General features: G+C 32.3%; 7 protein-coding genes and 1 long non-coding RNA gene across 8 annotated transcripts; 3 read left to right on the top strand and 5 right to left on the bottom strand.

Annotated features, from left to right (window-relative positions):
* Positions 1-18,056: 18,056 nt before the first annotated feature.
* LOC132725344 (prothoracicotropic hormone-like) lies at positions 18,057-18,497 on the bottom strand (the record flags this gene model as incomplete). Its single annotated transcript, XM_060710451.1, has 1 exon — positions 18,057-18,497. A coding segment is annotated over exon 1 (441 nt), but the record flags the coding sequence as incomplete, so codon positions are not given.
* Positions 18,498-40,217: 21,720 nt separating this feature from the next.
* Positions 40,218-73,159, top strand: LOC132725337 (histone deacetylase 11-like). Its single transcript, XM_060710444.1, has 11 exons — positions 40,218-40,273; positions 46,211-46,359; positions 48,934-49,034; positions 50,683-50,718; positions 58,177-58,404; positions 61,438-61,534; positions 61,760-61,829; positions 62,742-62,850; positions 66,173-66,366; positions 68,238-68,245; positions 70,855-73,159. The coding sequence occupies exons 1-11, from the start codon at positions 40,245-40,247 to the stop codon at positions 71,184-71,186; spliced, it is 1,353 nt and encodes a 450-aa protein (XP_060566427.1). The 5' UTR covers positions 40,218-40,244; the 3' UTR covers positions 71,187-73,159.
* On the bottom strand, positions 62,895-65,858 carry LOC132725338 (uncharacterized). Its single transcript, XR_009625034.1, has 3 exons — positions 65,312-65,858; positions 64,158-64,268; positions 62,895-63,172 (listed from the first exon to the last, which is right to left on the bottom strand). It is a non-coding gene; the product is annotated as an uncharacterized LOC132725338 (long non-coding RNA).
* An 8,527-nt stretch (positions 73,160-81,686) lies between the features above and the next one.
* Positions 81,687-95,449, bottom strand: LOC132725343 (uncharacterized). Its single transcript, XM_060710450.1, has 5 exons — positions 94,839-95,449; positions 90,564-93,264; positions 88,828-88,995; positions 88,256-88,364; positions 81,687-83,862 (listed from the first exon to the last, which is right to left on the bottom strand). The coding sequence occupies exons 1-5, from the start codon at positions 95,437-95,439 to the stop codon at positions 82,711-82,713; spliced, it is 4,731 nt and encodes a 1,576-aa protein (XP_060566433.1). The 5' UTR covers positions 95,440-95,449; the 3' UTR covers positions 81,687-82,710.
* A 3,110-nt stretch (positions 95,450-98,559) lies between these two features.
* Positions 98,560-101,279, top strand: LOC132725342 (E3 ubiquitin-protein ligase TRIM45-like). The gene has a single exon (XM_060710449.1). The coding sequence runs from the start codon at positions 98,882-98,884 to the stop codon at positions 100,898-100,900; it is 2,019 nt and encodes a 672-aa protein (XP_060566432.1). The 5' UTR covers positions 98,560-98,881; the 3' UTR covers positions 100,901-101,279.
* A 6,205-nt stretch (positions 101,280-107,484) lies between these two features.
* LOC132725341 (uncharacterized) lies at positions 107,485-112,349 on the bottom strand. Its single transcript, XM_060710448.1, has 3 exons — positions 112,185-112,349; positions 109,473-109,572; positions 107,485-108,582 (listed from the first exon to the last, which is right to left on the bottom strand). Exons 2-3 carry the CDS (start codon positions 109,486-109,488, stop codon positions 108,065-108,067), a joined length of 534 nt encoding a protein of 177 aa, XP_060566431.1. The 5' UTR covers positions 109,489-109,572; positions 112,185-112,349; the 3' UTR covers positions 107,485-108,064.
* A 1,209-nt stretch (positions 112,350-113,558) lies between these two features.
* Positions 113,559-128,627, top strand: LOC132725340 (polypeptide N-acetylgalactosaminyltransferase 13-like). Its single transcript, XM_060710446.1, has 3 exons — positions 113,559-114,153; positions 114,976-115,865; positions 127,819-128,627. Exons 1-3 carry the CDS (start codon positions 113,952-113,954, stop codon positions 128,434-128,436), a joined length of 1,710 nt encoding a protein of 569 aa, XP_060566429.1. The 5' UTR covers positions 113,559-113,951; the 3' UTR covers positions 128,437-128,627.
* A 3,005-nt stretch (positions 128,628-131,632) lies between these two features.
* On the bottom strand, positions 131,633-136,852 carry LOC132725339 (WD repeat-containing protein WRAP73-like). The gene is made up of 5 exons (XM_060710445.1): positions 136,700-136,852; positions 135,435-135,559; positions 134,620-134,792; positions 134,138-134,281; positions 131,633-133,650 (listed from the first exon to the last, which is right to left on the bottom strand). Exons 2-5 carry the CDS (start codon positions 135,552-135,554, stop codon positions 132,729-132,731), a joined length of 1,359 nt encoding a protein of 452 aa, XP_060566428.1. The 5' UTR covers positions 135,555-135,559; positions 136,700-136,852; the 3' UTR covers positions 131,633-132,728.
* Between the last annotated feature and the right edge of the window lie 7,327 nt (positions 136,853-144,179).

Genomic DNA, 144,179 nt, shown 5'->3' with positions numbered 1-144,179 from the left:
GGTTCAATGATTTTTGTCAGAGTTATGGCCCTTTAATAATTTTTAATTTTAAAGTTTGTCCGGACTACTTCTCTTATACCACTAATGCAATTTCAATGAAACTTTACAGGATTGATCTGTAGCTCAAGTCCTTGCGCATATTGCACGGGTTTTCCGGTTGAATGATTTTTGGCCGAGTTATGGCCCTTTGATAAAAAGGTTTTTTTTTTCTGTGTGTTGCCAGATACACAAAAGCTTGTCCGGACTACTCCTCATAAACTACTGGTGCAATTTCATCCAAACTTTACACGAATGATCAGTACCAAGTCTAGTTGTGCATATTGTCAGCATTTTCCGGTTCAATGATTTTTGTTTGAGTTATGGCCCTTTAAAAATTTTTATTTTTAAAGTTTGTCCAGACTACTTCTCTTATACCACTTATGCAATTTCAATGAAACTTTACAGGATTGATCTGTAGCTCAAGTCCTTGCGCATATTGCACGGGTTTTCCGGTTGAATGATTTTTGGCCGAGTTATGGCCCTTTGATAAAAAGGTGTTTTTTTCTGTGTGTTGCCAGATACGCAAAAGCTTGTCCGGACTACTCCTCATAAACTACTGGTGCAATTTTATCCAAACTTTACAGGAATGATCAGTACAAAGTTGTTAGTCTAGTTGTGCACTGTCCGTCTGTCTGTCCGTCTGTCACAAAATTTGTCCCAACATGAAATTGGTCATCATGAGGCGACACATGTGATTACTGATCGCTCTTGTTAGGCTTTAAATATGAATTATTACTGTCATAATCACAAATAAAATAACCTGTCTTTGGTGCGACACATAGTTTTTTCATAGTTTAACAATTTCTGATAATAAAACGTATTTTACCTGCGAAGATAAAAATGGGAGCATATGACATTATTTACACTACGCACGTTCAAAGTTAATTAAATGTTCTTTTTTAATAATCGTACTAATGTTTTTTGAGGTCTTTACCCGACGATTGAAAGAAAGGGTCGGAAAGTTACTATTGGAGACAAATATTATGGAAATACAAACTTTAATTTCGGTTTTCATTTACTTTCTGTTATACGAATAAAAAGTCAAAGGGATATTAGCGAGCATATAGCAAAGAAAAAGTACACCTTTCATATAAAAACTTTGCATACATTTTCGCATTGTCACGAATTTCATGAAAATGATAAGAGTATTATATAAATAACACATGGGTTTGTGGGTAACAGTAAAAATATCATCCTGAAGAAAATACTGTTACCCGAGGTGAAGCCGTGAGATCTGATCCTTCTGTTTCCAGAATATTCTTCGCATGGTTTTTGACAAGATACTGAAGTAATGATGATATCCTATGTCTGTCCAACATATCTGTTACTTTTCACTGATAAAAATTGTTAAATAATCCTTTGTTGCATGCTTAAATCGTCTGCATGTTTAATTTTTGACACATAATTATTTACATTGCTGCGTTGAAAACGGATGTTTACTTTTTTGACTATTCAACAAAAAATATCTTATACGCGAAAAGCAGTCCAGGGTGCAAAGAACTAAATTTTATGGGTGTCATAGTTACTCCAGAGAAGATGGTCATGTCATATCGTGGTGAACGTCGAAAATAAGAATGAATCGAGAAAAAAATGGCGGCCATTTTATTTCATTTAATTTAGAAAATAGACCATGTGACCATATTTTATACTGTTAAAAAATGCTGTTATCTATGTAACAGTACAAAATTCTTAGTCACGTGGTACACTTGCATTAACAGTTAGAACATCTCCCAGAGGCCTATGGGAAATTAGCATTACGAAAAAAGTGAGGGGTAATAAAATATACTGTTTCTTTTAAACTAGATTGTTAGTAGGTTTTTTTTAGAAACATTCGATTCCGTTTTGCTAAGACAACAGATCCGTTTGTGAAATTTAGACTTGTAACGTTGAAATGATTTTATTTCAACTGATGACATTTTTGTAAAACGAGTTTTTTTTTCACCGCTGCAATATAAACTTTTCTCCAAATCCACAATTTTTGTATTCTTATAACAAAAGCTCACGTAAATTCAATACCTTCTTGATCTTTTTTTCTGCTGAACGAAAATAATGATATCTTTAAAGATATGCCCAAAAAGCTGGAAAAGGGAAAATCCCTCAGTAGCGGTGAAAAGAAGGAGTTGAAAAAGACAGATTTTATAGAGTCTGTTCATGAGAAATTAAGGAAAGATAAAGTTATCATATATACAGTTGCTTTGTATACGGAGATAAGAGAACATTGTCTTTCCATTCGAAGAAAATGTAAATAGAAATGTTTTGCAGCAAAGCCAGAAATTTAAAATTGGTCATGAAGCTGATGTATGTGAATGTTTTATGTACTTGTGTTTTTTTATTGAGGACTCGCAAAATAATTCGCGTCCTTCCGCAGTAAATCATGTGTCTTATACAAAATCATGTAAATAAAAACGATCGGAAAGTATAATTTGGATATTCTTAAAAAAAACATTGTCAGAGAAAAAGAAACGTTCTCAAAGTTCAAAGTGTATAGTAAGCCAAATATGGACATTTATATGATTGACAATACTATTTGGTTCTTGAACATTTTATTAGCCATTATATAGATAGAGGTATATGTAATATTGGATTATGTATCTCACACTTGTCAATGACAAGCATGTATTATTCTTTTGTGTTTGCTGATAATAAATACTCTTAACTTCATTATTTATTTATTACATATCTTTTATTATAGACCAATTCATTTTAACAATTGTTACTATACTATTTGTTACTGGCTTATCCCCACTATCATTCTTAAATACATGTATATAGCTAATTGAGCCAAAATTGACTCCAGAAATGAGCATTATATTTTTCATTTTGATGTCAATTTAATTTGCAAAAGATAAATTTATCATGAGGACAATAGTAGATAAAACACTCCTGAACTATTTTTTATTTTGTTCATTTAAAATACAGAAGAATACAATGTTTGTATTGATCATTTTTTTGCACTGAGGTAGACAGTAACTTAATCTAGTTTCAGTGATTGTTTTCCAAGTGTCATAGTGACAAATAAGTTGTTCGGCTTTTTTATAATTCATCCAGTCTTCTTTAAATGTCACATCAATCTGTGCTTGTCATGAATCTATCAATTTTGTCCAAGAAAATATACAATGTCAGTCACTCTAACCTAATGATTTGGACAGACGAAGTGAAAAATCTAAAATGTAAGGAGTTATTGTCACAAGATAAAATTGTTAAAATAAGTTTTGCTACAAACATATGTGTACCCTCTTCCATTAACGAACATTATTTGTCAGAAAAACGGCTGTCATTTCTTCTACTTTTTGTAACAAAAATGGAGAAAACCTAAAGAACAATGATTTAAATTTATTAAATTGTTTAAAGTTTCCTCGTTCTGATTTTTAAAAAATGCCTTGGTTCGGCAACATTTATTTCTTTTAAACTCTCTTTCATACTTTTTTACATTCTAAAAATGAAATACTAGTAAAGAATCGTAAAAGCATGAGTGCAAAGGCTTATTCAAATATATTTATTTCAGTCTTCAAAGATTCCCTTTCAATTAACTGAAATATCTATTCACATGTTGTTCTAAATTTCCAGATTGCTTCTCAAATAATTTCAATCAGTTGATATTATATCTATAAATAACAATCGTTATTCTTATAGGGCCATCACAGTTCTGCTCTTTATAAAGATAACTTTCATTTTAACACTTATTTCATGTCGTTTTATGAAGGAGAAGGATTCTCATGATTTTCAAGTAGAACAGTATCCGGACAATTATATTTCGAACAGTATTAACGTTTTACCAGTCAATTATGGACAACTAGTGTATTTTATCACCTTTATTAATTGTTCAGTGTCAACTAGAAAATATGTTTCTCGTAGTATAGAGAGCAGAAACGATTTACTTCCTATATGCTTGTTATTGTGTGGAGATATCCATCCGTGCCCCAGACCCTCAGCTTACACTTCTAGTTCCACCACAAGTGATTTTAAAGTTTTCAATAAAAGTGGTCTTCATTTTATTCATGTGAACACTCGAAGTCTTTTACCAAAACTACATGAAATTAATTCTGTAGCTCGTAGATCTAGAGCCGCATGTATTTGTGTTTCCGAAACATGGTTAGATGACTCAGTTCCAGATTCTGAAGTTAACATCGACAACTATTGTATTCAGCGCAGGGATCGAAACAGACAAGGGGTGGCGTTTGTATTCATATCAGGAAGGATTTATCCTACAACACACGTGATGATCTCAAGCATGAAGAATTAGAAGCTACATAGATTGATATACGTTTACCAAAATCAAAACCTATCTTATGTGGTGTTATTTATAGACCTCCTGTGCAACTAAACTTTTATACAATTTTAGACTCTTTATGCTCGTCAAGTAGTGACTTTTTACAATGTGAACTTATAATTTTAGGTGATTTTAATACAGATGTATCTAAAGTTAAGTCTTATCCTCTTTTGCAATGTTTTAAGTCATTTATTAATATGTTTCGTTACAAACAATTGATCTCAGAACCTACTAGAGTTAGTATCACAAGTGCAACTATTATTGACTTGATATTGGTGTCTGATAATGATAAAATTACTCAGTCAGGTGTAATTCATACTTCATTTAGTGATCATAGCTTAATATTTTGTACAAGAAAAGTCAGTAAAATTCCTATTTGTTTTCATAACAATGTCACTTTAAGATCTTTGAAAAATTATAACAAAGATGACTTTCAAGCTAGTCTTCTAGATACTGACTGGTCTCCTGTTTTGCTAAGTGATAATGTAAATGATGCCTGGAATATATTTAAACAGTCATTTTTATCTGTGATAGACAAAATAGCACCTGTGAAACAGACCAGAATTAAACAGAGAACAGAACCATGGATTGACTCAGACATTCTTAGTGTAATTATTGAAAGGGATAAAGCTTTTAATAAATATAAATGTGATAGAAACTGTGATAATTATGACTCATTTAAGACTCTCATGAACAAAGTTCAGTATCCTGTTGCCAAAGCAAAAAAGGAATATTTTACTAATACACTGGATGAGAACAAAAATGACTCAACCTCTTTATGGAAAACTGTTAAAAATCTTGGTTTGCCTTCCAAGAAGGGTTCATCTTCAACCAGTTCAAATATTTGTTTAAATATTGATGATAATGTGTGTTTTGAAAAGAAACTTATTGCTGAATCATTTAACAAATTTTATAAAACAGTTGCATGTAAACTTGTTGAAAAGTTGCCAGAAAGTATGCATAAATTTGGTACGAATTTTGTTAATACTTTTTATGCAAACAAGGGTGTTTTTGCAAACAGTTTTTTTCTTTTACCATTGTTTCTGAAAGTAAAGTTCTTAAATACTTAACTTCATTAGGTGTCAAAAAAGCTACTGGCTTAGATGGTATACCCTCACGTTTTATCAGAGATGGATCCCCAGTTATTGCTAGTCCATTAGCTCATATCATAAACTTATCCCTTATCCAAGGTCAAGTCCCTGATGATCTTAAATATGCAAGAGTTGTTCCCCTCTATAAAAAGAACGAAAAATTGTCTGTTGGTAATTACTGGCCTGTGTCCATTTTAAATGTTGTATCTAAAATCCTTGAAAAGGTGGTTTATGACCAGGTTGAAGCTTATTTTAAGGATAAAGATCTGCTGTATAAATTTCAATCAGGTTTCAGGAGTGGCTTCTCTACTGATACTTGTCTGATTCACCTTACAGATTTTATCAGGTATGAAAATGATAAAGGTAATGTTGTTGGTATGGTGCTGCTGGATTTGCAGAAAGCGTTTGACACAGTCGACCATTCCATTCTTTTAATGAAACTGCAAGCATCAGGTCTTAGTATTGACGTCCTAAATTGGTTCAAATCATATTTATCAGATAGACAGTAGCTTGTAGATGTCTCTGGTACTTATTCTTCCAATTCCAAAATAACATGTGGTGTTCCTCAGGGCTCAATCCTTGGACCCCTTCTCTTTTTAATTTATGTAAATGATATGTCAGCTGTGGTCAAAAATAAATATGCTGATGATTCTGGTATCCTTGTATCTGGTAAAAGTTTATCTGTTGTTTAAAAGGCATTGACAGATGATATGGAATTGGTCAGTCAATGGTTAGTGAACAATAAGTTGTCATTGCACTTGGGTAAAACCGAGTCAATTTTATTTGGGTCCAGGCAAAAGCTTAGGTCACAATCTAACCTGCATATAACCTGTTCTGGTACATCCATTGAATCAACTTCATCTATCAAGTATCTTGGGATTACTATAGACCAAAATCTGTCAGTAGTATAATAAGGTACCGGTTGCTATGCAAAACTGCTCTATAAAGTATATGGAGAAAGGAGGGTAAATTTGAGTATTTTGTTTACATTTGTTTACAAGCGAGTTAAGATTGTAATTAGGGTAGAGTTATGTCATTGATAATAAAAGTATTGAACTAACGATAGATAAAGTTGTGAATGTCTTATCGATTAAAGGGGCAAAACTTACACTTTAATAACTCATTATCGATTAATTAGTTACTTCCCTTGGAATAAAACGGTTTCTAAATGTCATTTTGCGCCATGGTCGAGTCTGTTCTTAAGAAGGCCAACTCTCGGTTAAAATTTCTTTACCGCAAGAAAGAGTTTCTTACTCAGCATACCAAGAAACTTCTGGTTATGTCTCTTATTCAGTGTCACTAAGATTACGCATGCTCTGTTTGGTATAATAGCTTGACACAGTCTTTAAAAAATAAGTTACAAACTTGTCAAAACAAAATAATGAGATTTGTACTTGACTTGGACTCCAGAGCCTACATTGACCCATCCCACTTTAAGTCCCTTAACTGGTTACCGGTCCACAAAAGAGTTGAACAGATAATGTTGTGTCATGTTTTTAAGATAAAAAATGGCCTATCTCCGGATTACATGTCTGAAAACTTTTTTCACAAGATTCCATTGATAATTATAGTACAAGACTTAGTCGAAAGGGTGTATATTGTCTACCTACGGTCAAAGGCCAGGGTTCTAAATCCTTTGCTTTCTCTGGTATTAAATTATGGAATGATTTACCTGTAAAGTTAACGGAGATCAACAGATTACAAAGTTTTAAGGTTGCCATCAAAAGCCATCTTATGAACAGTATTTAAAACATTTTTTAAACATGTTTTTATATTTTTCGGCTCAGGATTTTAAATTGTCTGCTATTTATCTTATTACAATTTTAGTAATGTGTTTTAAATCCTAGCTGTAAACAAGAGTATCATTAACTCAAGATTTGACTGTGATATACATTTTTATGATTTATTAGTATTTTTAAACATGATTATATTTAGGTTTGCCTCTCTATGTCATGCCGCCAATACAAAGGACCACAATGGAAATAAGAGCTTTTTTGCCCTTTTTTGTGTTATCCTTGGTTTTGGTGAGCATGTCATAGTTTTACTCGTATGTGATATAGTATGTAATAATGCTCATTATTTTATCCTATGTTATATTGTCAACTATGTATATGCTTCCTTTGCCGAAATAAATCTATGTACTCATTCCTGCGTTGGCTGACAAATAAATGTAAGTCTCATTTGTAAAAAGTTGTTATTTGGATGACGTTTTATAGTGACATTTTTAACATAACCACCCTCTTTGTCTCAACAGTTTTACCTTAATATCCAATTTTAAATATTATCTTAATATTTATCATACTGTGTTAATTATTTAATGATCAACATTATTTTTTGTCCAATCACATTGCAGTAATTTTCAAATTTAAAAGTCTAACTTTGGTTTATGTGTACTAACTAAATAAAATTTACTTAATCAGTGGTCTATCAAGTCTAACTATAAGCAGTTTAGAGAAATGCTTTGTTTTTGGTTGAAAAATAATGTTGATCATTAAATAGGTTAATGTTTAATAATAAGCATAAACAAAATAATAGGTCGCGTGCTTGTGGCCCGCTTGACCAATTTATTTTTGTTAATTCTTATTATTAAACACTAACCTATACCTTATTCTGATAAGTTACAACACGTTTGACTGTGACCATTGCATTGTTGATTTAACGTACATGTTGATGACATAAATCAAGTGAGTAAAAAATGTAATCTTGTCCGATAAATAACTCAGTTTCCACGCTGGCATTCTTGCAGTATTTTGCAAAATTACAACATGGAAAAAGACACTTGATTGGGCCAGATGTATTTATATTACAAGAAATAATTATTATAACAAAGGTCAATTTCTTGTATTTTTCACTGTGAATTTTTATTTATGCTATAAACTGTTAATTATAGTCCCGTGTAAAAACATTGGTCATAAACATGAACTGGAAATTAAAATAAACCAGACCCCTTTCTAGAAATTCAGAATTATGAGACACATTGTTGCATCATAGAAATAATTCACTCTGACAAAGTATTTTGAATGACTCGCATGTTAATCAAGGATGTAAAGTTTCTTTTGATTCTCCTTCGATATTACTAGTACTAACATAAAAGGACGGCGATTGGAAAACAAAATTATATATTTCTAATTTTACGTACTGTTTATCTTTTAAAAATTTGTTCTTTTTTGACATTGAATTTAAAGTGGTTTTTTTAATAACTCCCTGTTAACTTTATTCTTAGGGACGTTTAAACTAAAACTAAAAAGTATTTCCTTAAATTTTAATTCATATAGGTAAACTTACACGTTCTACACTTCAGTGTTGTTATACTTTCCTTGTCCTTAAGGATCATTGGTTCTGGCACTTTTAAGTGTTGAAAGTTGAGAATCACCCAAGCCGGTGCTAGGGGGCATGAGGGAGTTGCACTTTTTCATTATCCCTCATGTACAGATTAGATAAAACCGAGTCTGCAATTTTCATGTCAAATAGTAACCATTCCAATGCGACACACTGCCAATAAAGTTAATTTATTATTGCAATAAAAATTGTTATGCATTGGGTATCTATAATAGAAAGTAAAAATTCCCCCGAGCAATTGTTTTCAATTCCTTTTTTTAATTTGTAACCACGTTTATAAAAATTTATAATCCAATTAACAACTGTTTTGTTGCATTTATTTCAAAATCTTTTTTTTAAAGCTGTTGAATATATCTTTTTTGGTCATTTAGATATAATTCCAGGTATATTTTACACAACTTCAGCACTGAACAGTTTTTTCTCATTATTATTTCTTGTTAACACCAATGTACCCATTATATAAATGCAGACCAAACCTGAAATATATGAGACAGACTATATTTTTTGTTAATAAACTTCCTCTGCTTAGCACATTAATGACCAAATTAACAATAATTTTATTCGAATATTTTTATGCAAGCAGACTGAAATACATATTTATTGAAAAGGACAAGTGTGTTTTTTGCGGAGAAAATAATGGTTGTATGTAAAATGCAAAAATATTAGAAGAAAATTCAATAATTAAACAAACAAAAACCTGTGCGTATTATTTTCTGTCTCTTTATATAAAATCAAAAACTTGATGATATTACATTGAAATCCGCTTTAAACCTACTTCACAATATGTCTAATATAGGTAAATGTACGAGACATGATGTGTCAGTAATTGATAAGTCACCTGCTTGTACCACTATAGTACAACATCCCTATTCATTCATTCATTCATTCATTCATTCATTCATTCATTCATTCATTCATTCATTCATTCGTTTACTTATTTATCTATTTATTTATTCATTTGGTTGATACAGTTTTTGTTTTGGAAGCTATAAGATTATTTAAACACTCTCGAAGCCCATCCTGGGACCAACGAGTACTTAGCAATGAATGTAAAGTTTCTAGCTCAAGAAAACAACATTCATTCATTCATTCATTTATTTATTTATTTGTATATTTATTTATTTATTTATTTAATATATATTTATTTATTTGTCCTTTCGTTGCCAAACTGGATGCCTTGTGAGTTGGTATCGTTGGGGGCTGCGTTCCAGAATTGTCTCTCTCCAATGTTGAAATTTTCTTTCATATTTTATTGCTCAAATGAAAACAATGCAATCTTAACAAAGATAATTAAGTCTATATGTTTTTGTCATTCATGTAATGCATAGTTAGCCTAAAGTTTGGGACCATTGTATTTGCATATTGCAGTCATGATTTGTGGCCGTAAAACAAATTGTATATTTGACTGATGATGTTGTGGCTAAATGTGCCAGACTTTCACGTCCTTGGACCGATGTATTATCCCAAAAGCAAACAATGTTTGCAAGAGGTCTATTCGGCTTGGAGATTTGATAAGATGAATTGCTGTTACTGCTTTAGTACATTTTCTATTCATATAAGTACTAATAAATCGCTTTACAACGCAATAGTTCATATAGAAATATATATATTTTTTTGTCCTACTTGTCAAATATTATATTGTAGTTGACATTTATCCTCAAATATCTTTGAATATTAAAAAGTATCTATAGCTTTTCTCCTGGAATTGACACTATTTAATTGTATTTGATTTCTGTTGCAAACTATAAAATAAAGCTGCGCAAATGTTTCCCTGCAAAGGCATTAAATACAACATAAGGATGCTTTCGTCAAGCTCGTCACATTCTCAGGTAATTCATTGTATAATTTTAGTTTTGTGTTTTAATGCAGTGAAAATGGGTTTTAAGTTCAAATATTCTGATTACTTTTTTTAAATTACTTCTTTGAAGCTTTTCATTCTTTAGGGAACATAGAAATTACGATTCGTAATATTTTCAAAATATTTTTGAAGTTTTGTGTTTTATTGCAGTTACAGTTGTTTCTTTGGAGTTTTTCGTACTTACAGGCACATTATAAGAACGATTCTTAATAATAATTTATAAATATTTACTGTTGTTTTTCTTTCCTTTGCAGTGACTTTGCTTCTCAAATATTTTATTGTTTATTAGTTTAAATCTCAAATATTTTTGAATCTTTTCAATTGCTAATACTCTATACAATTATGGTTATAAAAGTTAAAAATAACGAAGGTTAGGGCCTCTTCATATCGTAATTATTACGATTAGATATATTATGAGGTTATTATACATTGTTTAGTACAATACTTAATTCTATTGGATGAGTACACAGCTGTCCCTGCCCGAATGTGATAAAGTCCTGACAGCTGTGTACGAGATGTGTAATATAATCTGTATTGTTCATATCAATGTAAATAACCTCTTTATTTCACACTACACAAAAATACGACAAAATGATCACTTCGTCTTGCTTTCGCTCTCCGGCCCGCATGGCGAAAACACGAAATACGACGAAGTGCCCCGCGAAGCGAAAATACGCCATGGCATAAATCAGCCACCATATATTCAGAACTATTTTATTAATATGTTTAGCAGGCAGGTAAAAGAGCAGACAAAACAAGAGAGTATGTGATTAATATTTTTTTAAAAATCTTTGATAAAATGATTCTATCATGTAGTTTGCATAAACAAAATCAAAAACTTGAGGAAAAATTGGTGATTTTAGCCATCGTCAATCTACGGCTTTGTCTTCTCTTTTATGTATGTATTATAGCATTCATCATTCTTTTCCTCGATCTATGAGAAATTATTCCCTGGTGAATAAAAAGTCCACTGAATTGAGAGATGATTATATATATTGACAATAAACATATCTGCATTTTAGAAATATTACCGTATATAAGATATTAAAATAGCATTTTTGCATTTTTGCCTTTTAGGCATGTAATACGCAATTCCGAGAAATTAGCTCCACCCCTACCTTAATTACCTGCGGTCATTGTCCCCAAACGATAACATTATGTTTCATTGTAGTCCAGTTTGTGCTAACTCCGCTTCGTTTGTTTCCCCCCAGTCTGTCTGGAACCCTTTCTGATACGGTTCCTTCGGGGCATGTGGGGTTCTGCCTTCTATAAATGTTGCTCTCACGAGTTGATCTTTGTAACCAACATCAAATAACAACCAAAAATATAGCATATGCTTATGATAATACCATCTCAGTAAGCTTTTGCATCATCATTTGGGGCGTGGCCAATGTCATTAACTTTAAACTACTTTCCCTTACCGCTGTAGATTCGAACCCAGCAAGAAAATTTGGATTTGTTATGTGAGGCAGCTATCCAGCTAGCTTACGGAACGTCGGTGGTTCTACTCAGGTACCCATTCGTCCTTTCTTTTTATTCAGAAATATTTATAAATACTCTTGTTAATAATCTATTACAATATTAATTAAAAATTGAAAATATGATTGTAAATAAAATGAATATTGGAAAAGGAGTGTTTTACTCCTTGAAACATCGGTAAAAATTGTAATAGGCAATTAATTAGTTCTTGTTTCTAAAGTGTTTCATCTTAATTTTTGTCACTGAATAATGTTTAACCCATTACTGCATGAGCATTTTGTGAAAGAAGCTGTTTTCATTGAAAGCCTCCTGTTTAAAGTTCAAATTGCTATGAAACTAATACTCATCAAACAAAAATCTTGACTGGATCAAAGCCATTGTATAGCTTGCTCAATCTTAAATTTTCTGTTACCATGGCAACGATGGGACAACTCGAAATTTTCGTTGATTTTTTCCATCAAAACTGATTTCAAAGTGCTGTAAATTCTCAATGGATTGAGATAGAGTCAAAGGCTTTTCAGCATTGGTTTCACGTTACGTTCTGATCGACCTGAGGCCAAATTTAGCCTCCCACAAGTCCAAAATCTTAATAAGCAGATAGGGGCACATCCCCACTCTGGCATCCCCTGATGTATCTTTTTTGATAGGGGACGGCCGCGAAAAAGTGATCACTTTTAACAACATTTTATAAACGAAAACACGTGTTTCGGGTCTAAATAGGGCATTTTTTTCCATCTGAAGCCTACAAGGGGGGGGGGGGACTTGAAAGACGTCTATATGAAGTAATGAGTTAAAGAAATTAAAATACCTATAGAAAGATCATACCGGTAGAAGAAAAAGTGGATTTCTTTATGGAATAATAAAGAAGAAACAGTCGTTTCTGAAACACATATTAACGTATTATTAAATTCAGTATAACATTTACTTTAATTAAACATGTTATTATGTTATGTTATTATGTTACTAAGGTAAACAGAATGAATAAAAATGATCGCCTTTCTACAGTAAATGAATATCAAAAATTGACAAAGAAAAATGTACAACCAGAAATTCAATATATTAATATTTAATAAGGTTTGTTTAATGATCACGATTCTATGTCTACGTGTAAGAACATTTAATTTAGTGAATACAAATTCAATTTAAATATAGAGATTATTAAATTCACAAATAATGCAGTGATCACCAAACCGCAGTACTAATACAGCTACATGAAATGCGAATTGAAACCATAATAACAACAACAATGGCTCTTGGCGCGTGGGCAAAAACACTTTAAACCTTATCAAGAAATTTCCTAATAAATAAAGACACCCAAAATTGCCAATTATAAAGAAAATATAACAACTCAAATGTTATTATACAATTTCAAATTTGACCAATCAGAAAAAGGCGAAGAATAAACGGTTGAACAACCAACCACACCAATTGTTTATACCAGAGGTTATCGTGATAAAAAATTATCTGTAACAATTAAAGCAATTAATTTTCCTGAGGACCGTTTTATATAATCTTTCTTTTATAGTTCATTTGTTGCTTAAAGTCCTGAAAAGAACGTGACAACAGATTTTGATTTTTATAGAACATTTTCCCAGTTGTAGGTTCACATCGTTTAATATATATTTAAAATCATACCAGAATACAAATAAAGACTGTAAATTTAAAGTAAGAAAGTTGTATACTTCTGTAAAATTGCAATTAATGTAAGAAAGTTGTAAACTTTCAATCTAAAGAAAACCATTCCCCATTTTAGGGAAAAAATAAATAATATGTACTAATATCGCAGATCATGATCAGACGGAACATGTGTGTTTGCTGATAATTGCCTGAATTGATGGCATAATTGGAATCAGTTCCGTCATCTGGATTAGGCTTCAATGTCTTGAACATTTTTATATGTTCCATACGCAACATTAATACACTTGTTACTATATATAGTAACAAAATCGCCAAAGATTTCAACTGATTATGAGTGTCATGTGACCTATTATGAGTTTGCGGCCCGGGACCGAGAACTAGTTATCTGAACATGTGCACGTGCACAAACTGAAAAAAATGACGTCATATTTTACGTCATCAAACAGTAAACTGTAAAAGTGAAAGCAGGTTTTAAGCACGAATCGCTTGATTTTATTATGAGTGCTTAAGCATATTTCGTACAAACACAGTTTTATTACTATTGAAATTCAAAGAAAGAATACGACAATTTCATTCCAAAATAAATGAAAATAAAACTTGCTTCTAGGTCCTTCATTAGTTTACTTTTAACACACAAAAGTAAACAACTCTGTAGAAGTTGCTGAACTGTACAGTACAGTAGAAATGCAGACAGGAATTTCAACGAAAGAAATCTTAAAAGTATCTTTTTAGAATAAATTGCTACTATTAGATCTACCAAGTGTATTAAAGACATTAATACACGCCATAGTTGTGCCAGAAGGTGGTAATCGGCCCTAAAATGAATAATGCCTCGGGCTGAAGCCCTCGGGCCATTATTAATTTTAAGGGCCGATTATCACCTTCCGGCCCTACTCTGCCGTGTATTAATCTCTTAATAACAACACCGTGATTTTTCAATGAGCTTATTAAGAATAGTAATATTTTCACCATTTTTACAATTACTATTGTTCTTGTTGCCATTTCTCTCATTTATTTTCAGAGATTGAGACTGATCTTCTCTTTGTTAATTTTGACTTTCGTCGTTTTTCTTGGAGCTAAAGAAAACCAACACTCTAGAAATTTAGAAGAGATACCTTTTCACCAAAGACAACCACCAGCTGTACCTTGGCTGTGTAACTCCACATCCGGCTGGAAGGACCTTGGATTTCTACATTATCCAAGATTTGTAAAACACATTATCTGTGAAGAAATTTTTTGCATGCACGGAGCATACATTTGCAGACCACAAAATTACTCGATCCTAGTGCTCTCACAACGAGAATACCAACAACACGTTGAAATGGGCTTACCACCTGACTTAAGATCTGGCTGGAAATTTACTGCTGTAAATATATCTGCCGGCTGTGTGTGTGGAATATAGAATAATGATCAATTATGGTGAAAGTGAATACTGTATTTGATATAATATCGTTTCAATTTAATTATTTATTAGATATTGAGATAGAATAAAGAAACTACCTTGTAAATGTGTCAATGTTTCTTTTAATTATTTTTCGCCATTAAGACTGATAAAGGTACAGATATTGGTCAATATGTAACTCCTACGTGTCTTAAAATTTATGAAAATATGTTTTTGAGATATATCATATTTTAAATTGAAAAGAAAGAAACAAACAAACAAACAAACAAACAAAAAACAAACGTTACTTTAATATTGTGATAGCTAATATAGCTAAACTCTATTATGAATATTTATCACAAATGAAATCAAAATGGTAAAATAAAAAGAGGTCAGGTAAAAATTAAGCAAAATTTTATTTAACACATTAACTGTTTTATGATATATAAAAATGAAATAAAACACTGACAGCACAGTTAAAATCTGCAGATGTCTTGATGCATTCAGACTTTTTGCAAACTCTAACTAGGATAGGTCAAGGGGAACCACTCCCGACTATGTTACAGATATTGTTGTTATAATATAGAGATCTTGGTAAATCATTTAATAATTATGAATTCACGTGTTGTTATTTACTAAGATATCACGTTCATTTTATTAAATGTTTTTAATTTTAGATGTTAAGATGATTAATAGGAAGTCAGGAAGAATATTGCATTTGATGCCTTATAGATATGAAAATATATGAACGGATAAGACAGAATCTAAGTTTTAATACAAAATATTAATGGTATGTTGGTAGTATAATTGAATGATAATCATGACTGAACAATAATTGATAATGAAAAATGTTGATTATATAATATTAAAACTACCTAAATTATTAAAAAACCTACCCAACTCTTTTTAAGAATTGAGCATTACCGGCACATACTGAAGGATATTTATAAAAATTTCTGTTGGTCATGTGGATAACTGATTATTTTTCAAGGTAAAATATCAAATTGAACACAATTACGTCAACATGTCAAGTTATTTTTATTTTTACCTGTTCACTAACCATTAAACAATATCTAAAAATGAAAGCTAAATGTATTGGAATCAGTATTCCCGGAAGTTCAAAAAAATATTAAGATTGTGAGATAAAGTTCCGGGTAAGCTAAACTATCGTCACTATATTAGTCACCCATACCATTGCAATTGTTTGTCAAATCCCTTCTCATCCGGTATCGTTTCAATTGTTTGTCAAATCCTTTACCGTTCAAAAATGTATTTCTTCATAACTTCAAAAAAGGTAAATGTGTTAATTTGAAACTTAAAATATATGAGAGTTTTGCTGATAAAAGTATATCAAACATGCGTATATATTGTCATAAAATAAGGAAAAAAACAAAGCTACAATTATAACTTTACCTCTAGGAAAAATATTAATTTGACACAGCTGCGTATCTATCTTCATCAGACAAACATTTCTTCATTATTTACGAAGAATGACATCTTTGTGTCCATTTTGATTATGTGCCGCCTGGAAAAAATATATGTTTACACCTACAATATTTCTGATTATCCTGATATATAAATAAATCCTCCCACATGATTTACTGGTATAGCTGTTACACACGTTCTGACTTCTTTATATACACGTGTGAAAACTGGCTTTGGTATGGAAAGTCTTACTTTGCTATATTGTAAATCTTCAAGAATATGTCTGTAAATCTTCAAGAATATGTTTGTAAATCTTCAAGAATATGTCTGTAAATCTTCAAGAATATGTCTCACGAAAGGCTAAGAATTAAATATGCCCGCTATGGCCTGAATAGGTTGGAAAGACAGGAATGTCCATGTATCAACAAAATTGAAGACGAATTTCATTTTGTTTTTAAATGTACGAGGATTTATCAAAAAATTCTCGGCCCGATGTACTTCCGGTAGTCAGAGAACCCAACTAATTGTCTTTTTAATATAATCACCCTCTACATCAATGCACTATGCCCACCTGTGTTCCAACTTGTTTAACCCTTCAAAAAAACTCTCGATTTTGGTCCTCAAAGAACTCATTGACCTCCATGACACATTCATTGCTTCCAAACGTCTCCCACTAGAGAGTTCTATTTTGAAGGTTTTAACAAGTTGGAGTACAGGTGGGCAAAGTGCATTGATGTTGAGGGCGATTAAATTGAAAAGTAAGACTCTGACTACCGGAAGTACATCGGGCCAAGAACATTTTGATCAATCCTCGTACATTACTTTATGAATTATATAAGATATAGTTATAATTGTTGAGGGTTTTTGCCTGCAATTGTGATTGGAAGAAAATAAAAAATAACAAAATTAAGTGGGTTTTTTCTCATTTTTTTGCGTATTCATTACACTTTTTATCAGGTGTACACTGTAATAGAAGTCATACGAGAGATAATTGTCACAAAAAAATGAAAGCTTTAGTGACGCTGTCAGAGATTTGTTGCGTGACGGAAATACAAAACACTTTTGAACATTAAGCATTATTTAAATACATTACTATGAGTAATTATTATGTTTTATTGCATTGCTAATTTATTTTTTTCCAAAATACCAGCTAATAAGCTATTAAAATATCCTATGAATAAGATAAGAATAAAATTTCTTAACAAAACGTAATCTTCGACTTTTAATCCATATATCGATTCTGCAAGTGAAATGATACTGCTGTTTCTTATTTTTTTAGTGTTACATGTGGAACTTTTTAACGTCTTACTGTTTTAGTTTTGCAAAGAGAGTAAAATCATTTGAGCAACATTTTCATAATTCCATGAAAAGTATACTGAAAATCACAAATATTCTTAGTCGATCAATGTGTTTGGAAAGAATTTGAGTTTGAGCAAGAGGCTTGATATTTTCCGTGACATGCTGTGGTGGGTTTTTAATCGGTTCGGGCATGTATGATTTTTCAGTTTTGTTTTAGCTCCTGCAAACACAACCAACCGAAATCTGAACATCAGCTAGTTTCCAGTTTTCTCTCAGACTTCCTGGTAATGCCATTTCCAAATCTTCATCATCATGCCTCATTGATAACACACGGATGGTATAGTTCTGGGCGGCACATCTGTAGTATCCGTGCATGCATGAATTACCAACACACATCACTTCTTTTGCGAACCTTGGATAATGTAAACTGCCAAGATCTTTCCAATTTATTTGGGATTCGCATTCCCATGCAAATCCATCGTCGTCAGATCTCCGTTCTATGCCGATATCAGCCAAGTATATGTCGTTTTTACTATTGTAAGAGTTGGCTGTGTTATCATTTTCAGTGTCCGAATGTCCATCATCATTAATAAAATCATGATAAGTATTGAAGCTTTTAAGAATACGAGAAAATATTGCGTGTTGTTTATTGGATTGAATTTCTATTGCATTAAACATTTGGAAAGACCTTACTAAGATCACTACGACCAAAACCAATCTTGAATTCTGAAAATATAAAATCAAAAGTCAGGTTTATAGCAAATGAAGTGCGTATGTACCACATAATATGGTGGCGGTGAAAACAACGAGACTGCAACGGTATCAGAGAGAACAATGTTTTACTTAAGATTGACATTATAATCAGTGTAGTCAAGAATATATAGCATAATATCATGTCGTATTTATATACCAATCATATAATTGATAATTTAATTAATAATTCAAAACATACGAAATTGATAAAATTTATAATGCTATCTTATATAAACTTTAGAAAACCTTATTGAAGGGTTTTCAAAAATTGAAATGCACACACACTTAATTAAAAGAATTACAACTTAATTTGAAAAAAATACTATATAAATGTAAAAATACTCTCAAATTAAAAGAACCAATTTAAGCGATAAAACTAGAAAAATAAGAACATTTAAATGATTTAAAGGACAGCAAAACGGCGCTAAAATATGTTACATGGCTTTAAATCAGAAATGGTGTGTTTTTTTGCCTACATTTATCCATTACCTTTTAAACAATGTTCCACCTAAGACACATTGATCTTACAAACTGCATTAAGAGATAGAATTTTTTTTCCTGTTTTCCATTTTTATATTTTTGTGTTTCCCCCTTTGTTGATATAGGACCGTATTTGGTCAGTGAAAGGAAGCCTTTTGCTTAAGTATATACGAGTAGATAGAGTTAATCGAGCTTAATTGATTTACACATGTATTGTATCAATTGAGAGCTTATACAACCATCTATGCCATCTATGCCATACTTGTACATAGTTCGTGCAAAACGTGTTTAAAGCGAGATATTGGCCTAGTTGCATTCATGTTTGAACACCCCTCGTATCTTATTTTCCTGAATTTTAACATCTTATGTAATTCTGAATCTTTTATAGTGGCGACATGTCTGGGCGGCTAATGTGTCGGACTACATCTTAAGGATTGCTTGTCGCGTTAGTCAAACGGTTTTGTCAATGAGCAGGAAAATTTACACGCATTGCCTAATACTGAATGGTTCCAGGAACGGATTCGAGTGTTTCTATATGTTTTTAGCATACAGCACAATCGAGCTCTTATAAGTGCTGTAACAACTAAATCAATCTATTATGAATTGTACATTAATAATCAAACATAAGTGTTTTTTTGATAAAGACATCTTGAAATGTATATTTTGACCTGGACACATGGTCAGAATTGATTTTGACCGGTATTTAACAATGAACCAAACGTAATGTGAACTAAACGCATAAACGCCATGTTTTTGCACATAAATTACGCCTTTTGTATAACGCAGCTCATTTAAGATTTATTTTTGTTAATTTTATTTAACAGATAAATTTTCCTGAACATTTATTATATCCACGTGTTATTAAGGTGTTTACGAAAACTGGACTGTCTTATGAACAAGCAATTTATTTTCCCAAATTAATTGTTATTTCAGATGTTTAAGCTAAATATATTAACATAGCATGTATATCTTTAATTGAAACACGTAATTTGATGCGTTCAGCAGCTGTAGAGATGTCTTGTGGTTTTTGTTTTATATACAGAAATTAATTAATGAGAATTACAGGCTTTTTATGTAATATTTATCTCAAAATAATTATATAGTTTGAAAATTGCTATGAAATTAATGTACATGATTAAAAAGGAAATTTAAGGGGGAAGACAAAACGTCGTTTTATTATGAATTAAAATCTTTTTTTTTTCTTTTAAGAAAATGTTATGTCAACAAAAATGTTATATGGTAAAGAACGGTCCAAACATTGTTTTAACTGGGGAATTTTAAAGATTTTAACCCTTATAATGCTAAATTTCTTTGTAAATGGACTTGTCTATCTTCAATCTGGACGGATTCAAACATCATCTTTAGATAAATTTATATATGTACTGACTGAATAGCAACATAGCAGCTGGTGATATGCCGGCTGTTTTTGGTCTATACAGGAAGCGTGGGTAGAATCATTGTATCTAGCAAGGAAATAGTTTAAAAGACATTTTACCATTTTTGTCCAAAATAAAAAGGAACTCCAAAGAAAATTCTAAACTGATTTTTTTCTATAGGTATATCATTGTTTCAAGGCGCCTACATGGCGTTTCTTTTTTACAGAAATGACAGAAACATTCGCTTGTTATTTTATCATTTAGAGGCTGTATCATTTGCAGGTTTGATTTCAAGTTTGTTTTTTCATAAAGAGAAAGTTACAACGTAAACAATCCCAGTCTTAGTTTGTACAAAATGTTTTGAGTTCGATTGTGTAGGAAGCTATAAGCTTATAGATAGCTTTTCAAATCCGTTCCTGGAACCAACCACTACTGAGCAATGAGTGTAAAATTCTTCGCTCAAGGAAACAACGACTTGCCTCTGACGGGGTTTGAACCCATGTTTGAAACTTAGTCTAGTTTGGTGAATTACCGAAAGAATGCAATACCCGAAAGAAAAACAAGAAATTATAGTTCAAATGATATCTACAAAGTGTCCACCAATGGGTCCATATTCATAGATACGTCTTAAATAAAGTGTGGATGATACGCGTACAAAAGAATGGAGGCTTATAATGAATATTTTTCAAAATGATTTATTTTTTTTTGCAAAATAGAACGGTGAAATGAGTTTTATAAAGTTAAGAAAAAACAAATGTTAAGCGCAACTGAAAACCAAGCAGTGAAAAACAAAAACCCTATTTTTACCGCATTTAACTATGTTTTGCTCAACGATATATGTATGAGATGACTTGCTCATGAGAATAAAATATATTTTTATCCAGTAAATAATAGTGACTGATTGAACAGGGAGTATTTGCACGGCTATGATATATTTAATGCATGAAAATAATAACTGTATAATTTGTCTAAAGAAAAAAATGAAATAGTGACTGTATAAAATTAATGAATAAAATTATTCGAAAAATATATATGTACTAAATTAAGTATATTTGCTGAATAAATACATTTGTAGATCTTTCTAATTAGAAACCGTATATGGTTTCGTTTGACGTTGAGAAAGATTTCTTCTATGCGATCATTGATTGAAAACATTTATGTAAAAATATTCAAGGACAATATTTAGGCGTAATTTATAATATAAAAAGGTCAGCAGTTAACAGGTCATAAACTAGCTTGATCAAAGCACTGAAGGCACTGATATTACAATGTTATTTATCAGGGCTTAAGTCTTAGAACTTTATGCATGATCGAATCTTAATAGATTGACATAATAACTATAACAATTTGCTATTTTGTTTCTTTAACAATTCTAACATACAAATTATACAGAGCTTTAACGTACTAAATTTTTAATAAAGTTCACGATTTTATCTGATTATCTGATTAAATGCTAAAATAAATTATGATAATAGGCGTGTCATATACATTTTTATTTTGAGCAGCCTCAAGAATTTATGCACAATCCCTGTTCATATTTTAATTTTTTAGTGGGGCGGGAATTTGTGAAAATAGTGCAAAGCATGAAACTTTAAGGAATTCATCTTTAGACCATGTAGATTTTAAAAGTGAAGTGTTCCCAAAAATATCTCTGCTCATTCAAGATGGCCGCCATTTTTAAAATGGCCGCCATATACATTTGACGTACAAACTAGCTCATTCATTCTTTTTTTTTTGTACAGACCTGAAACTAACACCAAAAGCATGCATATAGTTTACTTCTTTTCAAAAATTTAAATCTTACAAAATTACTCTTTCATACCTCTTCCAAATACAAAATGGCGTCCAATATGGCTGTTTATATCATTTTTATAGTATAATTTGTTGCACAAATTATGTTTATTATGATAGAAAGAGTGTTTAAACATATCAGAGATAATCAAATTATATGTTAACCTCAATAAAAATAGACATTTTTAAAAGTTTTTGTAAAAAATATCTTTAAAAAGATCAAGAAAAAATTCCATTTTTTTTTTCATTTTTTTTTTCAAATTTGACTTCCTAAATAAATGTACAAAGTTAAAAAAAGTTACTTAATAACCTATATCTTAATCTATTTGACATTCCATTAATATCATGGGTTTTTTGTAAAAATGTAAGAAAAACATTAAATAATTATGTAGGTTTTATAATTTGTGAAAGTGGGTGGGGTAATTTTATACGATAATTGTCATAGAAAAACAACAGAAAATATACATAGCTAAGTTCATTCTATTTCTTTGCCTTTTTACTTTTCTATGAATTCTTATGCAAATGTTCCAACTTAAAAAGTACTTTTTATTGGATGGAAGTATTTTTGTCTTCCTTCGGGCCAAGTGGGTGAGCAAGAAATGCACATACAAACATGTGTATAAATTGGTTGCATTTCAATATATTTGATATCATATGTTAATTGTTAATTGTAAAGACATATAAGAAGACAATAAATCAACTAAACATGCTTAAAATAGCAAACATGTACATGAATATAAGGTATAAAGGTAAGTCCATAAACGCATATTTTTGACTCCTTTACAATTTTATATTTATAATATAAACATGGCTTAAAAGCCAACAATATGAGATAATGTTTTTTTTTTCATGAAATGTCTGAACATACATAGTAAAAATAAGACGACTGTCACATAACACCATCTATGTGATGTGAAACAGATATATCAATGACATGGCCTGGCTGCAGATTTTTGAAAAGTTAAGATACAAACTAAGTGTATTTCCTAAAGTAATCATATCTCATTTTTTTCTTTCAATAAGAGGGTAATGACGACCCTGGATCACTCACCTAAGATCATTGTTGGAAATAAGTAAACAAGATCATTTTGGGAGTGTCAATTATGTCATAACACACATGATTTGTGTAATATTTGAATCCGGTTGCTTTTAAAGAAACATACTCAATATCTAGTTTCATTTTTATTCTACACGAGAGTACTTCAATATCCATATTCATATATGAGTCAATATAAACTTAGTGACCCCTGGTGTTTGGTAAATTTGGACCATGTTGTCCATGATATATCAAATATTTGTAGAGTATATCAAAAATTATGATGATACATGATTAATGTCTATGCGTCGGGTACTGTAGGTTAAGAGAAAACAGATTTATTACTGTAGTCTGTAAATTAAGTGAAAACCATTGCAAAACCATTTTATACTGCAGTAGCATCATACAAATGTATGCATGTTATATCAGGCTACATCCCAAATATCTTAGTTCAAGTCATTGTAGTTTAACACTAGATGTTTTTAATATGTTTTCCTATACAAGTCTGTGAACCCAGGTGGCTCTACGAGCATGATTCTTTAAATATGTTAATAAAGACACAAAGTGGTGCTACATGATTAGTACCTGTGCTCTGTGCATTTTGGTTTTTGAGAAGCTTTTTTATTTTGCTTGTACAATAAATGATCCCAAAGTTTTTAATGTAACTTTAAAAGAGCTCTTCTTTACTTGGCAAGGTTATATGTTGACTATCTAAGCTCTAGGCATTGTAGTTTGTTTGTTAAAATAACAACAACAACAACAAAAACAACTTCAATGTGATTCCCTACAAAAGTCTTTAAAAACTGTGTTCCTCGTGAGGGCCTTTTAATCATGTTCCTGCAGTCCAAAATGGCTTTTGTTATTAGTTCACATTGACTTATGTATTAAAAATTCTTCTCCGAAACTACAGTGCACAGAGAAGAAAAATGTCGTATATCATCACATTGTGATGCTATATAAGATTATAAACTATTGGCATAGAGTCAAAATCACTTAGTTTATATGGACTCTTACTTGTAATACAAAATAACGTTCTTTATGGATTCTTATGCAAATATTCACTGTAAAAGTATTTTATTGTATAAAGGTATTTGTGTCTTCCTTCAGGTCTAGAGGGTGTTCTAAAATCAATAAATGCAGATAAAATCATGTGTATACATTCAGTTATTAAATGTGTTTGCATGATATAAGTTGTTTCAATATTCTCAATATAATTTGATAATTGTACAGAAAGAAGACTGAATATTCAACAACGAACCATATGTTAGATAAAATCATGCCTGGGCCTGAGTGAAATGTTGTCTATTTATGAATACAATTATTTCCTGCACAATTTAGTCTTGCTTAAAGCTTGTAACAGAATGATTCAATGTTATATTTACTTGCACATCATAAAAAACGTTATTTTGTATTACAATTGTCGGATACATTTAACCCACCCACTTTGAATAAGTATAAAACTTTCATAGTTTATGTTTTTGTTACAATTATACAATAAAACATAGTGTTGATTGAATGTCATATACACTATAAAAAACTATGTAACTTTTGGAATTTTGAACACAGACCTGGAAAACCATGTTAGAAAAAAATGCAAAAAATGGCGGCCATCTTGAAAATGACGGCCATCTTGAATGAGCAGAGATATGTTTGGACCCACTTCACTTTTGAAATCTACATGGTCTAAAGATGATTTCCTGAAAGTTTTATGCTTGTATCACAATTTGCACTATTTTGACAGCAGAAAACTTATTTCTCGCCCCACTATTTTGCTTTGTTTTCATCATAACAATGAATTAAAAACGGAACTGTTACATAATAAACTATGCTATGGAATCAACCGCTTTCAAACTGCTCAGATAATTTTTTCTGCGGCACATCAATTCAAAGGAATATGTTGACTTAATAGGTTAATAAAAAGATCGTGACATACTGATTGGAAAAGTACCTCAATAAACTAAATGAAAAAAAGCGAGATTTTATTAATAAAAGTGCAACATGATAGACATGTGTTCGATAAAAAAAACTGTTACTTACTAAATTAAAAATTAATGTGAAATTATGAATGAAAAATACGTGACTTAAAGAATGATCATTTACTATGGCTTACTAAATAAAACTGTATTGTGACGAACGAAATAAAAAATACCGTGATTTAATACGTAAAAAATATATAATAAAATACAACATTTCACCTGTTATAACATATTCGATTTTTAGTTACTTTTCTGTAACATAATCCAGTTTTCATGATTTTATTACACATGAAATTAAGAAGAAAAAATGACATCATTCAAAAAAGCCAACTGGTAGGATAATAAAACTATATCTAGGTATAATCAAGAATTACCTGTAGATATAAAGATGCCATTCCTGTTTGATGTCACCATAAAACGGAGTATTGGATTATACGAGTATTTTGTATATATAGGAATGATTGCAGTCTACGACCTTGTATGTCATTATAATGCCATGACGCACCTCATACAAAAGATTGGCGAGCGTTTAATAAACTCAATCTTTAAAAGTACGTTTTTATAAGGAAAGTAATTTGTTTTGGAATTAATAATTTATAGACACTATATTAACCATATGGTGTCTTTTAAGACTTAAGTTTTATTTATATTTATAATTATTCAGTGTCCATAATTAATTGTTCCCTTTTCTTTTTTTTTAAAGGTATATCAACTACATTTATTTTAAAGGTAGTAACTGCTATATATTTAATTGTTTTGTATGTGTAAAGATAATCATACTTTACTTACATTCAATTTGTCTTTAAAAAAAATAATTATAAATAATACATGTACTAATTTAATAATTCAACTAAGTTTTTTGTAAAGGTTTTAGTTTTTAACATTTCTATGGGAGATTTTTATATAATATTTTCTAAATTTCAAATATAAGCTTTCGATGATTGAACTCTTTATGTCAAACTAGAAATGTTAAAACGTAATTTATTTATTTTTATCTTTATTTTTTTTTTCGTTAACTGTAGGAAGAAAATATATATATCAACTTTGAATGTTTAACATAATAAATATTTACTTTAGACATAGACTCATTATTTAAGCATGCTATTTTCATCCTTATTGTTTTATTTTTCCGAAAACACTTCTTATTTTACATACTGTACTTATTGATAAACAATCATTTCTTCAAATCTCTTCAGAGAAACAACAAAGAAAGTAATACTGTACATACATTTACATTACAGTACCCAAGTACGTCTTTACAACAACAATGTAAACATGATCTTACATTCGCCCAATTTTCCAATATCTAAAGAAATAGCATCAAAACAATTCACTTGTAAATACTAGTACATTACCAATATAAGGAAAAAGGAAAGAAAAAATACACATTCATTTGGAAGAAAAAAATGTTTAATTAAGGTATCTACTTCACACACACACAAACACAATAGGAAAAGGAATGAAAAATTTATACAACTAACAGAAACATTTAATTCATTTTGATAGTTTTTTATTGTAAAAGACAGGTTGTTTGAAATATTGAGCCATAAAATTGTAGAAAAGAGAGATAAAAGTTTATTATATATAAAAGGCATATGTATAAAAGGGTTTTTGTGCCAACTACTAGAATTTTTGTTAAACGGCAACCATACATTATAAATAAACTGACAAACAAATCTTTATTTGGAATATTTCTCAGGTTTTTGTGGAGGAAGAGTTTAAGAAATAATTATAATTAAATAATATATGCGCCGCGTCACGACAAAACCAAAATAATGGGGTTTGCGACCAGCATGGATCCAGACCAACCTGCGCATCCGGTAAAGGTATCTAGTTAGCAGGTGAGCGATAAGGTTCTGCTTCAAATGGTGTAAAAACATAAAAGGGGCGATAGTACCCTTATAGCACTAGACCGTCGAATTAAGAGTATGTTGACGGTAAAAAGTTAAAAATAATTATATAAATAGCTTTAAACAAAAAAGCAAAAGATGCCGTAATAGCTTTGTTGCCAAGATTGCAGCAAATTATACGAAATTGATGGTCCCTTTGCGACCATATCAAACTTGAAACTCATTGGAAGATTGTTGTAAAAATGTGGAAATATATTTATCAAGAAAAAAATATTTTATACATCCTGAAGTAGTTCATATATAAAAAAAACTGAAGATATTTACATTTTATATAACATATGAAATCGAAATTAAATACCATTTTAAAAAAAGGTTAGACCCTGGTTTGTTCATGATTTTTTAGTTTTCAGTTTGCCTAATTTAATCCTTTTTTTTCGATTTGACTGTGATGTCAAACAGTCACATACTTGTATATAATTATGTTTACTTGTTCTATAAAATCTTACGAAGTTAAGAACATTTTTCAGATGGGTGGCGAAATAACTCACATTTTTATCCAGATTATTGTAACACATTTTCAAAATCTATGTACATGCTTTTCACACTATTTGTCACTTCATGAAATTAATTTCAAATAATGATGACATTGGTATACGAAAAAGTTTCTGAAATTACAATTATCATAATTTTACGTGATCACTAAAACGTCACGGTCAAATGAAATGGTAAGGTAGCTTAAAAACAAACTTTCACGTGTTAATCTGTTTGACACTTACTGTGCCGCTATGATAATGTGAGAGTGACGTTGCATTTTGTGTGTACTCAAAAGTTTACAATCTTTGTCTGAATAGGTAAAACAGTTTTTTAAGAATTGAATATAAAACAAGATAAGAAGTAAAATTTAAACGTCTTGATGGCAAAGTTGGTAAAGTCGTTTGGATGCGATACGACAAAAACTTTATCAAGAGTTCGAGCCTCACAAGTTGTCTAATCTCTTTTTCTTTTTCTTTTTCTGAACCTATGTTTTCAATTTTATGATAGATGCAAATGAATCGGAATATCAAGATAGTTTTGTTATAATATCTAATAATTTTAATATACCGCGATTAATATATTTATCTTGTGTTTTGTGTAGAATGTAGTAGTCACAGTACTTGTGCAGTGCACGAGTATTTCGTGCCAACTAAACTATAATTGAAAAATGCAGTATAAAGTTACCTACATTGAAAACAGTGAAATAAGAAGTAAATAAAAAACACAACACCCGTAATCCATACACAAAAAAACAACATATTCTTTGCGAACCGAACCTGTCTTGCATTGATAGTCGACTAGACAATTAACTGACAGTCAACCTATCGCATTACCTGTACAGTTGGTAAATTTGTTGATATTTTAATTCATATCGTAAAAAGGGTTATAAATACAATATGATAACTAGTTTACACCGTAAAAGTGGACTTGACCGCCGCGTCACTAAATAATTATCCTAAACGTACAGTACCATCTTGTCAATGATGAATCCACATAAACAAAGGCAGTGTACAGTACCAATTGTGTAATAATATGTAATACAGGGGGGATAAATTTCTGTCTTTAACATCCTGCTGTGTTAATTTAAATTACTGATGAAAAAGGTGTCTAATAATACATCTAAACAGAAGACTTTTGTATGCGCTTTTTATCATTGAATTATTAGTCTTTATTTGTTACGGATGTCAATTCACGTTTAACGTACTCGAAACTTAATGTCATCCCAAAATTACTGTTTTCTGGATGACATAACTTGAAATCACGTTAATTAAAACCTGTAAGTATGATAAGAGAAAGATCAAGATTTGTAATTTATGAGTTCAGTGCTTTCATAATGCCTCTAGCAAACCTTCGTACACCTTTACTGGTTATTTATCTAAATAAACTATTCTAATTTCGTGGTTAATCTTTTAGATAAAATCAAATTGTTGATGAAGTTGTTGAGTACTAATAAAATGTATTCGTTTTTGCCCTACGTAGAATGCGCATGCGAGATATACAACATCCGTTTCTATGGAACTATCGTATTGAAAAAACATCTTTTAATACTTTATAATGCGAAAAGATTTGTCCAGTGCCTGTCATTTAAAAGACATTTACAGAATAATGAATAAAAAAATCAAAAAGAATTAATGAAAATTTTGCCTGTGTCCCCCTTTAATATGTGTTGTCAACAGTAAGTCTGCTAGACGCATTATATTCTACCCTTTTCACTAGTTTTTTTTCTTGACAATGTACATAAAATGTCTGACATAAGCGGTAAAGACATTCAAAAATAGTTCCCAATCCCTATAACAAAAAGGTGTTTTTAGGACAATATAAACTAAAAAAAAAATAGCTAATAAAAGGCATTGCAATATTAGCAGATGTGTCTTTATTTCTGGTATCAAAATTATTATTATAATTAGTGAATGAAAAACGTTATGACTTTTTACTTGGTTGTTAAATTTCCGGTATGATTAGTTTTTTTTCTAAATGAAAAGTAAATTAATATGAAGAAGTCGGGAAAGGTTTATTTAAGAAGTTTATCTAAAATAATATATATCGAAATTATTATCATATTTAACAATTTTGTTATTGAAAATTATGTTTTGTATGTAACATGACAAATATAATAAATCAAAGCGCTGAAAGCACTGATGTATTCGCTGCGCAATATAAATGCATATGTGTCTTACTAAAAACGTTGCAATTGTAAAGAATAAAGGAATATGGGCCACTGAATTACAGATTATTAATCTGATAGAGACATTAACACTGGTTGTTGAATAATATATTGAAAGAGGAATAGAAGTAAGAATAAACTAAATGAGAACAATTTTATTACATTATCTAAGTGGTACAATAAAATATACATCCAAAAATATGAATGCATGCAGTTCATTCATGACTAGATCCTTAACATGATGAGAGAATTATGTTATAATGAATATATATACAGTAACAATACCTAGAATACTATATTGCTACATAAGCTTCAAATGTAATGACAGACAGATTACCTAGCTAAAGCATTTCAGTTTTTCACATGATGAAAAGTGAAACTTGGAACATGTTAATTTCATGAAATTTAAGAAGAAAATATAGGTATTTTTGTAAAATACTTTAATTTTAAAAATTTCTGAGATTAAAAAAATACAAAAAAGTACTTTTAATAGTTTGCGTATTATATTTTTAAATAGCCTGTAACAGTCAAAAATAAATTTTAAAAGTCTGTTATTTACTTTTTTGCAAAGAAACATTACAAATGGAATGGGAGCATGAGGAAATGGCTTTAATAATGCAAAACAAGCAAAATGGGATAATAAGAGAAAAGGATGGTTGTAATATCTAATCTTTTTTTACCTACTGTGACCTTATCATGCAAAAGACCAAATTAATTTAAAGCGTTCTTGCACACAGTAAATGAGAATTTTTGACGTTTTCAAACTAATATGACATTATTGAAATATGGATGACTGACAGACCAGGAATCTTTGACTGTCTGTAATAGCTGAGCTTTTGCTAATGTGAGCTAAAAAATGAGAATACTGATGTCAAGGATGATTCAATAATATCCATATTTAAGAAAACACAGCTTTAAAACCAATTGCAATATTGATAAAAAAGTAAACAATGTATATTATCTATGCCCCTGGTTAAAACATGATAGAAATATCCCCAGAACCTTTTTACTCACAATAATAATACATGTAATTATAACAGCATTAATAAGTACATCGCCTTATCTAATAGTCTGAATCTTACACAATTTAATGTTGCATGACAAACATTCTATTATAAAGCTTTCAATATTTCAGTTACTTCATACATAATCAGTGTTCTTTTCTAATTAAAGCATATATACAGAACTTGCTAATATGAAAAACAAATTTGGTCACGATAAGTTTATCTCATGTATAAAATTGCAACTTGCTTGCAATTTAAGTAATTTTATTTTAAGATTCTTATGCTAGAAAGTATGGTGATTGCTCAATTTTAAGTCATTTGTTAAAAACATTTTCATAAATCGGAAACACACTGTATAAATGGCTTGGTACTTCATATCAATTGTGAAATTTCTTTTATTAAGAATATTACTTACTGATAAATGTTCACAAAATTGCAAATACACTGTAAATCTAAAAACAATGCTACATAATTAAGGTATAATCAAGTTATATAATGATTAAGACAATGGATTGAAATGATAGAAAAACAAGCAAATGTAAAATGAACATAAAAAAATATATACATGTAACACTATTGACCATAAGAAACAGTTAAGTCAAACAAATGTAATAGTTATTATGCATTTAAATTTGGGGTGTAGTTTCATGTTTCTTCGGAAATTGAAGTCAAAATAGTTCTCAGAAGTCAAATATTTCTCTGACAAAGATAGAAATGTTATGAGCATGTAAAGCTCCCACAAACTTTCTGATATAACTCTAGTGCAATCACTGTTTGTCAAATTTCAATAGATAAATAATGAACACATGCAAAATATTTTTTACTTTGACTAGAATCAAAAATGATACCTTTGTTTACAGTTTGTGTCCACAATGATAATAGCATATAAATAAATATTATCATGTCACTTGTGCCTGGTTATATAAAAAAAAACAATTTCTAATAAAGGAATGTACAAGTTTGTTTTGCGTATGTTAAGAACAACTTAAGCATGTAAATAAAAAGTACTGGGATCATGGTATTTTAAAGGTATTATAAGTATATTTCAACAATAATAAATGAATGATTTCAAAATTTAAAAAAAAATGGGTCAAAGACAGAAAAGGCCAGGTTGCATTTCTATACCAAATATCATGATGCTGTAATGTTTTGAAAAAAATTACCACTGACCATTAATGTGGAAAATTTAACTAAGTCAGTTAACAGGAAGTGGATGAGTGAAAGACTTGAAATCGAATCCCACAGTATGAGACCATGTGTCAATGCTGTTTGTCAAATATCAAGAGCCTGTGATAAGTAGTTGCTAAAAAAACTGTTACGAAAATTTCCTACCATTGACCATTAATGTTGAAAATTTAACGGTAAACAGGGCGTGGTGAGCGACCGACCTGAAATCAAATCCGACGGTATGGGACCACGTCAATACTGTATACCAAATATCAAGAGGCTGAGATAAGTTGGTATGGAAGACAAAACTATGAACATTTGTTTACATATATTCCATAAATAAGTTCAAGGTGGGGGGGGGGTAATTCTGGAAATAGTCATGCTTGTCGCACAACATATGTGTAATGATAAGAAATATAAAAAAGTAAATTAAATTAATTATAATATTTCTTTTAAAAAAATCCTAAGTTCAAAGGGATATTAACCTGAAAATATTGCTTTAAGAGTTATGAACCTAGTCACATAAGATGTAATTGATGATAAGGAATATGTATTTGAAGTAAGAGATAGATGCCTTTGAAACTAAAGAAGTCATAGTAAAAAATAATATTTTTCAAGTAAAAAAAATCTAAGTTCATGGGGAGGTAATTCTTGCAATATTGGTGCTAGCGTTAACAACCTTGTCACATAACATTTGGTTAATGATAAGGAACATATATTTGAAATATGAAGTTGATCCCTTAAGAAATAAATAAGTAACAGTAAATAATAGCTGTCGGTAGGACAGCAACGCTCTACCATTCTAAGTGCTTGATAGAAAAAGAGCCTTGATTATGTAAAATGTTAACAAAAGGGCCAAATTTTCCTTTAAATCCATGTTACTGTTATAGGCCTTGAAGAGAGTCCTATTATGCTCTCAAAGAAGAGTATAAAATTTCAACTTGTTCCTAGCCAGATGTCAATAGTACATGAAAATATCTGAGGTGGTATGCAAACTTTAAATAACATAAAATCTAAGTCAGAAAAGGGGCATAATTCTGTCAAAATGCTTGATCCAGTTATCTCCTCCTGTCTACAGGTTGGGGTCATGATGGTGAACATGTGTGCAAAGTTTCAAAGCCATATATCAATGAACTTTGATATTTGAGATATTACAAAAACTTTAACATAAGTTATTACACCTACGCTGACACAGACGCCGACACCGACACTGACGCACTGGTGACTACAATAGCTCTACTTATTGTTATCGAATAGTCGAGCTAAAAATAACTTTTTTTAGGAAAATTCTATCTTCAAGAGGAGATGAATTGGAAAATATTGGTGTTAGACTAAGTAATGGACCTTGTCACATAAGATGTGGTTGATGATAAGGAACATATATTTGAAGTATGAAGTTGATCCCTTAAGAAATAAGGAAGTAACGATAGAAAATAATATTTTTTAAGGAAAATTCTAAGTTCAAGGGGAGATAAATCTGAAAAAAGTGGTGCTAGAGTTATGAACCTTGTCACATAAGATGCGGTTGACGATATGGAAAACCAAATCTTTAATCTAAATAAGGACGCGGACGCCGGGGCCAGAAGGACGGCTCTCCATATACTTTGTATAGTCTAGCTTAAAATGAAAAGTAAGAAAGTGTTTTATGCAGTAAACATTAATATAAATATAAAAGTGATATGGCACTTTTTGTACTAAGAAGCGAGGAATGATATTTTATCTTTTCTTGCATTCTAAATCTATAGTAAATGATATTATTACCGTACCTTTCTTGCCTTTTAAATGTATGGTATTGTACCTAACAATATTAAATGTATGGTATTGTACCTAACAATATTGCTTTAGCAATGATGTTCCAGGGTTTCACATGTTGGTTTACACAAAATATCCATACATATATCTAATTTCTATTATATAATACATATATACATTAAACTTTATGCTTTAAACAAAAAATAGAACTTTTTACAACATTACCATTAGACAGGATTAATTTTGACCCCAGTGACACTACTGAAGTTTTCCAGATTGTATGTAAATGATAAGCAGACTGGAAATCTATACACCTGACAATCTATTTTCCTTTCTTCGAATTTTTCCTTGAATATGTGACCATAAGGCTTGGAAATTTTTTAACAACATAGCAATATTCTGAGGTATCCAATGCATTTCTCTGCTTAACTTCAGCTAGAAACTTTTTAAAAGGAAGTTTTTCACATATTTCCAATACAATTTAGGTAAAACATGTAGGTCCATTGGCATTCAGGGCTTCCATTAAGATTCAAAATTTGGAAGTCAAAGACTGCAAAATGTCTTGACATTGGAAGTCACAAAATATTGGTAAAGAAGAAAAAAGCATTACATTTTGGAAGTCACAAGCCAAATTCAAGGAGTGAAATGACTCCCAAACTTCCATTAATGGAAGCCCTGCCATTACTATGAAAATGGTAGCCTGATGTTCATTTACAAAAAGTGTTTATACCTTGATCATTCAAACAAAAAGTTTCTCCAAAAATTGTGTTTTTCTCTTCTAAACAAACAACTTTGCACATTTCAACATCTACATTCCAAATTCGTTACCCCAAACCAAAAATATAATACAATATAGGGAAGCTCAGAAAAAGTTAATCAACAATCCACATCCCGGAAAAATCGGGTTTTTTCCCCGTTTCCCCATTTCGCAAATTTTTCCCAAAATTCCATATCCAAACTACTTTTACCCCACATTTTTTTTTTTTGAAAAATCTGGTGGGGAAATTTTGTAATTTTAAAAAAAACATTGTTTTTATTTAAGGAAAAGCTTTGTCTTTTTTTTCAAATTTTCCCTTGGGGAAATTTAATATGGCGTATTTTGGCTACTTTTTCCCAAGAATCAAATCTTGGAAAATCCCAAAAAACTATTTAATTTAAACAACCCAAAAACTGAATTTTAAATGATAGTCTAATTACTTCTCCATTATATTAACCCCAAAATTCCAACAATCATTTTAAATCAATAAGTTGATTGATCATTAGAACATTCAATCAACATTCAACAATCATCAATCAGAGAATGAAATCAACACTCTGAAATTAAACAAATTACATCAACATAAAAATAGAGTTAAATCAATTTCCTATGTCTGAAATGCATAACTATCATTTAAATAAAAACGTCCAAATTTATGGTCAATTACAATAAACCCATTAACACTTTCTATATGATCTACGTAAATAACCGAGGTATATCGAAAGAAAAAAAAGGAGTTGCTTTATGACTTTAAGCGAGGATTTTAGTCAAGAATATTTACTTTTTAGAGATTAATCGCCGTATTGGCTACAGTAAAGAATGTACTTTGTCATCTCAAGACGTCGAGAAAAAATAGCGTTTGGTTGCAGTTAAATAACATCAATTGAAATAGTTTACAAGATTTTGATATTAATAATCCTTTTTTGTTTCATTAAGTTTAATTTTTAAATTGGAAAAAAAAACACCGAAAATAATTGTTGGGCTCTGATAATTGCGTCAATTACCGACGGTATAGAAGTTTGTCCATCGTCCATCATTAAGGTAAGTTTGCATTATTAAATTATTTTTCCTTTTCACCGTTTTTTTTTTTTTTTAATATTAATTCTTTTTATTTATTTCTTTCCCTCCGATCATTATTTATTTGATCCATGTGCTTAATCAACAGATTAAACAATTTATCTTTCATACTCTTAAAACAACAAATCATAAGCATGAAAATCAAGGACGTTATAACATGCAACTTTGACACTTGTATTAAGATAGATTATACAACGCTTGTTCGTATAAATTCATTTTTTTGTTGTTATAAAATTGCGGAGCATCTTTATTAAAGTGAACACACTAGGACAAATGCGGAGCTTTGATTAAAGTCGTCGTTTAAAGACACAAAATAACTTATGCATTTTCATTTTCCATATAATTTTGAAAAGTGCCGTACGGCTAGCCAATACAGCGTGTCCTGGCTAGAACTTTTGGCTAGCCATACGGGCCCGTACGGCCAGCCACTTCCATTAAATATTTACAACACATTGAACAGCTTACTTAACCTGTAGGTATATTAACATATAATATACTATAGCTATATGCTTTCTACTGGCCGCCACAATCATAAGTTCATTTAATGAAGTTATTATAAAATACATCATAATCATAAATAAATTCTAAACTCACCAGTTCGTGGAAATGAATGTACCCCAATAATAGCATTATCTTCTTCAAACACGCATACTGTCAAACTCTCTCTCTGCTGTAACTTCTGCAAAATATAATAAACACAATGTGCAAAGTGATAGGAATGAAATGTGAGATTAAGTAAACAGAGAGCTAGATTAACGGATTTTTCTGAAAACAATTCTCAAAGGTTCCAAATCACGAAAACTGATGACATTTCAAATCAGACCACACTCATTACATAATTAAAAAATCATCTATGACATACACTCTATAAAACACTAATTTAAACCAAATGCAACTCAAAATAATACTGACCAACTATAAATAATCCATATTTCCAATAAATTAAGAACACTTTGAACATTTTACAAACAAAGTCGCTTAAGGTCAGACACTCACATTGATATTTCCATACACTTACATTATAAGAAATGGTCCCTAATCCTACCTTAAAATTGAGTTTTCATGCTAAAGAGGTAATTTTTCTAGCAGAATGAAATGCCTGACACATAAAAATGTTCCTGTTATATAGGGGTAGCCAACCAAATGTTTTGCAAAATGACTTCAAAGAGGATTACCCCCTATTTCATTGAAATTTTCTGCTGATCACAGGACTGACATACACTTTTTATAAATGCAAATGTCCAAGTCAAAATTATCACAGAGACTCATGAAATATTTCATTTTCTTCAGAAAACAATGTAGTGTTACTTTTTAAATTAGTTTTTATACTTAAAAATACCCCACTTTCATCCAATCACCTCATGTATAAATTGACTCATACGGTTTTCCCTGCACTTTTTTTCAGCCAATCGCTGGCCGTGTTACAATGCGTTACCCTGACCTTAAACATAGACAAAACTAGTGATATTGCGGAAAACCAAGGGAAACAACTCAAACAAACAAAAAATATATCAAGACACCTGAATACACTGTTAGTTTACACATCATGAAATCCAAATAAGAATTCCAAAACTGATTACAGTACATTAGGTTTAAATAATATTGGTAAGTTTTCTGTACCTACTTTTAGAAAATGATGAGATCAGCTTTCACATACAAAATGTCAAAAATAGCGTCGAAAACTTTGTTTTGGTACGAACTACTTCCTTACTCAAAGTTAACGCGAATGAATACTAATGATATTTTTTACTGATTATATCCTGAAAACATGCAAATAATATACGATAGAAATAACACAATCAAAAATGAACTACTGACAATTCAAAATCTTATCACTTGTGTGTGACAAGAAAATCTGTGTGGAACTACTTTGCGTTGTTAGGTACCCATTCTTATATTGTAATCCCGCAAATTGTGATAGAACTGTATTCACTGCTTACGCAGCGAATACAAAAATCAGTTTAATTAATGGTTCAGGTATAAAGAAAAGAGGAACAATTTATGTTGAGTAACTGTTTATTCACAATAAAACATCATATATGAAGCAAACTTGCTTAGCAATATTGTTAAGGAACTGCTATGATTAAGCAAGTATTTCGTACGTTAACTTAGTTTACGTAACTTATTATGATTTATGCTAAAGATTTTATTGATAGTATAGATCTCGATATTAAATTAATTAATATGTGGTAAGTATAGGACGAAGTTGTGACCTAGTAGGCCAAATTCGAATCTTTGAAAATCCCTTTTGCAGTTTTCATAAAACTATTTTTATGCGCTATCGAAAAAAATAAGCTATTTAGTTGAAATCAATATTCCTGTCGTTACATACGATATAGTTAACGTTTAATTGCCTTTCAGTTCGATAAAATATTAACAAAAAGATATTTTATTAGTTTTCATTATTATGTGTCGTACCGTTTTGGTAACCTGCGCGACGGAAATCGACGGAATATAACGAAGACGACGATTACCACTATTTATTTCAATAAATGTGCCTCTTTAGCATAAATCTATTTTGTGATGTTCAACCTAAACTAAACTATTGAACATTGACAGAAAGGGAAAAATTTAACCCTTTACCAAGATAAAATGAAAAGGTTTTGAAAATTTATTTAATTCTTTAATGTACTAATCCTTTCTAATGATATAAAATATGAAACTGATTAATGAAAGATAACTTTGTAATTATTTATACATTTGCATCTAATTAGCCCCCATACCGTTTTCCAACTAGTATGTCTTATCAGCAATCTGTTACTATTAATAGATTCTATAACACTAACATACAACGTGTAGTCACGTGATTCTTACAACAGAACAGGGAGAATCTGTTTATAATTAGATAAAATAATGAAATATAATAGGTGTCATAAGATATAAAACAACCAGATAATTTAAATGTGTCATTTTAAATATCATTCATGATTTATCAATCATAAAATAGCAACGCTTGACACTTAGAAAAAAAGTAAAAGTATCCCTAAATTCAATGACTGGTCCATAGGGATACGTTATTAATTCATTTTATGAAAATTGTAATGTTGCTTTTTAAGATGTCAATATTTGTATATTTCATTTCATTTAGCAACGTTAATTTATTTTTGAATTTTTAAGATTCTGAAAAATAATTGTGGTCCTTAATTGTTCAGTAATTGATTTGCTTTTATTTTCAGATTTTAAGGCCTTCTCCTACCATAGATATAATATTAAGCTGTTACAAATATAGTCGCCGGTTTCTACCGGCGACTAATAACAAAAAGAGTACAAGAATGAAACTAATTAAGAAGCAGTTACATCTTCAAGAAACTGTTGCCTCAACTTAAATGCATTATGAACATAGTGAGCACATGTAAGAATAAGCTTTTTGTTATTAGTGTTATTAGAGGGCAATATAGTCGAAAATTTTTGTATAGTAGGCCATGAAATGTTTCCTAAATATTTGGTTCTTATAACAGTATAAATTGGACAACATAAAAGGAAGTGGTATTCTGATTCAATAGAATTATATATACATAGTTTACATTTGCGATCGTTTCTATCAATGTTAAAAAAATCTTCCAGTTTCTATTTCTAAGTTATGCGAGCCTAGTCTGAAACAAGCAAAATCTTTTCTTAACACATTATTTGTTAAAACATCAAGATATTTTTCATAACAAAAAGAAGTTTTAATTTTTCTGTAATAATCAAGCTTGGGCATATTTTGTATAGAAGTATTCCAGTTCTGTAAATATTGGTCTCGCAGACGCTGCTTTAACATTGGCATATAATTAAAATTTAAGTTAAAGTTAAGCCAAATATCACTACAACCTAAACTGTCTAACAAGCGTTTTATACTGCTTGCCCAATTACAATCAACATTTCGAGTACACTGGTCTACAAACATGTTGTACATTGGTGAGTCCTGGTTTTTCATAATTTTTAACCAGAATTTAAGAGTTCTTTCTTTAGAAATAACAGAAATGTTAATTTTAACATTTGACCAAGAAGGACTGTGTAGATAATAACTAAAATGATAATTTACTGGCTTATAACCAGTCCTGTTCCCAACTATATCTAAAGAGATAAAAATATGAGACCGGTTTGTTTCCAATTTGCCCGGCTACATCACATATCGCTTCCATGTGTGGCTATTACAGGCTTGCTGGATGATCGCAAAAGAAATTCAATGTTTCCAGATTTCATCATTTTCGTTTGCGTATGAATTAATTTTAACTGTGTTTGTTTCACATTCATGAGCGGGATTTTCTTAAAGATATTTATACTTTAAGGTTTTTAAATATCAATTTTGCATTTGAAACTAATCAATATTTCGATCGTCTGTCCGTGCTGGTTCAGAAATTTAGAGAACTATTTAATGAACACACGATGCGTACTCTGCGCGCACTGAAAGCATAACCTCGGCGGCACCTTCCCTTTTAAGGTATGAGCCCCCTAATGGGCACTAGAAGGAACTATAAAATTGGCAACATAGGTCAGTTATATACCTTAAAAGACACAAGAATGCAAAATTTAAACAAAGTTTACCGTATGGTTTATGAGTTATGGAGATTTTTCTAAAGTAAAACTTGGCTATTAGAAGGGCTCTTTTTCAGAAATGAGAAACTCTAATTATTCTATTATATAATCAGAACATTTAGTAGTACGTGGCCGCATAATTGCCACTGAACACAGTGAGTAGAAATAACGCACCGCTTAAAAATTGAAAATGGCCGAAACAGAAAGTAAACAAGACAAGTATGTATTTTAAAACGATATTAAATAGCAATTAGGTTATACATTTATATACTAGACATTTAAAATTGATGACATTTTATAGATTCATATTTTTACGTGTTTGCCCTTTAACCAGAATCAGCATTTTGAGAAGAATCTTTTTAACAATGAATAAAAAAATGCAAAAAATTATGAGTGAGACTAGCCTAATTAATTTGGCGTGAACGGTTTGACCCATTTTACAGACTTTTTTTTATACTGTCAAAACGTTGGAAAAAGACAGCGCCCGTCCAAAATTATCTCGGTGTCTCTTTGACAAGTCTAATTAGTTGGACTAGAGTGAGACTAATATAAAGTTTCCTTTTAAAAGGAAAGGCTTGCACAGTTGTGCCTTCATCCCAACCCTTTAAAATTGTTTTGTTTTTTTTGGTTTCAATTTATTATCACAATTTTTTTGAATTACGGTATTTGTACAGTACAGATAACGAGGAATATGCAAAATCCTCCGAGGATCGAGGAAAACACTCGCAACTCTGCGAGAGTGTTTGTCCATAAAAACGAGTGACTCCGCGTGAGAAACGTGTGATGAGAGACGAAAATAAAAGCGCATGACTCCGAGAGAGAATTACCGCGTAACTCCGTGTCGGTGTCTAGCTGGTGTAAATAAATGCAAGTGCAATCTCATTTTATATTTAATTTAATTCTTTAGATTACCATTCGAAAATAAAGATGTTTTTTACGGTTGTTGTTTTCTATTTACCCTGAAACAGTTGAAAGGTACATTTGATTAGAAAAAATCACTACCGTAAGCGTCATCAGTTCTCAAGTTTATTTTTATCCCGATTAATTAGGTCAGTAGCAATAACCACAGGAACCCGAAATTCTATCAAAAACAAAAAACGATTTAAAAAATCCATATAATAACGGCCCAACTTTTTTTATACTTCTTTAAGAAATGAATTAATTATATAAACTTCTTAATCTTAAATGTTTCTAAATGCATCAAATACCGATAACGTGCTGTTCTAATTTATTTCAGGTGCCAAATATTGTGTTGTGTTTTCTTTTTTCAATGTGGAAAATGAGTTTCGATCTTCATAATATTTTAATCATTGATAACATGTGCACATAAAAAAAATTGACTTTCCCAACTTTTATATTGGTTTGTATAGTTTTTAAAATTGTGATGATGTGCATGTACGTTTCTTCATAATCCATTGTTTACATGTATTTTAGTTACGTGTCAACCTGTCACATCCGCCGTTTTAATTAGAAGACACTTGATTTATATATAATTTTTGAGAATTAACATTAACTTAATGGTTTCTAAATAAAGCTGCATAAAAATTAGTAATATATTGTTGTAATTTTATTCCAAGAATATCTCCGAAAATCTGTCGGTCTCATTCTGTTATCAGTCATATGTAGATGTATGTTGATATTGGAATCAAAAGTAAATTGTCTTGTGATGATCATTAATAAATTAAGATTTTTGTTTTTTATTTCAGGCATTATGGAGGAATTCAAGAGTTATAGAGGTGTTAACAAGTTGACAGAGGCCGTTCAACTTACCTAGCGCACTGCTCCCATAATTCATTCACCTGTAATCAGCATTACAAAGATTGACAAAAAATAAAAACAGCAAAGAATAAAATGATCATTTTATTTGTCTTTTTGTTTTATTTGTTTATGGTTTGTACATCCAGTGATTTTTCTCGCTTAATTGGGAAGAAGCCTTAGCCTCTTGATTTTGGGAAAAATTATCTAATTTGGGAAGAAAAAAGCATGTTTCATTTCAGATTTTTGGGAAAACTGCATGATTTTAAAGAAAATTTCAATTGGGAAGAGGCCCTTTTTCGGAGTCTGTTATATAAGTAGGAAAATCACTGACATCATCTATATCATGTCATTTTATAAAAATAAAAAACAAGTTTTGACAAAGATTAAACTACTTCCGCTTTTAACGTACATGTACTGTTCATAGACGATAAAACAATATTTTTATAATAGCATATGAACATATTTGATCGTCACAGCAAGCAGGCATGCATTGTACATGTACTTATGTTTATTGAAAAAGACCGCCATGCCTTTAAAAAATCACTGCCAATCTCAATGTTCTTGTTTTATAATTCATGGTTTTATTTTTGAGACGACGCAGCGCCTGTTGTTTTCCCCCTGCAAACATCGGTAGAATTTCATAAATGAATTCCTTAATGTTGTCCTTTCTTGTGCTGCCAACATCGGTAGAATTGCCTAGCAGATCGAACTTCTTAACTCTGTTCTATATTGTTCTGAAAGCAATAGTAAAATAAATTTAAACATTAATGTTAAAAGCAGGACTGTACATGCCGACATAGGGTGTCGCTGTTTTGGCTAGTGCATTGTATGGAATGATGTATTATATCTCGTATTTTACAGATTTTTTATCAACCAACAAATAAAAGGAGACGTACATGTACTTCACATGGAAATCCGTTTGGTATCATTTATGTAACTGGTACAAATTTATCTAAAAGCCTGACTTAAAAGTATAAAATTACCTTTTTCAGAAGTTTACTTTCCAAGGCAGATGCATTTCACTGAAGAATACTTTGTAAACTGTCTTAAAGAAAATGTTGTTTTTTTTATTCAGTTCTGGTACAAAGTATAATTTCCCTTACGATAGTATGTCAATGGAATGAATCGACCTAAGCACGTGGTTGTTTTGCCATGTATTTCCTTTTTTTTTTCTTCTTCTTTTTTTGCTTACATAATAATTATAAATTTGTATAAACAATGCAAAAAAGAAGCTCATCTATATTTTCTTATTTTAGAATACTAAATTAAATAGGTTTTTGACACTGCGCGTTACGGGAATTGCGGGAAATCATCGGTTATTCTTTCCTTTAATTATTTAATGAACTTTCGTTTTCACTTGTGATACTTTACATGTACATGTATATCATAAAGGGTTTATTTAGTTTTTTTTTTTTTTTTTTTTTTGGAAAAACAAATATTTTTTGTCAAAACGATTTGAACTCTATTCTCTATTGTATAAAACTAATAAAGAAAATGATCAATCGTAAAACGTGGAGATTTATCTATCATACTGAAGGGAAACAAGTGTGCACATTTCATTTCCCCCATTTATCGCAGAGAATTCATTCGTTTGCTTTATAGACAAGTAAATGCACTAAAATACTTCGTTACGTGGTACCAATTAATAAGCATGTATCAACTATGTTACACGATCAAAATACGATGCGCTATCTGTAGATCAGCACGTGACAAGGTTAATGATAATATGCATGGGCTATTTTTAGATTACCTCACCAAGAAGTTGAATTGCGTTCAGTAGATCTAAATATAACTCGATCATGCGTGATTTCACTGATTTGGTAAGCAGGACCACCCTTTGAAGACGGAATACTACTACAGTCACCATTCTCTATTGCATAAAACTAATACAGACAAAAAAAAAACAATTATAAAAGAAACTTACTTTTGCATCTTGAAAAACAATTGAAATGGAACAATTTCGTTTATAATTTATTACGGTTTAAACCGATAAATCGAGTAAAAATAGAAATCCTATTTATATAAACAAACTGGGATTACCGAAGTAACTAAAATAGCTTAGATTTCCGTAATATTACTTCGTCTGATTCCGCAGTATGACGGAATCGCCCGAATTGTCAGGATTGCAATCGGAACTACATCGGCTATTATCATTAATCCGAAGAGTGACGGAAAAGGCCGAAAAGTTGCGATTGGCACGATTGCAGCTGGTTTCCCGTTCAATCATGCGCCAACAGATGTAAGCAGGAAACCACCTAACGGGAACAAGTTTTCCAAATGAAATGGCTTGCTGCAAGCCAAAAAGGATTGGAGCACCTCACTAAATACTGTATTCCGGTATAAACCGGGCAAGGCGCTTGAATCATAAAATGCTAAAATCTTGAATTTTTACCCAACGGAATGAACTTGAATAGGTCTAATTCATCTTTTCATACCGATTTATGTATGATAATGAATGAAAAAATGTAAAAATCGTTGAAAAAAATGATATTTGTCTATTTTGTGATCATGGTTTCTGCAAGCGTCTAGAGGTACTGCTTCAATCCTGTATTGAGTTAAATCCAAAAATTATTATCAAAATTTCTGGGCTTCCTTGTATAATGTAAGCCGTGTACATGTATAATGTAAGCCGTGTCATAAAAAAACAGTAAAGAGTGACTTTTGAAGTGCATATATGATACTTAACATTTTTACATTTTAAACAAGAGTTTAAACAAAACAAAACTAGCTGCATGGTCAACTCGGCCCAATACCATATCGATGCGGGTCAACTCGGCCCATAATTATATATTATTACAAGTAATAATTGCTTTTATGTCTTTTCATAATTAGTGCATACTCTAACACATTATGTAGGCTAATTGTGTTAAGCCATTCAGTGTTTTGTTTGAAAAAGTTTTACGACAGGAGGCTCAGCAGGGGCCCAATGTCCAATAACAAGAATTTTATGACCTATGGTACATTTATCTTCAAACAAGTTGTTTTTTCCTTCATCTTTTGAAGAGTTTGGAGAGCTATTGTAATTTGTTCTCACCCGTGTGAAAGTTTTGCATGCAGTATCGGTCTTCAATATTGCTATTTAAGGTATTCACTTGAAACTTAATACATGTCTCCAGGATGATAACTGGAGGTCACTTTCCAAGGCTCATCACTTAAATATGCATTTTGATGGAATTATTTTATGCCAGTTTGAAAAATGGGTCGTTTTATAGTTTCCCTCCTGGCGGGCTGGTGGGTGGGTTGTAGGCATCCACAATTTTGTCCTGAGCGTATCTCCTATAAGCATTGAGGAATTTTATTGACACTTCATAGAAATGTTCACCACAATGAGAAGCTGTGTTGTGCACATGAACCAGGTCTCTAGGTCAAAGATCAAGGTCACACTTGGAGGTCATTGAAAAACGCTTGTCCGGAGCAAACTTCTACATACATAGAGAGATTTCAATATAACTGTGCACAAATGTTCACCATTGCAAGGCGGAGTGTCACATGCAAAATTTAGGTCCCTGTGGCCAAGGTCAAGGTCACACATAGGGGTCAAAGTTCAGATAAAAATATGAAAATTTGTATGCGGACCCAGAGTGTCCATTTGACCCTTGAATGACTCTGACCCTTCAAATTTCCAAAAAGCCTGATTTGACCCTCAGGATTTTAACTGGAGGGTCAAATTTTGTTAAAATCATGGGGATTGGGCCTTGAAGTCAGTAAAACTTAGTCAAAATGACCCTCAGGATTTCATGGCTAGTGAACACCCTGGCCGACCATTTAGTCAACATTTATTGAGGGATTGAAACACAAATGGTCATTATCAATTTATCATGACTATCATTGTGAAGGTAAGTTTTGTGCACATAATCCAGGTCCCTGCTACCAAAGTCAAGGTCACTTATAGAGGTCAAAGTTTGTGTCCAAGGACCATTTAGTCATCATTTATTGATGGATTGTAACAAAAATGATAAATATCATGACTATTATTGTGACACATAATTTAGTTAATATTTTAGAGGTCATGGTCACTACTGACTAGAGATGATAAAATATCCAGATATTGTCCGGATGTCGCCCGAGCATATCTCCTAGTCCTTAAGTGCAAATGTGTAATTTGTTGCTAATCAATATAAAATTATCAGGAAATGGACATAAACCAACAGGAGAGCTGAGACTGTGAAACAGACAGGAGAGCTGAGACTGTGAAACAGACAGGAGAGCTGAGACTGTGAAACAGACAGGAGAGCTGAGACTGTGAAACAGACAGGAGAGCTGAGACTGTGAAACAGACAGGAGAGCTGAGACTGTCCTGAATTTTGACACAAAATTTTCACTTTTTTTTTTTTTTTGGACTAAGGTTTGTTGATAAAATGCATATTTTATAATTTGGAGGTTTTCTTATCATTTCAGTGACATGAATACCAGTTTGTTTGTTAAAGTGCTACCAAAACAATGGCCAATTGTTTATTGTCCAGAATATAACATTGGCTTTCTAGGGCTGGAAAGACTTCATCCTTTTGATGCCGGAAAGTGGGGAAAGGTGTATGGATTCCTAAAAGGTAAAGTGCTTTTTACTTACTTTATATTCTGCTCTATAATGTACCCATTAATTTGATTATACATGTAATATGACATTTTATTTTGATGTGTTCAAGTAGTTCTGGACTTAAACTGAACTCATTCATGATTGGAACAAAGCAACCTGCTAGCCAAAAAGAGGTCAGTGATTTGAGTAAGGTGCTTTAGATAGTATTGGAACTCTGATTTTCCTCCTATTATAGAATATTGGCTTCACTTAAGTCTTTGTAAACTGGAAACCTGCAAAATGACTTATACTTTTCTGGATTGACTTAATCAGACAAAATAATAACAAAGAAGCAAGGGGCACTTTTTCCAGCACTTTTTCTCTTGGTCTTATGTGAGCTCATGCTAAATGCTAACCTCATTTAAATTTAAGTTTATGATATTTTTTACTTACCAAAGATAATGTATGTTTGCTATATAATATTTATACGTTTACATTTATTCAGTCATCTTAACAAGTCGCTTTAGATAGGTACATTTGTACCAAATGCTTAAGCCTTTTAAAAAATTGTTTCATCATGCGGATGATAGTAGCCTGACTTTACTGTTGTCCTCTCTATTTTAACATTCTGATCCTGGAATTCTTTAATTTAAATTCAAGAGCAAAGTTTATCCAAATTAGATTGATAAATGTTAAAAAAAGAACTGTTCCATATGGTTTGTTTTGGAATAGAGAAATATTTAGCTTGTTTGTTTTTAGCTCGACTATTTGAAGAATATGAGAGCTATTGTAGTCGCCCCGGCGTCGGCGTCCGCGTCTGCGTTGGTTAAAGTTTTTTGTAAAGTCAAATATCTCAATTATTACTTGAGATATTCAATTGAAACTTACAATACTTATTTATAGTAACAAGGTACATCAGATTGACAAGTTGGATAACTCTGCCTACAATATTGACAGAATTATGCCCCTTTTGAACTTAGAAATTTTGGTTAAAGTTTTTTGTAAAGTCAAATATCTCAATTATTGCTTGAGATATTCAATTGAAACTTACATTACTTATTTATAGTAACAAGGTACATCAGATTGACAAGTTGAATAACTCTGCCTACAATATTGACAGTATTATGCCCCTTTGGAACTTAGAAATTTTGGTTAAAGTTTTTTTGTAAAGTCAAATATCTCAATTATTGCACGAGATATTCAATTGAAATTTAAAATACTTTTTTATAGTAACAATGTACATCAGTTTGCAAAATTGCATAACTCTGCCTGCAATATTTGCAGAATTATTTGCCCCTTTGAAACTTAGAAATTTTGGTTAAAGGTTAAAGGTCTTCAAAGATATTTACTTGAAACTTTACACATGCACTTAGGGTCATTATTGGAGGGTCATAATTGTATGTCACTGACCAAGTTCCATAACTCCATCTTGCATTAAGGCTGATTCATATCCTCTTTTCTACTTAGTCTCTTGTTTAATGTTTACTTGCAAGTTTTACATATCTCAATAACTATTAAAGATATTTATTTAAAACTTCTCATATGCATTTAGGGTCATAATTGTAGGTCACTGACAAAGATCCATAATTCTATCTTGCATTTAGGCTGATTTTTCTCCCATTTTTTCAACTTAGAAATTCATGGTAAAGTTTTGCTTGTAAGCTGTTATCTCAATAACTACTTAAGGGTTTGTATTTTTTTTTTTGGGACAATTTTATGCATTCATGATAATAAAGCAGTGATTTACTTGATAAAACATCTTAATAACAAGCCTTTGTACCTTTTCTGTCAAATTTATGTATTCATAGGTAATTAGTATTATTATACTCAATAAAACACCCTTGTGACATTTCCTTCCGAATAGTCAAGGCAATACTGTATAATTAGACTCTCTCTAAGGCCTATAACATGAATTTACAAAAAAAAATTAGCCCTTTTGTGAACTTAAAAAATTAAACATTATCAAGGCTCTTTTACTATCAAGCACTTAGAATAGTCGAGCGTGCTGTCATACTGACAGCTCTTGTTATAAAAAAAGTCGATTCAAACAATTTCAAAGGTACATGTATTAATGTGAAACTTGCAAAACACTTGCTTATGATATCATGACAAGAGGCAGTTATTACTCAAGGGGCATAGTTCTGAAAGCTATATTTTTGGAGTTATGTCCCTTTTGAACTAAGAAATTTTGTCAAAAATGGTTTTAAAAACGGACAAGTGTTAACACCACATGCAGTGCTCTTGTTTTACTGTCTCAAGGTCACTCTCGTATTTCTCTAGTTAAGTAACATACTGCAGTCATTGAAGTTAAAATTTTGAATTAACTGGCCCGAATTCCAGTTTAGAATTTATTTTACTATATATTTAACTAAATTTTCTTTAAATCTACACTGGCCCACAACTAATTTTCACTGGCCCAAAACTAATTTTCTTTGCCATGGGCCACCTGGCCATTGCTAAATTCGATGACTGGTACGATTCTAAGTCTATTGAAAATTCACTGATATGATCATTTGTGGTGACATTATACTGCCTGAGCTAATACATTATTAACACAAGTTAATTGTCAATAAAAGTGTTATGCTTTGAATTTACTGTATTATTACAGCCGATGGCATGGTCAGGGATGATACTATTGTAAGACCAGAGGAAGCCACGGAAAATGATCTCCGCAAAGTTCACACAGAAGCCTATATCAAGAGTTTAAAGGTAGGTTGACAAATTTTCTGTGAAAATACTAAATAGTTCATTACTTATACTCATTCAAGGGATTTTAGAATTATTTTTTGGCTTTTAAGCTTTTCGTGATTTTTATACTTTTTTTTCAGTGACTTTTTTATTACTTACAGATCTTCCAATTCTTTTAGTTTTACTTGTTGTAAATTTTTTCATATAAAATGTAAGATAATGATACATGATATCAATTTCAAAACCTCTTTGTTTTGATTTTGTTCTGAATATATATTATTATTTATCATTATTTATGCTCATGCTTAAATTTTAATTATGAAGACATTTGTTGCAAATATTCATTGCAGGTATTACTTACATGTACATTGTATATGCTATTGCTGACTTGTATTCTATATACATTGTACTCATGCAACTATTCATTACATGTTCATTCAACATTTATTACATATTATATGTTATTTTGGTTTTGGAGTGATATATGTGGATATATTACCTGTTAAGATTTTATATCACTCGAGCCGTTAGGCGAGGGTGATATTTTATCTTGGCAGGTAGTATATCCACATATATCACTCCAAAACCAAAATAATAATTTTATTACCCTTCCCCTGCCGAGTTTAGACGATTTTTTAAAAAATCATTGCTGTTTCAAATGAAACGTCGAAATAAGATTCCTTTTAGGATACCTCTTCGTCACATAATGTTGTCACATAAATACATGACGTATTTCTCCCGTACAGTACCTTACGAAAGTAAACAAGAGAAAAGGAGTAGTCTATTGAACGCACTTTTTTGTAATTAATATCAAGCTTTCACAAGGTCATATTTGTTTTCGATACTGATGGTAATATGTATCATTACTCTACTTTGGTAAATATTGATCATTTGACAGTTAAAAAGTGCTTTTAAATCGGAATTTACACCGCGTAAAATCGAACAGTACGCGCATCACCTCAGCGCATGTTGTTTACAACGTTGGGTACCAAACGGGGAAATTTAGTGTGTCTATTACCCGTCTGACTCCGTTATATCAATTTCTTTCGGGTGATCAATATCCAATCAAAAAGGCAGAAAAAATCTGGAAGGGTAATAAACATGTATATCGTCACCTTAGTGCAATAATGGGTTAAGTCCTTCTTAATAAAATAGAAGTTTACCTGTTATTGCTATAAGGTAACAAATTATGCTCAAAATCACAGAATATCATTATGATTATGTATTTATATGGTGGAAATTTAATTCATGATAATTGACATAATGCAAACATTTATGCTATGAATATCATACATGTTCATTCTAACATTCATTAGAGATGATCTTGCATAAATTCATGCTAACATATTTGAGCCGCCTCTCAACAAAACCAACGTAATGCATCTGCGACCAGCATGGATCCAGACCAGCCTGCGCATCCGCACAGTCTGATCAGGATCCATGCTGTTCGCTTACAAACCCTATAACAAGTAGAGAAACTGATAGTGAACAGCATGGTTCCTGATCAGACTGCGCGGATGCGCAGGCTGGTCTGGAGCCATGCTGGTCGCAAACGCAATACGTTGGTTTTATCGTGACGCGGCTCATTTTATATCTGCTTATACAAACATTCATTATATAAAATTCATGCTAACATCTATGTTTATATATTGACTCGTTGCATGTGCAGCTTTCAAGTATAGTGGAGGGGACAGTTTTAAAGGAGGTAGTACACACTGTAGAGACTTAACAAAAAAAAAACGCCAACAAATTTGATGTTGTATGCATGCAAAGCTCAGGCACATGATCCTTTATAATTATAATAACTAACAGTACATACCCCCAATAATTACCCGACTTCCATTAAAACATGTACTTACACATCTCAGTCCTTTGTCAAGGGAGATAATCTAGTTGATGATTTTTTAGCTCGACTATTCGATAAGAATAAGTAGAGCTATTGCAGTCACCCGAGCGTCGGCGTCGGCGTAACCACTTATGTTAAAGTTTTTGTAATAGTTCAAATATTTTCAAAGTCCATTGACATATGGCTTTGAAACTTTGCACACTTGTTCACCATCATGACCCCAACCTGTAGACAGGAGGAGGTAACTCTATCAAGCATTTTGACAGAATTATGCCCCTTTTTCGACTTAGAATTTACGTTAAAGTTTTTGTAATAGTTCAAATATTTTCAAAGTCCATTGACATATGGCTTTGAAACTTTGCACACTTGTTCATCATCATGACCCCAACCTGTAGACAGGAGGTGGTAACTCTATAAAGCATTTTGACAGAATTATGCCCCTTTTTCGACTTAGAATTTACGTTAAAGTTTTTGTAATAGTTCAAATATTTTCAAAGTCCATTGACATATGGCTTTGAAACTTTGCACACTTGTTCACCATCATGACCCCAACCTATAAACAGGAGGAGGTAACTCTATCAAGCATTTTTTTACTATCAAGCACTAAGAATAGTCGAGCGTTGCTGTCCTACCGACAGCTCTTGTTTCTTAACAGAGTTATCTAACTTTGATTTCACAAGGGGTTTGGCATTTTTATTTTTAATTAATCTGATTGCACATTTATTTGATGCTACATTTGTATTATCAATTAATAGCACATGATTAAAATTTCTGTTTCAGCCAACTTTTGCATGTTGAAATCTTTCTATGATTTCTTAAAAAAAAGATATAGAGGTTTCTCAATTCTCTTTCTTTAATGACAGGATCATGTGTGTGGAGAAATTTAGGATGTTGTAAATTTTCAAGTTTGTCTTATTTGTTACCTTTCCCCACTTAATTCAGCTTTTATTACTGAAGTGTTTGTATTTTTTTTTTGCTGATTTTTTCCTACTTTTTTTCATTAGCCATTAGCCTCTGTTATATATAATGTAAGAAACTCCCAAAGAATTAGGGTGACACATGTATAAAAGGTGAGATAGTTATAGTTATAATTACAGTAGAGGTAATTGGTTTAAACCCCTCCACTTTTACTTGACTATTTAGTATTTCAAGTAGTTATTGGAACAGTGTTGTAACTTTTAACTTGAATTTTCATGAAGTTACAACAATGTTTCTTTTAACTGTTGAACTTAAAACTAATGTAAAGCAAAGTTAGTATGTTGTTTATATATTGTGCATTATAACTATTATTTTATCAAATTTTTGTAACATTATATCATTACTTCATTTTGTAAGAGAAACTGTGTACTGCAAAATCATTATTATGCTTGGAGACACTTACCGTATTTTCATTGTTTTCATGGAGAGGTCAATCCATGAATTTAAGATCAAACAAAACTTCATATTGTCTCATTGTCTGCTGTAAGATTATTTTGCATTAAATCTTTTGGTAAAAAAAGACATTCTACCCACAAAAATGTTCTTTGTGACAAACCAGAAAACTTCCTGTCCACGAAATTAAGTGAATTCACAGTAGTATGGTAGATGTAGTGTCTAGGTTTCCAGGCGACTTGACTCAATGTATATTCACCCCATTTTGATCAGAACTTCAACAGCATTGATTAAAGTAAAAAAAAAAATCTAACCAGATGGTAAGTGATTGCCTGAAATCAAGAAAACCAACAGGGAACATACAGAAATGAAAACATGGTTTATGATTTAAGAGCTCCAGCAAGTGGACATAAAACAACAGGGAAATAAAAATGAATATAAATGTATTTCGATATTTACTAGCCCTCTATAGTTTCCTCTGTGCTGGATATAAGTCAATATGCTATGTGGAAAAAACAATTTATTACCAGTACAAATGTTCATAAATATATATGATTAGATAATGGCAGATTTCATTGAAATTAACTTATAAAATATCGAGATAAGATACGGTAAAAAATTGTTATTTAGCATTTATATGTCGAAGTCTCAGTACTAGACTTTACTGAAGGATAACATTTGCCCTGAACTGTTACATTGGCAGATAAATCATAACCTGCTTGCTACTCTGATGTCGAATATAAAATGTTGTGTTTCAATAGAAAGTCATATGTCGATCCTAAGTTCTAGGACATCAAACCAACTTAAGAACCAACTTAAGACCGTTTTGACAAATGTTTTTACCTTCAATGAAAGACTGTTGATTATAGTTGAATTAATATTCCTGAGAAAAGTTGAAAAATACAATGACAGACCCTTTGATTCACAATGTGTAATTGCCCATCTGTATTGCTATGAAGAACTTAATAAAAGTCATGAAATAGAGGTCATAAGTTAGGACATTTTCTTAGAAATGCAAAATTATCTGAGTTTTGGTCTTAAGTCAATTAAGACTGATTTCAGACTTAGGACTTTCTATGAAACCCAGTACTGGAATGTAACTGTGTGACCTCTGTATAGAGACCCTCTATACAGCAATGACCTTTTTAGCTCGACTATACTGTTCTACTAGTATATTGAGAGCTGTCCTACTCACCCCGGCGTCTTGATCCACTTCAAACTTCAAATAAATATTTCTTATCATTACACACATGTTGTGTGACAAGGTCCATAACTCTTACTCTTGTGTGACTATTTCTAGAATTTTTACCCCTTGAAAGTGGAACTTATGTTAACAACAATAACTTCTTGTCATAAGAAGAAATGTATTTATATCATAATTGATTTTTCTTTCATAGTTTTTGTCTTCCTTACTGCGCCCAGTAACATTTAAATTAGTCGAGCTTTTGCTGTTTCTCTGTGACAGCTCTTATTAAACAATAGTAACTTTACTTCCAAAAGTAAGACTTCACAATAAAATTAACCTGTCAAGAAAGCATCCAATCTCCCCACCACAATAAATTTCTTGTGGTCAGTCTGCGAATGTTTGCTAGAGGTTTTTTACTGTAATTTTTCTTTGTTGTATCATAAATTTAGAAAGATCAGTGGTACTTTTGTTATATATTATTGAATTTATTGATTATTGTTGATTGATTAGTTGGGATAGTTATCTGCTTCTCTATATTATATTCTTTTTTATGCATGATGTAAATGTGGTATTTAGTTAATTTTACGCGTGTAAATTGTAATCAAATCCCAAGTATTTAAATATTTTAAAATATTTTTTTAAAAATTTCCCAAGGATTTTTCAGCAATTAATGTTTTAAAAGTAAATATCAAAATGGAACAATTTTCAAGTTAATTTTTGATTGGTAAAAATTTTCAAAACAACTCAGGGCCCCAGAGGGCCCTTACTATTTTTATTTATATAAAATGAGAAAAATTTTTTTGAAAATTTTTTGATTTTGGAAATTTTTAAATGCCCTTTTCTAAAAATTTTTTCCAAAATTTAATTTTGTAGTTTTTTTTTGGGTTATTTTTTATACTGTATTTAAAAGGTCATCCTTGAAAATTGCTTATTATGTTGAAGTGACCAAATTTTTTAAGAGAAGGTGCTACTGGGAAGTTGGGTTTAGTTTAATTATCAAATTTATTTTTTTTTCATTGATCCCATTCAAAATATTTAAAATTTTTTTAAAAAAATGAACTGAAATTTTAAAATGCATTTATTTTTATCTCAAAAAAAAGGATTTTTTTACAAGTTTGTTTGGCAAATGTCAATAAACAGCCCAAAGTATTACTAATTGGTAAAATTTGGTCGCTTGTTGTGTATATAATGAATGTGGGGATTTTTTTTTTTCTAGTGGAAGTATGAGGGTAGCCGGGGATCAATGAAAAGTTCCACCCGTAAGCCTTATTTTACCCCCAAATTTTTTATATACAATGCGAAAAGTTTTTTACGTTCCATTTTTAGGTACCCAAAGACCGGTTTGGAATATATTGGTAAATAACATCTTTTAGTTTGGTGGATTTTTAAAAAATGTTTTTAAAAATTTTTGGTAAATTTTCTAAACAAACTAAACCCTTAATCCCTATTGGGGGAAGTTTTGGCCTTATTGGGTTATATATAGGCAGGCAGAGAGAGTTTTCGGTAATGCAGCCCTCTGTAGAAGAAAAACCTTTTAACATCAACAGTTACCCAGTAACAACTCTTTCCAGACTAATTAAGATTTAAGAAAGGTGACTGTTAATACTTTTGTTCATTTCAATAAAATTCCTGTTCTTTCTTAACTTTCATACAAAGTAAAATGAATCTTGAGGAATATTGCTTTAAGTAAAGGTGTTTAAGTTTACAACCAAACTTAGCTACATGGTGATTGAAAATATCATTCTCTTTCCGGTCTTACCAAATTTATCACGTGTCTTCTGTGGAGGAAATGAGTGAAACTATCATTCTATTTCATCTTTTATACCAATTTAGCAAAGTGTGCTTCTGTGAGCAAATGATTAAAACTATAGTTCTATTTCGGTCTTACAACTTAAGCCCACAGCGTGCTTTTCTGTGAGCAAATGATTGAAACTATTAGTTCTATTTCTTCTAACCAACTTAGCAACAGTTGTGCTTTCTGTGGGGCAAATAAGTTGAAAACTATCATTTATAATTTCGTCTTAAAACCCAATTTGTAGCACAGTGTGCTTCTGGTGGAAGTGCAAATGGGTTAAAAAAAACTATAGTTCTATTTTTTGTTCTTCACCAACTTAGCAGTGTGCTTCCGTGTGAGGCAAATGATTAAAAACTATAGTTTTTTTTCGTCTTACAAACTTAGCACAATGTGCTTCTGTGAGAGCCAATGATTTGAAAACTATCATTCTATTTCGTCTTACCAACTTTAGCACAGTGTGCTTCTGTGAGCAAATGTTGAAAACTAACAATTTATTTCGACTTACCAACTTAGCACAGTGGTGCTTGCTGTGAGCAAATTTGATTGAAAACTATCATTCTTATTTCATCTTACCCAATTTAGCACAAGTGTGCTTCTGTGAGCAAATGATTGAAAACTATTTATTCTATTTTTTCATCTTACCAAGTTTAGCACAGTGTGCTTCTGTGAGCAAATGATTAAAAACTATAGTTCTTATTTCGTCTTACCAATTTAGCACAGTGTGGCTTCTGTGAGCAAATGATTAAAAACTATAGTTCTTTTTCGTCTTACCAACTAGCACAATGTGCTTCTGTGAGCAAATGATTGAAAACTATCATTCTATTTCCCCCTCTTACCAACTTAGCACAGTTATGCTTCTGTGAGCAATATGATTAAAAACTATAGTTTTTTTTCGTACTTACCAACTTAGCACAATGTGCTTCTGTGAGCAAATGATTGAAAACTATCATTCTATTTCGTCTTACCAAACTTAGCAGCAGTGTGCTTCTGTGAGCAAATGAATTGAAAACTATCATTCTATTTCGTCTTACCAACTTAGCACAGTGTGCTTCTGTGAGCAAATTTGATTTAAAACTATAGTTCTATTTCATCTTACCAACTTAAGCACAGTGTGCCTTCTGTGAGCAAATGATTAAAAACTATAGTTTTTATCGTCTTACCAACTTAGCACAGTGTGCTTTGCTGTGAGCAAATGATTGAAAACTATCATTCTATTTTTTTGTCTTAAACCAACTTAGGCACAATGTGGCTTCTGTGAGCAAATGATTGAAAACTATCATTCTATTTTCGTCTTACCAATTTAGCACAGTGTGCTTCTTTTGAGCAAATGATTGAAAACTATCATTCTATTTCGTCTTAAACAATTTAGCACAGTGTGCTTCTGTGAGTAAATGATTGAAAAGCTATCACCGTCTAACACTAACTTAGCACAGTGTGTTCTGTGAGCAAATGATGAAAACTACATGTATCATTCTATTTCGTCTTACAAATTAGCACAGTGTGCTTCTGTGAGCAAACATGATTTAAAAACTATAGTTCTATTTTCGTCTTACCAACTTAACACAGAGTGCTTCTGTGAGCAAATGATTAAAAACTATAGTTCTTTTTCGTACCAACTTAAGCAACAGTGTGCTTGCTGTGACAAATGATTGACAAACTATCATTCTATTTCGTCTTACCAACTTAAGCAACAGTGTTGCTTCTGTGAGCCAAATGATTGAAAACTATCATTCTATTTCGTCTTACCAACTTAGCACAGTGTGCTTCTGTGAGCAAATGAGTGAAAACTACCATTCTATTTCGTCTTACCAACTTAGCACTTAGCACAGTGTGCTTCTGTGAGCAAATGATTGAAAACTATCATTCTATTTCGTCTTACCAACTTAGCACAGTGTGCTTCTGTGAGCAAATGATTGAAAACTATCATTCTATTTTGTCTTACCAACTTAGCACAGTGTGCTTCTGTGAGCAAATGATTTAAAACTATAGTTCTATTTCGTCTTACCAACTTAACACAGTGTGCTTCTGTGAGCAAATGATTAAAAACTATAGTTCTTTTTCGTCTTACCAACTTAGCACAGTGTGCTTGCTGTGAGCAAATGATTGAAAACTATCATTCTATTTCGTCTTACCAACTTAGCACAGTGTGCTTCTGTGAGCAAATGATTGAAAACTATCATTCTATTTCATCTTACCAACTTAGCACAGTGTGCTTCTGTGAGCAAATGATTGAAAACTATCATTCTATTTCATCCTACCAATTTAGCACAGTGTGCTTCTGTGAGCAAATGATTGAAAACTATCATTCTATTTCATCTTACCAATTAGCACAGTGTGCTTCTGTGAGCAAATTATTAAAAACTATAGTTCTATTTCCTCTTACCAACTTAGCACAGTGTGCTTCTGTGAGCAAATGATTGAAAACTATCATTCTATTTCATCTTACCAACTTAGCACAGTGTGCTTCTGTGAGCAAATGATTGAAAACTATCATTCTATTTCGTCTTACCAATTTAGCACAGTGTGCTTCTGTGAGCAAATGATTAAAGACTATAGTTCTATTTCGTCTTACCAATTTAGCACAGTGTGCTTCTGTGAGCAAATGATTTGAAAACTATAGTTTTATTTGTCTATCATTCTATTTCGTCTTACCAATTTAGCACAGTGTGCTTCTATGAGCAAATGATTTGAAAACTATAGTTTTATTTTGTCTTTAAAGAAGCTGTCCAACTTGCTGGTAGAGGTCTTTGCTCCTTGGTCCATATATTTTTCTCCTCAAATAAACCATGAAAATCATGTAATACCCTAGGTAGCACTAGTATAACTTAAAATTAACACTAGACAAGAAAACTTAATGTAGGAAATTACATATATATTGTGACTTTTTCAATAAACCTCAAAATACATTTGGATTGAGATAATTATTTTTCAGCTTTTAATTTGAACAGTTGTTTGATGGCTTTGATTTTACTCAAAATATCATTATATTGACCTGATTCCTTTACAGGCTGCCAGACTAGCCATGGAGCGTGGTTGGGGTATAAATATTGGTGGAGGTTTTCACCACTGCTCTTCAGAAAAGGGAGGAGGATTTTGTGCATATGCAGATATAACGCTGGCAGTCAAATTCCTTTTTGCAAATAATAAAGAAAAAATAATGAAGGCCATGATTGTTGACTTGGATGCACACCAGGTTTGTGATTTCTTGGTTATTTGACAAAATTTGTTACAATTTATATTCCAGCCATGAGTCTCTGATATGTTGACTGGCAAATACTTCTTATATACCCCCATTTAAAAAGTGGGGTGCATACTTTAATAGTGTGGTTCATTGTAATACATGTATATCCTTTTAGCCTTGTCCAATCCATGACAGATAACCCCTATGGACTTTGAGGAAATTAGGTAGAGACCAAGGGCTCAGTGCCACCTTGTAAAAATATGTTGTCTGATCAATAATTATACCCCCACAAACGAAGTTTAGGGGGGGTATATAGGAGTCAGCTTGTCGGTCGGTCGGTTGGTCGGTCGGTCCACATCATGGTTTCCGGACGATAACTAGAGTTTGGAATGAGGTATTGTAATCAAACTTGGTATATAGCAACCTTATGTGGAAAATCCGGTTGGTATTGCATTTGGACCCCCTGGGGTCAAGATCAAGGTCACCGTTACTAAAAATAGAAAAATGGTTTCCGGACAATAACTAGAGTTAGGAATGAGATATTGTTATCAAACTTTGCGTATAGCAAGCTTATGTGAAGACCTTGGTTGGTATTGCATTTAGGCACCCTGGGGTCAAGGTCAAGGTCATGGTTACTAAAAATAGAAAAATGGTTTCCGGACAATAACTTGAGTTAGGTATGAGATATTGTAATCAAACTTGGTGTATAGCAAGCTTATGTGAAGACCTGGGTTGGTATTGTATTTGGACCCCCTGGGGTCAAGGTCAAGGTCACTGTTACTAAAAATAGAAAAAATAGTTTTTCCAGACAATAACTAGAGTTAGGAATGAGATCTTGATATCAAACTTGGTGTATAGCAAGCTTATATGAAGACCTGGGTTGGTATTGCATTTGGACCCCCTGGGGTCAAGGTCAAGGTCACCGTTACTAAAAATAGAAAAATGGTTTCCGGACAATAACTAGAGTTAGGAATGAGATATTGTTATCAAACTTTGCGTATAGCAAGCTTATGTGAAGACCTGGGTTGGTATTGCATTTAGGCCCCCTGGGGTCAAGGTCAAGGTCATGGTTACTAAAAATAGAAAAATGGTTTCCGGACAATAACTTGAGTTAGGAATGAGATATTGTATCAAACTTGGTGTATAGCAAGCTTATATGAAGACCTGGGTTGGTGTTGTATTTGGACCCCCTGGGGTCAAGGTCACTGTTACTAAAAATAGAAAAAATAGTTTCCGGACAATAACTAGAGTTAGGAATGAGATCTTGATATCAAACTTGGTGTATAGCAAGCTTATATGAAGACCTGGGTTGGTATTGCATTTGGACCCCCTGGGGTCAAGGTCACCGTTACTAAAAATAGAAAAATGGTTTCCGGACAATAACTTGAGTTAGAAATGAGATATTGTAATCAAACTTGGTGTATAGCAAGCTTATATGAAGACCTGGGTTGGTATTGTTTTTGGACCCCCTGGGGTCAAGGTCAAGGTTACTAAAAAATAGAAAAATGGTTTCCGGACAATAACTAGAGTTAGGAATGAGATATTGTTATCAAACTTGGTGTATAGCAAGCTTATATGAAGACCTGGGTTGGTATTGCATTTGGACCCCCTTGGGTCAAGGTCAAGGTCACCATTCCTAAAAATAGAAAAATGGTTTCCGGACAATAACTAGAGTTAGGAATGAGATATTGTAATCAAACTTTGTGAAAAGCAAGCATATTTGGAGACCCCAGTTGGGATTACAATTAATTGAAATATTTCTTTGTACACAGTTGATAGTTTGTGTTGAAATTTTTCTTCAGACTACTTATTTTTCAAAAAGTTGCTGGTGGGGGTATTAATCACCTTCAGTGATAGGTCTAGTTTGAGAGGGAATAAGCCTTTTGTGAAAGGCAAATAAAGTAAAAAAATAAATTGATAAGTAAATGAACTCTGCAAGGCTGAGTAGGCAAATAAAGTAGGAACATAAGTATGGAAACATTTCTAGTTCTCATTTTGATAAGTTAATATTGATGATGGTCAAAAATTGGCAAAACATTATTTATCACTTATGTACAGTTGACTCTCAATAAGTCAAAATCGCTTTACTAAAAATTCTGCATAAGTCTAAGAATTTCTAAAGTCCCGTCAAATTTCCTTCTTTATCTTTGTATTTTAACTCCGCTTAGGTCAAATTTTGACTTACCAAGACTCCTGTTTAGTAGAAAAAAGAAAATTTGGTTCCATCAATTAAAGTCCAACATATTTTCATCTAAATTAGTCGAAGTGTGAAAACAGCCAACTGATCAAAGGTCGGCGACATCAAGGTGAGATGTTGTCACTTGTGATTCACACGTTTCATAGTAATTTTAATTGCCGGTCATCATGTATTATTAACACGTCGTGTAAGTGGCTTTAATCGGTTTCAGGACTTAATTGGTTTTAACAGTTAGATAACTAAACCACGTCCAACTATCAAGTCTGCTATGAATGTTTGTGATATTTTGTGTCAGTTTTTAGAAACTTGTAAAAATACAGAGAATTTAATTGCTGCTGTTGATAAGGTGAATAATTTTGTCACAAACGCCCATTTACATAAACAGTTTACCAAGCAGACTAGTCTTACACATTTCTTTAAACATGTGCTTTACTGATGAAAACTGACAAACTTGCATTTATGTCATTGCTACGAATGTTTGTATTCATGTTTCACTATTAATATACATGTAATCAATTTTGAATAATATAATTTTGTTCATTTATAATTTGATGTTGTACATGTAAGTGATTTACCATCATTTCAACGGTTAAATATTGCAGCATTGCCGCTATCAACAGTAACAAACATACTTCTTTGCACATTCAATCAAGCACATGTATATACATGTACGAATGTCAACGTAATGGCTGGAGATCCACGTTACTCGAATTCCGTTTCTCTCTAAGTAAAAGGCCCAGTCCCTTGGATTTTGAGTTACTGAGAGTCAACTGTACTTAAATGAAATTTATTTTGATGACTTCAATATTATACAGAAATTTGAAGGAATGATTTTTTGTATTTTACAGGGCAATGGTCATGAGAGAGATTTTATGAATGATGACAGTGTATATATAATGGATGTATATAACAGAGGAATTTATCCGCATGACGGATATGCCAAACGTATGTATATTAAGAATAAAAAGCTTTATTTAACAGGGTAATAAATTAAAGTCTTAAAAACTTTACTTGGAAATAAAAAAAAGGACAGGCTCACTGTCACTGGTCTATTGAATAAGTCAGGTGAAGTGAAACATAAGCAATGTTAAAAAAAGGTGTCATAAATAAGATTCTTAGTGATACCTTAAAGAGTATGGGAAAGGTTCAAAGGTTTGTTTGTTATTCCAGGTGCCATAAAGAAGAAAGTTGAGTTAACTCATGGTACAGCTGATAAGGAATATCTGGAAAAAGTAGAAAAGTAAGTTGTTCAGATCCATTGCATTATACTTGGAAGACCTATTATTATTGTCAAATTGTTAAAGAAATAATGAACGCTGCAAGGCTGAGTAGGTACATGTAAGGTTATTTACTTATTGTTGTACATGTAAGGTTATTTACTTATTGTTTACTCACTCATGTGTCTCTGACTGATGTACTATATTTTGACCTCCAACAAACATAGTTTGGGGTAGGGGGCACTATATAGGAATCACTTTGTCCCGTCCCATCTCATTTTGGGAACCAGTAGAGATATCAACTTGATAACTTGGCACAACAAAGCAATATCACAATGCAACCTTCTATGATAAGTTTCATAACTCTTTTAGCAAGGCAATTAATTGTAATTATTATTGGTACACACAAATGAAACATCATGAAATATATAAGTCTTGTTTGGTTCGGACAACTTAATTTTCAAATAGTGGATAGGAGAAGGTATCAACTTCAGTGATAGTTTTGGGTTTACCTGTCCTTATTGAGTACAAGAACAACCTGAATGCTAAAGTTTTTTTATCTGAGGAAGCTGTCCAGAGTGATTAGTTGATCCTTCTATTTTTGTTATTGAAAAGAAATCTCTTTCTTCAACAGTGAATCTTCCAAGTTATCAAACAAATTTGACATTATTTGTTTTTTTTTTAAATTTTATATTTCAATTTTAAAACATCTCAATCTTTTTTCCTTCTATTCTTTTATTATCCAATTTATAATAAGTATAATTGACATAATTCTGTAGTATATTGGTCTTTGCTAAATTTAATCAGTGCTAATTCTGAGAATGAATAAAAGTCAGTTAATTGGAAAAGATAACTTTAGCATTTTAGAGATTTAGAATTTTTCACCCACACTTGTCATTATAAACTAAATATGATTTTTTTCCACCTTTGAACAGAAATTTAGATTCAGCATTAGATGATTTTAAACCAGATGTAATAGTATATAATGCAGGAACAGACATACTGGATGGAGATCCTCTTGGAAATCTGTCAATATCACCACAGGTTAGTGTCCTATATTTTGGTTTGTTTTCACACCAGGATTGGACACGGCCTTGTCCATTTTCGCCCTTCTTTAATCTATAGTAAATCTGTCACATTTAAAGCTTCATTATGGACTTCTATTAAACTCAGCAGAATTCTGTATTTCATAACTTTAAACATCAACACTAGACAAGTTAGTCGAAGCCCGAAATGTCCTATGTTAGCCATCTAGATTTCACAATATTTCTTAATTTGTTAAGTCACTGTCAAATTATCAAAGTTTCAAATGTCATGTATGCTGGGGTGTAGTACTTCTCGAATCCTTCCACCAAGAAATGAGATCCTGCAGAATACACAAAAAACAACTTGTAAAGTCATCAGAAATGACACTAAATGTACACTGTTACAATAAATACACTTAAAATGTAACCAGTCACATTAAAAATGACTTGAAATAGGGCACTTCAAAAATTTCAAAGAACTATTTTCTAGCCTACAACGGGCTGGGTCTAATTCCGTACCGGTTGAGACCTAAATGAATCCAAAATTTAAGTTAAGTCAAAATTTATACTCATTTTCCTAGTAATTTATTGTTATACAAGTACAATCATATAGGTTTGACATGTCTGTAACAAATAACATTAATGCAGTACAATTTCTTACATATGAAACTTCATGCGAAAAATCAGCCTCGGCCAATAGAATTTACGCAAAAATTTATATCACAAATTCTGTCATATCTTTTGATTTTGTAAATGGATTTTCTTCAAATAAAGTTAACTGTTACCGGCTAATGTCATTTAGTTATTTTTATGAAAGAATAAGCCCTTATTGCTTACAAATTTTAATAATAACTCCATTTATTTTAATGAGGGCATGAAATTTTGGGTTAAAGTACAAGTAATCACAATTAAATGTGCTTTTTTCATAACTTTTTCTTTCAATTTTGCAATAAAACTTACTGATTATGATTTTACCTATATAGCATGGTAAATAAAGTAAAGTACAAGATATATACCCTACAAATTGTTTGCTTAAGATATCAATAAAGACAAACAGAGGTAATCTTAAGTTTAGCAAAGAGGTTACCATATCCCCATGGGCTATGTCTTCTGACAAAGTAAGATTAACCAACTCTCACCCAAATAAGGCTAAAAAATGATTGCACATACTGTCTCCCACTTTAAATCATTGAAAAGTCTTAAAATAGTCAAAAATTAGAGAAATTTTCTCTGGATATACATCAAAAATATCTACCAAATATTGCCCGAGCATTGGGAATTGTTGCCGTCAATAGCTGAAGTTTCAAACTGGACATAAGTTATTACCTTCTCATCTTGTCCTGACAAATCTGCTGCCAAACTGAGCTGAAGGAGTTCTTCCATAGATCTTAACCAGTATATAAGGTAAGGTCACCCCGGCTTTGGTAACTGCATGGTCTGAAAAAAAATATGCAACACTAAAACATGTCGGAGGAAATTATAAGAGGCATTTGTGCTGTAATTTTGATATCAAAAAAAAGGAAGAAAAACATTTCTTAATTAATCAATGGCTCGATTTGCTAATTCACACAGGAGGGCTTAAATATTGTGTGCTTAAAATGCATGCCTGCATGGAAATAGCAGTTACGACATTATAAAGCTAACCTATTTTAACTGCTGTAGCAGCTGCTACAACAACAAGAACAATCACATCAACTGTTTTATAATTCTAAATGAGCCAATTATCCATAAACTACACTGTTTAATGACTAGACCATTTTTTGTGTGTATAAATTAGCAATTATATACATTCTGCAACACAGCAAAACATCAAGATTCACTACACTGAAAATGCCTATATTTCCAACATGTAAATCACATGTGTCATGTTCAATTGTCAGTTCTGCTTCATTGAAATACAAGACACTAGTGAATATTTACAATCTGATTACTACAGCATCAACTCTTTGCTGAAACATCAGTGCATATAATGTGTGGTCCATATGAGCAATAGGCTACTATGGTGCTTGTTCGAATCCCATGGCCGGTGCCTAAGACCTCTGGAATGAGCTTGCCAATCACCTTTTTGCCAATGTAACCAGCCTGAAAACATGCACTCCCCAATTCCTTGCTATGCATGGTTTATCCATAATTTAAAATGCATTTCTCTAAAAAAAATATCATTTTCTATATAAATCTTATAAAAATAAGCTATAGAGCTAGTAAATTGCTAAACACAGGGTGCAAAAATAAAATTTACCAATTTATTAACTGCTTAAAAAAAAATTAAATTTCATTTTTTAATTTTAAATTCATTTTTACAGTTTTAATTCAATAAAATGTGGTTAATCCTTCATGCAAAAGCTCTGCACCCTTCTTCTGCACTTATTCAGACACAGTAGCAGACATCTACATTTGAAGGGGAGACAACAATAACAACATCTGTCCCAATTTAAAATGTCAAAATTTAAAATTTGAAATAAAATTTAAATTTTTCAAACCTGTCAGTTATCCTTTATTTTCCTGATTTCTATTCATAAATACAACACTGATGCAAAGTTTCATCCATATCCATCAACCAGTTCCCATTTTTCATATTTCTTATTTAGGACACGGCCTTGTCCATTTTCGCCCTTCTTTAATCTATAGTAAATCTGTCACATTTAAAGCTTCATTATGGACTTCTATTAAACTCAGCAGAATTCTGTATTTCATAACTTTAAACATCAACACTAGACAAGTTAGTCGAAGCCCGAAATGTCCTATGTTAGCCATCTAGATTTCACAATATTTCTTAATTTGTTAAGTCACTGTCAAATTATCAAAGTTTCAAATGTCATGTATGCTGGCGTGTAGTACTTCTCGAATCCTTCCACCAAGAAATGAGATCCTGCAGAATACACAAAAAACAACTTGTAAAGTCATCAGAAATGACACTAAATGTACACTGTTACAATAAATACACTTAAAATGTAACCAGTCACATTAAAAATGACTTGAAATAGGGCACTTCAAAATTTCAAAGAACTATTTTCTAGCCTACAACGGGCTGGGTCTAATTCCGTACCGGGTTGAGACCGATTATCATTATTTCAGTTGTAACTTCATGTGTAATGTATCAATTTAGCAACAGTTACATAGCACTACTACCTTCAAAAAAGTAGATTTAATCTATTATGACTTCCAAAATTAGCTAGGTGAAATTTTGAAAATGTAATGTGATTGAAATTCAGAGTTTTTAGTTTTTCAGGAAGTAAAAGTTATAAATTGACATTTGACCTTTAAAGTTTTGCTTATCTTACTAATCAATGAAAAAAAGAATTTACTGTGGTTCTAGAATGAACAATTGTATATAACTTTAGGGGATCATTGACAGAGATGAAATTGTTTTTCGGAAAGCAAATGAAAAAGGAATTCCTATAGTCATGGTAACCAGTGGAGGATACCAGCGAAGTACAGCTCAAATAATAGCGAATTCGATCCTCAATCTTCGCGCTAAAGGCCTTATCAAGTGTGCGGCAGCTGAAAAAAGTCCGGAACCGGTGACAGGTTGTTCGTAGGTGTTGTTTGGTATCTTATTTTGTTTTGTGATTTTGTTTTGTCAGTAATTCTTGTATTTTTTTCAGTCTCAGCGCATTTTTATCTTTTCTTTTTAAATTTCACTCTTTTTTATCTAGTTTCGCATAGGTCAGTGATTTTACTCAAGTTCCCACTTGCTCCCGAAGTAATGCTAGGACGGGATTTCATGATCACCAGTATGGCAGTATAACTAGAAAATAACTATATGACCTTAAAAAGTATATTGGTTTGACCAAATACCAAGCAAAAGTAAGACATTCTAAAAAAAACAATCTGTGAATAAAGAATTCTTTTTTCAAGTTCTCTGGACTTGTCATAAATTTGTCTTTACTGTATTATAAACTCTTAACTTTACAATACTTGTGTCATTTGATGTTTTCTGCCCAGTTATTTTGTGCTTTATTGTAAATCTGTCATCAAACAGGAGAATTTTAAATGACCCCTTTTTAGATGTAGTTTTGTATGTCTATCTTATATACAATGATAAGTAGAACAAAAACTAACACAATTTTAAATATCAAAACATGTTTCACTTAATTAGCTTCGTCGGTTGATAAATAACAAAGGAAATGACAAAAACATACCAAACAAATGTCTATGTTAAAAGATGCCACATTTGGCGCAGTAAAAGAAACATTATAATATTGTTATAAAATAAATAGTCTATTATATTATCTTTTGTACTAAAATGCTTTTTACGGTGACATTTTGGTCTAACCCTTGGAGAATGGCTTCATTGAGCACTTAGTAGGCTGTTGAAAGACTAGTTAAAGGGAGATCTTTGGTTCTTCTGCTGCCTGACCAAACATAGTTCTATAGTGAAATAAGTTTTTAGATTTTTTTTAAAATTTCATTTAATATTTTTATCAACCAAGTTCTGCCCTGTTATGGTATAACAAAAACTTCCTGAATATTTAGTCAAGTACATGTAATTTCTTTGAATAAATAAGTACATTAAAATAAATTCAGTCATTATTATTTGTACACTTGACAATATCTCTCATTACAACTATTCCTAAGTTTTCAGAAAAAATATATAAAAATTAGCACTAGTCTGATGGCAAGTTGATTTAAAGAAATGATGTTTTCTTAATGTCTAAGCTCCTGTCACGCACTATGCTCTGAAAGTTGTTAGTTAGAAAGCTCCTCAACACTTTATTTCTTTACTGCACATTTAATTTATATTTCTATATAATCTTTGATTTTATTTATTCAGTATTCTATACTAATCAAGATTTATAGATTGTTAGCAAAAATTGATAAAAACTTTACAATTCTAAAGGTTTGCAATTGACTTGATTCTCCTGCAATTAGCTGTTAATATTGAGGATTTTTTTTGTAATTAAAATACTAAAAATTCAGCAGACAACAGTGTAGAGACTGGTCATGTTGCAAGCGGTGCAAGTATGTGCAGGCTAGACTTGTTCAGTACTACTGAAATAGGCATGTCATTATGAGTGAGACTAATTAAAGCCAAGTTGGAGCACCACACTAAATATCGAATTCTGGTATATCCTGAATGTTTATATATGTTATACTTGAATGTTTAAATGTTAAAATCTCACCTTTTCACTCACTGAAATGCACATTAAGAAGGTTAATTCATCTCCTCACATTAGTTTGTGAATGAAAAATATAAGAATCACCAGAAAAAAAGTGATAATTTTCTACTTGTGATCATAATTTCTGTCGAGCGTTTATAGGTACTGCTCCAAGACTGTAGTGAGTTAAATCAGTATCCCCTATCATAATTATCCTATACATTTAATATGTTTAAACATATGTTGAGATTACAAGTAAAGTTAAAGGAAAATTTGCTTGAAAAGTAATTGTTTTATTTGCATACAGGTACATAAGTTACACAATAAGGCACACTCATCATTGAATTTATATTTTACAGCTTGAAGTCTAAATGTTAGGACACATGATAATGTAAATAAAGAATCAAGATAAAGGGTGTGTAACATTTGTTTACATGCTAATTGGTTGGATATGCTTTTAGTTTAGATGCATTAATTTTTTTGTACGTTTGTATCTTATTAAGGATTACTTTTAATTAAATACAACGTAAAGTAATTATTTTTAATTGGTATCTGTTATAATAATCAAGTAGCTGGTACTTAATATTTCCCATTATGTTTGTACAATAAAATCATTTGCATCAAAAACTGGTAAGCACTGATCTGAAAGCAATAACTATTTTAATCAAGTCCTCTCTTTATGTTGTTTTGGCCTTGTCAATTATCAATACTTACGACATTAGTTTAAGTGATGTCAGTATTATTTCATTGTACTCTAAAGTTAAGCATCTAACAGTATAGTCTCAAAAGTTGCACAGACATGCAGAGTTGTCTGACTCTATACTAGAAGTATAGGCAGGTCATTAACACACTTGCTGTAATATCACAACTTATATAATGGAGAATGACAGTCACATGAAAGTGACTAAGAACAGGAAGCATTTTGATTGATTCATTTTAAACTGAGTCCCAGAATCAGCCAATCAAAAGTTGCAGTTTCAGATTTGTTTACGAGTTGTAAATTTTACATTGGTTGACTTTAGAAACAGGATGACCAAAATGAAAGATGAAAAATTGCATCATTTATATTTTAGTGAATTCAAATTATTAAAAAAAAAACAAGAGGGCCATGATGGCCCTGAAGTCGCTCACCTGTACATAGGCCCCCGGAGCGGGGCCAGTTTAAAGCCCGGGGCTTTTATTTGAACTAACTTGGTAGACAACCATTAGAAGATGTTTCATGCTAAACATCTAAGGTCTAGCTCGTTGGGATTTTTAAAAGAAGATTTTTTTAAGTTTTTTCTTTACACATATAGTTAAAAACAATGACACACCTGGGGCAGGGCCAGTTTTGACCCCAGGGCTTTTATTTGTTCAATCTTTGTATACACTTACTAGAAAATGTTTCATGCTTAATATCTAAACTCTAGCTATTCGGGTTTTTTCAAAGAAGATTTTTAAGTTTTTACTATACTCGTATAAGGAAAATCAATGTCCCCCGGGGCGGGGCCAATTTTGACTCCAGGGCTTTTATTTGAACAAACTTTGAAAACACTCACTAGAAGATGCTTCGTGCTTAATATCTAAACTCTAGCTATTTGAGTTTTTTCAAAGAAGATTTTTCAATTTTTGCTATAGTTTTACACATATAGGAAAAATGAATGACCTCCGGGGTGGGGCCAATTTTGACCCCAGAGCTTTTATTTAAACAAACTTTGTAAACACCCATTAGAAGATGTTTCATGCTAAATATCTTAGCTCTAGCTATTTGGTTGTTTCCAAAGAAGATTTTTTAAGTTTTTACTATACACATATAAGGAAATTTGGAAAATCAATGACCCCCAGGGCCGGGCCAATTTTGACCCCAGGGCTCTTATTTGAACAAACTGTGTAGACATCCATTAGAAGATGTTTCATGCTAAATATCTTAGCTCTAGCTCTTTTGGTTCTTTATAAGAAGATTTTTTAAGTTTTTACTATATGTATATAGGGAAAATCAATGACCCCCTGGGGCGGGGCCAATTTTGACCCCAGGGCTTTTATTTGAACAAACTTGGTAGACACCCATTAGAACATGTTTCATGCTAAATATCTCAGCTCTAGCTCTTTGGGTTCTTTAAAAGAAGATTTTTTAAGTTTTTACTATATGTATATAGGGAAAATCAATGACCCCCTGGGGCGGGGCCAATTTTGACCCAAGTGCTTTTATTTGAACAAACTTGGTAGACATCCATTAGAAGATGTTTCATGCTAAATATCTTAGCTCAAGATCTTTTGGCTCTTTAAAAGAACCTTTTTTAAGTTTTTAGTATATACATATAGGGAAAATCAATGACCCCCTGGGGCGGGGCCAATTTTGACCCCAGGCTTTTATTTGAACAAACCTGGTAGACACCCATTAGAAGATGTTTCATGCTAAATATCTTAGCTCTAGCTCTTTGGGTTCTTTAAAAGAAGATTTTTTAAAGTTTTTACTATATGCATATAGGGAAAATCAATGACCCCCTGGGACGGGGCCAATTTTGACCCAAGGGCTTTTATTTGAACAAACTTGGTAGACACTCACCAGAAGATGTTTCATGCCAAAAATCTAAACTCTAGCTCTTTGGGTTTTTTAGAAGAAGATATTTTAAGTTTTTTCTTTTGGTTGCTATGGCAACTATAAAGTTGAAAATTATGAAATGTCATTTTACAGTTATGTCTATAAAGATTGAAAGCTCAACCTAAATTTCTTCATGTTAACATAGGAAAGAATTGTGACTATTAATTTCATAAAGTGATTGTTTGTATTTGCCAAGCTAAGAATTTGGAACATTCTAAATCACTTTCAATTTCATCAAGGTAAGGGTTAAATTGATACATAACAATCATAACATTTTTATATTGCATGATCTGTGACTGTTACTAATAGCTTCAAATAAATGTTTGCCTTTCTTTTGTTACAGAAAGAAGCTCAAAATGTCAGAGAAGTCAGAGTGATTTTGGATTATTTGCTAAACTAAAGAGTGTGTGTCTATCCAGCTCGGGCTCCAGTAGATCTGAGGTTCAAGCTGTACCAGGCGCTGGCGCCGGTCCAACATTGTCTCTGTCCAGTACTGATCTTTCGAAAGAAGAAAAACTGGATGAATTTTTTAGTAGCGATGTACCAGCTTCAAAATCCTGCTCAGACCTTTCATATTCATTCAAAGATGAGTCAGACATTGATATAGCTAGCTTACTTGATATGAAGTTTGGAAAAATAGGTGAAGCTGGGAAAGGAAAGAAGGAACAAAGTTGAATAAATATTTGAGAAAGAAAATGAGCAAATGATCCAATTTATAGGGGTTTTCTTTGGTGTTATTTTTTTTTATTTTTTTTTTTGGGCGGGGGGGGGGGGTGGGAAGAGGGTTGTTAAAATATTTTAAGAGTTTAAAGAAATAGAGCCTCTATTATGTTATATTTGGACATTAACATTCCTATTGATAGCATTCATTTAACCTTGAGCATGCAGTGTTTTGGTTTAAAATTATATTTAGTGGTTGTTTTTTCATTGTGTTGAATTGTTATCATTTTTGAAATACAGGATGGTTTAAGGTGAAGTTTAATTTTACCGTAAGACAGAGTAGATTGTCTATTATCAATAGTAATAACCTGTCTAGTATTAAAAGTATTAACCTTTCAGAAATTTGCATTTCTACTTCTTTTGCTTCTATAGTGAGTGGGAAAAATTGTATAAGTTTATGTCATGAATGAATGAAATAATCTTTACAACAGTTTGTGATTGGATTTTTCTTTCCAAAATAGCTGTTATTTGTCTGCTCATTTCCTTTTAATCTTGAAAATATTAATACAACATTTCATGAAAAAGTTTACAGACATATAGTTATACTGATTTACTAACATTTTACTGTAGAAACAGTGGATTAACCTTTAGTAAAATGTGTCCATGTTAACACCAAAGGCACCCTGTATGACAGCCAGTGTGATGGACATGCAGAAAGACATCTTATCTTAGCTGTTAAAATTTGCTATTTCTTTTGCTGAGCAACCTCAGACCAACATGGCCATTTTACTAAAAATGATCTATTTCTAATCTAATAATTTATGTAATATAGTCACATTTTAACTATAATAAGCCAACGTCTGCATATTTCCCTGCATAATCTTACTTCTATGTACATTGATTAAATACAAGTTATATTGATTGTATACATAATTTATTTTTGTTTGATTTTGTTGAAAGCTATTAGCTTATAGACACACCTGAATCCATTTCTGGAACCAGCCAGTAATAATAATTATTGTAAATTTTGTTGTTAAGAAAACAACTGCTTGCCCTGATGGGTTTTGTATCTGTGCGGCTAGGGATTGTTAGATTAGTCTAATAGTAGTGGCAAGGTGGTTAAGGTGTCTGCCTCTGAACACAGGAATTGTGCTCAAGCTTTACTTGGGTCATGACTGTGTTACTTCTTATGACACCATTACTGCTTTGTTCCAGGAAGCTGACTAGAGAGTTATTATTATAAATTGCAAAAACTTGTTTCGCAATCAAGCTTTAATAAATATGATTTAACTAATCAAACTTTTGCCACTTTTGATTGTTTTGAGATACGCAACTTCATTCTTTTTACAATTAAATGAAACTTGCCATACTTAATTAGATTATAGTCAACAAATTTTATTTTTTAAGTTTTCTAAATGATTGATGGTATGTCTGATGAACCTTGTATAAATATACATAGTATACATGTAGTATATAATTAACATGTGTATTCAAAGTATTGTTGATAGTGTGATTGTACCTAGTTAAATTTGAGTTTGTCATAATGTTTCTCATCAGGTTTCCATATAAAGGTGGGCCTTTTCACAATCTCTGAAGTTGTTCATTTAATCAGAGTTATTATTTTAGGTCAAAGACAAAGCCCTGTAACTCTAGCAAAGATTACCATTGAATTATTCCCCTTTATAAACTTGGAAAATAGTCTTGGTAAAAGTGATGTGTGAGAATTATATCTCTTGAACCACTTCAGGTTATCACTTGAAACTGAAATATGGTTAATATTGTACATCACTGAAGAAGACCCATAACTAAAGTATGAATTTACTCATCAAAAACAGTAGAGCATGCTGTCTTGGGATAGACTATTTTTACATTAGGCAATTGAAATGTAATGGAAAAGACAAACTCTAATTTACTGATAATTTTGTTTGTGTTTTAGTGCAATATTAACATTTTTTGTATTGTTTTGAAATAAAGTAGTAGTTTTGCTTTTGTTGTGTGTCAATTACTTTCTTCATACTCTTAAATTGTAGCACTGTTTTTATTCTGTATATTACATTTGTTAAATTAATACTGGGCAGCAGCATCTATGTAGGATTATTTTAATACACAGTCAATGTGAAAATAGGAAAAGCTCAATGCAGCTGTCAAGAATTACTTTTAAAAATTTATTTTTTCCTTTTTAGTAAAACAATTTCAGTACTTTTAGCTGTGTTTTGATATTTTATGTTATTGATTCCCTTTTTCAATTATTCAGTACTATGTGATAATCATTAAAGTACATGCATTGATTACTTTGCTTCTTTCATTTTGAATCTTTATACATGTGTATTTTGATGCAACTAAAAGAGTAGGTGTTGGAGTTGACCTCTATTTATTTTAAGGTCATTATGCCAAGGTCAAATGTAACAATAAAATACTGGTCTATTCTACAAGTCATAGGTTTTTAAAACTTATTAGTTATAATACTAACCTGTATCATTATTTCTCTTTGTTATTAATATAACACTTAGCTTTCATATAATTAGCATAAGTATGTTAATAAACCACCGTGACAGAAAAAGTTTGGGCACAAGTGTCCTGGTTTTGAAACACTCATTGCCTTTAATCAAAATTTAGTGTCTGACAAGATATATGAATTATTTTGAAGTTTTTTGTGCCCCCACGTTAGTGGCGGGCATTTAGATTTACCCTTCTCCGTCTGTCTGTCTGTCCATCCTTCCGTCCGTTCACTTTTGTGTCGCACATAACTCAAAAAGTATTTGACCTAGAGTCATGAAACTTTACAGGAATGTTGATCAGCATGTGTAGTTGTGCACCTGGGTATTTTCGTCTGGATATTTTTAGTATTTTCAGAATTATTGCCCTTGACTTAGTAAAATTTTGCAATTTTCAACATGTGTCGCACGTAACTCAAAAAGTATTTGACCTAGAGTCATGTTACTTTACAGGAATATTGATCAGCATGTGCAGTTGTGCACCAGGTATTTTCTTTTGGATTTATTTAGTATTTTTAGAGTTATTGCCCTTCACTTAGAAAATTTTTGCAATTTTCAACTTGTGTCGCATGTAACTCAAAAAGGATTTGACATAGTCATTAAACCTTATGGGCAGGTTGCTCAGCATATTTAGATTTGCACCTGGGGTTTCGCTTGTGGATTTATCCAGTATTTGTAGAGTTATTTCCCTTCACTTAGTAAAAAGATTGACAGAACAGTGGCGCGGTGGGGGCAGTCGTGTCCTATGGACACATTTCTAGTGTTTTTAGCTCACCTGTCACAAAGTGACAGGGTGAGCTTTTGTGATCGCTTTTCGTCCGGCGTCCGTCGTCCGTAAACTTTTACTTTAAATGACATCTCCTCATAAACCACAAGGCCAATTTCATCCAAACTTCACAGGAATGTTCCTTTGGTGGTCACCTTTAAAAATTGTTCAAAGAATTTAATTCCATGCAGAACTCTGGTTGCCATGGCAACCTAAAGAAAAAAAAAACTTTAAATATCTTCTTTTAAAAAACCATAAGAGCTAGAGCTTAGATATTTGGCATAAAACATCTTCTAGTGAGTGTCTACCAAGTTTGTTCAAATAAAAGCCCTGGGGTCAAAATTGGCCCCGCCCCGGGGGGTCATTGATTTTCCCTATATGCATAAAGTAAAAACTTAAAAAATCTTCTTTTAAAGAACTCAAAGAGCTATGGCTAAGATATTGAGCATCAAACATGTTCTAATAGGTGTCTACCAAGTTTGTTAAAAAAAAAGCCCTGGGGTCAAAATTGGCCCCGCCCCAGGGGGTCATTGATTTTCCCTATATGCATATAGTAAAAACTTAAAAAATCTTCTTTTAAAGAACCAAAAGAGTTAGAGCTAAGATATTTAGCATGAAACATGTTCTAATAAGTGTCTACCAAGTTTGTTCAAATAAAAGCCCTGGGGTCAAAATTGACCCCGCCCCGGGGGGTCATTGATTTTCCCTATATATGCATATAGTAAAAACTTAAAAAATCTTCTTTTAAAGAACTCAAAGAGCTATGGTTAAGATATTTAGCATCAAACATGTTCTAATAGGTGTCTACCAAGTTTGTTCAAATAAAAGCCCTTGGGTCAAAATTGGTCCCGCCCCGGGGGTCATTGATTTTCCTTATATGTATATAGCAAAAACTTAAAAAATCTTTTTTGAAAAAACCCAAATAGCTAGAGTTAAGATATTAAGCATGAAACATCTTTTAGTGAGTGTCTACAAAGTTTGTTCAAATGAAAGACCTGGGGTCAAAATTGGCCCCGCCGCGGGGTCATTGATTTTCCTTATATGTGTATAGCAAAAACTTAAAAAATCTTTTTTGAAAAAACCCAAATAGCTAGAGTTTAGATATTTAGCATGAAACATATTCTAGTAAGTGTCTACAAAGTTTGTTCAAATAAAAACCCTGGGGTCATAACTGGCCCGGCCCCAGGGATGTCATTGTTTTTAACTATATGTGTATAGTAAAAACTTTTAAAAAATCTTCTTTTAAATAGCCCATTGAGCTAGAGCTTAGATGTTTAGCATGAAACATCTTCTTATGGGTGTCTACCAAGTTTGTGCAAATAAAAGCCCTTTGGTTAAATTGGCCCTGCAACGTTTGAGGGGGGGGGGGGTTGGGTAGGGGGGCCTATATACAGGTGAGCGACCTCAGGGCCATCATGGCCCTCTTGTTGTTTTTTTTTTGTCATTTACAATGAATATTATTTCCACTCTATATCTATGTGTTAATCTCGAGTTTATTCAGTGGTAATGTTGTTTAAAATTTCTAAAGTATTTCTAGTGTTCTTGAACATAATATCATCATGGTGTTATCTTAGTTGTACTTTCTCTTGCTATATTTGATAAATATACATGTATATCCAACTGGATTCTTTGTATGAAATATTTATTTTATCTCACAGATATTGCTTACTTTTTCTGTTTTTGACTTATTTGACAAAGTACATGTATTTCAGTATGAATTTGTTTATGGAAGATTGAAAAAATAAATCATTTGATATTGATAAAAGTTGAATTACAGTTTTTTTTTCCCCACCATACTTAATGCATAGCAGTTTAGGTATACTTGTAAAATATTCAAGTTTTAATCAATATCATACAGTAGTTTAAGTCTTAAAGTATATCCAGTGGTGAGAGGGTCTGATACCCCAATACTCCTATGAAGTATTTCAGGGTATCATGTAATGGTGCTTTATTGCCCTGTGTTTAATAGAAACAGGTGTTTCGTCTTGAATGGAGTAATTTCTGTGTAAGTTGGCTCCATAAATTACATATACTAGCATTCCTGTGGAGTGGGTTGCTCATATGTTTCCATTGGTGATTATCAATACTGTTAGCTCAACACTAATTTAGGCTGGACTTTCTATTCAATTTCAAAATACATTGTATTAGAATTTAGCAGCTAACAATATGTTCTGACTGTACTATAAAAACTGGTCTGATTTTTAGCTAGACTATACGAAGTATATGGAGAGCTGTCCTACTCGCCCCGGCGTCGGCGTCCAGATTTTAGTTTTGGTGCAGTAAAATATTTTTCACTATAACTTTGTCATTTCTTAAGGTATCAACTTCAAACTTCAAATATATGTTCCTTATCATCAACCACATCATATGTGACAAGGTTCATAACTCTAGCACCAATATTTTCAGATTTATCTCCCCTTGAACTTAGAATTTTCCTTAAAAAATACTATTTTTTACTGTTACTTCCTTATTTCTTAAGGGATCAACCTCATACTTCAAATATATGTACCTTATCATCATCCCCATCTTATGTGACAAGGTTCATAACTCTAGCACCAATATTTTCAGATTTATCTCCCCTTGAACTTAGAATTTTCCTCAAAAAGTACTATTTCTTACTGTTTCTTCTTTATTTCTTAAGGGATCAACCTCATACTTCAAATGTATTTACCTTATCATCATCCCCATCTTATGTGACAAGGTTCATAACTCTAGCACCAATATTTTCAGATTTATCTCCCTTTGAACTTAGAATATTCCATAAAAAATATATTTTTTTACTGTTACTTATTTATTTCTAAAGGGATCAACTTCATACTTCAAATATGTTTACGTTATCATCATCCACATCTTATGTGACAAGGTTCATAACTCTAGCACCAATATTGCAAGAATTATCTCCCCATAAACTTAGATTTTTTTACTAGAAAAATGTTATTTTTTATTATAACTTTTTTATATTTAAAGGTATCTACCTCAAATTTCAAATACTTATTCCTTATCAACAATTACATTTTATGTGACATTGTTCATAACTCTTGATGCAATATTTACAGATTTATCTCTCTTTGAACTTAGGATTTTCTTTAAGAAATATAATAACTTCTTTTCTTTTTAAGGTATCTACTTCAAACTTCAAATATATATTTCTTATCATTACACAAATGTTGTGTGACAAGGTCCATAACTCTAGCATGACTATTTCTAGAATTATTCCCCTTGATCTTGGAATTTATGTTAACAAATATTATTTTTTTACTTAATACATAATTATACACAATTGATTTTTCTTTCATAGTTTTGTCCTTACTGCGTCCAGTATTTTATTAGTCGAGCTTTGCTGTCTCCTGTGACAGCTCTTGTTATTCTGGTAGAAAAGGCAAAGTTATTCTTACCTTTACATGACATTCAAAGAGTTGAATTATCAGAAAATGTCATCAAGCCTGATTTTGTTTTTTCATGATCATATTAAGCTTATGTTTGAAATGTTTAAAACTTCCTATCTGCAATAACACCAACTTTGGGATATGATTTAGTTATTTTAAGGTAAATAACAATAATAACTGGATCAGGATCAATATTATAATTATCTAGATTAACTTTGGAAAACATATTTTTTATAAATGTATGCAAGATATCCTTCTAAAATTCCATTATCTTATGTAATTTTAAATCCATTTTCAAGATACTACACATTGTTTACTTTGGAAGAATTTTGACACCAATGTGATTGTGAACCAATTTTGTACATGGGGACTCAAATATTTTATTTCAAAATTAAAACGAACAATACTTTTCATTTTCTCATCATTCAGCTTTATTTAACATGAACAATTACTCTCACAGTTACCATGGCAACAGACAAAAATAAGAACAAAATTAATACAGAAAAAAGTCACAGTAATAAGAAAAAAACAGCAATGCATAAAGAGCAAGTTGTAAAATAGTAGCACTTCTACTTCATAAAGTACAGCATGTTAAGTATATACATGATTTTTTCTTTTTTCTGAAAACTTTCATAAAATATTTACATAGAATCTAGAACAATGTCTATTACTTTCTACCTCATATTTAGGCTTCCGACAAAAATTGGGTTATAAAAAGATTCTGAGAAACTGATGTGCAAAGATGAAATTATAAATATAGACATTAATGTTGAACTTAATTTAATATCTAAGAATAGAAAAATTTTGGTACATGAAGACAGTTTGGTGATAACATAAAGCACTTTATTCCTTCATTTTCTACTTATTTCTTACAATTCATAAAACATTCTACGAAATGTACGAGGTTAATTAGTTCAATGTAATGCCACACAATTTCCAGCTGGTTTTTGTAAAAATAGTTAGATATTCAAATTTAATCAATGTTTCATAAAATAGGTAAAAAGAGAGCAGTACATGTAACTAGTTTTACAAATGTAAATACTAAATCGTCTTTTCTTTGAAATACATGTACTATATTATTTTAACAAAATTCAAAAAACTTACCAAAATGCATTAATATTAATTTTTATTCATGAAAAATTTGAAGAAAAAAATGTATGTCCCCATGTCTGAGCACTATATGTTCATTTCTTTCTCATTTCTGTAACTTGAAAAATAAATTGTTAAGTGAAACAGGTATCAGGAGACTACTAAATACAGACGTGAATAACAATAATCATTTAGCAGAAACATGTCTTCGTAACAATTTAATATTGGCGAAACATTAGTCTCATGCAAAAAATAATTATGAGGATATTTTTCACCTTTTACACCTTGCATATATACATAGCATTTTTACATGTAACTGTTCAGACAAAACTAAACCCTTCTACACTTTTGTTAGAAATTGATAGTAATTGATAATTCTGATCAGAAATAAATGTTATCTTAGCTTATTAAGCAAAGACTGAAACTTATGCTCATTTGTTAATTAAAAGTCCCTCCTTGTAGAAAAGCTACAACTTCTATGTGCAAATAAGTCTAAAGGGTAAGTATTAATTTTCATTAACATTATGCATATATTCAACTTGCTAATTACAAATGGAATTTCCCTCATGTGATGTCAATACAAAACTGAAATGACCTATTAGAAATGAAAAACAGGAACATTTTTAATGTTGCCACTAAATATATTTTTGAGAGGAGTGTGGAGCAAGAAACATCCCCCCCCCCACTATTGAAATGAAATATACTTTTGTATTAATTATAAAAAGATACACTTTTTAATATGCACCTTCAAAAATTGGGATAATGTCCTGGCAACTATATAAATCAGACATATTGCACACAAGTTGAAAATGGGGACTACCTGAGCCATTGAAAACCTTTACATGTAAAGTATTATTAAACTATCTAAAGACTTGGTAACGCGACGGTTGGCCTAGCAGTGTATCAGACTTGTTTGGGGGTCAAAGACTTGCTTTTAGGGCAAAGACTTAATAGGAGGTCTAAGACCTTTTTAGAAGTCAAAAACCTTGTTTGGAGCTCAAATACTTGCTTTTAAAAAGGGCAAATGCTTGTTTTTAGACAAACACTTTACTAAATGACTTGATTAGAAGTCAAAAACTTGTTAGGAGGTCAAAGAATTGCTTTTAAGGCAAAGGCTTTTTTCTAGGTCAAAGACTTGTTTAAAAGTCAAGACTTTTTCTAGGTCAATGATATGACATGCAGCAAGATCACACTAAAGACGGTTATAAACATTAAGATATGACTTTACTTTCTCTCTCAAAGGTCAGTATGACCATAACATTTCTACAAATTGGTCAGTAAGTTATCGTTATGTAATTGGCCACTATGTATACGGCATGACATTTCAGTGAGGTCAAATCAATTAATGGAAGAATACAAACACAATTATATAAAATTTTGGGCAACTCAACCAAGCTAATACTACTGAACAAAATAATACAATCTGTTTTAATTTCAAGATTTTTAACTTTCTAGATCGTAAATGGTGTAAAAGCTGTTATAAATGTTACACATCTGTAACAATCCTGTAAAAATATTATTTTCTAATCATCTTAAAAATGAAACATCTTAAAAATACCAAATATATTCTGGAGATTAGCACTCTAAAAGTCTTACATGATTTATTGACAGATGGTGAATGTAAAGAAATGGAGAAAAGTTTGAGATAACATGGCAAATTTCTTAACAACCTTGTAAACTCATAGTCAACATTTACTTCTCAAAAAAAAATATCTACATCAAAGACAATATGCTAAAAGGAATACATTTCAATTACATCTTCACACTTTCTGGATTCTTTTCTTTATTCATAAAATCATTCTAATATGAATGTATCATTCATTTGTACATCTGCACAGTTTTATTCACAAACATTTTAACTTTAACATTAGAATCAATAATCATATGCATTTTAAAAATTCATAACACGAGAATTTCATAGTAAGCAAAGAGAAGAAAAAGCACTGCGAAAATTTAGAAAAAGCAGCAATATCTTTATCAGGTGTAATGAAGTTGGGATCTTTACATAAACATAACAGATACTTGAATGTTAAAAAAGTTTTAGAATAACTTGGCATCTTTTTGGTTATTCATAGCAAAAATATTCCTATAGTACCTGCTGTTCTTTTAACCTTTATCAAACCTAAGTTGTAGAAATGGACACAACCATTTATAAATGTGAATTTATTTATTTATTAGCTTTAATCAGCCATCAATACAGGGTGTGATTTGACTGTACAGATATTCTTCCTGGCCTAGCTTTGTAACAGCCACATTAGCTAACCATGATTAACACCAAAACATTCAAATGATAAAAAAAAAAAATATTTCCTATAGCAACTTATTGGTAACTGTTGTTATTTGTAGACTTAAGCATAATTTTGGATAATTTAACCCACTTTATACATGCATTATTTCAGGGCTCATGTTTGGCAAAATTTTGGGCTGATTACTGCCCCATTCCCCCATTAATATAGTGGTTTTTTAACCCTAAAACCGAAAAAAATAATATATAACGGCTATAGATCAGGGATCACGTTTTGAAGTTGAATTTTTAAACAAAGTATCAAAGATGTATTCAATTTCATTGGAAATAAGCAAAATATTTCATGACAGCAGCTTATGGTTGATTAATTTGTTACCTGAATCTTGTTTTCGCTTGTTTTTAATGAATTAATTTTCTTCTGTTGAAATTCTCCCTTGAATGAAAAATATTTGTAAATTATGCAAAAATCCCCCCTCCCCCAGCATGGAACCTGGATGCTAAAAAGAGCCCTGAAGTTACATGGAACTTATGGTGTAATTTTTCTAGGCTGTGTAAAAATCATACATAAATCTAGTTGTAACTGGTTATACAAATAACAACAGTTACCAGCCTCGCTAAATTTAGAAGGGTTTCTATATTAACAAACAAGTTGTTGAGGTCAAATGTCATCTTTCAATCTTGAATGGCAAAGACAGTCTTAATAAAGCTCCTATGTAAAATATTTCAGAACTTAGTCACCAATTCAGTTACAACACCCACATTCCATATGCAAGCTAAATGGCTTCTGCCTCGTGTAAAGGTTAACTATATGTCTATCAAACTTAAATATATATTAAGACTGATTTCCAAATATTTTGTGGTTATTAAAAAAAATTACATATGTTAAATTGATCCATACATGCACCTTTTAGTCAAATAACTTTCAAACTAACAAATTCACAGTTGTGTAATACAGAGTTATGCTATAAATAAAATAATGACTTACGAAATGATTAACCTTATTTCAATATGGGAGAGAAATATGTTTCACTAAGTGCAAATGCTCATTTGAACAAAATTAATGCAAGCAGCAAAGCAAGTAACTTTTTTCATAATCATTTTTTTATGTAAGAAATTTAATTTATGAAACAAGGTTTTTGCCAGTGTAATAAAACATTCACGGAAAAAGCTAACTTAAAAAGCACTAAATAATTTGAAGATATATAGTATTCCTTATTCTGAACAGAGATAAATTGTATCACTTAACAATATATAACAATAAGGCATAAAAAAAACAATGACAATAAAAATGAAAACTATTCACAACAATGTCTCTCAAATCATGATATATTACCCCTTACCCTGCTGGAACTTAAGGTGACTAGCTTTAGCCACCAGTATAGAGCCAGGCCAGCATTCACACCTGTATAGTCTGACCAGGCTCCATACTGATGGCCCACTTACTTTAAACCTTCATCCTGATATCCCTAGAATTGATAATGGACAGCTCTATGAATGGAAACTGGATAAATCCAAATGAAGAGATTCAGCAGGTTAATGCAATTACTCTGCATATTATCTAGGTAGTGTCCATTGGTTGTGTTTTAGTTGCCTCCACTTCTTCTCTTGCATTATTTGTAGAATCCTCATCTGCTTGAGAATCCAAAACCTGATGATCTCCCTTGTTCTCAATTGTTTTAACACTAGGTGGCGCTATAACTGGTAACCTAGCAAAACCTTCAGTTACTTGACCAACATCTTTGGTCACATTGTCAATAGAATGTACATATTCTTTGATCGGTCTCTCATTTTGCGAGATATTTTTAGCTGCCATTGTTTCATTGTCTTTTACTAAAGCAGAACCGTCTGCTTCATTGTTCAGAGATTCCTGGGGTTTAGCTGCCTCTGTTTTAATAGGTTGTATGTGTATGGATGGCTCGGATGGTTTGCTGATCTCTGATGACATTTGATTGGTCGGTATTTCACTAGTTCCCGACTCATCCCTTTTTTCAATGTAAAATAATTCCTGTGCAACCGGCTCCCTTTGCTTGATTAATTCTTTAATTTCATGCTGTTTTTGAATCCTCATGAATTCAGCATTTTTAGCATGCTCATCTACTTTCACCTCTTTTTCAACTGATTCTGTTTTCACTAGTAAAGTCTTCTTTTTTGGAGTTACTTCCCCTTTTAAAACTGCATCAGTAACAACACTCCCCTCTGGAATACATGTCCCAATAAGTTTCACATCACTATTACCGTCAAAATTTTCATCAAATTTCTTTTCTTGTTCAGTTTTCATTTCATCCTGGAACTTGACTTTCGGTTCAATTTTGATAGGTGTCTTGTCAACTTTCATTTTCTTCATTGGCGACTCTTCCTCATGCTTGGCTTTCAACTTTTCTAGACGTTTCTCTTTTGCCAATATTGCTGCATCTCTTTTCTCCTTCTCTTTCCTTATTCTCTCCTCTCTTTCTTTGATTCTACTTTCCGCCATGACTTCCTCAAGTCTTTTATGCTCCTCAAGCAATTCTGTATCATTCTGCATTTCGGGGTAGTAATTCTTCAACCTAACATGCCAGGCCACGCTCGTCACTGCAGAGACTGTTTTGAACTGATGAACCACATTACGAGGGATAAAATAAATGTCATTGTCTCGCAGTTGTATCCTTGCAAACTTGATTCCCTCCCTGTGTAGATAATTCAACTTGGCATCTTCAACCCAGGTCACACACTGTCAGAAATAGAGAAGAAATATTTTTTTAATTCTAAACAGGAAATAGGTTAACCAAATTTGTTACCAAGACAAAACAAGAGGGCCATGATGGCCCTGAGGTCGCTCACCTGTATAAAGGCACCCGGAGCGGGGCCAGTTTAAACCCCAGGGCTTTTATTTGAACAAACTTGGAAGACACCCATTAGAAGATGTTTCACGATGTTAAGTTTTTACTACACACATATAATGAAAAACAACGATCTACCCCCTGTCCTTATGCCCCCCCCCGGGCAGGGCCAATTTTAACCCAAGGGCTTTTATTTGAACAAACTTGGTAGATACCCATACGAAGATGTTTCATGCTAAACAAGCTAAATAAGCTCTAGCTCATTGGGTTTTTTTAAAAGAAGATTTTTTAAGTTTTTACTATACACATATAGTTAAACCAATGACACCCCTGGGGCGGGGCCAATTTTGACCCCAGGGCTTTTATTTGAACAAACTTTGTAGACAATTACTAGAAGATGTTTCTTGCTTAATATCTAAACTCTAGCTATTTGGGTTTTTTCAAAGATTTTTAAGTTTTTGCTATACAAATATAAGGAAAATCAATAACACCCGGGGCGGGCCAATTTTGACTCCAGGGCTTTTATTTTAACAAACTTTGTAGACACTCACTAGAAGATGTTTCATGCTTAATATCTAAACTCCAGCTATTGGGGTTTTTTCAAAGAAGATTTTTTTAGTTTTTGCTATATACATATAAGGAAAATCAATTACCCCCTGGGGCGGGGCCAATTTTGACCCCAGGGCTTTTATTTGAACAAACTTGGTAGACACCAATTAGATCATGTTTCATGCTAAATATCTTAGCTCTTGCTCTTTGAGTTCTTTAAAAGAAGATATTTTAAGTTTTTACTATATGCATATAGGGAAAATCAATGACCCCCTGGGGCGGGGCCAATTTTGACCCCAGGGCTTTTATTTGAACAAACGTGGTAGACACTCATTAGAAGATGTTTCGTGCTAAATATCTTAGCTCTAGCTCTTTGGGTTCTTTAAAAGAAGATATTTTAAGTTTTTACTATATGCATATAGGGAAAATCAATGACCCCCTGGGGCGGGGCCAATTTTGACCCCAGGGCTTTTATTTGAACAAACTTGGTAGACACTCATTAGAAGATGTTTCATGCTAAATATCTTAGCTCTAGCTCTTTGGGTTCTTTAAAAGAAGATATTTTAAGTTTTTACTATATGCATATAGGGAAAATCAAAGACTCCCTGGGGCGGGGCCAATTTTGACCCCAGGGATTTTATTTGAACAAACTTGGTAGACACTCATTAGAAGATGTTTCATGCCAAATATCTAAGCTCTAGCTCTTAGGGTTTTTTAAAAGAAGATATTTAAAGTTTTTTCTTTCGGTTGCCATGGCAACCAGAGTTCTGCATGGAATTAAATTCTTTGAACAATTTTAAAGGTGACCACCAAAGGAACATTCCTGTGAAGTTTGGATGAAATTGGCTTAGTGGTTTATGAGGAGATGTCATTTAAAGTAAAAGTTTACGGACAGACGGACGCCGGACAAAAAGCGATCACAAAAGCTCACCCTGTCACTTTGTGACAGGTGAGCTAAAAATGAGTAGCACCAACAGATGCTTTCTGGTGATATTACAGTGCTTAACTAAAACTTAAAGCTTGTTCCTTCTTACATCATTGATAAAGAGGATTTTGCAGTGTCATTTGACCCCGACAACAGTTGACTTCAAAATTCATAAAATTCCCTACCAAGTTACATAAACTACAACTCATTCCCATTCCAAGTTATTGATTCGACAAGGTTAGCAGGTTGTAACAGCACATTTTCCATAATAATTTCTAATATATATGACCCATCTTCGAACTTGACCTAGAAATCATCAAAACAACCTTCCTGACAAATTTCAAGAATACTTGGATCAAAACTGCAGCCACTAGAGTGTTAACAAGATTTTTCTATTTTTAGCTCCTGTGACCTTGTTTTTGACCAAAGATGACCCATCTTCGAACTCGATCTGTATTTCATTGAGACAAACATTCTGACAAAGTTTGATGATGATCCAATCAAAACTGTGGCTGCTAGACTGTTAACAACCCAATTGTTGACGACGCACAACGCACGACGACGGACATAGCCCCATCACTATACCTCACCTTGACCACTTCGTGGTCAGGTGAGCTAAAAAATGTTAATAAAGTTCTAAGTGATTTCGTATGAACATCTATAAGAATAACAATAATATTTTGTTCTAGAACCTACTATTTATTGCTATATAATATATATTATAATGGGTTATGTGATGTATATCAAACGGAGCCCCTAAGGTGACATTCTCGACACTTTTTCCCCGACATTTAATTCGTTTTTACGAAATATTAATTCGTTATTACGAAATATCAATTCGTTTTTACGAAATATTAATTCATTTTTACGAAATATTATTTCGTAATTACGAAATATTATTTCGTAATTACGAAATATCAATTCGTTTTTACGAAAAATTAATTCGTTTTAACGAAATGTTAATTCGTATTTACGAAATATTAATTCGTTTTTACGAAATGTTATTTCGTAATTACGAAATATGATTTCGTTATTACAAAATATTAATTCATAAAAACGAAATGTTTTTTCGTAATTACGAAATATTAATTCGTTTTTACGAAATCTTATTTACGGTGATTTTGAGCTTGATAAAGAACCTATTAATCTCACAAATGGGTCATTTACATATCTTGATCAACTTTGCGATTATAAGCCGAATGGTTCTCAAGTTATTATATTTAAGTGAACAGGGTTTTTGAGTGAGAAGTCATTCTCTATCCAAAATAGTCTTTTTTCCCCATTGTCAAATACATGTTCCTATCAGGAATGTTTTAATGTTTGAAGCAATCTTTTACGACATGTATCGTTAAAACAGAATGCTATATTATTCCGTTCTTTTATCATATACATTAGTAAAACTAATGGGACGAGGGGGGGAGGGGTTGGTCCAGACTTTCACTAATCTAATCAATTTAAAATGAATATTTCCTTACAATTTATCATTTGAAATGTCTGTGTTTTGATTTGCAGCACAGGACCCCCATATTAACTAAATTTTCCTAGCGCGGGTACTATCACGGCTGTGGCTCAACGCTATTTACAGGCGATTATTTTAATTTATGTGCAATAGTGTAAAGTTATAAAACTTGGGGAGAACAATAATCACTATTTATATTGCATGTACATGCCTTATATTAAGTCAGGAGCTTAGTTTTGAGGCCTTATTTATAACTATAATTAAACTCTTTGAAACCCTAGAAAAAATTTAATTCGTTTTTACGAAATATTATTTCGTAATTACAAATTATTATTTCGTAATTACGAAATAACATTTCGTTTTTACGAATTAATATTTCGTAAAAACGAATTAATATTTCGTTATTACGAATTAATATATCGTAAATACGAAATAATATTTCGTCAAAACGAATAAATATAATTAAACTCTTTGAAACCCTAGAAAAAATTTAATTCGTTTTTACGAAATATTATTTCGTAATTACAAATTATTATTTCGTAATTACGAAATAACATTTCGTTTTTACGAATTAATATTTCGTAAAAACGAATTAATATTTCGTTATTACGAATTAATATATCGTAAATACGAAATAATATTTCGTCAAAACGAATAAATATTTCGTAATTACGAAAGAAATAATATTTCGTAATTACGAATTAATATTTCGTAAAAACGAATTAAGTTCCGGGGAAAAAAGTGTGGAAAATGTCACCTTAGGGGCTCCGTAATATCACACTTGCCAACCACATCCATATATAATTCTTTCATGTTTTGTTGTTATCTCTTTTACAGAATACTATTGGCAACACTTTATTAACACACATTCCATAATAGACCAATTCACTTTAAATGAGCAGATAAAAATGATTTTACTGGTCTTTACAGAAAGGTAGGATCTTGAGCCAATTAGCAGGATTAGTTCATGAGCACACCAAATATCTACATGTAAGATGAAGGTCCTCTAAGAAATGGCAAGTGTAACTGAAGGACAGTGCAAACCAAAGTATGAGCACAGAAAAACTTTTAATATCAACGCTGCTTAATACATTATTTCAGGTGAAAGTAAAGTAGTCACAACTTGGTAGAACCACTGACAATTCATAGATTACTGTAGCTTTACAGTATCTCAGTAAAAAATTTATCTGCAGGCAAGTAACTGTAGCCACTTTGCCTAAACAATAACCTTAACTACAAAGATCCCTTAGAGACACATTAATGTATTCAATATTAATATATTCAAAGATATTAAAGTTTTAAAAAGTATCAAAGAATGTAGTCTATATGTAGAAACAAAACCAGTAAGTACCTGTGAGACCGGGGGTTCATGAAGATCTAGTTGTAATTTATCAACCAGATGCATAAAGTCACCAGGATTAAAACAGATCACATCTTTCACTATACGATCCTCTAATGGCCTGAAATAGATATTTTTATATTCATTACTAGTTATAAGAAAAGTTTTAAGAATAGCTATTGTTTTTACAAGTAAAATAAAAATATATCATAAAGGTATGACTGAATTCTTGCCGAAAGGGACAGTCAAAGTTTGATTATTTGTTTTGAGTTTTATACAACAATCTACGCATATACATGTGGTCTCTTAAAGACTTGAACTTTATTTTAAATAAGCATTCCTGAACCTTGTAAACGTAAAATGTCTGTCATGCATTTACAACTGCTTTTGGTTGTTTTTGGGTTTTTTTTTCCTAAGCCTGGTTAACAAAAAAAATAAACTGAAACAAAAACTGCTTACAATGTTTATTCTCTTAAAAGTGCTGCTTTAAAATAATCAAGAGTTCATTACATTGACAATCGGTCATAATTCTGCAACATATATTTCTACAATTTTTTTAATTAAAATACAAATTTAACCCTTACTTTTTTCCACATGTGACAGCTTTCAGCATGCCAACAGCAGCTGTTGTATGCCTGTCAAAGCCATGACCAACATGGTCGGCATGGCAACGGGTTCGATCCTCCACCATCGTCTCCCTCGGTTCTGAAGATCTTGGTAAATACTGTAGATTCTTTAACTCATTCATTCCCCTGAAAATAATTTTGAGTAAATATTATGGTAGGTAAAATAGGTGAAATAAAAGTAAATATCTAATATCTATGATTACAGTTATCTTTTTTTGTTTTGTTTTTTGTTTTGTTTTACTGACAACCAACACAATTTAGGTCATATGGCATCAAAACAGGAAAGATGATTTTGGTCAATCTTGGGTGTTACAAACTTTAACACCAGCAGTCAAAACCATCTCACCTGCTGGAGCTAAGAGATGCAGATAATCTAGTAATTTGAACAAATTAGTAGCATCTTACTATCCCGCAGGGTTTCAATGTTGGTTGCAATTGTGATGCCTCAACCCATACAGGCAACCCCTTCGCCACAAGGGGTTTATAGTAATTTCCAATGAAGTCAAATTTATTGAATAAAACAAGACTGAAATATACAATGTAAAATTTGTGTTAACATGCAAAATGACAAATACAGGCAATGAACCAAATTAATTCTGTTTAACTTTAAGGGTACTCCTATACTTTACAATTAAGATGTGAATCTAATAATAAATGAAAGCTTAAAATGTAAATAAGAGATCTTACATTGTGTTTTTTATATTTTTTTAGATTAAGTGTTGATTAATTTGTATGTTTCTTCATCAATACCTGTCTGTATAATTATTGTGTACAGACAGTAATAAGCACATGTATCAAAAGTAATAATACGCACTAATCTTCATAAACTTCTACAAGTAGCTACACGTATGTATATTCTGCATATCTTTCTTTTGTACATTGTATGCAACCCATACAAGTTATTTTCGAAAAAGAAATTCATTATATAAAGTCATATTAATGTGTTCAGATGTGAAAAATATTACATTTCTCGGGATGACATTAACAACTCAATGTACCTCTGATTTTTATCAATTAACATTTTGAACGTATAAAGCATAAACACACTGTTAAAGTGATAATGTACGTCTTAAAGTGCTAATAGTCTACTCTATAAGACATCTTGGGGTCTTAAAAAAAAGCGAGTACTACCAATATCTAACAATTATTAGAAATTTCATTATAACTTATAAGCAAAGCCTGAGTAATTTCTTTTTATTATTCTTGTTTATTTCTTCCTATCTATGAAATTAAATATTTACTTGTATTTAAGGGTATAAAGCTACATGTAATTAAATATTTCTATAAAATTTATAAATGGTAAATTATGTTTGTCTCCATATCCTTACATAGTAAATTCTCGAGTTGTAACATGGAAAGTCTCTTCTAAGTTCTATTTAACACAAATATGTACATGTATTGGTAAACAAAATGAAATGTTCTGGAACAAAATATATCATGTTGTTATTTTATAAGGTTTTTAACTGTTCACCTATGATTTTGAATTTTTGTCCATGTGTCAATTATACCAACATATTTCTTTCATGCAAGTATTTTGGAGTTGTTCTTTTTCAAATTTCAAACAAAGATTTTGTAACAAAGATTTTGTAAACTGGAGGTAGCAAAGCTATTATAATATAGCTTTATATACTTTAAAGTTAAAAATTATTTTTATTAAATAACAGAAGTAAAAACATCAAAAAATACAAACTCACCTTTTTCTTTTGAATGGTGATTTAGGCATATCAGCTGTCGGAACCAGCTGTTCACCTGGCCTTGTCCACAATATCGGTCCATCGTTACTCATATTTCGAGATGCCATTCTCACCGAAGACAACTCACCCCAGGGCATAACAAGATTTAGGAATGGATCACTCTCAAACATATCTAGAACCTCGGGAAAATAATCACCAACCTCCTCCTGCGCAGTACCAACTACACTGACCTGTAATAAAGGCCCACATCGAAATGTCCCAGCAGAGAATGATTTATGTAATTGTTCCCTGTATTTCTCCATAGTCATTGTTTCTATATCACTTTTACCAAGAACACCAGCTTTCACCGTTAGATTAGGATAAGTGTCTGCAAAGTGCTCTATAAGGTCTGGCATATGACTAATAGCCCCATGAACAACTGATATACAACAATTAGCCACACCTTCATTCGGCTCTCCATATGTGAAATCCATAAATTCCTGTGCAAATTCAACTTTTTCAGTGTCACTCAGTTTATCTACTTCATTTTGGTAAGCATGCAGAATGAGACCACCACCATTACTGTATTTTTCAACATGCATCAGTTTTTTATATTTGTATTTCTCAATGCTTGCCACTTGAGTCTTCCAAAACTTGTTGCCCTGAGATTCACTTGAAAACTCTGAGAAGACTTGATCATTATTCTGCTCCATTGCTTCCCCAAGATGTTCCAGTCCTGTCCTTGGAGTAGGTTTAGCATGTTTACCACCTTTCTGAACATTATTCATACTTTGCTGAACATAAGCAATTCTTTGAAGCTTTTTGTCTGACAGTTTCTGAGACTCTATCACTTTGCTTGAAGATACACCACCAATATCTTCAGGCACCTGAGAAGATTTAGTATCAGTCTTTTTCCTTAGATTAACCTGAACACCACAATTAACAATACGCTTTTTTCTATGATGCCTTCTGTGTTTATCTGATGACGAAGACTCTGATTTATTTATATTACTAACTGCTTCAGATTTCTGAGGATCTTTTGAGATAGCTTTTGCCTCCTTATGTGGAGATCTTTCAGAACTGTCTTTGGAGACAGTTTTAACACTGTGATCAGTTTTTGATCGGGGTTCAGACTTTTGTGGGGTACTAGACATTGTTTTCTGGGTATTGCTTGAACTAGATCGCTGAGAAGTATCAGAACTTGATGATTTTTGATGTGAACTAGATTTCTTATGATGGGAGTGATCTGATTTACTATCATTCTTGTTATGTTCATGCCTGTTTGACTTACTGTCATGGCTTGATGATGGTTTTGTTCCAGTTTTGTCTCTATGCTGATGTTTGTGATGCTTTGATCTGTGAGATGTACTATGATCAGATGATTTACTGACTGAACTGTTTTCTCTCACACTTACCTCCTTGAGATTATTCACATTTCCCTCTTTGTGCTTATTCACACTTCCCTCATTGTGATTATTCACACTTCCCTCAGTGTTTTTCTTCACACTATTATCTTTATGATTATTCACACTTCCCTCCTTTGGTTTATTAATGTTTCCTTCCTTGAGATTATTTACAACACTCTCCTCCTTTTGTTTAACTGTACTTTTTTCCTTTTGATAATTCAAGCTTCCCTCATGAAAAGTCTCTTTTGCAGTATTTTCTTTAAAAATTGTTTTGTTTTCTTTTCCGATATTTGAAACAAAATCATCTTTAGTGTCCAAGCTATCTTTTACTTGTTTATGCTCAATTGATGCTTTGATTGAATCTTTTTTTTCCATTTTGTCTTCTGTACTTGACTTTTCAACATTTTCCAATTTTACCAATCCTATTCTTTCTTTACTAGCCAATTCTTTAGGCTCAGATAACTGTTCTTTCAAGTCATTTCCCTTAGACTTTGTCTCTTCTAAATGTTTAGTTTGCTTGGCAGTTTCTGAATATTGCTCTTTCTTGCTACACATTACTGCTGTACTCTTAACATCAACTTTAATATCTTTCTTCTCTTGTTCATTTACATCTGATGCTTCGAAATTCTCAGCCTTTGTTGGATTTTTCTTTGTATCATCTGTTTTATTTGTGTCTCCCGTGTATTTTACTTCAGTAGGAGTTTCTGCATTTATCACTATTTTAGCACTTGTGTCTGCCAAATGATTATCTTGGATAGGGGAAATTTCTTTGACAAGGATTTTATTATTTTCATTAAGCTTAACTTCATCTGAATCAAGTTCTTTACACTCACCAACACTTTTAAGTTTTTGCTCTGATTTAGCCTCTTTAAATTTCACTTTTTCTGCATCTGATTCCTGCTTTGTTTCTCCATCTGATTTGACGTCTTTTATTTTTACATTGGCAGTCAATGTTTCATGCCCTAATTTGACATCTTTCATTTTCACAGAGCCAGCATTCTTTTCATCATTTTTACAGCTTTCTGGTACACTTAATTTATTATTACTGGTATCCTTAATCAAATCTTGAGGCTTTTTTGCTCCAACTTTGCCATCTTTAACTTTTTCCTTTTCCTTGAATTCTGATGATTTTTCATGTGATTTATCTTTATCTGAACTGCTAGATTTGTGTTTATCTGCCTTCTTATGAGAATGTTTGCTATGATGATGGGTCTTTTCCTTATGGTGATGGTGGTGGTGATGATGATGACCATTTTCAGAGGATTTGTGCCTCTTCTTGTGCTTTTCAGACTCATCTGCGGCTTCTTGTGTAGGTACTGAAATACAGAAATTAATGTTGTTTTTTTTTTAAAAAGTTCAATTACTAAAAAATTATTTATTTAATAACATTAGAAATCACTAATGAGACTGCTTTCAGTTCTGAAGAAAAGGGTCTTAATAGTCAGGTGGTCTTTAGAGCTGAATTGTCTAATCAAGTTTTCAAAACCATCACTTCATACTCAGGGTGTCCGTTTGACCCTTGAAAGGACTCTTTGACCCTTCAAATTTCCAAAAGGCCTGATTTGACCCTCAGGATTTCAACTGGAGGGTCAAATTTTGTTAAAATCATGGGGATTTGGCCTTTTAGTCAAAATGACCCTCAGGGTTTCATGGCTAGTGAACACCCTGAGTCATACTCATAATACTGTAAAGTTCACCATCTTTTCGAGCTAACTATATCAAGAAGTGTCAATCATAATCTTTTCTTTATGTCATACTAAAACAGGTCAATAATTAGAACAAAACCCCTTATGGCAAGTCAATCCAGTCTTTAGTTCAGTATTGAAATGCATGATTTAATAACTATCAGGTTGTTATGTAAAAACAGGGTCTAAATACATGCAAAATGGTTTACTTGTCCGAAGAACTGGTCGTGTTACAACAGTTACATAATCATGAGGTGGTCTCAATTTCGGATAGAAAGACCATTGAAATATATTATAAGATGTTCTTTCTTGATATTAAACTGAACAAGACAATTTGGATGACCAAGACATGTAAACTTGTAGATAATTATATGGAAATATTTTGACTTTGAGACAGTGTTTCCACTTTGTATTTAGAAATAATGACTGTGCAAGTGACTTGCATTTCAAAGTGTTTATGACACTTTTCATAACACATTTTTTACATTTACAAACTACAAAAAAACAGAATAACAGCATAGTAACAGAAATACAGACACACTTGATTATTTTAAATTTCTGCTAAACTAAGTTCTATTTTAATTTCTGAATAAAAGTATTATACTGTGCTCCTCTTAGTTCACGGTACTTAACACTTAAAAACAGTAAAGAACACAAACAATAAACTCACACTACAAAAACTGTTATAAACTGTATCATTTAGTCATTTTTCTGCTACATGACACAAGGAAACAACAATATATTCAATCAAAATTAGTTTTAATTTGTCAGATGTAGACTGTGTGTCGGCCATTTTGAAAACAATATGTCATCATTTAACTCGTGGTAATGGTGTTTTATTTCAGTATTTTCATGTTTCAGTTAAAATTTCTTAATGTTATTTTGCATAATTTTAAATATTAAAAGTATCTTTACATTGTAACTCAAATTTATTTTTTCAACAAACGAGAACATTTAGAAAATGATGATTGTTTCAGACGTAAGCACAAATTTAATTAACTATTGCTGTTTTTTGCAGAAGTTTGTAAAATGTTGTTCAGTTTTACGTAAAAATCTATAGATTTAAATTATTTTGCACAAAAACTTTGTTGTTAATGTGTTTGAATAAAATATGTCAATTCTGACCAATTTTAACACTGGTCACATGAAAATATGCCATTACCGCGAGATAAGTGATGACGCGGAATTAGTGATGTTGAGTATACCATTTGCATTGCCATTAACGAACATTCCATTTTCTGCTTTAGAAATTTTCAGAGTAAGTTTGACAGGAGGCAGTTTCGAATAATCTGGCTCTTTCCCATTAGCCGGAGGAGTTGTAACTTTCAATTTATTTGGACTTGGTGAATTTGAAGCCACATCAGAATCAGAAGAAAATCGCCTCTCCCTACTTGTCTCATAATCGTCCAAGTAACCTGAACTTGACAATCTTCTATAGTCATGTTGTATTCGTCTTCGTTTCCCCATTTCCGCTGATTCCATAGGATCAGTCACAGGAACAGATCCGTTTGGCGAGGCCAATTTAAGGCGTTTAGCCTTTGGTGGCTCCATGTGTTGGTCTACGTTCATACCGACAAGCGTGTTATGGAAACCAGGTAAATTTCGGATGTTTTCTAACCTATCTTTGGGTGTATTGGTTATGACATTATTTCCACTTTGTGCAGAATTCTTAACTTCGTCCGATGGAATTATTGTTGCATTTTGTTTATCTGACGTAACAGTGTTTCCCACGTTATTTTTTTCTGCTGTAATTCCAATATTTACACTTTCGTCCATTTTATGATGCAGATTCCCCGGATGATACATAGCAAAGCAATTCACTCAAGCGTCATGTGATTGGCCAATCTTGACATATTATCAAATTGGGTCATATACGGATCAATCAAAAGGAGTTTAACAATTGCCCGATTTAAACGGTGTTAACAACAGCGAACACCGAACGTAGAATATATATATTTAGGTATCACACCACTATAAGTTTGTATTATCTGTGTGACGTAACCTTGTCAAATATATTTCAGTTTTGCTTACATGTCTAAAAGCATGAAAAGGTACAGCAGGCAATGAGCAAATTTGATTATTCCTAAAACGTTTATATTCTTAGATTATTCCTGAAACGTTTATCTTCTTGAAGAACAACATGAATTAGATCTACACTGTTAATTATTTAGGTCTACTTTCATGCAAATATTTTTTTATAAGATCTTGATTATGTCTTTATAATTAAGTGGATTTTCAAATTAGAAAGGACCTCCCGCTCTTTTGTAACGGCCATATATCTTTATATACGGATCTTAATTAATTAATACATGTCATAAATGTAATACTATATATTGGATGTTATGGTTAATAAAACTCCAGAAAAATGAATGAGACAACTACATGTATAACTTTGTTTATTATATACTTATTTATACATGTATACTTATAAATGAAATATTGAGAAATATTGATGAAATAAAATGCGTATTTTCATTTCCGTATCTCCACTGTTTATTTTTATTTATTTTTCACTGCAGTGAAACATATTTTCCGTATTTTCACTGGTAACTTGCCGGACAACTTTCTAGAAACGGCGCGTTGTCGGACTTTCGTCTTGTCGTCCTGTCGCTAGCGACAACACAACAAAGCGCCAAACCGCGCGTTGTCGCGCTGTCGTCCTGTCTCTAGCGCGGCACGCCAAACGGCGAGTTGTCGTGCGGTGCGTTGTCGCGATGTCGCCCTGTCGCTTGGCTTATAAGCCAGTCCGTCAATTTGAACCGAGCGACAATGCGACATCGCGACAACGCGCCGCACGACAACGCGCCGTTTGGCGATTTTGTGAGTTAGAACAGCTATAGTGATTAGGTATATTTTGACTTCCATACAAAATACTACTTTGTTTTCATTTTGCTTATTTTATGACAAAATAATCACATTTATCGCTACTTTATTCATGTGACAAGCATCTTGCATGCTCTAAAAACAATTATTTAAAATTATGAAATTCGTGTTTGCCCTTTCTTAAGAAGTAAAAATTTATTCGTGTCTGAAGCATAATGTGCCTTTAATTTTGATTTAATAAATGAGTCGCGTCACGACAAAACCAACGCAATGCGTTTGGGACCAGCATGGATCCAGACCAGCCTGCGCATCCGCGCAGTCTGATCAGGATCAATGCTGCTCGCTTACAAACCCTATTACAAGTAGAGAAACTGATAGCGAACAACATGGATCCTGATCAGACAGCGCGGATGCGCAGGCTGGTCTGGATCCATGCTGGTCGCAAACGCATTACGTTGCTTTTGTCGTGACGCGGCTCTTATTATTATATATCATTTCTGATTTTATCAGTAATAAAATAATATTACATATTGTTATTTATAAATACCTCATGAGAAGAAAGCTGTAAAAAAAGAGAAAATAAGAATCCCTCAAGAAAGTCCAAAACGGCAAAGCAGGCTCGGTTTGATTGAGCCTGTTCATGGACGGTACTGCCAAGTGCAAACTACCTTCCACGCCCCTCCCCCTGGCACCGGCTTAAGCAGAATTCGGCATTTCAACGTAAAAATGTTGAAATTTTGAATTTCGAAAACATCCGCAGGTGTGTAAAAGTTTGAAAATGCACGAAAACAACAGCAACAAAACCAACGAAACCCCCACTTTTGAGTAAACCTTTTAAAGGCCCATTAAGTCCCAGAAATGCATTTTTTTGTTTCTTACAAGCTTCTTAATTTTCGTGTCCTATTAATTATAGTTTACAAACAGTTACTCATTGCCCAATTATCTAAACCATTTTTGCTTCTATAGCTTTTAGAAATTGGTACTGTTATATTGATTTAGTATTTCGTTTTTAAGTCAAAATACTACTTTGTTTGCTATTTGCTACTAGCATGACAATTTTTTCACGTTCACCTCTACTTTCTTTAGACAATAAGCATCTAACATGCTTAAAACGATTATGTAAATGATACAAAACTCGCGGTCTGATCAGGATCCATGTTGTTCGCTATCAGTTTCTCTACTTGTAATAGGGTTTGTAAGCGAACAGCATGGATCCTGATCAGACTGCGCGGATGCACAGGCTGGTCTGGATCCATGCTGGTCGCAAACGCACTATGTTGGTTTTGTCATGGCGCGGCTCAAATAAATATTCGTTTTCTTTGGCATAATTATGTTGTTAAAGCTTGCCATATCTTTCTTGTCCTTCGTGATCATTAATTTTCAGTTCCTTTTTGCTTCTGTTTAAACCGGCATCAGAGGCACGTGGCAGCTGTTGCAGTTTTCATTATTTCTTTTAAACAGACTCAATCAAACCGATCCTGCAGTTTTCACATTTCTTATATTTTTCTTTATTATTGCTTACAAGAAACTTTCTCATCAAGTTCCCGAGTCTTTAACCAGGTTCTTTATTGCTATATGCCTAATTTTTGCAATCTCTTACATGTACAACGGACAGTTACAAATCCGAAGAAATATAAGTCATTTCTTACATCAGGAATGTATATATAACACAATTTACAGTCAGACCTGTATTAAGCAACCACACAAAAACACTTAAAATGACCGCATATTACAACAGTCTCTTAAGTAAAAAATTATGTTAACTTTCCTTTGCGGTTGGTGAGCTTTTCAACTTAAATCATGTGGTCGCATGGGCAAGTTAGACTGTACATCTCTGCTTACATTAGGCAGAGATAAAGGCTATAAGCAAAGACTTTGGGCTGTGTAAATACGATAACAAAATTGGTTACCTGACAAGGACGATCTGTGTGTTTAAATGTATGTACTGCCTTATTTAATTACAAATACTACCAAAGGCTTTAAATCAATATTGGCTAAATAAACAGTGAGCATTGAATGATCACAAGATTTCCATTTGTCACAATATCTGATAACAATACATTATGTAGATTTCAAGTACAATTCACTTTATTTATTTCGCCGAGCTAATCTTTTCCATCTGGCTTGAGTCCATACAAATCGATTCTTACTTTCAATAGCGTTAATTCAAAACTTTATTTAAAAATATTACATGCACTTTACGCCTTTTAATTTTGTGTTGTGTATAATCAATCATAAACGCTTTATAAGCATATTGGTTTAAAATCACCTAGGGAATTTATATTGATCTTTAAAACTTCTGTTCAGTTAATTAAAACCAACGCGCTGACATAACATGAAAAAGGAATATCAATCAATCTGGGATATTATAAAACACACAAATTGAATAATAAATGTAACAGCGAACTGTTTAATTACTGTAAAAATGGAGTCTACGGTTGAAATGATTACATGTCCAATATGCCAGGACATGTATAAGAAACCGAAGTATCTACCTTGCTTACACACGTTCTGTGAATCATGTTTAGATGGGTATATTGTTAACATTGCTAATATTTGTGCCAAACTAGATCAACTCCCAGCATCCATATTTGACAACAAACCGTACGTCTGGACAGGTGATGGATTTCCGTGTCCGGTTTGCAGAGCACACGTGCAGATTCCAGGCGACAAAGTGAAAACCACTCAGCCATCACGATGGGCAACACTATTTCCGATTAACCATCTTGTGCTAAGCATCATGGGATTCGACGCGATACCTGTTGAGGACAGCATGTGTACGCCATGCGAAAAGATTAACGATCCGAAACCCGCCGAGCACTGGTGCTTAGAATGTTCTGAGGCGCTTTGCCATCTTTGTGCCAAACATCATCACGTTCTCAAAGCGACAGATTCTCATTCTGTCATCAGACTAACGGAATTGAAAAACCACAGTGGTCCAAGTAGCCATGAGGAAGTTACACAATGTCATGATCATCCGGGACATTTGTTGGATATGTATTGTGTGGACCACAACAAGGTCGCTTGCTCCGAATGTACAAGGATTGATCATAAGTCATGCGAAACGGTTATTCCAGTTGATAAAGTTGCTGGCGAAATAAGGGACTCGTCCGAAGCTTTGAAACTGTTAGACAAACTGAAAGAATGCAACGAGGAAACGGAATGCATCGTCCTAGATAGAAAGAGGACATCGGATAAGTTGAATTCTACTAAAGACAAGGTATTGTCAAAGGTTAAGGCTGTTAGGATAGAAATTAACAAAGTATTAGATGAACTTGAACAGATGTTTAAGCAAGATTTAGAGAATACACACACCCAAGTAATAAATGGACTAGAAGATCAGATCGGGAGATGTCATCTACTTCAGAAAGCTGTTAATAGCTCAAGGGCAATCCTCCAAGCTGCTATTGAATATGGGACAGACAACGAATTATTTGTTGTTGCTCATAGAATGGAACGGGAATTCCACAAGTACGAAACGGTTCTGGAAAAAGAAGAATCAAACCTACGCGATATTGATTACGACTTTGAGCAGAACTATGAGATAGAACATATTCTAATGGCTCTTGATGAAATTGGTTCTTTAAAAGTTAACAAAACACCAACCGTTGTTTCGCCTTTCATAAAGAAACGTGCCACTCCAGGTTCCAGATTTGATGCAACTTCGGCAATGGACGATAGATGTGCTGAGCTTACAGGTGGCACGTTTTTGCCAGACGACAGACTAATGCTTGTTGACAATGCTAACAGGAAGTTAAAGCTTTTCACACCAGATGGTGATCTTTTGTGCGAATTTGAACTTAGTTCAGCTCCATGGGATATAACATGCGTTCCGGGCGGAATGGCGGCCGTTACGCTTCCGTCCGAGAAGAAAGTGATGTTAGTATCCGGGATGAACGACTGTATAACTCCAGTTGAACAATTTAACACTTCTGGAAAATGTTATGGGATTGCATATTCCTACTACGCAAAAGACCTTGTTGTTGCGTGTGACACACCTGGAGATGGTCTAGCAACGGTCAAGGTCATTTCTTTATCTGGGGACGAACTACGCAACATTGCGATTGGAGAGAATGGCCTAAGTATCACATCTCGACCGAGTTATGTTGCAACAAATCCATTTGACGCCGACGTGTATGTGTCCGATGAATGCAATAATACAATTATTGGAATAACAACAAACGGAGAAATAAGATTCAACCACAAACATTCATACTTAAAGCTTCCGGTCGGCATTGCTGCCGATAATCATGGCTGCATTTACGTGTGTGGCAACGGGTCATGTGACATACATCAGATGACACGTGATGGCCAAAGAATTCGCCTACTTACAGATGGTTTACCACATCCTCGCGCAATTGCGTTTGATCCCTATGGTGACCGTTTCTTAGTTACAAGTGATGGTTCTTACAAAAGTACTGTTCAGGTTTACACAATGTCATAACAGATTTATACGAGAAGCGTAATATGCCATTACCCAGTTATTATAAACTTAAATGATATTGTATATAGTGTATATATATTTGTTTTTTGTTTAAACATGTTCTTTCCGGAGAGTTCCAAAATTAGGCGACAATATCGCGCTTTTTGAATTTCTTGTTAAGGCACATATATGTATATACTATTGTTGTAAATATTTATGTATTAGTATCAATTTCCTTCTTTTTTCTTTTCACTGTGCCTTTTTGTTTATTTTTTTCTGTGAATGTAATCTAGGAGATATTGAATTCATAATTCTCACAAAATTAATTTGTATAAAGTGTTTTATTGGATATTTCACCGTTCATTAAAGAGTTGATGCATCGAATGATTTTATTTTGCATTCTATATTTCTGCTAATTAATATGATTGGCGACTTTTTGTAAAGAAGAATTATAGATACTTGTCAGTGGCACATTTAATTAATTAATTAATCTAAATACTACATCTCTGTATATCGTACATACCGCTTGATCTAATAAGTTGGTAACCTGTAAGTTTTATCATAATCTTTTGGCAGTACGCCCCAATTGAATTACTTACAGCCAATAACATTTTGCTGATTCAGTAATGTTTAAGAAGTCGGAAGAAAAGATCTGCAATTCAAATTAATTAGCAGATTAACATTCCGGGCCGTTTATATGGTCAATGTACTAGTCATGCAGTTTCCAATTATTATCAATATATGATTATTCCTGCCAACATTTGAATTTAGGAAGCATTTGAGACTCTGACATTAAAATATATGTGTTCTATAGTGTTACGTATAATCTGCATCCCAATGAAAACGTTATGCTTTGAGTTTGGAAATGTCTATTTTTAGTGAAATGGACGAATCCAATATTGAAAATTGCCGAAAAGAAATTCGGTTATTTAACAAAAATATATATAATTTGAAGTATAAACTTGTATTACGACTCAAAGGTTAATGACTGCAAAAATGACTGTCGTGTGTGAAAGACAAGTCAGTATTGCCATTTTGGGTACGGTAAATTTGAAAATATGCAAATATGTGTACGCAAATTCATTTCAAGTCACTGAATTATGGTAGATAGTATTCAAATTCATACAAAGCGGTCTATAGGCGCAGGGTGGATATGCGACATCCGGAACGAATACCGCCTGCCTACCAATTCAGTGACTGCGAGTTCGATCCTAGGCTATCACATAATAAAATCACCAGTATTTTTTATGAAATCATGAGGGTGATCTAGGATTCTAGGCCGACATAAAATATTAGTGGTTATTTATTTCTTACAATAAAATTAAAAATTCTGACAATAAACTGTCCAATCTTCAAAATAAAACGCTTCAAAAATGTATACAACAAAAAGAAAATATATTTTTAATCATTTTATTAACAAATATAGGAAAATTTTGTGTTTAAACATGGAGGGTAAACATCAACATATATGGAATGCAAGGCTGGACTAATTTCTCTGATTGATATGCCTGTATATACATTTACGATATGATACTGATAGTACATGTATAGTGGGTAAACATTATGTAATATATTATATACACGGAAGTTATAAACATTCTCAACTATGTAAAGGGTATCCAAGAAAATGTGAGCTATGACATAAGGTGACTAAATTTGGCAAACCTGGCAAAATTATATACCTTCTTTACTTGAACAGTAAGTAGATTAAGTATTGTACCCAGCTTAACCCTTACCACCCTAAATTTAAATGAATGGACTTGCCCATCTTTTAACCTGGATAAAACCATTCGTCATTTTTGGTGAAAATTTCAAAATATGTACTGACTATATAGCGAACAGTGTAGTCCAGGGCAGAGCTTGGTCCGCACTGTTTGCATGGGTAGAATCATTTGCCACCAGCCAGCAACGGGTTAATATAACCAATTTTGGCTCACATACCAATTAAAGAACTAAGATTATCAAATACATGTACAACCATACATTTCAAACCTTATTCCCATAATTTTACAGCTTAAGTTTATATTATCAAAACATAAACAAAAATCTTCAACAAAAACGAAGTAAAATACATTCTTAAAGGGTATATAGTAAAAAAAAACACTCGTAAAAAATAAAGCAAGCACATATAGAACTCTTAGATATAACCAATGGAAGGCATGACATAAATTACAAAGCCATTTTTAATAAATCCAAAACGTCCAATAAAAATAAATAACCAGTGGCTGTATTGTTTTAGTGATTTAAAGGTTTTCAGTCAATCAATACTTTAATCATAAATTCCCTTATAAATTACAAGATTACAAAAGCATTTAGATGACAAGAATTTTCATAATCTAGACATGTTAGGACGTTTGCCTCCTTGGACATAAATAAGGAAATTACAACACCAGGCTTTGTTTTTGTTTGAAAATCAATCTGTATTTATATGGTAAATTCAACTTTCGGGGGCAAATACATATGTATCTGCCCTTCAAAATTTATGAAAGGCAAATGTCTGCGAAGGGAACTGGAGACAATTGTTTGAGAGGACAAATGTCTGTTTTCCAATTAAAATACTTATCAACTGCTCATATGACACACTTCTTAGGAAGTAAAATTAGCATATTGTTATTATTATCTAACTAATGATGGCACCGTAGGTACACAGAGCTGCATTCACTCCAGTTTTTGTTACCTATTTAAGGCAGATGGCCACTGATAAATATAGTATTTCCCATATAAGTAATTGTACGTGTGTACCAACCTCTTACATTTTAATATGAAAACAGATATATGTATCTAATTCAAGGCAATTCATGTTCAACCATATAAGCATTATAAATAACTGTTATAAAGTATCTATCTAGCAAAATAAACATAAATACAAAGTTTACTTTTCAATTCACGTTATACACTTAAATATTTTTAACAATACACTTACATTTTCTAACAATACATGTATAAGATTTATTTTTCACCTTTTATGCTCGTTTTCTAGCTACATTTCAATATCTATATATAAATTACCCAAGTAAACATATACAGTAGTAATGATAACAAGCAATTATCATAGTATTGCAAGCAATCCATAAGTCCCCTACCGGTAAGAGCCCAAACAACATTCTGAAGGGCCATTGGCCATTCACTTAGGTTCCTATTTTAAGTAAATTTGTTGAAAAAGTTCTTTAAAAGTGATCACAGTAAACAGTTTTTATGTACAGACAAACGGACTGAAGGACACTCTAAAGTTATTTTTTAAACATCCCTGTTATCAAAATATAACATTTTTAAAATCCTATCATGATTGAAGAAGTTGGAGTAAAAATTACCAATTTCTCAAAAAAAAGTCTAAGTTCAAAAGAGGCATAATTCTGGAAATAGTCTTGCTAGAAAATTGAACACTTACAAATGTTGAGTGACAATAAGAAACATTTATATGAAGTTTGAAGTAGATACATTCAGAAAAAGAAGTTATTAAAAAAACAATGTTTTTTCATGAAAATTTTAAGTTCAAGGGAGGTAATTCTGATAAATTTTGTGCTAGAGTTGTAAACCTTGTCACATATGATGTGGTTGATGACAAGCAACTTATATTTAAAGTTTGAAGAAAATATCTTGAGAAATAAAGAACTTATAGTGAAAAAACTTAAAAACTAGAATCAGAAATATTGAAATTCAGTCTATTTGTTGCCATAGCAACCAGAATTTTCAACATAGGAAGATAAAAAAGGATGTGCATAATTTCCATACTGCCATCTACCCATATGTCAAGTTTCATAAACATATTTTCAGTACTTTTTGTGTTATCACTGGATCCAGGTTATGTGTAAAATTTGCCATATTTTCAGTCTATTTGTTGCCATAGCAACCAGAATTTTCAACATAGGAAGAAAAGAAAAAGACGTGCATAATCTACATACTGCCATCTATCCATATATCAAGTTTCATAAAAATATTTTTAGTACTTTTTGCGTTATCGCGGGATCCAGGTTATGTGTAAAATTTGCCATATTTTCAGTCTATTTGTTGCCATAGCAACCAGAATTTTCAACATAGGAAGAAAAGAAAAAGACGTGCATAATCTACATACTGCCATCTATCCATATATCAAGTTTCATTAAAATATTTTCAGTACTTTTTGCGTTATCGCGGGATCCAGTTTTGTGGACGGACGGACTGACGGACAGACAGACGGACTGACGGACAGACGGACGGAGGGTAAACCTAAAGTCCCCTCCGGTAAACCGGTAGGGGACTAATAAAATGCAAACAATAAAATCAATGAAAACACAATGTAGGAGAGACATATTTACGAACTTTGAGATCCAACACAACAGCCTGGTTTAAAGACCCACTGTCACCGACATCTGGCTATGAAAAAATCAAGGAATTACGAAATGTATTTCTATTTCATAAGATTTCTTTCCTATTACAAAACACATAAAACTATACGTAACAATGGGCTGTTCAGATGCCTAAGTTAACAGCATGCAAAGTTTAAATGGAGACATCTCCCAACTTCCATTGTATTTCATACATAAATAATGCATTAATGCATAAATTTATCCTAAAATACTTAGTAAAGCAGAAGAGATAGGTCGTTAATAATGTAAATACTGCATGTCTAAGTATTCTAGTTTGACAACTAAAAAAAGTCACTGTTGACAAACCATTACTGATGGCAATGAGCATATAAGCTTAGAGGTCAGTGAAACATTGTTGACAACCCATTTCCGATGGCTTCAGACATATAAGTTTAGAGGCGTTAGAATCACTGTTGATAACCCATTACTGATAGCCATAAGAGGTCAGTGAATCACTGTTGCCAAACCATTACTGATGGACAAGAACATTTGAATTTAGAGGTCAATCACTGTTGAAAACCAATTACCAATGACTATTAGCATGTGAACTCAGAAGTCAGAGAATCACTGTTGACATTTACCAACTAAAATTGTGCCCATGCCATTGCCATAAGTATATGTTTTATAAGTCAGTGAATACCTAACATTGACAATCAATTATAAGTGATGAAACCAGTTGACACTAGAGGTCAGTGAATCACTGTTGACTACTCATTGACAATAGAACCCATGGATACAGATTTAATGTTTTAAAGGTCAATGAATCACTGTTAACAACTCATTGGCAATGGAACCTATGGATACAGAATTTATGTTTAAGAGGTCACAGAATAACTATTAACAAACATTTACTAATGGAGCCCATGGCCATGTGTTTGCGTGGATTCAAGATTTCTGTTCTCTATACATGAAAATATATATTGATATAATATCATTTGTTCCTGTAAAAAACAGTATCTGAGTTAATGTACAATACACTTAATTCATTTCTGTCCTGCTAAATTCAAATTCAAACCAATAACAATGGGACAGGATACATAAACAATTTTATAAAGTAACTTAATTGGAAAATATACTTGAATGTTGTTGCTTTTTTAACACAATAAGTCTTGTCATAAAAGATACATCAATATTATACAGTAAATGCAGGTATATAAAATGTAATAAAATGTTCAATAAAAATTTGTTACAAGGGCATCCATATTCCCAGGACAGTATATTCAGATGTCAAATATAGATTCATCTCAAGTCAGCTGTATTTTCATTTTCAGATCTAAGAGACAATATTTTACAAGAAGACAATATTCTAAAAAAAACAACAACACCTTATATTATGGATTGAGCTTGTGTAAAGATCAGACCTCTGTTTCTAACATATCCTGTACCCGTATAGATCTATTATGCATATATGGTTTAAAATATACAACAAAAGGCACGGAATATACATTTTCAGACAACAACAAAAATCCCACATTGCACTTATATTTTTGACAAATAAAATACGTGTGCAATGAAAAAAATGTGACAGGATGGAAAAAAAGGAATCAAACAGTTTTGCAAAAACATTAATTACTGAATCAAGAATATCACACACTCAAGGTAGATTACTTTAAATTGAGCAGTATATTAAGTATGAATTGGAAATCTATATAATATCAATTATGTACATCGTTTCAGATAACAACTTTATTAACAAGTATGGAAGAGTTAGAACAATTAACAAAACAAAATTAAACAAATACATGTACAATTTAAAAATCCAAGAATTTTTACATGAAACCAACTGTTACAATTTCATTAATGAATTGAACCAGATATACATGTATGTAAATAGAGGTTATTTGCTTGTTTTATAGTCAATATAAAATATCTCTCTAAGAAATGAGAAATTTTAATCCTCAACTAGGTCAAAGCTGTTGGTGGCCCTATGTTTGTATTTTGATATTTAAAATCCCTTAAATGGACAATTACAATTTTAAAGCAGGGAAAATTTCCAATGTTAAGTGTTATATACATGTATTTTTAAAGCCTCTTTGCTCCAGTGGAATTATAAAGGAAATTTTAAGTTTGAAATAAGATATTCCATATCCAGAGAAACAGGGTCTTACACCTACAATAAAAAACCCTTGCTAAGCACAATCTTGCATCACATTATATAGTTTTCCCCATTGCAAAATGACTACTTTACATGACAATAATCCATGACCTCATAAAAATCTTTATCCATCATGCATTCTTCTTTGCACACAGAGCCTAAAGTCTGCACCTCACCATGTTTCAAACAGTGTGATATAACTTATACCTCACTAAGTGATAATTCATCAAAAAACATATAATAAACAGGTAGGAAGACTTTGATACTGCTATGTAATATTTTTTATCTAACATGTATCATATACTTAAAGGAAAATAACATAAATAAGTCAGAAATTCTAAAACATGCATAGTAGGCCTATAGTTTATTTATAGCTACAATTTTATTTGTGTTGCATAAGTTCTTTAATAAAATCCTATGATTACCCGTTAGCATTTTAAGTCTTTAATCTGAACAGTGCACACAACCTTTAAATGTTTAATTAATGATGTACTATTTAAACATTAAGCCAATATGTCATCATAAAATTGAAAAAAAATTCACTTCATGTTCAACATGCTCATCGTAATCTTAAACAGGATCTTTGTAACAATATCAAAACACATAAGACATGTCTATGACTATTTACTGAATGTGGTAAAGCAGTAAAACCGTTAAGTTGGATCATAAGTAAAATAGGCTATTTTGGACAACTCAACAACAGTCCATTTCTCAAAAAAAAATATATCGTACCACTTATTTAAATCAAGATGAAGAAGAATTTCTACTTTTTTGTCTCACAGGAATCTTGGATTTTACTGGACTGTTGTTGTTATTAGCATTTGCAGTGGTAGTTCTTTGCCTTACTCCATTTTGATCAGAAATTCCTGAATCTTCTTTCTTTTGAGCAACTTCTTCAAACACTTCCTGGTGATTCTCCTCCACCTTTACCTCCCTTTCTGGTATCCTTGTTTTCTTTTTGGGAGAAGAAGATTTTACTGAATGATTGTGATTTGGAAGATCCGCCTGTTCGGATGAGGGGTGTTCTTCGACATGTTCATGATCTTTTGAATCCTCAGATTTCTTGGGACGCTTTGGATGATGAAAACACCAGACATACACGGTACCTATGATCAAGATGGCAGATGTTATTCCCATGAGAACAAAGGCTATTTGAATGCTGAAGTCCCGCACGGACAATATCATGTGTTCTTTAACATCGTGAAAAACTTCTTCAACATCATGAAACACTTCCTCTACATCGTGTTTGAACTTGTCAAATTCTGTAGCATAGAATGTAAACATAACATGATTACTAATCCCTAAGCACTGTAGATATTTTAAATTGAAAAACCGGTCTACTTTGTAATCTGCACAAATCATTCAAAAGAATTACGGACAGTATAGATAAGAACGCATCAGTTAATTTTGGTCCGCACTAAACGCATGAGTAGAATCATGCCAGCATGCTAGGGAGTTAAAATAAGTTAATAAAAACAAATCGAAATTATTCACTTTCATGTAATACCGGTAATTTAAGTTAAATATTTTAATGCAATATTAGACTTTTACTGTTCGTTTTTCTAAAACAATTTACTATTGCATATACAAGCAGATGTAAATTTAGAATACATGTATGTATGACATTTGCATTTAACAAGCATCATATAATATAATACAGAAAGCATTTCCATAACAATGATACTGAATTTGTGTATACATGTATTGAGTAATGATCGGGTGTTAAGTTAGGTGTTAAGTTATCCTATTTTGTAAATGTCATATTGCGATTTTCCAGCTTTACTAATAGAACAAAAAGTCGGTCGCATTATTCAGTCACGAATGGATATCGTAACAAAACAACGGACATTCCGTTATCTAGCTGATAACTTTCTCCCATATTAGAATCCAAAGTCCCTGGAAGAATGGGGTTCGACCCTGCAGCCGTGACTGACACAATATATATGGTGATGTATAAGTTATTTTGGTATATCAGCATAGGTGTATTATGATCAATAGATAATGGCAACTCTATATTTTGAGACAAAAAGGTTTAGATGTCAGCTAATGTCAATGTAGCAAAACAACTTTCACCCCACTTCCCAAAAAGAATTTCACCTTAGCACCAGACGACACCTAAACATGTGAATATCATCATAAAAATATGACTTACCTTCCTTTACTGTCATTTTCGATCAATATATACGCCTCAAAACATTCTAGAACACTATCAAAACAGAGGTTATCATCAATACTTCTTCCTTCGCCCTAACCTGAAAAAAAAAGAATCCAATTAGCTCGCTTGTTATAATGAAACCAAAAATTGTATAATTTAGGTAAACATTAATACATAATCGCGCATACTTAATGAGTATGTACATGAATATAAATCAACAACTGTTTCATCAAAGTGTAACAGGTTTTTATGTTTTGTCACATCTGTCTCTCTGTAAATAAATTGATAGACAACACTGAAAACCAACAACAACAGAAACACAATATATAGTTTACAGTGCTATCCTAAGCATTCGTTTATATCGATTTCATTGCATGTGAAATAAGATAATTCTTTTTAGCAACACTGGTGAGATTATTTCGGACTTGGCACGGAATCACTTGCCGTTATAACCAAAAAAATCGTATTTTAAAAACTTATGCCAGAACGTACTGGTACTACTACTACTAGTGGTACAATAAGGAATGTCGCTAATAAAAAATCAATATTTGCAGTATTGAAGAAAAAAATCTTTGAAAATCAATTCAATGCCTACTTTTCCGGTCGTATTATTTTAGGTAAAATATTCTTGCAAATTGTCTTCTTCTTTTTTATCAATCCGTAACGCCCAAAAACCATTTTTACTTTCATACCAGCATTTTATTTAGAAAAAAAGTGCAAAAAGCCTTTAAAAATTCCTTACAGCGACTTCTTTCCCCGTCGAATTGTAATTGTGTATATTCTCTTTGTTTTTTACTTTTATTTATAAATCCTAAACGCTCATAACCTTTTTTCCCTAAATAATCAATTTTTTTAGCAAAAGCTGCCAAAAATAAGCAATGTCCCTGAAAACAACTTTGGATCTTGCGTTACTATTTGTGAGGATAAAATCGATCTATATATGAGCCGCGTCACGACAAATCCAACATAATGGGTTTGCGACCAGCATGGATCCAGACCAGCCTGCGCATCCGCGCAGTCTGATCAGGATCCAAACTGTTCGTCTATAAACCCTATTACAAGTAGAGAAACTGATAGCGAACAGCATGGATCCTGATCAGACTGCGCGGATGCGCAGGCTGGTCTGGATCCATGCTGGTCGCAAACCCATTATGTTGGTTTTGTCGTGACGCGGCTCATATATATAAACAGTGACTTATTGATGAACTAGTACTTAAAGGCAAAATTAAGAATACGTCAATCATACTGACTTGCTGAAGGCTAGTGAATAATTTAAGCGACTATGAGCTTGTTTTACATTTACTTCCCAATTACTACATCGACCAACATCTACTGGATATCATCTTTGTACTTCGTATTTTTCCTACAGATTGATATTCAGTAATCGTGAAGGTTTAATAATGAATTGAATTGCCCGCATCATATAATAACAGTGTTATACTACCAGTGTATATTTTATTCTTTATTATAGTCTCATCTATATACATATAAAACATTTAAAACACTGTATGTGTTTTTCCTCAAAATAATAAATCTGATTCTTCATAATGCATTCGATATTAAATTAAAATTCACATCATTATATATAGCCATAATAGTGAAACACTTTACATACAAGTACAACAATTATATGTATATGCATTATACAATAACTCCTATACATAAACCCATTGACACGTACAGTTTCCTTTTTTCTTTAGAAATAGGATGTGGTTAAAAATGAAATTGAGGCATCTGGTAAAATCGTTCATTTTATATGTTTAAGCAATGCTCAATTACTTCCAATAAACGCTCTACATATTATAGAGTCGTGCGTGCAGTGAGTTGTGGATCGAGCTAGTGACTTCTATCCAACCGACTACACAGTCACTAAAATAAGACCATTTAAATTTAATTTGGGCTAGTATGAAATAAAAACCAACAGATTTAAGCCTCTTAATGATTTGTTAGATTAGCTCTTTAGTTGTTAGCTTTATATTTACATCCAAATTAATTAAGTGCCACCTAATATGAAGACGCAAATCTGCACGCGGGTTCAAATCTAAAAGAGTCAACTTTTTTCCCTTTCTTTCTTTTTCTTTTAACATTTATCATGTATCTCTCAACTCTCTTTTAAAAAGAAGGAAGCGTTTAATTTTCTAAGATTCTATTTGAAAGACCCTGATTGGATGATATTATAGATCATTTAAAGTTTTCTCATTTCTGAAAAAGAGCCCTTCTTAGTTCTAAGCTATGTTTCAGAGCTTTTCCCATAACTCGTAAACCGTAAAGTAAATTATGTTTAATTTTTTCATATAGGTGTTCTTTAAAGCATAAAAACTGACCTAACATTCAGTCTAACTGAGACAGGTTATGTTTTTCATCATTTTCTATACGTATCTTTTAAAATTACAAAAATTCGTCATTAAGCCTACATAATCTGGGACATATAATAGTACATCACTTTTAAACACATCTAGTGATACCAGTATAGCTCTGCAAGCGTTAAATTAGAGGAAACATAATGCAAATGGTATAGAGGTACACTCCGAGACATATTTTAGCGTATGCAAATAATCAATACATGTCACAACACTTCCCCTTTAACGTTCTTATAATACAATTGACTTCTCCTTTAACTTAAGCTCTTCATACCTGTGATCTAGTTACCACGTTTACTTCATATAAACATTCAGTGTTAAACGTAAAATTACAATGAAATGGACCTACCCTCCAGTATCCCTTTATTCTTTATCCAATTAAATCACTATCTATCAATCCATAATAAAGTTTCGACTTTCTAAATTGCTTAAAATCGCTATAAATGCAACAAGTTGTTGACCGACTTAAGATAGAGGAAGACAACTCGAATTACTTCCCTTTGATTAAATGATACACTCGAGTGGGGCTCTAGAAAGTGATTATCGAGGCGTATTATTTCGATAAATACCGGATATCATATCGCAATAATTTATATGCATGATACGCATTCATTAAAGTAGCCAGGGAATAAAATCGGCTGTAATTATCTATAATCTTATAGGCAGTAGTTTTTACTGAATGTTCAGTTAAATATTTCAATTTCATTGAAAAGTCTACAATAAATAATCGGCATGGACACTGGTGGTCTATGTCCGTATACAGTCAGATCAGGCTTCATATTTTTAAATAATATGAGACTCTTACTAATTTTCATGAAATTTAAAAATTTTATCTTTAGAAGTTACGTTCCGTACGTTAAGTATATAAATTAGGGGATAACAATGCTCTAACCGAAGGTACTTTTATCCGTAAATATTATATACTATAGCATGTTATTGCGTTCCATTGTGTCACATTAAATGCATGACACTTTTCAATTTCACATCAATTATCTATCCTTTATACGCCATTTATCGCACCAATTAAATGCACATCCGATCGATGCACGCCATTTTGCCACATCCAACAGACGTCATTAATCAAATCCTTTGAACGCTATCTTGTCACATCTAAAGTACGACATTTTGTTACATCAAATACACGTCATTTCGTCACTTCCGTTGCACATCATTTCATCACATCATATATATGCACTTCATCTTGTCACATTCAATGCACGTAATTTCGTCACATTCGTTGCAGATAATTTTATCACATTCGACGCACGTCATTTCACCACATCCTGTGTAAGCTATTTTATCACATGCTATGTAGGTCATCAACTGTTTTACACCGGATTCAAATCTTTGTGTTTAATTTAATGTACGACAGTACACTATATCTCATGTACGTCACAATGGCAGATCAAATGCACGTGATTGAATGACGTCCAATTTACATTATTTTGTCAACATCCAATGCTTTGTATCAATTGACATATGCAATGCACGTCATTATCACACTCTTATATAGGTCATTGTGTTAGACAGAATGCACGTCATTACCATAATTATTTGATTTTGTCACATCTAATGAATATGCACGTAATTTGAGTCACATGTAATGAACGTGTTTGATTGAAGTGGAGACACTTTAAAATAATGTGTTTTTAATTGACAATGTTATAGTCATTTTTATTCAATGAAAAAAATGCAGCATTATTAATTACATAAACAGCGATACTATGCAAGCAAAGAACTAACAAAATATTAATAAGCAATGCTTCACATTTTACGATGGGAAGGCCACCAGGTTTTGTTGGACACATGTTGCAGGATAATCCTTTCTCCGATCAAAACCGAATGGCAAATGCTGGTTAATACGGGGAACGTGGTAAAGTAACTAGTAATCCCGCTTTAAACCATCAGATTGACAAATATAATATGATGAAACAATACATGTTGATATATCAATTGTCTCATGTGCAGAACTGTTGAATTGTTGAAAATTGGATTTGATTTATTTTACATGAAACATTAAAAATACACGTATCTACCTCTATTTATAATAACTGCAAATGGATTTAATGAAATTATGGATGTTATAAGAGACAGGAGAGGGTTATAGGTGTTGAAAATGAGAAGTTTTTTGGGAATTCTGACTATTCTTTATTGTATATGTGTGTTTTACTTATTATTTCACATGGATGACAGCGCAGCAGGTGACAAAAAATATGTAACGCCTGTGAAATGCACGCCACGTGTACTGCAAACAACTGCAAAGCCAAAGGTGCTCAAACCAGCTCCTATTGTAATACTACCTAAACAATATGGTCCAGGTAATTATAAAGTAATAATGAAAAAAAAATCTTTAGTCCTTAGTAATTTCACCATAACCATTGTCTGCTTTCATTTACACTATTATCAAACATTAGTATAACCAATATCATCAGTATCATCATCATCATCATCGACGTCATCTAAACGTTTGCTTAATATTCAGTAAATAATACTTTGACAGTTTCCCTAAAATTATGAATTTTATCTAAATTGAAAGATGGTCAAGTCTATTTCAAATAGTCAGATTGCCGAGTGTTTTGATGTCCTCATAGTCAAACATAAAAACACGTTCCCTGTTGTCACAATATGAAACCCCAGAAAAAGTTACCAATGAACGAGCATCTGGATATGATATTTCTGTCGCTTTCCCTGCTTTCTCTGCTGTCACAATAAGTGAACCCCTGCAAAAAATAAGCCACTCAATGGGCATTCTCTGGAGTGCCGGAAACTAATACCTGCACTCAATTTAACACACTGTGCATGTATATGTATACGATTTAACTCTGACACATTTTCAACAGAAGCAAACCTTTCCAGCCATCTATCTTTTCTTTCTATGAAAAGGATGCCATTCATTGCTGGATAGCAAACTTAATCTTTTGAAATCAAATTTTGATGTTACCTTGCAGGCTTGCACAAGTTGTAAATATTTATGCAAAAGCGATTTTGTAAGGTCAGTATGGCATGGTTCCACGACCTTTACCGATAATTCGGATGGGGAGAATAAATTGGGTCACCCGAAAATGTCTTGTTAAACATAATATATGAGACTGATAGAAATGAATAATGTAAGGATAATATATCTGCATGGTTTATTTCAGGTCGAAATGGAACTCCTGTTATTTTCTCGGACCTGTTGACCAAAGAAGATAAACGGTTGATAGGGATATTTCACAGAAAATATGATTATAATGCATTTATAAGCGATATGATTCCATTCCCGCGTATGTTGCCTGATTACAGACCGGACAGTTGCAGGCGACTTCGTTACCCTGACAACCTACCAAAGGTCAGCGTTATCATACCGTTCAGGAATGAGAGGCTAAGCGTTCTTATGCGCACAGTGTATGGTATATTATTCTACTCGCCAGATACTCTTCTAGAAGAAATCATATTAGTTGATGACGGGTCCACGGAGCCAGATTTGAGACATAAATTAGATGTTCACGTGCAGAGTCTTTCGAAAGTAACACTTATAAGAATGACGGCAAATGTTGGCTTAATGATGGCAAGACAGGCTGGTATAGAAAGAAGTCAAACGGAATATTTCATATGCATGGACAGCCATATGGAGGTATCGGTAGGCTGGTTGGAGCCAATTCTAGCCAGACTTGTTGAAAAACCAAAGGCGCTCTTATGTTCAAACATGGGCGGAATAAACAATGAAAATTTCATGGTGACACACAATCGTGTTCCCTTTGGTGTCGCGTTTGATTTCCCTTTCTTTCAGTGGAACTTTGAACAAGAGCAGGCGCGATATAACGATGCATACAAAAACTCTCGTACTAATCTAACAGAGCCCATAGTGATGGGGAGTGTTATGGGTATGATGATATGTATGAAGAAGTCTTGGTTCCTTCAGCTTGGTGGGTTTGATCCTGGAATGAAGGTTTGGGGAAGTGAACAGATCGAGCTTTCAATTAAGGTGTGGATGTGCGGGGGTGTAGTTGAAATGATACCTTGCTCCTTTGTGGCTCATATCTACCGCCGGGTAAGTTAGTTAGTCCCAATACCGCGCTCTATAATGATATGGTTATTTCTTTTACTATTCTTCTTGAGTGTGGTTTTATTATTACTATCATTATAATTATCGTTTTTGGGGGCGCATGCGCAATGCGCCCCCAATGTAATAACGACAAATTCAGATTTACTATGATGTGAACACAATTAGTCAGCTACCTACGCTAAGCAAAATAGTTCCAAAACTTCGCAGTAACTCCAAAATCATAGTTTCCCTATCTATTTTAAAAATTGACTGGCCAATTTTGTACTAAATTTAGCAATCGTCTTTTAAAATTGTATGTATATTTTTTGCTTTACGCGATTTTAATATTACTACGGCCAGCGGTCGATTCATAGCCAAAGTACTTGCATAAATATAGTAACAAATTACATGTAGTCACAAGTTAATTAAGTGTCATAGAACTCAAAAATTTAGCAAGTAATGGAATACGGATTTCAGATCAGCTAACTTTAAGCTTATAGGGCCTAATGCTTCATAAGTGTAAATTTTAAGAAAAAACAATGCATGCGTATGAATACGAACTATTTTTCGCCCTTACGTCATTTTAACCGGCCAATCGCCATTGTTTACAAGTTCATTCCGTGAAAGATTGAGAAGTTTATATAGAATTTCCACGTGTTAAAACGAGTTGTAAGTTTTATTTTACAAAAACCTTATCTCCCATTTACCTAAATGTTGTATAACTTTGCTTGTTGTGCATTTATCCATTTATCAGTGGCGAAATCGTCGTCAAATCGTTGGCGATTCTGGTTGCTTACAGTTACAAAAAAATACAAGGACTTAATACCGGATATGACTTTAAATACAACGTTATTCAAGATGACTGATGTTCATCAGTTCATTGTTTATATTTCATAACGTTGATATTTAAGTTGCAATCAAAAAGCTGTATTTTTTACAAATTTTCTTCACAAATCGGCCATTATCGGGTAAAGCTTTTTTGTACTGAATTGACCTTATCAAATTTTAAGTTTTAGCAGTTCCTTCCCTTGAAAGTCCTCCCTCAAACCATTTCCTACCCAGACATTTTTGACCCATTTTTTTTTTATATATTTTTTGGAGGTGAGTTATTTACATCTAGCGTATACATATTGTTGATGGCTTACCTTACAGATTTTTTAAATAAAAAATATACAAGTTCAGTAATGATGTCTTATTACATTTTCTCAAAGAATGAACTGGATCCACGATGCATAATCCATATTTGTACCCTCTTTGCGAATCTGCTGAAACGGTACCTATCATTCACTGCTTAAAACAAACCAGCGGTGGATAACAATCATGTAAAATTTCATTGTAATAAGGAAAAGAGCTGAGGTATGACACTTAGAAACCACAGAACACTAGATTGTTTTATTTATGTGCTGATTCATCATGTGCCAGTCTCTCATGTACTGCAACTTCATAATAAAGCTAAAAAAAAATCGACATGTCTTGCCTTGTCCATCACTCGGGCTTACAGACACTTCACCCCCAGAACACTTTCACCCTAGGCCCTTTTTTGCAGACACTTCACCCCTCATTTTAAAAAATTTGAGTAAGGTTATAATTATATTTACACTGGGGATTAGCATTGAAAAACCCTGACATTTGCTTAGTTCTGTGTAACATCTATACGCTACCAGTACAATTTTTTTTTGGAAAAATGCGTTTTTGACTCCAAAATTGATACTACATAACTGACAGATATTCATGCCACATGGTTAATTTAGAATTTTTATCCAGGGAGACATGAGAATTATGCATAATATTTATTACACATTTAAAGTTAAACCATGCATTATATATTGATTTCTTATTGGAGTGAAAAAAATGAGTACATGTACATAAATAATGTTCGGAAGTATAAAATGAAACTAGGTACAAATATTGCTCTGTCAGATGTAGTTATACTTGGTTTTTTATCACATATCACTTATCAATATGAAATCATCCATTTTATATATGCCAATTTTGGATGGGAATTTTGACAGTAATTTTGGGACTTTAAAAATAAAACATTTGAAAATTTGCTGTCTTTTTTTATTGGGAATGTAAATAGTTTTTATAAGGGAAAAAATGCTGTTCTATTACAAAATAGAATAGATAATATATATATAGTTACAAATACTACAAATAATATATCAGGGATTTGAAAAACGAAAAACAACAACAACAACAATGCTTAAAAAAATATAAATTTCCTACACGTTCTGACTCATTTTTTTTTTTTGAAAGACATTTTTTTCTTTTTTGAAGACACTGTTTAACTTACTTCTTTCTGGCTAAACATTTGCCAAATATATTGCATTGTGACATTTTAAAAAAATTTTGTGGAACATACTGGAAATCGCCGCACGGGCTTTTAGTAAGTTTTTTACAAAATAGAATCAGACAGAATTAAGCGTTGCATTCAACAAAATCAACATCAGTTTTGCCCATCAACACAGGGGAATTTATTTGTGCTCTGTCCTACTAGTAAAACTTGAAAAATGGTTTCAAAAGAATTGAAATGAAATTTGATTAATTTATGCTAGAAATTTCACATGTCCTGCAGGATGAGCATTTTTGGGAGATTAACTTGTCCAGAGTCATTTTTTACTCGTATTTATCATTTATGAGCGGACAAGTGGATTTGTCAAGCCTTGATTAACTGCAAGTGATTAACCACATTATTTCCATAAAACTTATACTACATGTAAATTACATTGTTTGAGATAATAAATCATTTGACTTACTAGTGAAATAAGTTTAAGACTGCATAATATTGATATAAAAGTGAATTCAGTTAGTGGGTTCCAAAACTACAGGTGGAAACTGTTCTATTTTCTATTCAAGTTTTTTTTTTTTGATGAAACAAAACTTAATCCTGACAACAGTTATATATGCTTAACAGTGTTGTATTTTGATTATTTTAAAATCTGTTGAAAATATTCATATTAAATTCATGAAAAGAAGTTTAAAAAAAAAAGAGAAAGAAATGAGATTTGGGCAATAATTTTTAAGAAGGTAAAGAATACTTCAATGAAAAAGGTAAGATAGGTAACAAAAAATCAATCAAACGAAAAACTCATTTAAATTTCAAGTTGTTCCTGACATGTCTAAGTTGTTCCTGACATGTCAGAACAAAATTAATAATTTTTTTTTTTTCAAATCTGGTAACCTCGAGCTATGTTCTCTACCGATTGAGCTATGATTCCGACAAATTATTACTCACTTTTACAATAATTATTGTTAGTCATCATATCTGGACATGCAACATTCAACTTACCCATATATATGCCTTTAAAAAGGACTGTTTCGACTATAAATACTTGAAATTAATAAAGAATTGCCCTATTATCTCTTTACAGTCTTATTGTGTATAGGCTAAATTTAGGAGACACTTGTGAAAATACGCAATGAAAAATGAATAATTACATTGAAAATACAGGAAAATGAAAATGAGCATTTTACTTTATCAATATTTCTTAATGTTTCAATGAAGTATGTAATAAATTAAAAAGAACTATTGTATTGATTAGGAAAAGTTTTTATTTCAGGTTTGTGAATAAAGGCTTTGTTTGTTAGATTTCAATTGTGGCTCAGTTGGTTGTTTGCTGAGAAGCTGTGAAACATAATTATACAGGCCATTAAGGTAAAAACATGTTAAGCTTTTTTCTGACTTTGATATATATATCCATCTTACTGTAGCATAACAAAAGAGAAACAATAGAATTTCAATTCCATAACAATAGAATATGGGGCCATGGCCCTTTAATAAACAAAAGGAAAAACAATAGTAAATGGTCCTTAATCCCTTTTCGGTCACAACGGGCAAAACATTTTCTTCAAGTAAGACCAATACATTATATATGTTTAGAAAGTTAAAAAGGAAATGTTCATTGTTATATATATATTTTGGTTTGAAAATCTTTGTATATTTACAATTTTGACCAAATAGTTTCTCAAGTATTTATTTTGAACATTAACTGACATAATTAGTGGCATATGTTTTCTCTAACTTCTTTTCCAGGAGGTTTTTTGTCAGATTGAATGAATGTGAAATTAAGAGGACCCATTTTGAGGATGCTTTTTATGAATGGAATCACGAGAGATGAAGTCTAAAAATGTGATACTGTCAATGTGACTAACCTTGAAGTAAACAGATGACACAATGTTTTTTTTCAATGTCATGGGCATATAATGAAGAGGTACATGATTATTTGTACACACTTTTCCTTAATAAATACTTTCTAAATGTTTGACATGTTAAAAGGCCAAACACAGGGCTCAAAGTTTATTTAAAAAATCTGTAAGCTTTTGGCACTTAGAGCCAATTGTATATTAATTATTTCAATATCTTTTCATTATGCAAATCTGTTGTTAATTTAGGAACAAAAGTCGATAGCAAAAACATTTTAGGCCGTGTCATGACGAAACCACATAATGGGCATCCGCCAGTCTGATCAGGATCCATACTGTTCGCTATCAGTTTCTCTACTTGTAATAAGGTTTGGTAAGCGAACAGCATGGATCCTGATCAGACCAAAACCTGGTCTGGATCCATGCTGGTCGCAAACCCATTATGTTGGTTTTGTCATGACATGGCTCATTTGTGACATGTAATTCACTTAAATTGTATTTTGAAATTCAAGTTTTCATTCCTTTCACCTCAAGGCCATTTGACATTGAAATAGTGACTTCATTTAGTAAGCAGTCAGTAAAACCTAATCATCTCATCTTGACCTTAGCTGTATATAGATTATCAGAATCACTCACATTTACAAATTTATATGACTTTAAAAAGTTTGTGTTACTAAGCAAATAAATAGATTTAATTGGGGTGACCATAGTCAAAGTAATGCACCTAAACCACTTACCTTTAAAGATATACTATGCTCAATCAGTAAAATATTTTAATCATGAAAATGTATTGAAATTCTATGCAATTCTTTTTGAATATGTCTAATTTGAATGAATTAACTATGCATTGGAAGCCATGTTCCTTCTTACGAGACAAAAAAAAATTGGTCCTTCTTAAAAAAACTGTCAGTTTCCTAACAACACTATATATTTATATTGTGACCAACTATAGAATGTGGTGTTTTTAACATTACATAGCTACTTTATGTAAACACAAAACATGCTTATTTTATGTTTACAAAGAGACTGTGAAGCAATTAATGAATGTTCTATTATATTTAATAATGGATTCTTTAATGTGAGAAAGCAAATCCAGCTAGCTTTAAAAAAAAGGCGCGTGGTTCTACTCAGATGCTCGTTTGTGAAATCTGATCAGAGGGGTTGAGCTCTGGCATTGGTCGCGCATTTTTTTGGTTTTATACCTTTATAAATCAGAGTAATTCTAACAGAAAGATGCTGAAAAAAAGTTAACATACAAGTATGGAATATCTCGGTCAGCAATAAACTTTTTCAAAACTCTATTTCAGAAAACAGAGATGCTTGTTTGACAGATACAGTAATAGTAGGAGTTATGAGGGAAGATAGAATGCAGTGATAACTATATTGAGGGCACCACTTCATCACCAAGAACATGAAATGAAAATTATCAATGTTTTCAATGTGTTTGAACACCCATTTTAAATAATACAGCTCAGAGTGAATTTTTCAAAATAATTAATTCTGTTTTCAAAAGTTTTTTATTTAGATCTTAGTTTGATCTTGGTCAAGTACTTAATTTTTTTTAGGGATGGCAACAATTACTAAAAATCAAATACTCGAGTACTCGGTCATTTAGAGTATTCGGTTACTGGGGATGATTTCCAATGAATCTTTAAATTTTTATCACACAAATATCAAACACCGTCTGCATGCTACCCTTCATTTCTATTTTAATTCATAGAATTTGTAGCTATAAATAGGATTGCAAGAAATACATATAATAAATATAAGGCATAAGAAATGTCAATGACAGCAAATTTAATTATATACCTATAAATTTTCTTCCTAAAACACAGGATTATCTTGAAGCGCAAATAGTTTTCAACGGTTTAGAAAATTCTGTATTATGTTAGAGACAAATACAGTACCATATATGAAAAAAAAAAAGGCCCTGGACTATTTTTATGCTCCCCAAAAAAAATTTCGGGGAGGCATATAGTCGCCGCCTTGTCCGTCCGTCCGTCCATCCCTTTTCTTGTCCGGGACTTAAACTTTGAAACAACAACAGGTATTTTAACATGAAACTTTGTAAACATTGGTAGGTAGAATAGATCTCATTGAGTAGGTGTGCAGTGCACAAGAACCTCAACTCTGCCTTGCTTAATTTTTTGAAATTATTCCCCTTTGTTTATTTTACAATTTGAACTTTGTCCCGGGACATAACTCTAAAACTATATAGAAGGTATCAACATGAAACTTTGTAGGTAGATAGATCTAATTGAGTAGGTGTGGCAGTGCACAAGAACCGTAACTCTGCCTTGTCTAATTTTGAATTATTTCCCTTTGTTTATTTTTACACTTTGAACTTTGTCCGGGACATAACTCTAAAACTATAAGAGGTATCAACATGAAACTTTGTAGGTAGATAGATCTAATTTGAGTAGGTGTGCAGTGCACAAAACCGTAACTCTGCCTTGCTTAATTTTTGAATTATACCCCTTTGTTTATTTTACACTTTGAACTTTGTCCGGGACATAACTCTAAAAGTATAAGAGGTATCAAAATGAAACTTTGTAGGTAGATAGATCTCATTGACTTGGTATGCAGTGTACAAGAAAAACCGTAACTCTGCCTTAACCTAATTTTTGAATAATCCCCCTTTGTTTATTTTATACTTTGAAATTTGTCCGGACATAACCTTTAAACTATAAGAGGTATCAACATGAAACTTTGTAGGTAGATAGATCTCATTGACTTGGTATGCAGTGCACAAGAACCGTAACTCTGCCTTGCCTAATTTTTGAATTATCCCCCTTTCTTTATTTTACACTTTGAACTTTGTCTCTAAAAAGCTATAAGAGGTAATCAACATGAAAACTTTGTAGGTAGATAGATTTCATTGAGTTTTGGTAAGCAGTGCACAAGAACCTTAAAAATCTCCCTTGCCTAATTTTTTTAATTATCCCCTTTTGTTTATTTTTACACTTTGAACTTTGTCTGAGACATAACTCTCAATGTAAAAGAGATATTCAACATGAAACTTTGTAGGTAGATAGATAATCGTTGAGTAAGTTTGCAGTGCACAAGAAACTGTAAACTGTCTTGCCTACTTTTGGAGTTATTGCCCTTTGATTCATTTTGACACTTTGAACTTTTTCCGGGACATTACTCTAAGCAGTGCTTAAGAATTATTACTCTGCCTTGCCTTATTTTGAAGTAATTGCCCTTTGTTTATTTTTACTTTTTGACTTTTGTACGAGACATAACTTTAAAAAACTATTAGAGATATCAACATGAAACTTTGTAGGTAGCTAGATATAATTGGATAGAACTGCAATGCTTAAAGAACCTAAAGAAAGCCTGGTCTAATTTTGGAGTTATTACCGTAATTTCATTTTTACACTTTGAATTTTACCTTGGACATAACTCTGATATCATCAGGCAACTTTATAGATGGATAGATCTAATTGAATAGAAGTGCAGTGCAAAAAAAAACATAACTCCGCTTTGCCTAATTTTGGGGTTTTTGCCCTTTGTTCATTTTTTTTACACTTTCAGTGTCCAGAACCTTCTCGGGGAGCATTTCACCCGGTTCAACCGGTTCTTGTTAATGTTGGTTCTGATCTTAGCTGTGTATAAACATATAGTATATGGAAACGGCAACCAAAATAATAAAAGGTGTGGCTGGTTTTGCACAAATTAGGTATTCATCTGTCAGTCATAATTTATTTCTTGACAGCTACATTTCTTTTTCTGAAATTTCTTATATAAGTGTAGTATAATGAAAATCATTATACTTCAAACGAAAAAGGTATATTATTAAAGGAAAATTATGTTGTAGTAGCTTTCTGAGGCTATGCATTTTTCTACTTGCAATGTTGGAAAATTGTTATCTAGCTCGCCCTTTAGTCTCGCAAGATATCAATTTCCCACCGCTGCTCATAGCAAAATAAAAAAGCCTCAGAGAGCTACTACAACATAATATTCTGTATATATATTTTTTTATAATTAACAAGTTTGGGCTATCCTTGAACTTTTTTTTTATTTAATCAAGATTGATTTTTTTTAAAAATATATTCATATGAATGCATGCAGCTTTGAAATAGATTTTACTTATGTAATTTCACATTGTAGCTCTTCGAAAAAAAAAATCACTTGAGCAAAAAAAATTTTATAGGCATAAAGTGATACCCGTTCTGTCATCATCAGTTTTTGGTTTTAGCTCACCTGAGCTTGCTCAGGGTGAGCTTTAAGGATCGGTGAATGTCCGTCGTCCGTCCACAATTGCTTGTCTCAATCATCATCAAACTTGGTCAGGATGCTTATCTAGTTGAAAGCATGGATGAGTTCGAACATAAGTCATCTCGGATGAAAGGCTAGGTCACAAGAGCTAAAAAAAAAAAAAACCTTGTGAACACTGTAGAGGTCACATTTTTTGACCCAATCATCATTAAACTTGGTCAGGATGTTTTGCCTAGGTGATAGCTCGGATGAGTTCGAACATGGGTCATCTCTGATGAAAAAAGTAGGTCACAGGAGCTATAAATAGAAAACACCTTGTGAACACTCTAGTGGTCACATTTTTAAACCAATCATCATCAAACTTGGTCAGAATGCTTGTCTAGTCAATTGCTTGGATGAGTTTGAACATGGGTCATCTCTGATGAAAAACTAGGTCACAGGAGCTAAAAATAGAAAAACCTTGTGAACACTCTAGTGGTCACATTTTTGACCCGATCATCATCACACTTTGTCAGGATGCTTATCTGGTTGATAGCTCGGATGAGTTCGAACATGGGTCATTTAGGATGTAAAACTAGGTCACCAGAGCTATAAATAGAAAAACCTTGTTAACACTCTAGCAGTCACATTTTTGCATCAATCATCATCAAACTTGGTCAGGATGCTTATCTAGTTGATATCTTGGATGAGTTTGAACATGGGTCATCTCAGATGAAAATGTAGGTCACCGGAGCTAAAAAATAGAAAAACATTGTTAACAATCTAGCGGTCACATTTTTGCATCAATCATCATCAAACTTGGTCAAGATGCTTGTCTATGTGATAGCTCTGGTGAGTACAAACATGGGTCATCTCGGATGAAAAAGTAGGTCACCGGAGCTAAAAATAGAAAAAACCTTGTTAACACTCTTGCAGTCACCTTTTTTGCATCAGTCATCATCAAACTTTGTCAAGATGTTTGTCTAGTTGATAGCTCGGATGAGTTTGAACATGGGTCATCTTGGATGAAAAAGTAGGTCACCTGGGGTAGAAATAGAAAAACCTTGTTAACACTCTTGTGGTCACATTTTTGCATCAATCATCATCAAACTTGATTAAGATGCTTGTCTAGGTGATAGCTCGGATGAGTTCGGAAATGGGTCATCTCGGATGAAAAACTAGGTCACAGGAGCTAAAAATAGAAAAACCTTGTCTACACTCTAGTGGTCTCAATTTTGACTCAATTGTTAGCAAACTTGGTCAGGAAACTTGCCTAGGTCATTGCTGGGAATAAATCGAACATGGGACATCTCGGATGAAAAACTAGGTCACAGGAGATAAAAAATAGAAAAATCTTGTTAACACTCTAGTGGCTACTGTTGTGATCCAAATATTCTGTTAATTGGTCTAAAAGTTTGTTTTGATGATTTCTAAGTCAAGATCCAACATGGGTCATCTCGGATGAAAAAACTAGGTCACGCCGCCCAAATATGGAAAAGCCTTGTTAACATTCTACTGGTTACATTTTCGACTCAATTATCATCAAACTTGGTCAGGATGCTTGTCTAGGTAATTGCTTGGATGAGTTCGAAATCGCATGTGAAACTAGGTCACCGGAGCTAAAAATAGAAAAATCTTGTTAACACTCTTGTTGCTACTGTTTTGATCCAAGTATCCTGGAAATTGGTCTGACAGTTTGTTTTGATGATTTTTAGGTCAAGTTTGAATATGTGTCACCTGAGTAAAAAAAGGGTCGCACTTCTCAAATATGGATAATCCCTTGTTAACACTGTAGTGGTCACATTTTTGACTCACCTGTCGTGAGACTTGGTCAGAATGTTTGTCTAGGTAATTGTTTGGATGAGTTTGATAAGTCAGGTGAGCGATCTAGGGCTATCATGGCCCTCTTGTTTTGTATGGTTTTATTTAAGAAATATTTTGTTCCAGTTATTTACAGATGTTTGTATGATTATTGGATTAAAGTTAAAGTACACTGATTTTCTTGTTATACACTACAATCCATTGTAACATCTTGAAATGTTTTTCCATGATATATACATATATATTTATATATGGAATAACTATATGGTCTCAACCATGACTTGGTAGTTTTTAGCTCGACTATTTGAAAAATATGAGAGCTATTGTAGTAACCCAGCGTCCGCGTCTGCGTTGGTTTAAGTTTATTTTTAAAGTCAAATATCTCAATTATTGCTTGAGATATTCAATTGAAACTTACAATAGTTATTTATAGTAACAATGTACATCAGATTGACAAGTTGGATAACTCTGCTTACAATATTAAAACTTCACATGCATTTAGGGTTATAATTGTACATGTAGGTTACTGACCAAGATCCATAATTTTATCGAGAATTTAGGCTTATTTTTCTCCCCTTTTTCAACTTAGAATTTAATGGTAAAGTTTTGCTTGTAAGCATGTTATCTCCATAACTACTGAAGGGTTTGTGCCTTTTTTGGGACAATTTTATGCATTCATGATAATAAAGCAGTGATTTACTTGATAAAACATCTTAATCCAAGCCTTTGTACCTTTTCGGTCAGTTTTATGTATTCATTGGTAAGCATTTTTTACTCAATAAACACCCTTGTGACAACTTTTTCGAATAGTCGAGCCTTACTGTCCTCAGACAGTTCTTGTGTTTGTATAATAATAACTGAACAAAAGTTTGAAGGAGTTATATTTCACAAGGTATGCAAACAATAGCTGTTGGTAGGACAGCACACTCAACTATATGCTTAGTGCTTGACAATAGAAGAACCTTGGTTATTTAAAATATTTTAAGTTCACAAAAGGACCAAAAATTTCTTTAAACCCAATATGCTACAGATATAAGCATTGGAGAGAGTCCTAGCTAGTATGCTCGCAAAGAAATGTATAACATTTCAATTTATTTCAAAGCCAGATGTCTATGGAATACGAAAATATCTTGAAGCCATAGGCAATCTTTAACAAATGGGTGCCTGATCGGGATCAAGTGTGCAAAGTTTCAATGCCATATGTCAATGGACTTCGGGAAAAATTGAGGTGATAGACGCCAATGTTCAGATGACTAGGATAATTCTACTTATTCTTATCGAATAATCGAGTAAAAATGTGACATCTGCTTTGAAAGTAGGAATGGCATCTGCTTGTAACAATAGACCACTATACAATCAACATAATGCGCCCCCAGCAGTGCTTTCAGCGCTTTGATTAAGACAGTTAATAAAAGTAGACAACTACATCGAAAACATTTACGGTACAGATAAAGGATGAGCGCCCCTCGACTAAAACTCAAAACTAGATACGATTTAACACTATTTTTTGGAAAAACGTTTTGACAGATGGTTCCTGAATGCTTCATAGTTTGTTGGTTTGTCTACTTTCTAAGAGAATCTTGTACTTTTACTGTTACATTAAGCATTGCTATCGTTGGATAAAACATTTTTTTATGTTTACTGTATCTACCTTTATTAATATGTCGAATGTCATTGCTATTAAACTGAGTTATTTGCAGAGTAGAACATATTAATCAGTTTATGCGAAAGAAAAATATAATAATTATACAATGTAAACATAACAATAACTGTTGTGTATATTTTTACATCGCAGGTTCTGTGGTACGTCGGTGAAGTTGGTACTGTGAATAAATTCCGGCTTGTTGAAACCTGGGTAGATGAACCTTATAAAAAGATAATATATGACTATTGTCACGTTAATCCAAAAGAGGTCGACATTGGCGACATCAGTCATAGGAAAAAGATAAGAGAGGATAACCAGTGTAAATCATTTCAGTATTTTCTAGATAAACTTCGGGAATTTTCAGACTTTCATCTGCCTACAGATTCAAAGAAAATAGGCTCACTACAAAATAAACATACTGATATGTGTTTAGATAAAAACGGAAAACACGGAGACCCTACGCAATACCCATGCCATGGCAGAGGGATATCACAATTGTTTGAATTCACAGAAAGGTCCGAGATACGGAATCTCGGATACTGTTTGTACATTGCATTCGAATCTAGAGCAATGTACAAACATTGTGACCATTTTCAAAACAAACAGGAAAAAGAATGGATTTATAGCGATGAAAACAATACTCTTATGCATGTATTAAGTAAAACTTGTTTGACAGCTGATCGAGGTGAAGATACTCTTACAGCTCTACCTTGTACTGACAACGAATCTCAAAAATGGATATGGGAACCAGTGAAGCCCAAATTTTGAAATATTCACTCACTATCCCATACAGTAGTACCTTTTTAGTCCATTAGAGTTTTTAAGTGTTGCAGAATAGCACTGGCTATAGAATGTTCGTCACCTGTGTATGTTTTAAGCTATATTTTATTTTTTGATCGCTCCTTTTTGGAATCCTAAAAATGAACTAAATACAGGATACCTTTCACCAAACACAAACATTTAACCAATAATTAAATTCGTTTAGTAACAAGAACTGTCGGAGGACAGTAACGCTCGACTATTCGAAAATTTGTCACAAGGGTGTTTCATTGAGTATAATAATGCTTACCTATATGAATACATAAAATTGTCCGAAAAGGTACAAACTCTTCAAGTTTCAATACATTCCCTTCAGTAGTTATGGAGAGACAAGCTTACATGCAAAAACTTTACCAAGAATTCATGAGTCGAAAAAGGGGCATAATTATGCAAAAAAAGCAAATCAGAGTTATGGGACTTGTACCAATCATCTTAAATAATCACAGAGACCAAGTGTGTGAAGTTTCAATCCATTCCCTTCAGTAGTTATGGAGATACCAGCTTACATGCAAAAACTTAACCAAGAATTTCTAAGTCGAAAAAGGGGCATAATTATGTTAAAAAGCAAATCAGAGTTATGGGACTTGTGCCAATCATCTTAGATAATCACAGAGAACAAGTGTGTGAAGTTTCAATCCATTCCCTTCAGTAGTTATGGAGATACCAGCTTACATGCAAAAACTTAACCAAGAATTTCTAAGTCGAAAAAGGGGCATAATTATGTAAAAAAGCAAATCAGAGTTATGGGACTTGTGGCAATTATCTTAGCTAATCACAGAGAACAAGTGTGTGAAGTTTCAATCCATTCCCTTCAGTAGTTATGGAGATACCAGCTTACACGCAAAAACTTAACCAAGAATTTCTAAGTCGAAAAAGGGGCATAATTATGTAAAAAAGCAAATCAGAGTTATGGGACTTGTGCCAATCATCTGAGATAATCACAGAGAACAAGTGTGTGAAGTTTCAATCAATTCCCTTCAGTAGTTATGGAGATAACAGCTTACATACAAAAACTTAACCAAGAATTTCTAAGTCGAAAAAGGGGCATAATTATAAAAAAAAGCAAATCAGAGTTATGGGACTTGTGCCAATCATCTTAGATAATCACAGAGAACTAGTGTGTGAAGTTTCAATCCATTCCCTTCAGTAGTTATGGAGATACCAGCTTACATACAAAAACTTAACCAAGAATTTCTAAGTCGAAAAAGGGGCATAATTATGAAAAAAAGCAAATCAGAGTTATGGGACTTGTGCCAATCATCTTAGATAATCACAGAGAACAAGTGTGTGAAGTTTCAATCCATTCCCTTCAGTAGTTATGGAGATACCAGCTTACATACAAAAACTTAACCACAGGGACGCCGACGCCGACGCCGACAAATGGGTGACTGCATTAGCTCGATTATTCTGCGAATAGTCGAGCTAAAAAGCAGTTATAGATAACTTTTAATTAGATACAAACATTTAGATTCTCTTTTAATAAACTTGCAAAAAATATATAAAATATATCATTTTTCTGGTCAGTTAAACATTTCCCAGGATGGTTTTTATAGACTGGTGTGACAATATAAACTGTTTACATGATAATTTAATTTTCAATTGACTGATAAAATTATAAACAGATTCTTACTATGAACATTTTAATTTTTATTATATCTTTCTTTTATACATACACTGTCTATCACATGGCATCTATCTAATTTTACAAGATCAAACAATCAAATGTTTTCACAAATCTCTCATGCTAATCACAGTAACAGCAATAATTAACTTAAGTAACTAATTGTAACTCTTTGAACAAGTTTAGAAATAGCATGTAATGATCTACCCTTATCCAGCTAGAACCAGAGATAACTAGCCTTTTCTGTCAGTATAGAGCTGTGCAGTCTGACCAAACTCTATACTGTTACCTGACAAACTTAAAAATGTTCTTACTGACAGCCCTAAAATTGATAATGGACTGTTCCAAATATAGGTGGATAAATCCATTTAATGAAGTCAGCAGGTTAAAGGTTAAATACTAGCAGCAATAATGTCTGGTCTATGTAATCTGTGTAAATTCAAATTATATCAAGACAGTCTGAAAATATTTACTACTTATAGTAGATCAATTTTAGCATTTCAATACTGAAACTTCTTAAAATACTGATGGACTGTTTTCAAATTTCAAATCAGGGCAAGTGAATTATATGGTTAAACATTTGCTGCCTTCAATATAGGTATATCTGTCTCACTCACAGTGCTATGTATTTGCCTAATACAAAATGGGTATACCAGTTTCTATTTGTTTGGGTCGTCAGACCAAACAAATAATGGTAGCAAAATTTCAGACCCTGATGCTGTTAATTGCAAATGCCGAAAGTAGTCCGCTTTTTTGAAGCGGTTACTTCCCTTTATATGTACACTTATGCTGAAAAAATTCAGGAGAGATCACTGCGTAAAGATTGTCAAATGACAGGCGCCTTAATTTTCAAGCAAAATAGTTCCCGAAAGGTCGAAGATTTCTAATATTGTTTCATTCTTTATAGATATACATGTTTACAGTCAGCTCCATGATCATTTACATCTGTGTTAAACAACAGTTAGCGTTGATATAATAAGGGTTACAAACCCTAATTTAGAATAGTATGTTTTTCTTCAGGCCATTAACATATAACTTCACCGTGGCCGAGGGGTTTGCACGCTCGCTTAGGAAGCAAGAGGTCTGGAGTTCAAATCCCAGTTAAGACATCTCATTTTTTTTTCAAATTGTTTAAGTCAAATAAACATTGAATTGTATATCAGTGTTGCAATTAATCTTATAGCCACTTTACTACAGTTAAAACACTAGAAAGCATTGATGGCACTATACAAAAACAAATTGGTTTATAATCTCACAACCTTCACCTTTCTGACATTCTGAGACCCAAACAAATTCAGCGCCTTCTGTGCTTTGATTTTGGAATATGATCATTATCAATTGCTTTTTATTGCATTTTTATTAATTTGGTTTGAGGCCGGAGTAAAATATTCCATCTAAACTTCTTTTTCCATTTTCTTCCCTTAAAGTGTAGGTTTTATATACCCGGTACATTTATTCTATATAAATAAAGTGAAAAATATGTATCCATCTCTATAGTACATTCTTGTACTATATAAACATGTTTACTTCCTGCTATCGAGTATATATATAAACATGTTAACTTCCTGTTATGGTAATAACGGTATAAGTTAATATATATAAACTCCCAAGTAAGGTACAGTGATCAGAAGTAGCATGTGTTTGTAATCACAAGACAGGGTACACAAGTGGCAATAAATTGTATAGGCTTGCAAGACATGGTACAGTGAAATTATTAATATACTGAGGATTTGGTTTGGAAAGATTAATTAGAAAGATTGTTAGTGTTAGTACATCTATATACATTGTATAATTTAACATTAGCATTAAACATAGCTTGAGCTATTCAAATACATTCATTTATCTCAAAAATGAAAATAATGCAAAAACATAGCATTTTAGTAACTAGTACATGTATGTAAACAAATACATTAAAACATACTGTACATCTATACTGTAATACTAGTAAATGTATCTCATAGTGTAGGACACAAATTGTTCTTCAAGAATTCAAAAATTTATACTTTGCAACTACCTGTTTATATTATATATATGGCTTATAAATGTATACAGATATATCCCTTAGATCTATAAATAAATTTAAAGGTAAGCAAGTGTTTACATGTGTCTTTCTTTCCTTTCTTTTCCATTAGAACTATAAAACATGTTCATCATGTCACAGACTAAAGCTTTGATCATCTCTGATATAATATTTTATATCTTTCAACTTGTTAAAAAATTTGCCACGCTATGAATAGGATGTTTTTGGAATATACTATTGAATATAATATTACTTATACAGAAATATGGTTATGTTACAAAGAAAACAAGAGGCATCATTATTATAAATATTAATATTCTAAATACCTGAAATAACTAAGCAATCTAAACACTTTAAAGTCTATAACTACATGTAAGACACTATTTTACACCTAAAGCTAGCACTGGTGTAATGTGTCATTATCAGTCATGTATATATGGAATAACATCTCTAAATGGAATGTTAAATATCTTATAAATATCACAGAATGTCACCCTTCAGAATATGCTACATCTCTTTCAACATCATTCAAATAGTAGATATATCACTCTTCAGAATCGGGGATGTGTCATTTTCATCATTGCGTAAACAGCAGATATGTCACCCTTCTGAATCTGCGACATCATTTTCAACATCATTTAAATAGCAGATGCACATCATGTCCTTTCCTAGTAACAATAATGATCCACCATGAGGGTGCCACTTTAACGAATGCACCTGGAATGTTCCCTCTACTGGTACCTCCACACACAAACTTCCAGCCGGGGACCACATGTACAGCTTGTTCACTCCAGTGCAGAGAGCCAGTCTAGTCTTGACTGGGTCCCATTCTACATGTTTTATAGGAGCAGACTGGATTACAACTGCACAAACTGCAAGCTTCTGAATGTCCCAAATCCACAATGTATGAGGCATATTATCATTCCTTGTGAACATATATTTACAGTCATTGCTAAAGGCCGCTATTCCTACACCTCTTTTTGGATTAGCTTTGTTTGTGTCAGGCTTTACAATGGGTATACTTACCGGACATGTTTGAACTTCATATTTACTCTGTGGAGAAAACAAGGCGGTAGTTGGAATGTCTGTAAGGTCACTCTTTACAGGCTGAGGTGTACGTGTTTCTATTTCTTTATAGACTACAGCCGAGTTCTCATTCAAAGTTTCAGGATGAGAAAAAGATGTGATAGTCTTCCATGTAACATGATTAAGAAGTCTTAATTTGCCATCATAACTGCCGATAGCTAGAAACTGGCTTGTTGGAGACCATGCTAGTGTTTTCAAACCAAGAGCATATTCATAAGCACTGTACTTTGCGAGACAGCGCCCGTCCACAGAGTAGAGAAGCACTAGATAATTGAGAGGTGTGTCCCATACACAGAGTACTGTGCTATCTGGAGACCACTGTAATCCTGCTAGATCATCTGTACTGCTCTCAAAATGCTTCAACAACTCCCACGAACTACAGTCAAAGATGCTGATAAAATCTTGGCAGTCTCGTCTCTCTGCTAGGGCCATATACCTTCAAAACATACAAATACAATTGTTTAACAACATGCCTTCTGTTTAAGAGCAGTTGTGTAGAATTATACGGCAATGGTTATGAATTTGCCATTGGGACATATTTATGCATTATGAGTCATGACAACAAGTTTAAAATTCTTCTTATCAAGATACTATAAGGCAAATTCATTGTTTTTTATATTATGACACTCAATTACTTTAATTTACATGATACCATCCGTATGTTTTTCCTTAAAATTAAATGTATATAATGTAAAAACATATATACATGTATAATGGTCTTATTACACTGGAAACAAGCAACATTATGTGATAAACTCTGAATATATTTCAAAGGACACCAACTTTCTGGCTGGATTGTTACATGACTAAAAAGAAAATAAATATTTTTGAGGATGGGAATTCTACAAACTAGCGACATGTATTAAGTTAAAAAAAAAAATCTGACGTTATTAAAACAAACAGCACAAATGAATTTATCATACCTGCCGTCCCCTGAGAAACTAATATTTTGCTGACACTGTTTAGGATATCTGATGTATGAAACAGATTTTGTAACAAGTGACCATACTGTGATACGGAGGTGGAAATCTGCAGTGGTCAGAATATGCCGACTGTCAGGACTCCATCTGTAAATGAGAAATATTATGTTTTATATCATTTTCTTACCTATACATATCATATCTACATCAAGCCATAGTTTGTGTTAATACTGTCAATCTAGTACATTTAGGAATATGTTTAGTCTTTAAACAATCAATTACTGTAGTACTAATCAAAGTAATGAGGATTATTTTGTATGGTCAACATGGAAAATGTTCTTGAAAGACAAGTATAAAAACCTTTAAAAGTACAATATTTGAAACAAACGATCAAGACTGCTTTGATAATAAGATGCCATACATCTATGTTTAAATTATGCAGATCAAATATTTAAAGTTAAATAAAAAAAAATCTTATGTCATACCTTACAGCACAGAGTCCTGCTGAACCCTCGTCTATCTTACATTTCCAGTCAGGTTGTTCCAGTGACCAGACCTGAACCAGTCCACGCTTGTACAGTCCACAAAGGATAAACTGAGAGTCACCAGACCATTCTACATGTTGTATGGTATCCATACATGTAAACAAATTCTGAATCTGTGGAGAAAACATAACAATACCATCTGATATATCAGTATCTTCTACACTTGTTACTGTTTTATAAAGAAACAGTCTAACTTTAAGTGGTAGATCTTTTTTGCAAATATGCTTTATTTCAGTGATAATTCTCAGAGGATGTATAATAAATTCAACAAACTGAGACTTTAAAATGGACAAAACAAACATATTTAGGTTGGACTATAAAACACTGACATTGATAAGGTCATGATGTGACTTAATAACTGTAGTGCTAAAGTATTGTAACTGTGTATGAAAGTTTTTTGTTTTCAAGATTCAGATAAAGCATATTGACAATATAATGAGTATTATTTCAATTATTTTACTATAATTCACTTTCATATCTGTTTTTTTTGTCAGTAAAATACATGCATGGTTCAAATTAAAATGTACAGGAATACAATCATGAAGGCCGATAGGCCTGAGTGATAAATTACAAAGTATTTGAATAATAAATCATGCATTATTATACTACAATGCACAAAAAATGCACTAAAGATACGCCAATATTGTCTTTATGGGTGATAGCTCCAAGCTTGACAGCTTCAAGCTAGTACAGTTGAAAATAATTCAAATTTGTTGATACGTAAACTATGAACTTTTTAACTAAATTAGACATACCTGAAATGAATCAACATCTCTTATCACAAGTCTGAACTCTACAACAGACGCCAAATATTTCCCATCTGGGGAAAATTTGCATATCTGGTTTGACTGTCTAAACAGCTCCGAGAAATTCATAGCACCTGGAAAACACATGATTTACAAGGATGAATATTTAAAGTCTAAAAAATGTAAGTGGTTTTGGACTAAGAATTAAGTGATTAACTCTGAATATATTCCAAAGTGCATTGAAAATCCAGCTGGATACATGTAGTTTCATAATATCCCTATTAAGGTATTTTTTTATATTATCAGTAATATAGATATGGGCCATGTTCTGTGCTGTGTTTGTATAGGGCTTGAAATGGCAAAGGGCCAAATAAATTAGGGCCAGGAGTAGCTGATCCTGATTCCCTTAAATAAGGTGATGTCACAAAATGGAAGTTTATAATCATTATTATAAATGAAAGGACTAATGCACTTTACCAGTGGATGGGAAACAGTTCGAGAAAAAATGTCAGGGGAAGAACTGGCAAGCCTTTAGCCTAAAACACCATTTGACAATTTCCAAACTGGCGGACAAAAGGCTATTCTTATCAGTAGAATTGCAAGTAAGATAACCGGTTGCATATCTCACTGTACAAATCGTAAAATGGTCTGACTTGTGGTATGTTTAACCGTACATTTAAATACCTTTAGTGTCAAACGATGTGTTGAAATATATACTGAGACAAAGCTAAGATTACAAGCTTTTTATTAGTGTAACAGATTTTAAAATCGGACATCAAATCGCCCCAAACTGGCAGTTTAAAACGGCTTAATCGTTACTGTTTTAGCATTAGAGATATTGATTTTACTCAAAGATAACTGAAACAACTCGTATTATTTCACCCGATATACCTCGGTTATTTAAGTAATCCATATAGAGACTGTCAATGGGTGTTTTAATTAGGTATGAACAGTTTGATGTCTTTAACTACCACAGGTGTTCGATGCATTGATTGGCCACTCATTTTGCCACTACCTCCCCCCTCCTTTATACCCGCTCTAAAACCCTCCTTCACCTCTTAAACAATGTAAACTGCAGTATTTTTCATTAAGTTCTAAAAAGTTGGAATATTGAGGCAAATGAAATGAAACAAAAATAAGCGGTATTTATTTTGTAAAATTGACACACACTGACAGGACTTGTGCAAACTTGCCATATCAAATTCAATAAACAAGAAAACATTATGGTTTGGAGCCGTGCTTTTTTCAGTAAGGACTAATGTTAGAAAATTTACCTATTTTACTAAGTGAAACTGTGTGTAATCATGACAATATACGTCACTTTTATAAAATAACCATCAACTTTAACTTTAGAAATCGCGGCTGCTAACCAAGCCGTCTCCTATTAGGAGAGTATTTTTCAAAAATAAATGTTTCGTGCACAAATAAACTCGTAATTATAAAATATTCGTTCACAGAAACTCTCATTCTTTACAATATTTAACCAAATTTTAATTGGTTTACCATTTTTCACCGTCTTCTCTCCATATTCATGACTTAGATGACTTAGACACATTTTTGACATAAAAATAATGAGAAAGGGTTTGACATTATTGGAAGACAACACAGCCACTAGACACAATCAATTTGTAACCTACAGTATAGATCTATACGCTTATAATAAAATATACGAAAAATTAAAACTGTAACATTTAAATAAACAAACCAATTCTTAATTTATGTAATTTATAAAAACCTCTACCGATTTCACAATATCTTCAGGATAATGAAAATATAATGATATGCAAATGAGGCCGGTGTAACTTTGTAAAGTGACCCCCATAGAATAATGACCCCCCGGTCATTATTTTATATAAAATAATGACCGGGGGGTCATTATTCTATGGGGGTCACTTTACAACGTTACACCGGCACATATATTTATGTTATAAAAGAATATATATTATAAGTATTATAATACTGCACGTTTGTAACGTCACTTCATTGGACAATCGAGACGTTTATATAGTTTTATATACAAGGCTGCTGTAAATTTTTATTTTCTAAGAAATCTCACATTTTTCTCCAAAAAAGGAAGTTTGCTGTACGTATTATATATAGAGGATATTGAATGAGTGTAAGTTCAATACTGAATTTATTGCACGAGTTGAATATGATTATATTATGCGAGCCTCTGGCGATCATAATATTATTTTATTCAACGAGTGCAATAAATTCAGTAATGAACTTACACTAATTTAATATTCTATTTATCACATACCCCAAATAATGACCGGTTAAAGTGAAATAAGAGTCAATTTTCATGACGCGCCTATAGTTTAACGCTAACATTTAGCGCGTCTTTACACTATTAGTTATAAAGATCGTTGACAGGTTATATGGCCCTATATAAACGGCTATTTGTAAATATAACCCGAGCCGTTATGCAAACATATAACCTGTCGACAATCTTTATAACGAATTTATAATACAGCAAGCATCATTTTTAGCGAAAAAAAGTAAGATTTCTTTAGGAATCGACAGCAGCCGTGTATATAAAACTGTATAAACGTCACGATTATCCAATGAAAAATGACGTTACAAACGTGCAGTATTATAATATATTTTTATAACGCTAATGACGTCACTTCAAAATATATGCACGGCCGTGCAATAAATAATTCCTGGCAGGTTATATGACTTTATATAAATGGTTGTTTGCAATATAACCCTAACCTATATATATAGTGGCTTGGGTTATATTTCAAAACAGCCGTTTATATAGGGCCATAATATATAACCTGTCAAAAATATTTATAACTAATATTATAAGCTTATTTAGGTAAAATTGAGTGTGTCTAGTGCTTGTGGAAGACTGATAAGATAGATTCCTGAAATTCAAATAAGAAAAGGTACATCAATTGGGAAAGAAAGATTTTCCCTGTCTTATTTTCTATCAGAAATGACAATACAGTATTGAAAAGTTAACTATTTGATATTGAATATAGTGAATAATATGGTTAAAAGGTTAAAATCAAAGCACAGAAGGCGCTGAGTTTGTTTGGGTCTCAGAATGTCAGAAAGGTGAAGGTTGTGAGATTATAAACCAATTTGTTTTTGTATAGTGCCACCAGTGCTTTCCAGCGTTTTAATTGTAGTTAATTGGCTTTAAGACTAATTGCAACACTGACATTCAATTCAATGTTCATTTGACTTAAACAATTTGAAAAAAAAAGAGTTGCCTTCCTGAATTTGGTCTCCAGACCCTTCGGCCACGGTGAAGTTATATGTAAAAGGCCTGAAGAAAACCACATTATTCTAAATTAGGGTTTGTAACCCTTATTATTTCGACGCTAACTGTTGTTTAACACAGATGTTAATAACCATGGAGTTTATTATAAGCATGTATATCTATAAAGGATAAAACAATATTTGAAATCTTCGACCATTCGGGAATTATTTTGCTTGAAAATTAATGCGCCTGTCATTTGACCATCTGTACGCAGTGATCTCCCCTGATTTTTTCGGCGTTAGTGTACATATAAAGGGAAGTAACCGCTTCAAAAAAGCGGCCAACTTTCGGCATTTGCAATTAACAGCATCAGACTCTGAAATTTCGCTACCATTAATTGTTTGGTCTGACGACCCAAACAAATAAAAACTATTACAATAAGCTATGAAAAACGTCTGCTAGAGTCTTTTTTTTATGTGCTATGCTTTTGTGTGCTTTTATTGTAATAGATTTATTTCTATTTTTTATGTGCTATGTATCATCTTTTATATACATGTATAACTTGAATGTTTGTGTGTATGTTAATGTCAGGATTGATGTTCATTATGCATATTTTAACCTTGTCATTCTATTGCTTAGTCCTAACCATGTTTTATTTATTTATATATAATTTGCTCTTTTTATAAGTTGGTTTGTCTATGCATTTTATTGTGTGTACGTATGCCTGATGTTTCTCTGCTTAAATGTTTGTGTGTTTTATATAAGCTGTGATGTGTGATCTTAACCTTTAATATGTATATTAATGGATTTTTTTATTAGATCTAATATGTATTACCTCTTACTTTTGTATGCTACTGATGAATGCTAGTACAGTGCTGTTTGTCTACTCTATTTGTTAACGCAATGCTATTTGCCTTATCTTATCATAACCATTTTCGTCATTTATCATATCTTAAACATGTGTTTTATATTATTGTAGTCGGTGTAAAAAGCTCATCAGAGCTTATGTTTATTGTTGATGTATCCGACTTATAAATAAAATTTACTTGACTTGACTTGACTTGAGAGATGTCATACCTGTAAAAAAAGGAATAGTACATGTACATGTCGGAGGGAAAATACAATGTCGCCGTACGTAATAAAAAACACATAAATTGTATCTAAAATGAGTTATGTAATACTTTTATTGTCTGTATACAACATATTAAAGTTAGTTAATTAGTATTAAATACTAAATTAAATACTATATTATATCTGTGTTTGAAGATAGTCTAGCTCCGTGAATGAATTTTATTTTAGAAATTTAAAAAAGAACTAGAATGAATCTCGCTGATACAGTAAGCAAACACTATTCCAAAAGGATCCGTCAATGATTCTTTTATATCCCGTTGTTTGCTTGTCGTCTGCAATTATTTTGATCGTCTGCTACTGCTGGCATATAGGTTGTCGCGTGCTCGTCTTCAAGGCTTGGTTTGAGCTGGGACATAAGATATCTTATGTCCCAGGTTTGAGAACCGTGAAAATTCACCAACTGGATTAGGCGATCTGCTTGATGGTTTCTCGTTTGTAGTGAGCAAATGTTTTTGCTTAGGTTTTAAGTATCCAAAAGAGATACGTCTGTCTATGGTGAAAGCGTAAACTTGATCGCGTACTTGTTGGCGACGCCGGTGAGCGGCGTCGTCTATTATGGAACGCTTTTTATTTTTGCCTATGGAAGGAGCTGTTATTATTAGCAGTTAATTTCATGTTGTGTTAATTAGTTTTATTTTGATTCGTAAAAATCAAGTAAACAAATGTGTTGTTATATTTGTATTTAATAACTTTATGTAAAAAGCATGTGCATTGTGATATTATTTTCACGAAATTGCAGGTTAAGTTTAACAGCTTGTCCCTTAGTTTTAATGACAATACTAAAACCCGGATTTCGAATATCGTTGTGGTCTAGATTGAGGCCGTATCAGTTCATTCATTCATTTATACATTTTCAAAATTTTCCTACAAGAAGAAAGTTCACCTGCAATTGAGTATAAGGATAGGTAATGGAACTGTTGTAAACGATTATCCTATTGATTTTATCCTTATTACATTTATCTGTTGCGCAGAATGGTTGTTTTTACAAAGTGTACCAGTATCCGGATGTTGAAAGCTATCCGATTTTCTGCAATTACTGCTGACACATGGCCATCTATTTTTTTATGAATACTTTACCATTAATTTGCATGGTTTGATAAAACTGAACCTGCAGCATTTCATAATTTTGCTGTTTAGGGTGTTCTTTTGGGTTTCAGGTTTTCTTTATTGTAAGGGGAAGTAACTCATGTTTACTAAATTATTTGTTCTTTTCTGTCTATCTTAGGTATTACTTATAATACTATTTTTGTTGTATATAATTCACCAGTTGTAAGGTCATCAAAAGCATGTTAATGTTAATGTTAGGATTTCATATTTATTTAATATAAACTGGGAATTATTAATGTTATGTGCATACATGTATATCTTAGACAGTAGTAGATCTATATTGATATGTTGAGACTTATAATTTTTCTGCATTTAAAGAGATACAGTTATGTCATTATTATTAAAGGGATGAGACTTTCATTTAAAGTTATAAATGATAAAACATGTATTGATTGAAAATGTCCTTAAACTTGGATCAAGCAATATAATTAATAAAGTCTCAAAAAATCATATTCTGAATAGTTATTCTATTTTTTTTCTAACATGTGCATAGTTTGAAAAGGACAGCTTCTGTCTTATCTATTTGTAATGAAGGGACACCGGTCTCAACCTCCAGGTCTCCTGAGTCAACCCGACAACAGACTGTACATAGAGTAGATTGTTACTTGCCCTTGAATAAATTTGTGCACTAAATTTATAGTGGGTGATTTGTGCCACATGAAAACCAACATAGTACAAAAAGTAACAAAGTGGTTTGTTTGTTGCATTTTCATGTTTTTGCCCGGTGCCCTTGATGCAAAATACAAATCAGCCTTCATAAAATTTCTTATGTTGGTCACAGGTTTGAGTTCTGGTCAAGCTCAAAGTTTTTCTCATCCTGTGACTGCATATAAGCATGAGTTCAATTTCCTATGCTCTGTAACATAAGAAATTCACGAACACAAATCGATATAGTGGGGAAATATGTTGTGGTTTAGAACTGTTTCATTATTAAAGAGAAAATGTGTAGCAGGCCGGATAGCTCAGTTGGTCTTCTGAAAGTCATGGGTTCGAGTCATGGTCAGGCAGTTTCAGTCAGGGTTTAGAAGTGGTTTTTCAATTGACACATGTTTGATTCATTTAACAGATTGCATTATTTGAAATGGACAAGGGCAGTATTGTATGATACTTTTAGATCTACAAAGGGCATTTGATACAGTTGAACACACTATACTGCACATGAAGAAGTTGTTTTTCTTCTTCTTCATGAAACTTCAAGCATCTGCCATATATAATGACATTCTTACATGGTTTAAGTCTTATCTCTGATAGTAGCTGGTTGATGTGGCTGGTACTTATTCTACTACAGTCACTGCTCTGAGTACCTATGCTGTCCCCCTGATGTTCATTTTAGGTCCTCTTTTATGTCTAATATATGTCAATTACATGTCTTCAACCCTAAGCAGTAAGCTTTTATTATAATGCACAGGCACGAGTATCAGACCTTGGAAGAAAAAATATGGCCAGATTGATAAAAAAACCTGTGTTCATCTTAAAAGTGTCAACAACCAAAATAAAATGTAAATAATGACCCCCTTTAAAAATATACTTCAAGTTGATAGTATATTTTTAAAGGGGATCATTATTTACATTTTTTTGGTTTTTTTTATAAACACAGTTTTTTTATCAATCTGGTCATCTGGTCATATTTTTTCTTCCCAGGTCCGATACTCGTGCCTGTGATTATATGCTGATGACTCAGGAATCCTTGTGTCTCATAAAATAAATCTGAAGAAATTCTTTCTTATAGCATGAGTCTTATAAGATTGCTTAATTGACTATAAATTGTCTTTGCATCTTGGCAAGACAGAGTCTATTCTTTTTTGGTTTAAGTTTCAACTTAAACTGGCCCTAGCCTCCAGGTCACATGTAATGGTACTGCTATAAAGTACACATCTTTTGTTAAGTATTTAGGTGCAAATCTGGATCAAATTCTTTTGGCGTCGCCCTTTGATGCTTTGCATCAATGATTTTCTTGTTATACAAAGGTTTAATGTGGAATAATGCCAAATGAATCTCTTCATGTCAACAGACAGTATACCGGAAGTAAACGGTATCCATAACAATTGTCGTCTGCTGATTTTTTTTGTATTTCTCCATGATGGATTTGTGCAGTTTGAAAACTTTTCTGCAGGTAAGTTAACATTATTGTTTGAACATTTGACAGGCACGCAAATATAAAATTTATAGATTCAGTCTATCCAGTGCATGAAAAAGTGTATTCCTTTAAATGGCAGAGACAAGGTTGGCGTTCGTGAATGCACGTGCATAGTGGCTCTTGAATATCTTACATGCAGATGTCTCTCTTTTATGATCATTGACATGTCTTTTGTAACTATACGTCACAACTCGGGCTTAAATTTGACACATTCAAATGGTTTCGGATCTGGACATGTCAATGCATTGCTAGCAGTTGAAATATGGCGAAAATTGTCGTTTGCTTTTTTGGCGTAGCATATCATCATGTGCTAAAGATATTGTTTGAATATATATTCTTGCATTGACTTCTGCTGGAAACATGTAAGCCATATCCAATAATGGCATGTTTCCGGCTTTTACATTTAATAGTTGCTGGTCTAACACCAAAACTGTAAAACCCCTCGCGTTGCACACCATCTCCCCTTTGTAAACTTTCGGGTTTTCTACATGTCTAAGGAAAGCGTCTACACTGTTGCAAAACTCGTAATATGAACGGGTTCGTTTCACCGCATGCTTTCTAGCTTTTTAATTAACTTAACAAGTTATCTACCTTACGTGCCATGTTTCCTTCATCGACTCTTACGGATTTCTTTACAATTAATTTCCCTTTCCTCTTCGGCCCGACGCTCCAGCTTTCTGTTTTTATTTGTTTGGGTCGTCAGACAAATAATGGTAGCGAAATTTCAGAGTCTGATGCTGTTAATTGCAAATGCCGAAAGTTGGCCGCTTTTTTGAAGCGGTTACTTCCCTTTATATGTACACTAACGCCGAAAAAATTCAGGGGAGATCACTGCGTACAGATGGTCAAATGACAGGCGCATTAATTTTCAAGCAAAATAATTCCCGAATGGTCGAAGATTTCTAATATTGTTTTATCCTTTATAGATATACATGCTTATAATAAACTCCATGATTATTAACATCTGTGTTAAACAACAGTTAGCGTCGAAATAATAAGGGTTACAAACCCTAATTTAGAATAATATGGTTTTCTTCAGGCCTTTTACATATAACTTCACCGTGGCCGAGGGGTCTGGAGACCAAATCCAGGAAGGCAACTCTTTTTTTTCAAATTGTTTAAGTCAAATAAACATTGAATTGAATGTCAGTGTTGCAATTAGTCTTAA

The sequence above is a fragment of the Ruditapes philippinarum genome, unplaced genomic scaffold (genome assembly GCF_026571515.1).
Source record: "Ruditapes philippinarum isolate M1 unplaced genomic scaffold, ASM2657151v2 ctg4097_1_1_1_1, whole genome shotgun sequence".
In the NCBI taxonomy this organism is placed as follows: Eukaryota; Metazoa; Mollusca; class Bivalvia; order Venerida; family Veneridae; genus Ruditapes; species Ruditapes philippinarum.
This window is presented reverse-complemented; position numbering and strand designations above follow the sequence as displayed.

Bases quoted from the DNA above. Each gene is read 5' to 3' on its own strand.
- LOC132725339 (XM_060710445.1), bottom strand. From the start codon at position 135,554: ATGAATTTCTCGGAGCTGTTTAGACAGTCAAACCAGATATGCAAATTT. The intron at 134,793-135,434 runs GTATGTCTAATT...TTTTCTCCACAG, and splicing joins GAGATGTTGATTCATTTCAG to ATTCAGAATTTGTTTACATG. The intron at 133,651-134,137 runs GTATGATAAATT...TATGTTTTGAAG, and splicing joins AGTTTCTCAGGGGACGGCAG to GTATATGGCCCTAGCAGAGA.
- LOC132725342 (XM_060710449.1), top strand. From the start codon at position 98,882: ATGGAGTCTACGGTTGAAATGATTACATGTCCAATATGCCAGGACATG.
- LOC132725340 (XM_060710446.1), top strand. From the start codon at position 113,952: ATGAGAAGTTTTTTGGGAATTCTGACTATTCTTTATTGTATATGTGTG. The intron at 114,154-114,975 runs GTAATTATAAAG...GGTTTATTTCAG, and splicing joins ACCTAAACAATATGGTCCAG to GTCGAAATGGAACTCCTGTT. The intron at 115,866-127,818 runs GTAAGTTAGTTA...TTTACATCGCAG, and splicing joins TGGCTCATATCTACCGCCGG to GTTCTGTGGTACGTCGGTGA.
- LOC132725337 (XM_060710444.1), top strand. From the start codon at position 40,245: ATGGCCGAAACAGAAAGTAAACAAGACAA. The intron at 61,535-61,759 runs GTATGTATATTA...TTGTTATTCCAG, and splicing joins GCATGACGGATATGCCAAAC to GTGCCATAAAGAAGAAAGTT. The intron at 61,830-62,741 runs GTAAGTTGTTCA...ACCTTTGAACAG, and splicing joins TATCTGGAAAAAGTAGAAAA to AAATTTAGATTCAGCATTAG.
- LOC132725343 (XM_060710450.1), bottom strand. From the start codon at position 95,439: ATGTATCATCCGGGGAATCTGCATCATAAAATGGACGAAAGTGTAAAT. The intron at 88,996-90,563 runs GTGAGTTTGTAT...AATTATTTTCAG, and splicing joins TCACCATTCAAAAGAAAAAG to GGGAATGAATGAGTTAAAGA. The intron at 88,365-88,827 runs GTAAGGGTTAAA...TATCTATTTCAG, and splicing joins GCTGTCACATGTGGAAAAAA to GCCATTAGAGGATCGTATAG.